Raw genomic sequence first — 134,885 nt, forward strand, 5'->3', positions numbered from 1 at the left:
GGTTCTCCACCATGTTCCTAGAAGCCAGCACAGTGCCAGGCACAGAGAGAGTTCTCCAAGAATGTGACTACTGTTACTTTAGAGTAGATAATCCATGTTTTGGACTGAACTGAATTGGTGATCTTCACTTCAGGAGGTACGGCTATTAAAGTCTCCCTCTCCTTTTTCTCCTTGTCATTTTTTTTTTTTTTCAGAGCAGAAGAGATCTACATCCACTCAAATAATCTACCATTCCTGTTTCGTGCTAATAAATTGGGAGAGGAAGAAGAAGGGAGGCAGAGACTGGCAGTCACTCAGCCACCATTTACTGGGCGCCTCTGAGCACTCTTCCTAAGCGTTACCTCCAATAACCTTATGCATTAGATACTATTATTATCCCCATTTTGAGATACAGAACCTAGAACTGGGTAACTATTTACCCGCGCTCCCACAGCTGGTAAGTGCTGCAACGTGGCACGTAAATCTGGGTGTGCTTAACCCCCAGACTTTTGCTCTGTGCCTCTGCTCTTAGACATTTCATAATTTCCCCGGATCATCAGGACCTCATCTCCTGCCCCTCCCCAGTCCCACCCCAATCTCTGGAATGAATGCAGATGGTCTGCCTGCTGATTCTTCATGTGGGAAAGTGCTGCCCAGCTCTGGGTGCGTTCCTACCCGGAGATCACTTACAGCCAAAAAGGGCAGCGCCCTCTCTCCCTGCTCCCCCTCCGACAATAGCATGAAAACAATGTCATAAACACACCCTGGGCTCAAGAAAGGACACAGGGGAGGGTCCGGTCACTTCTTCAGACCCAGCTCTGTGAGCGGCAGTAATTACCGGCTCCAGTTCCAGCGGCCGCCCCTCCTCAATCCTTCCCTCGCCAGGCGTGCCCTGGGGTGAGCGGGCATCTCTTTCAATTAAGACAGCTCCTTGCATTTAGGATCTTTGAGTTTTTATTCAGACACTCTCTTGCGAAACGTTCTGAAGCAAGTCGAGAGACTGCTGCAGGAAACAGCCAAGTGAGACACGGGATTAGGGAGCCAGGAGAATGAGACAGTATAGAGAAAACAGAGGAAACACAGGCCCCTATGTCGAGTCCTCTAAACAGGTACTACCCAACGGGGGCTGAAAGGTCCACAGAGAAGCTGGGAGGGCCATGTCTCCCATCCAAGAAGACAGCCTGAGCCACTGGCCACGAAGGGAAAAGGCAGAAGCCCATCCTGAGGCCAGGACAGAGGGCAGCACTGGGGTTGGGACAGGGATGACGCAGAAAGGGAGGCGGAGACTCATTCCTCTCAGGGGGCCCAGACTGTCCGCATTCCCACCGCCCACCAGCGGAGGCCTCCTCTTACCCGCCAGGCAACCCAGCATATAAGGAATAATTTTCAGGGACGTTCTCTCCCACCACGATCATTAAGACCCTCCAGGCCCTGGCTCCGGACCGCTCTGCCTCCTGCACTCATTCCTCCGGGCACCCGTCTGCTCTGCTGTCATCTGTTCTACGGGTGCCTCCAGCCGCCTTCCCAGGACCACCCTGCGAGGACCAGGCGGCCCCACTGACCCCCGCGCCTCTGCGCACAGCTGGCGTCTAAATGGGAAGCTGTGCGCGCTTGGTCTTTGCATCCTGGGGCCTGGTGCACCTTCTCTCCCCGCAGGAAGAAGGTACCAGGAACGGAGGCTAATAGCACAGGGCTCCTGGCCTCACTCTTTCCTTCCCCAGAAGGTACCCTGTGTGATAAGAAGTTACTACTCATGCTAACAGGCCTACGTCATCCTCTAGTCTAGGAGCATCCAGAGCCCTTGTATGCTTTGAGGACACAGAACGTACTAAGCCGAACCAGATGCGACTTCTGCTTTTGTGCCACGCTGACCTACCAAAAGTGGCAATTTCATACGATTCAACCTGAAAATGCAGCACTGCTGAGGTAAAGGAGTCCGGTTTCTCTTTCTCCGGTTCTGCTGAGACAAAGGCCAAGCCCCCGAGTGTGGCAAACCCGCCTCTCTGTCCCGTTCTTCTCTCACCACAGTCTGTACCTTGCGCTCCGGCCATAGCAAGCGACTTAACACCAGCACCCTGGACACTCCGTGCCTTTGCCCACACCGTTGCCCCTGCCTCGAATACCCTCCCCAACCATCTCTACCTACCAAACTCCTAACCGTTCCTCAAAACCCGGCCCCAAGTCACCTTCAGCAAGCCTTCTCTGACCCACAACTCCCATCAAGTCAGGTGAATAGCCCTCCCTGGGGCTACCTGTGAGCCTGGTGAAGTTCTTCTCAATCACTCACCATTTTGCACCATGACTTCTTTTGTTTATACCTATTCCTAAACCAAAAAGAAAAGTTTTAGAAGGCAATGGCTGGGTCCTATTTACTCCTGAATCACCCAGGCTTCACATGAGGCTCTTGGTAAGTTCTCAATAAATAAATATGCAATGAGGGAATTTGGCAGAAATGTCACTCCAACACGCTGAAGTACTGAAAATTGATAGAGATCACAGAAACTGGCCAACTCTTCTCTTTACCCTAAAATAAATATATGCATTATATTTTATCTCTGCCTCTACTGTCTCTATCTGTCAGTCAGTACGAAGTGCCTAAGAATCCTTCATGCAGTTTGTGCACCTAACTTTCCCAGACTATCTCTCCTCTTACATATTTGCAAATGGGGGCTACAGCCTGGGTTCTGGAACCAGACTTCCTGGATGAGAAGGTGGCTCAACCAATGCCTAGGTGTGTACCCCTACACAAGTTTCTCGTGTGGACCTCGGTGTCCTTATCCACCCAGTGGGGCTGAGCGTACCTACCATTTAATAAGGTTGACACAAATTATTCCACGCGAAACGCTTAGGCAATGACCTCTCTCAGCTGTTGCAATTAGTATTATTATTTTTATTCCTCTTGACGTCTCATGGGGAATATGGTTCGAGTTTCAGTGCGGTCACTCCTTTTCCCATTCAAACGCCACTTACTATCTTCAAGGGCACAAGAAAACGGTGGTTCCAACGAGGGCTCCCCAGAATTCATGGATTTCCTCGTATCTTCTGCATTTGAAACTCATAGTAACAGGGATCAATGAAACATTTCATAAACATGGGCTTTAAGAAACCTGCTGGCCTGTTCCTACAAAGAATGCAATCAATACTTATTTTCATACATTATTAACTGTATACCAAACAATAATGTGCAAAGGGTAATAGAAATAACAGCCCGCATGGTGCTTCTTAGACCATTCAGAGGGACGAAAAGGAAAGTGGTACCAGCATGGTGAAAGACAAATGAATAGCATATTAGGTCACCTTAAAGTGGGACTAAACTACATATTCCTTTCTTTACCACTGTGTAATGCTATTTATATGACAACATGACAAAAAATGGCCCTAGGCACTCTGCTCTAGTTTAGAAGCCTTCCATCTCACACTGCAATGAAAAAAAGATACAATCCAGAAATTGCTTCTTTGGTTAATATTTCTGCAGTTCCGCAGGAATGGTTTTAATAGCGTGCGTGTTCTGGATTTCGGTTGTCAATTAAGAACCCCACAGAATGCAGGGATAAATATTAAAATAATAGAGATTGGCTCGTATTTCACCTTTAGAGGCCCTTTGTCGAACAGTGTTTGAAGGTGGAAGACAGAGCAGGCAAGACGGGGAATTAAGGAGGGAGAGAAGCAGATCTTCCCTTCAGCATATCCTTACTAAAGGGTCCAGGCCTGTGTTGAAAAGTTCATCACTTACCAGCAGAAGGAGACAGGAAGAACAAGATACAAATCTGCACTCTTCCGCTCATGGGCAGTGTGGCCCTGGGAAAGCTACTCAACCTCTCTGGACTCAGGTCTCTGTCTTGGAAGTCAGAGAGAATACCTGCTGCTAAGTGTCATGGGGGACCGAAAGGAACTAATGCCCATGAACAGGCTGGGCAGTGCAGGACAATCAGCCGGGACACCCCGGGGGACTCTCTCCCCACACTCACCCCCACTTAAAAAAAAAAACAACAAAAAAAAGTGCAGGTCTGGAGATTACAGAGCTCTAGTACTGATGGGCAGCATCCCGGAGGGAACTGTGGTTTGACCAAAAATAGGCCATTTGACCAAATGATTAAAAGTCTGTCATATGCTAATGTTTGGATGGGGCGGACCCTGGGCCAATTTAGTAGGAGTAAATTGCAATTGATTTTCGAAGAAATTGCTTGTTCTCTTGCCTTTCCTCAGCTGTGTCACACTCTCTCACACACAGCTGCCTTTGTCACAGCCAGAACCAACTGCAACACATGTCAAGGAAGATCTTTTGGAGGCGAAATGCTTAATAATATAGATAGCCACATTCACGCATACATTATAAGTACAGGCAGACACGAACAGGCAGACGTACAAATATATCTCCCTCTGTGTGCATATACATGTTTATATGTGTTTTAGAGGCCTCGAATTTAGAAACAATTCTGCACCATGGTTGTGCCCTTCTGTATGTTTTGCAAATCCCTCGGTGGTTGGAGAGCTATCCGGAGTCATTTTTATTTTTTTACAACAACCTACTGTTTGAATAAAGCTCGTGAAGGAGCACAGCCCCAAAACCTCCTCTCCACACACTCCCCAGCCCTATCTATGTAAATTCTTGGAGATGAAAAGCAAATGGTTAAAAGATCACAGAAGATAAAAAATCATAAGAATAAAGGTTAACAATGGCTGCTTTCACCCCTAATTTCTGATATGGTGATAGACCCTCTTAGAACATTAATTAGAATGGAAAGAGATGAAAGAAATGCCCAGGGGACATAATAAATTAGCCCCTTATGCAAATCACCCATTCGTTTTCATCACTGACCCAGCTAGCTGAGTCTCTAAATTACGGGAAGCGGTTAGCTTCTTTAACAAAAAATTCCAGATGAAAGATTAATTTTTTTTTTTTAATCTGAAGGCTGGGAGAGCTTACAGCAAAAAATAATTTCTCACTTTCCCCTGCAGACAACTCTCTGAAGGGGGCCGAAAAAATATGAAAATTAACCTTCCGGCTATCGGCTCCTGTTGCCAAACAGAGACTTAGTAATTAACCCTTACTCTGAAACAATTCCAAAACAACAGACAACGACCCTCCTGAACGAAAGCCAATGGCTGTGGTTCTCACCCTAACTGTGGAGAAACCAAGTATGGCTTCAGAACAGGTGCACAGACCTGAGCAGGGGAAGGACAATATAAAGGAGGTGGGGAAATGCCAGGATGTGGAGAGTTTCGAATATCAATTTAAAAACAAACACACACCTAATTTTACTTGTCATCACTGTCCTGCACAATTTATGTTCTACTGCCCTAGAAATTTATGGAACTCTCAGATTTCTTATCAGTGAAATAAAGGGATTGGACGAGAATGACCTCCAAAAGTCCTACTCCATCTACAATCCAGGGATTTTATTTATCCCTTTGTAAAACAAACACGGCGCTTCTGATGATTTAATTTGTTTAAATATAATCTGATGACGTGCATTGTGTCTTCTGAACTCACTCCTGGCTTCATTTTTCTCTTTCCTATCTCATTTTCCCCTTGTCCGTCTTTTCCCACTCACTTCTTATTTTGTTTCATTTTCTCCCATGTATTCAAATGAGATGCTTTAAACACATTCTGGTTCAAGTAAGGTATATATTGCATAAATCATGCTTTATAAGTGTTAGTAATATGAAAAATATATATACCAAGATCACAAGTTTCTTTGGTATGAAGAAATTGCTGCAAAGAAAAACAGTCTGTCCCAGAATAATTCAAGATTCAATATGCAGGCCCTTTAGAAAAGGAAGGAAAATACGTTAAAGACCATTCTAGTCCACTGCCCTCATTTTATCAAAGGAGTGGCTACCTCTCAGGAAGGGCAGACACTTGCCCAAGGTCACCTGGCTGGTGAGGGATAAAGCTGGAGACAGAACACCAGTCTCCTGACTCCTGAACAGTACCCCATGGACCAAACAATCCTGACTTGACACCTTCTTTTGCAAATTCAGTACTATATCCCAGAGACCCAAGAAAGAGCATCTTGTGGAAAGAATAAGCTTGGGCAGCAGAAAAATTAAGAGATGGCAGAAAGAAACACTTCCAAGGACTAAGGAGAAAGAATGAGGACAGACCTATTGGCCATAAATAATTTTGCACCTTGTCACAATCTTCAGTTCATGCCGTTACCTGTCACGTACTGATGTTTTATCTCCCCTCTTCCGGTAACAGGACCTATGGTCCTGCGATGCAAAAATATTTGGCTCTCTCTAGCTTCACATCCCTCACTGGAACATTCAGGCCTTGGCCATAAGTATCTAGACCCTGGAGTGACCTGCTGTTTTCTCCATGAAACTTCTTGAGGTTGACAGTTAATCTAATAAAGTTTGCCTTCGGGAAGTGGTCAGTGATACAAGAAGACATACATTCCTCGGGTCAACGTGCAGGTAGTAAGAAAGTACGTGTAGCCTATGACTACCTTGTTTCTGGAAAAAGAAAAAAAAAGACATATGTGTGTAGATGTGTGTACGCACACCTACGTATATACACGTTCACATTTAAAGGAAAACACATTCTGGAAAGTCTCATATCAACATGTTTACAGTGGCTATCTTTGGGAGCTGTGACTAAGGCTGATTTAAATTCCTTTTCCTTTTTTACTTGTTTGTAATTTCTTATTATTCTACAAAAAAAAAAATGAGTTGCTGAGGGACTAAGAGAGGGAGAAAATAAAAACCGAAAGTCATGGTCTGCGAAAGTGAAATGTAAGTGTACTCAGCACGGCCTGTGGAGACGGACGCATCTCCCAGGTTTAAGGCATGCCCTTCTCAGGGAGCAGTAATTCTTCCTGCTATGAGGGGCGTTGGAGAGCAGATTTATGAGCAGAGGTTAGAAGAATGGGAATCAGTCAAGCTGAGAAGGGAAAGCTGATCACAAGAATCCTTAAACACAGGAAGAGCCCCCACCCCGGGTTATCACCACCTGCAGCACAGGCACCTCTGACCAAAGAACATAAAAACAGGGCCCCAGAGGAACAGGGGGATTCAGAGCAGGAATACGGAAGACTTTCCCCAAAGGGAAGTTAAGACTCAAACAGGGTTATTAAGAGACAGGCCTTTCCTCCAGGGCCCTTAGATAAAGGATAGATTTTTCATTTTTGTCCCAGCTAGTTTATGAGCAGCCTTCCTGAAGCCTTGGGATGGCCATCCTTTTCAAGATATAGAATCGTTGTTCCATGACCAGGGAACAAGGTCTGCTGAAAAGAGTCCCGGTCTTGGAATCAGGAGCGAGCCAACAGCTAACGTGACCTTGGCACCGCATGAAAAGTGGCTGAGACTTCCTGGGGATCAACGATGCTTCTGTCCAGTATTTTACATATAGTGTCTTCAAGTCCACAAGAACCTATAAGGTAATAACCTTCATCTCATTTTATATCCGAGGAACCTGAGGTAGAGTGAGCTCAAGTGATGTGTCCAAAACGAAGTGAGTGGCAGGGCTAGGATGCACCCAGGCCGGTAGGCCTCAGAGCATCAGTTCATTCTCCAGCACTGGTACCCACAAAGGTGTGGACGCACGAAGCTGCCCAGGGCACTGGTGGGACAGCAGACAGTGGCCTGGCTTGTTTGGACGCAGGGCAGCTGCGGTGAGATGGAAAGTCAGTTAGTGGAAGGATCTATGGAGGAAAACTGAAGCCAGATTGTTCCTACCGGTCACCAGGGTGCTAAGATAAGCCCTGCCAATGAGAAGGCCAGGTTGGATTGAGAGGAACTTGACACAGTGATGGCAATAAGAAGGTCAATGTAACATTCAAGTGCAAGTTGAGTATATTTAGGGAATGGAGAGAGGAGAGCAATTCAAAAGACAGCCGGTGGACTGCCAAAGACTTGGTGATGGGTCTGGCTGAGGAATGAGAATGGCAGACAGGGTGGAAGTAACCCCAAAGCTTACGATTTAGGTAGACAATGTCACATGTAAGACAGGAGAGTCGGAAAGAGAAGGGTGTAAGGAGAAAAGGGGAGAGATGGTGAGATCCATCTTGGATGCGTTGGGTGTGAAGTAACTGAGACACATCCGGACGGAGTTGTGCAAGACACAGCTGGAAATGTTGGTTGAGAGCTCTGGAGAGGCTGGAGTTAGAGGGAAGGCACTGAGTGGTCGGTCTAAGCGGTAGCTTCCATCCCAGGAACGGATGAAGTTTGTCTAGAAAGCATGCAGAACAGAAAGAGGCCAACAGTGGCCTCCCCTATGGCATTGCCATGTCCTGGCAAAGGTCTTAGAGGCCACCCTCAGGCAGTGTGGCCCTGGCCAAATCACCTCCCCTCTCTGAGCTTCAATTCTGTAAAAACAGAAGGTCAGACTAGACCTCTAAGGCCCTTCCCTGATATCCAAGCACCCATGGTTAACAAGATGGCTACTCAGAGCCAGGAAGAATGCTCCATGCTGACGGGAAACTCGGCATTAACAAGCAGGTCCCTAACTTTCCAGCGGGAAAGACAGACACATACATAAGGCCGCTCAATACACTGTGATGAACTGCTATCATAAAGGCAAGAGCAAAATGCAGCATATAAGAGTCCTGAGTAGAGGGTGCCTGTCTGGGGGAATCCAGCACGGCCCTCAGAGATGAAGTTGGATCTACGTGTCGAGGCACTAACAGAGGCAAGAGCATGTGCAAAGGCACAAAACAGCGAATGCACATGGAATACCTGGGGAATGGACTGCTCGGTGCGCTTGAGTGCAGAGGAGGTGACGGGGTTTGTAGAAGGAGGGCAGGCGCCAGCCGGCCTGCTGAGGAGTTTGCCAGACAAGGAACAGCGGGGGTTCTAAACTATTGGCAAAACGTGATTAGAGTTGTTTTGGAGAGCCGAGTGCAAAGCAAAGGGCCACCAGACACCCCAGGACTTGGTATTTACAAACACCTCTCTCTTGTCCTGATTTCACAAGATAGCGCAGGACCTTATAAGACCCATCTTCGATATATAAAAGTTTTAAGGAAGCTTTTTTTTTTTTTCATACTGACATAAATACGATGGCACATTAAAACAGAAATGCTCAACATGGCTAACTATTCACAACATCATTCAGAAAAAGAGAAGCCATACTCAAAAGAGTGTTTGGGGCCATCTTCTCCTGAAGCAATAGATTTCCAAGTATGTGGGAACCAATGTCAAGATCCTAAGGCTTCCTGGGAAGGTCTAAGCCACTCCTGGGACTCGGCAGGAAATGATGACAGAGCTAGAGGGCTAGACCTTTGTCTTTCCCCAAACCAGAGTCAGCATGTTCAAATCCTAATAGCGCCCTTTCCCCACCTCTATCTTGTCTCTTGCCTGCAGTACCATCGGCTTTCGTCATGTTTGAGAAAGGCTGGCGTCTCTTGACTCTTCTCTACAAAACCCAACCTCCCAGTCAATACTTTTAGACCCCGAAGCCCTCTTTTTCCCTTGCTGCCATAGAGGTGCTTATATTCCCCTCTGATTGTCCATCCTCAGGCTGTTCTTGGCACCCACTGTGCCTTCCAAATTTCTCGTTACTCTGCTCTCCCCCTAGAGAGTCCAAAAGCACGGCCAACGCGTTCATGTCCCTTGCGAATCACCATGTACTTTTTGCTGCTTCTAGGACTTTCACGAAGAAGAAAAGGCGAGGTGAAAAGAGCGGAAAGTTACGGTAGAGGTGAAACAGACGTGGTAGGTCTGTCCTCTGGGGCTCCATATGCCCACGTGGCTCTGCTCCCTTGGCTCCCAAGACACTTTTCCGTGTTCTCTCCTCTCCTCCAACCTCCTTTGGCACTGGCTCCCTCCTTCCTTTGTGCACTCCCCCTCACGGTCTGGTTCTTCCCATCTGAGACCTCTAAGAACCACTCTGGCATCAACCCACAACAAAGGCACCTCCTTGAGCCCTTAAAAGTGTTTTTAAGGTCAAATGCTTCCACCAACACGTTTCCACAAGGGCTGTCCCTCCAACTCCCCACTGCAGCTCCCCAGTTCTCGCCTGACTAGACTGTCTGATTTCCCTCCTGCAGCGCAGGCTTCAGACCAGAGATGACAGGTTTTAGACTCTATCTTCTTTTCCTCCCTTCCTTGTTCCTGCCAGGCCACTGATCGCACGTCAACACAGCCTTTGGTGATCAAGTAAACAATGGCAAAGATGGCTGTGGGTGTGAGGAGCCCAAAGAAAATGGAAACACAAGAACGTCAAACATGTCTTGTTCGGTGAGACAATTCAGTTCACATTTAATGTACGTGGATAAACATTCTCTTCACGTTAGGCAAAGAAACCCAAATATGGAAACTGTGATTGCTACCATATCTGTAAAAGGCAGAGAGGCCCTGTTGTCCTGGTTTCGTCAGAGAGCTTTTCAAGACAGAAGAGATGTTCTAGAAACTCGGATTCAAACCACGAAAGCAACATTCGTCATCCTGCTCTTCTGTCTTTCTCTATCCTACAAATGCCAAACTGGATAAGATGCATTATTCGAGGACTTAAAGCCTCTCAAGGTTCCATTTGGCTTCCCTAGGCCCACTCAGGGGACACGGTCACTGTCAGAGGTCAAAGCTCATTAGCACTGGAACCTAAATTCAATGCCCTTGAGATATAAAACCTAGCTCCTGGGGCGCCTGGGTGGCGCAGTCGGTTAAGCGTCCGACTTCAGCCAGGTCACGATCTCACGGTCCGTGAGTTCGAGCCCCGCGTCAGGCTCTGGGCTGACGGCTCGGAGCCTGGAGCCTGCTTCCGATTCTGTGTCTCCCTCTCTCTCTGCCCCTCCCCCACTTGTGCTCTGTCTCTCTGTCCCAAAAATAAGTAAACGTTGAAAAAAAATTTTTTTTAAATAAATAAATAAAACCTAGCTCCTGACAAGGCCTTCCTGGCTCTGATTAATTCATTATGACTTCTGGGTTCTCAGCAGGACCGGTCTCGCAAGCTCAGGCTCCTATCTGCTATGAAAAGAAACCTGGCTGGGAAAGGGATCCAAGAAAATGAATGAGTGAAACTCGGTCCATGCAGAAGAACTTCCAAAGTTCATAAAAGAAATTCAGACAAACCAGTGGTATCTGAGAATGGCCAAGCCCTTTGAAGTGTAGAATGAAGGCAAGGATTGAAAACACCACTGCAGACCACAGTGAATGGGCTCTGGAGGTGACTTCAATCTTCCATCAGAATCATGAGCTGTCAGGACTAGAGATTATTTACTTCAGTGGTCTCATTATACCAAGCAAAGAGAGACCCCGACAGGGAAAATGAGTTTGCTGAAGTCCTATCGTCCATAGCAGTTCTGAAATTAAAACCCAAATGAACCTTCTTCCTTGCCCACCTCCTCACTCCTACTGTACCCAGGGGGGGTTCAATCCCTCCAAGCATCTTAGGACAAAGACTAAGGAGTAAGCCTTCCCCAGGGCAGGTTCAGGCAAGAGGCACTGCTCCTCAAAGGACCAGGAAGGCCAGGTTCGCCTCCAGTATGCCGTGTGCCATATCCCACCCCAGCTCCTACAGACTTGCTCCCATGAGAGCCCAGATGTGTCTGTGGGTCTTTCTTCCAGGGCTTGAGACACTGCCTTAGAGGGGCCAAGGGGACAGGGAGCATTAGTAGGGATTTGGAGTGGAAATTATCAGTATTGTTTAGGTAATACACGAATGCCTCTGGTGCTAAACTTATACCCTTGTATCTTATCCCAGAAAACGTGTAGACGTGCGCGCGCCCACACACACACACACACACACACACACACACACACACACACACACAAACACACACACACTTTTTTTCCTCCGAACCAAAAAAAACAGAATAATGTAGAAGAATGCTTCTCAAGCTTTATGTGTATATGAAGCACCCAGTCCAGGGATTTTCTTAAGGTACAAATTCTAATTCAGTAGGTCTGGGATGGAGCTTGAGATCCCACGCTTCTAACCAATTCCCAGGCGATGTCCACGCCACTGGTCAAAAGACCGCGCCCTGAACAGCTAGGGGCAGATATTACAAAAGCCTAGAATCAGACAAATCTAGGTTTAAATTCCGGTGTCACTGATCATGAGCTTTGCGGTCTTGGGCTGGTTTCCTGACTTCACCCTGCTTCAACTGCTTCATTCCTAAAGTGGAAATAATAATATCTAAGATACACGTGAAGATTGTTACCTAAGTTCATGATGAAAAGCTCTTAACATCGTGCCTGGAATATAAGAGGGGCTTAATAAACGCCAGTTGCTGGCTGTCTCTAAGATTCATGAGGGCAGGGGTGACATCTGTCTGGCTCACTGCCAAAATCCCAATGGCTAGAACGTAGTAGGTACTCAAAGGATGTCTGTGAATGTATGTATAATACACCCACACATAGTATCACTATTTACACACTCCCTTGGCTGTCTATGGCTTTCTGCAGGAAAACAGAAAACGTTTAGAAACGTTAGAAACCAGGACACCCTCACCAGTCACAAACCATCATCTCATAGAATTCAACATGAACCGCCACGTAGAACCACCAAGAAAACATATAATCTGTGACGGCTGTATACACTTGAGAAAATGTCTTAACTGTAAACAAAGAAAGGCAACATCAGTCTGGAATCTGTATGTCATTAAGAGAAACTACCACCTTGCTCATTATTTATGGAGCTGCCTGAACGTCAGTGTTATGAAAAACGTAATTCTACAACGCAGTGCACTTCCAAAACAAATGTAGAACTGCAAAAGGAGACCAAACAAATCCCGGGAAGCGAGACCACTTTTTAAAGGGCCATTGGAGCAGTAATACATTCTTTTACACATGCCCACACTTGCTCAGGAAAAATTAAAAACAGAATTGTTAACAAATGGTAGAGTTTAATCTTTCAAATCAAAGGCAGACCCGTGGGTCCGTCCGAGATTCTTCAACAATCTAAGATTATCTTCAGAAGTCTCGGAAAGTAAGTGGCATCATTTAAACCGATCCCTTTGCAGGGAGGCACAGTGAATGGTGTGTAGCAAGAAGGGAATATGATTGCCACCTACAGACAGAAGTAGCACTCCCTAGGCAAGAGCCAGCCAATCATATTTCAGTGTGAAAACAAAATGCAACCAAATCACCTCCCTCCAACCTTTCAAATCACCACACCACATTACTTCATTTAGAATTACTTTCAAGTCATACAATCATCTCTAGGCATTCTGCCTCTTCATTATCATCATCCTACTTCTAATTTCCCAGAAACACGGTGCCATTCCAATATCTACTTATACACTATCTGAGAGCCAAAGCGAATGCAAGCCAATGGATTTCAAGCAGGCAGAGGCCTCAGAGTGGAAGCACGAATCTGCTTACCTGGTATGAATGGGACCACCCGGAATATATCAGACAATCTGCTGTTAACTGGTTCATAAGGGGAATCTTCGAGCAGATCATTTCCTAAAAACAACAGAATGACTGGGCTTAGATCTGGAAAACAGGCATATTTCAGAGAGTTGTTGTTATTGAATCTAAATTCTAATTATGCTATGATTGTGTAACAAAACGATGCTGAAACCTTCAAAGATCTCAAAGGCATCTATTCGGCCATGGATATTTTTCCCTCCCTCCGCCTTTGTTGTCCTTGCTCTCCCCAGAGTGCCATGAAAACACTGGAGAGCAACCCAGCCTGATCTTGCCCGAAAACTCTCCCACTCTTTGCAAAGGAATGAAATACGAGAGGAAGAAACCAGTGATGTCACCAGCCCAGCTTGCCTCCAGGAGCCAATGGAAGAAAGGTGACCCAAAAGAGGCCCCCCGTGTCTTTGCTCTTAAACATGGCATGTGGCCAGAAAGCGGGTATGCTGGCTATTCAACAGGCATAGGTTCTGGAGGAAGTGGCAGCTGAGAGGTCAAGTCTGTAGGTTACAAATTCTTGGTGTGAGTCTCCATGGAGAATGAATGCACTGAACGTTTGTGTTAGATTTACAAACCTCAGACACCTCTGGCACACAAGGACCCCCAAATTCCCCTTGGAATGGATGGTTGTGACAAGTGGTCCTTTTTCTCTCAAAGCCACTTCTGTGTTAACTGAGGTTTGAACCACACCAGCTGGTTCAAGACTCAGGGAATCTAAGATGACAAATGCTTTCTCACACATCTGCCTTTGATCAGGTTTGTGGGGGGTTAAGATAGAATAGATTCTACTGGACCTTTCATTCTTAATTCTTTATCTGATGTCAGAATAGATAGAAAGGAAGAAAGGGGAGAGAGTCCGGACACGATTCAGGGCAAGTCTTTGTATTATTATTCTCTGAAGCCAGCTCTCCTTGGAGAAAAGTTGTGAGTTCCTGCCAAGTCTTTTAACGGGTTCCTGCTCGGATGCTCTGACCAGGTTTCAGAGAGGTCAGCGGGGGCCCGGGGGTGTCCCCCACCCCCTTATGGGTTTTCCAACAACCAGGCCCCAACAATGCTGCTCGGGAGGCAGCAAACACCAGCTGCGGCTGTCCCTGGGGGCCAATGAAAGGTCCTCATTCTGCAGCTGGGGAGAAGCGAGTCGCGGATGAGGTCAGCGGGACCCGGCCGAGGGGCCCGCCTGCCTTGGAGGGGGGGAGGGGGAGGGGTGGGGAGGGGGAGGGGTGGGGGGGCGAGGACGGCGGGCGCGTACCCTGCAGGCTCTGGTACATGCTCCAGTAGATGCGCAGGCAGTTCTTCTCCTTCTTCATACCCCGCTTGCAGCGGCAGTTGTAGAGAGACTTCTGCTTGAGGGCCTCCATGGCACTGCGGCACTCGTCCTTGGCCTCCAGGCCCGATGTCAGGCTGAAGTTGGTCTCCTTGCCCGCCACGCACTGCCTCAGCGTGCGGTACTTGGTGCTGCAGCTCTGCTCTTTCAGGCACTGATCGCTGGCTTTCACACAGTCCAGGCGGTCCCCGCCGCTCACCTCCGCCGACAGGAGCAGGTCTACGGGCGGAGGGGGAGGGAGCGTGAGGGCAGCTGGGCAGGGGCCCGAAGCCCCAGGCTCCGGGGAGGGCGCGCGCTAGAGCCGGCTTCTGGGGTGCCCTGCGCAGCCAACGGGCCCGCCCCTCTACGCCGGGGAGTGCTTTTCCCGCCCCGGGACCTCCTGCCTCCTTGGTCTCCCCACCCCCCACGCCGTTCCCCAGCCAGCCAGGCTTTGCGGGCTTTTCGCGGTTTGCCCCGCAGCGCGCGCCGCCCACCGCGCGTGCCCGCCCCGCCGCTCCGGGGCAGAGCCCGGCGGGAGCAGCTGCTCGGCCCCACCCGACTGCAACCCGGGGCTTTCCGAACAGGAGGGCGGCTGCGGGCCGGGCGCGGGGCGGACGAGCCCCGGTCCGCGGCCGGCCGGGCGGGGAGCGCTCAGACGCTATTCGGTGGAAAAAGTTTTCCCTTCCAAGTTTGCTCTCCCAGTCCAATGCTGGCCCACACCCCACCTGCCCGCTGCGCCTCCGCATGCTCCCGAGACTCGCTGGAGGCGCGGGTCCCGGGGCTGGAGGGCTCGGACCCCTTCGCTCTCCGCCAAGATAGGGCATGAAAAGGCACAGAAATTAAAAACCAAGCACAAAAAGCTGCGGGCAAGTGCCGCGCCATCCCCGCCTCCGAAGCCCAGTGTGCTGAGGATTCACGATCCCCTTCCCCCAAATGAAACTTCGCCCGCCCACACCCAGCGCCACCGCACTGCAATTCGAAGGGGCTGCCGCGAGGACCCCTCGGACTCAGCGGGTAGGAAAGCTAGCGGCGGCCTCGACTTACCCAGGAGCGGCAGCGCGAAGTACAAGGTCGCCAGGAACATGGTGCCGGCGCGCAGCTGGTCCCCGCCCCCCAAAAAATCCCGAGCCGCCGCTGGGTCTCTCCGGGGGAGCTCAGCATACAGCGTTCCCCGGACGGCCGCGCTGCTCTGGCCGCCCAAAGTTCAGCTCCATCCAGTGCGAGACGAAACTCCCGGGTCCGGCCGCCGCCGCCGCCGCCGCCGCCGCCGCCGCCGCCGCCGGCGACTCAGCTCCCGGCGGGCGGCTGGCGCGAAGGTGGGAGGCGGTTCCGCTTTTAGGGGTTCAGGTCTGACCCAACCTGGAAGGGAGAGCGCGCTTTGAAATGAGAGCCGAGAGCGCTAGAGCCTCCCCCGCCCCTCTGCCCTCCCCTGCTCCCGCCTTGGGGGACTTTCTAGCTCCCGGGTGAGGGCCCACCCCTAACCCGGTCGGGGCGCAGGAAGGGGGCGCGGGGGGGAGGGCATGTACGTGTATTCCGGGGAGCCGCCCGCAAGGGCAGGGCGGGGGCTGGAGAGGTCGGACGCGGGCTCCCAAAGTCCAAGGGGCGTCTATCGGGTCCAACCCAAGAGGCTGAACGCAAGCAAATAAATAAATAACGTTACTTTCCGAGCGCTGCGAGCGGAGCCAGCAGCTGCCGGGAGTCGAAGCACACGGCGGCAGCAGCTCTTCCTCCAGCCCTGGCGCAGAAAGAGCCCCTTCTCCCTGGAAGTTCGCCGCCCCCTCCTCCAGCCAGCTCGCTGGCTCCGCTGCCGGCCCTCTTCACCCAAACCACCAATCGCCGTCCCCGGTCGCCGTCCCCCCTCCCCTCCCTTGGCTCGCCTCCTTTCGGAGGCAGCGGGGCCATAGGGAACCGACGTCCCGGCTGGGGCCGAAACCCGGTTCGCGCGCCCCTACCCGCCGTGCGACCGCTGCCTCCCGGGTGTCCGCGCCGTGCACACACTCGCCCAGAGCCCTGGACTCGGGCTCATCAACGCCACCGCCCGGGGCGAGCGCAACGGCCGGCAACCCCGGAGCGCTAGGGCAGGTGCAGCCCGCAGTCGCGCGCGCCCCCGGACCCCAAAGTTGAGGGGCGCCTGCAAAAGGGGAGAAGGGGGTGGGGGAGAGGCGATGGGTTCCCAAACCCACAGAACGAGAAAACTCTCTCCAAATGCCACCAACCTGGACTCAACCGACCGTGTCCAGCTGTGTCGAGGAGCCAGTTTGTTTATTTATTTATTTATTGGGGGGGGGGTGTCCCCGCCCCTTCCTTCCCTTTCCGGACTCACTTCTCTGCGCTAGGAAGAAGATGCGGTAATCTCCGAGAGCTCAAAGAACTGAGTGGGGCCAGGAAGATTTCCGAGCAGAGCCCCGGCTCTCGGGTGCCGGTGAGGGATATGGGAAGCTGTGCGGAGGCTAGCGGGTTCCGAGGCCAGATTTCTTTGCCTGAGGACCCTCGGCCTGCTCCTGCTCCCGCCGCCCCGTAGCACACCCGCCAAGCCCCTCTGAGGCTCGCCCGCCGGGACGCCTCAGATGAACACGCCGGTCCGCGGTGGGATCCGGCGCCAGACCCAGCACGCGCGCACAGGACACACAGCGCTATGCAGCGGGCCGCGAGTGCTGCCAGACTCTCTCTCTCTTTCTCTCTCTCTCTCTCTCTCTCTCTCTCTCTCTCTCTCTGTCTCTCTCTCTCTTTCTCAGAGACAAAAAAAAAAAAAAAAAAAAAGGGCACAAAGCACAAGGGCTCTTTCTTCCGTCCTAGTGCAATCGAACCAGACCCTTCTTCCGAACACAAAGTTTTTCCCCACGTCACTCGTGGCTATGACTCAAGGCTTGGCGCGTTAAAGACACACTCAGACCCAGACCCTCGGAGCCGAGATCGCAGGATATGCCCACGCACCGATGCACGCCAGCGCGCACGCACTCACACATACACATGCAGTCTCGATCGCTCTCCGGGAGCTTGGGCAAGGAGACAAAAGCGGAACCCCCCCGGCCACTGCATTTAAACCGCGTCAGATCTGGCTTGGGGAAATTTATAAGCTGACCTCCATCTTGGCTGTTTCAAGAGTAAATTTTTAAATCATAAATTAAAACCCCAGCACATACACAGCCTCTCACCCCAATTTCTGCGAGCACTCAATCTCTGCTATACTGCTGACCACCCCCCCCCCCCACCCCAACACACACTCCTCTCCCAGTGCACCGGGGGGCGCCCGGAGCACTGAAGTCTACACTGGGTGGAGAAAAGGGTCTGGGGAACAGCCCTCCTTGGCGGATGGCAGTCCCGCTGCTCAGGGCTTGTGTTCGGGATCGTTGCTGATATCCAAGTTCATCATTCACGGAAACCGAGTTTGAATCGAGTCTGGGTGAGCTCAGCTGTCAAATCTGCAAACCCATCGCACCAGACAATGGGCCTGGGAGGAGAGAAAAGGAACGCTGATCTTCATCAAGAGAGGTTAATTGAAAAGGGCTCGGGCTTTGGGTGAAGTTTGAGGCTGGGGTGTTAAGGGCGGGGAGATAAGAAGGAAAGAGGAGGGTAGCTCTTCATTCGGTTCCACAACAGCCAGGCGCGCCCCTAGGCTGTGGTGCCTCCAGTGCGTGCTGTGTATTGTTTGGTGTGTCTGCGCCTCCGTGCGCGCCCCAAACCCAGGGGACACTCCACCGATCTGCACGTCTGTGCACGTGTTCCTCAGGAACAGTAGGAAAGGACTGACGCTCAACACATGAGCTCTCTCTGTCTCTCTCTTTCTCTCTCTTTCACACACACACACACACACACACACACACACACACACACACGGTCATACCATACACGGATTTCTTGTTCAGTGTATCAGCTTACACTTGGTTGTTCAGTAAACAAAGCAAGCATATGTCACATTTTCGCGACAGATGGTTCAAACCAAGGGCTACTTAGTTCTCTTTCTCTAACAGTGGTAACAGTCCAAGTTACTGGGCTGACTACGCGGAAATGTAATTAAGTCTTCTAATCAATTTCTTCACGTTAAGTTTATTCTCATATTTTCACACACAAACCAGAGAAATCCCAGGGAGGTGATTTTAGTAAGAGGAGGGCCCAAAATGAATCAAGACTGTGTTTCTCCTTGGACACCCAAAACATAAAACCCCCTTTCTTCATTCCACTTTATAAGCGGAGGTGAATATCTCCCTTTGGGAAGTCAGTAATTAGAATTCCAATTCTCAATGGATAGACTAGTATCCATCATTGCTGACCACATGGGATGATTGGATGACAATGAGGTTTCATTTGAGGACAGCCACCCCCCCCCCCGCATCTTTTGTGAGTGTTGTTTAGAAATGATTCTATGTTGCCCTAATGTTCCACAGATATGTTTTAAACAAAATTTTAACAGGGTGGGGTAAGGATGGAAAAAAAAAATTCTCCAAATGTAAAACATGGGACTTCTTTAAAAATATTTATAGCTTCAAGAATGTATTGGAACCATTCAGTCAAACTAGTCCTCGTTAAGTTCTTACCGATGATGAAAACAGAGCTTTATTTTCTTTCAAAAATAAACCGCCAGCCACTAGAAGTCTGTTGTCCAAGACAATAGTTACTAGCCATATGACTATTTCAAGAAAAGATAATTCAAATTAAATGAAAGAAAAATGGGGTTTCTTGGTAGCACTAGCTACATTTCAAGTGCTCAGTGACTGCATGTGGCTAGTGGCTACCATATTGGACAGCCCAGATATGGAACGTCACCATCACAGAAAGTTCTGTCGGGCAGTTGGTGTGAAATTAGTTAATGTGATGTATACGTAAAGTTCTTAGAATTATAGAATGATGCACACGCGAAATGAGTGCCGCATAAGAAACAGTAGTAGTTATTGTTGTGATGATGATACGATCATGATCACTATGCCTTGCTACTCTTTTGAAGAAGCTGAAGAATCCATGAAGACACAACTCCCTGTTGGTGTGCCCTCCACTCAGAATGGAGATGACCAGGCAAAGAAGCCAAAGAGTGGAGAATGGATGCGTCGAAGGCTGATCTTCCAAGGAGAGCTGCGCATGGAAGCATGTGGCCCTTACTCTATCTACCCTGAGACTTCTTGTAGAAGGAGTTAACAAAACATTACTGCCTTGCAACTATAGCTACTAACTTCTAAATGTGAGACAAACACACAGCTGAAAAGCCCTTGCAATATGGAAGATAGAAACGCATGTGACTTACTGTATTAGTATTATCTCTGTTTCCTTGGAGCTTATCTATTCTCATGTGTACAGGCCTGATCTCAAGATGAAAGGTGACGCTGAAATATCAAATATTATTAATAATGATAAAGGCTCATGCTATCCTCTGTGACATGTTTTCTCGGTGGGAAATTGGTTTTAATGCTACAAAATTAGGTTCAATCTACCCATAAGCATGTGAAATGAGCAATTTGCTTGCATTTTGTCGTGTGTTTTCATGAGTTAACAGATGAGTCATGGTGAGAATGACAGTTTTATTCCATGCAGTATTTTGTCTCCTACTCTCATTGCCTTGGCCCTATAGAGTATAATGTAAAACACATTCATTTTGTAAACTTATACTGCTCAACAACCACTCAAGTTTCTCTAACTCAAACTAGACCATCAAAGTATTTGACATTAGGCGGTTTGACAGACTTACCTCTAGCTACACAAAACCACTCACTATTCCCTAAATGTGCCATGATTTTATCCATTATTATTATTATTATTATTATTATTATTATTATTTGCTACTGCTACACCTTTGCCCATGCTGTTCCACTTGCCTAATATGTGCTTCAAAATAAAATTTTAAAACGCAGTACTGGGGCACCTGGGTGGTTCGGTCAGTTAAGCCTCCGACTTCGGCTCAGGGCATGATCTCACCGGTCATGAGTTCGAGCCCCATGTCGGGCTCTGTGCTGACAGCTCGGAGCCTGAAGCCTGCCTTGAATTCTGCGTCTCCCCCTCTCTCTCCGCCCCCTCCCTCACTCGCGTTCTGTATCCCTCTCTCCCTCAAAAATAAATAAACATTAAAAAAATGTAGTACAGCTCCAACAGGCCACTAAGGATAGCAAGGACGCCTTCAGCCAGAATGACTAGTTCTCTGTAGTATATTCCCACAGCCCTGTTGGGATCTTTATTATAGCTGTTGCAACACACATTGGAGTTAATTGCTGTATCTGTCTCTTCATCTGGAATGTGAGTTCCTTGAAGGCAGGAAGACATTCTCCTCTTATTCTCCTCCTCCTCCTCCTCCTCCTCCTCCTCCTCCTCCTCCTCCTCCTCTTCCTCCTTCTTCTTGCTCTGGCATCCTCAGCATTTAGACTGATGACTGACACATAGTCACCTCCAATAAATGTATATTGATTGCATGAATAATGAGTGATGTTGTTTCTCATTTTCCTCTGACACAATAATTCTACTGAAAGGTTTACATAAAATCCCTTTACTATATGAACAATACTAAATATAAGTACTTCACGCAATTACTGGTATTGCCGTACCAATAATAGTATCAAATATGTATTATTCCTTTGGGGATTTGACATTTACATTTTCAAAAAAAACACAAAACCCATTATTGTAATAGAATGCTCTTTTTCTAGTTCACTTTAATAGTAACATATGACATATTTCATTTCTGGGAAATGATAGCTCGCCTTAGGTCATATTTTAAGGCATAAAGCCAGAGGCAGAGTAGCGTTCTCACCTGAAGTTCTCTAATCATCTAGAAATGTGCCTCTCTCTGGGAGAGAAAGATTTAGAAGAGCCAGATTACAATTACCCTGGAGCCTTCATCCTGGAAGGCAAAATTTTAAAAGCCAAATTGACCCCATAGTGTTAGAAATGCTTTTATAGACACACAAGACCTCGTGCAATCTTTTAGGAAAATGAGAAACTAGTCATCATCCAAACTTGGAAGGCTGGTGTGAGGGTGCACCTGCTGACACAGGGCTCACCTTCTACTGCTGTACCTTCAACATCTGCCCTTTGGTGACAGGGGAAGAGCTACTTGCTCTCAGATTTCAGAGCTCTTTTCCAGGCTGACTATATTAAGATATGTCTTTTGAACATTATTTGCAAATGGTAGTTTCTTATTGGCTGTCAAGGTGCCTGACCCCTAGGAACCTATCCTAGGGAATCTCTCTTCCTCCTTCGTTTTCAAGCAATTTTCATTTCTTCATACTAATACGCCAGTGCGAAGATGTTAATGCATTTGTTAAAGAATAGTGCATTTCATGAGCGTTGAAGTCATTTGTACTTTGGCCTTATGCCACCGAATGCATCGAAGGTATGCAGTCCTGATGAAATAATGTGCCTGTCAAGTCTTAGTGCTTGAATATATGGCAAAAGGTAGACCATCTTCGGGGGACTTGCGAGCTTTTCTTAGTGATCGTCAAAGGTGCCGGAGTAAAAGCCCCGTACATGTCGGTCCTCCTTATCCAGAAAGGATGGGGAAGAAACGCCTCTTCTTTCCACCACTCTCCTCTAATGAGTCCTAAACCCTGTTCCGGAGGGACTGTTGCTTCATAAGGGCAAGAGGGAAGCTTAATCCCCAGCTTTGTCCAGTAATTAGCCTCTCTCTCTGGAGACAGCAAACACAGATGCAGATCCAGATGAGCTTTGGGACGTGGAATGAAAACATTGACTCTTTTCTTCAGAAGCCCTTTAGCAGCCTTTAAGACAGCATAAACTTCTGATTTCTACTGAGGCTCACTGGGTCCGGGGTGGCGGAATGAAGCAGGGAGGTGGCAAAGGCAATCAGAAACCAGGGGTCAGCGGGTCGGAGGTCCTGGCTGCAGCGGTCAAAGGCTCTGTGGTGCAGATTGTCCTTGTCAGGCCACTTGCCCAGGCATCTTTCCATAAACACCATGGAAATGCCCTGTTTACCAAAACCCAAATCTCTGGAACCACTGTAGTATGAGCCCACTAACGCAATTAGCTTGCAGTTAATGATGATGCCCCCACCAGAACTAATTAAGCCAACGGTGCTTGTAGCACAAAGGATTTGGGGCCTGTTTTAAAGCATCCATTGTGACATCATTTAAAAGTCATTTCAAACTCATCCAAAACTGTGGCTCTGAAAACAAATGCCGTGTAATGTTCTTTGAGTTGTTGGTTTTATTTTCCCCTGTCAAAAATCTGACAAAAGTCAGTTGAAACTGTCAAGAAGAAAACATCACGGGAGATGAGGTTTTCCTCAAATCTGAAGTCTATGGAAAGAATGACAAATCTGATATATAGATTACTCGAGCACAAAAATGAATTAGGATAGTCTAGGAGATACTATCATAATGAAAATATGAGGTTGCCCTTGACACCGTCCATATATTAGAGGCCATGTCAAAGAATTAAAATGAAACCAGTTTGGTTTTGATGTGAATTATCCGATAAGCCTAAAATACAGAAGGATCAATGGGGGTGGATATTTGTGTTTGCGGTTTATCTACATACAACCTGTGTTAAGAGACAAAAAGAATTTCCTCTTCTCCCACCTTGAAAGGTTCTCTTGGTGAAAAGTCCTCTCTAGCCTTCAATATTCTGCCTCAAGTGTCAGTAGAGAGATTCTATCTATACTCTCTAAGATTTCACTGACTGCTTGATTGATTCATAGACTGATTGCTTTGGTTGACTTATTTATTTTCTTGTGCCTATCCAGTACCTAGCATTGTGACAGTCACCACTAAGAATGCGGGGAGATGATCTTGCCTAAGATCAGAACTGAATGCTTCCTTCCCAGTGGTAGAGACTCCTAATTGCCCCCTAGGATTCTTCTCTCTTCCTTCTATGGCTGTGCCTTTCAGGTCGCAGGCCACTCTTCGTTCATTAGTCGCAGACACCTTTATTTTATAAACTATAAAATCATCATAATAAAATGCACTGCACAGAGTATGAGTAAGTATTGTTTCAAAACACTTTTAATTTCTATTTATGTATGGTGCCTGTATTGAATCGCCATGCAAAAGGTCTTTCTTACTGTGAGTCGTGGTTAAAAATTTTGAAAACCACTGTTTCATATTAGTAATGCTCTGATGTTTCTTTGGATGGCTGGCCAGCCAGAATAAAGACTACACTTCCCAGCTTCCGTTGTAGCCATTATGGTCACGTGGCCAGGATACGATGAATGAGATGTGACAAAAATGACGTGAAGGATATCTGAGGGGCGCTCTTACTTTATACTTTTCCATCATCAACCATCCTCCTGGCTTGGTGTGCTGTTCGACCAGGCAGGTGCGAATCAGGAGAGATAGCAGAAAGAAGTGATCCGAGTCCCAAGATGATCTCCTGGAGGAAAACTGACTGCCCACCTCAGATTTCTAGCCCCATACTATCATGTGAGGGACAAATAAACTTGTCTTATATAAGCCACTGTTACACCGGGTTTCCGATCCATGCGGCTGATCTTGTGGAACTAGTACGGTCAATTTCTAATGAGAGAAGAGAAAGAAAGGAAAACACATTTAATTCAACAATTATTTACTTAGACTATGATGCGCCGGCCCCCCACTAGGCTGTTGTAGGACATACAGGAGAATGTTGGCTCTAGAGGAAAATGTAATCTCCCTGAGGAGTTGCCTCTCTGAAATAATCAAATAATATTGTAAAGGAGTGTATAATGAATGGTCAACATAAAATGAAAATAGGCTCTACAGAATCAGAAGACATAGGTAGAAGGTATAAAAGCAAATGGATCCATGGAATTGGGAGAAGAGGAAAAGAGAGGGTAAAAGAGTGAGAGGAACATTCCTGAGAGGTTTTCAACTACTTTGAAGAACTTGAATGAAGTGGAAAACTTCCAAGACAGAAGTGGTATGTCCCTTCATCTGAGGTCTCCCCATTGCAGTCCCACATAGAACTCAACCAAGGTTATCAGAAGGGGTTCGTGATACGGAAGAGCAGCCCATCTATATACCTGCTCCTCATGTAGACACAGACTCATCCTCACTTGTCAAAAATCCCCGTCACCATCACGACAGACCAAAGGCCAAAGGCCCCTTTGTCAGAACCTTAGGGAGAACAGGATGTTATTCTGTGGGAAATCTTTCTGGATTTGCTGAGAACGACTTCCCTATGGGGTCATAGTCAACCCACCCTGACACACCTCCACTTCAAGACGCATTGGTCTTTTTCCCTATCCTACAAGATTTTGATGAAGCCTCTATTATTTCTTCTAGGTATCTTGAGCAGCTAACAATGTGGATATTCTGGAATTCGGTTTTCTGCATACCAACTCAAAGCCATTTCACACTCTGGCTTCCCTACTTGGAAGATGCATAACTTGGAGATGCCTTGCTGGCAAGGCAGGGGCATGTAAAAAGGAAAAGTGTTATTTCAGCAGACTCACCACAGAGGTATGTGTTAATTAAGTTAATTGCGCCATCAGTGATGCAGACGATGACAGTAACTGCTCCCCATAATGGGGTTGGGTTATTGCCATCATTTATTAAGTATGCTGGCTTTCTTAAATGTAGTCACTTTCCTTTATTCTTTAAGCATCCCCCCCCACGATTTGATTTATAGTTTACCAACCACTTCCACATGAATTCAATTACATTATTTGGTTTCTACACCTATTCTGTAATGAAGGAGAGATGTTATTTTTTCCACTGAGCAGATAAGGAAACTGAAGCTCAGAGCTGTCTATGACTTGCACAGGGCCACATAGCTTCTTAGTGGAGGAACCAAGTTCTAAGCCCAGTATCCTTTCCTGTAGGCCAAACTCTCCAACATTCATGGCATCTTAGAGAGCAAAAACCAAATGTTGATATTGCCACGTTCCTTGCACATTGAATTGGCAAGTGTTAAATACTAATTTACCTTTGAAAATGAATATTTAATTGTCTGATTGTTTCATTGATGGAATACTAAAATAGTAACCTCGTATCGACTGATTAAGACTAAATACAACCTGGATAAATAGAAATTTGAATATCTGGAGAATCACCCCAGACCCCTTCTCCTACATGTTTCTCCAAAAATACTACAGGACAGTTGGCTTAACCTGAGTTATCTTCCCTGTGATCACTGTGAAGGCCAAACAATAGTTCAGAACATCAAGTCAGTGCAGCCTTTCAGTGGGCAGATTTTTGTTGAATGCTATCAATTCCATAGTGAGCACGAGGCTCATTCAGGGACTTGAGGACTGATGCTTGTCCTACCAAAATGGTTTCCTATCTTTCTGGCTCATGTCTGAAGGTCTATGGTGACAGTTAAATGTCACTAATATCCCCTGCTATCCTTAGAAAGGCCTGCTTACAAGGTTGGCCCTTGGCTGACACCTGGGAACTTGGATTTCCGGATGGTTCCCATCATTTCCTGATAAGAACAGCTCATTCTGCCTGAACTACTTATGAAAACAATATGGTTTATGCTAAACACTCATTTTCCTCCTGGGAGTCTAGAATTTTGGTTTACGCTAGGAAGAAGATTATTATATGACCCACTCCCAAAAGAAACCTTGGATACAAAGTCTCTAATGAGCTCTTCTAGTAGATCACAGTTCCCGAGCTGTTACACCTCCTTGCTGAGGGAATTAAGCGCATCCTGTGTGACTCCTCAGAGAGAGAACTCTTGGAAGCTTGTACTTGGTTTCTTCTGGATTTTGCCCATTTGTCTTTTCCCTTTCTGATCTTGCTTTGTTTCCTTTCACGGTCATAAATCACAGCCATGAGTACCACCAGATGCTGAGTCCTGTGAGTCTTCCTAGACAATCCTGAACCTAGAGGTAGTCTTAGGGACCTCCAACACAGAAATGTTCTAAATGTAACTCATCCAATGAGCACACAGCAGTATAAGATTATAAAGGATTATGTTGGGCCAGTCCAGGCAGGAGTAGCTCCATGAGCATGGTCACATAGGGCTCCGTGCTTAGAAGAGCCCAGATCTTGGCTTCATGCTCTGTCTTTTGAAGCTAATAATTTATAAACAAGAAATCCTGTATTTTAATTTTCCACTGGGTCCTGCAAATTATAAAATGACTCCTGGGTCAAGGTAATACTTAGAGATAAGAGAATGGAACATCCTATCACCCTAAATGCTTACTCTCACCATTGGCAATTTTTTACTCAACTTCTCACAGGGCTTAAAAGTCTGCCAATTACAGAGTCACCTTGCGGAGGAGAATGTTCTGGGAATGGGTAATGGCTGTTAGTTATTCACAATTTATGGCAAACTTGTTTACACTTTCACTCACTACATATTCTCCTCTTTAACCTTTAGCTGAGTTCAGGGACCTAGGTGGACATCTCGCAAAGTTTGTTCCTCAGAACGCTCATTCCCATGAGAGAAAAAGTTTCATTTTCGAATAAGTTAGGGATGCTCTGAACCCTTCTGGAGATTTAGGATGTATGTTAGCATATGAAGGACTCTGAAAAAGTCTTGCACTGTAGTAAGCCGTTTGGCACTGTATTAGTTTCCCAGAGGTACCATGACAAGGTGGTACAAATTAGGTGGATGAAACAACAGAAATGTACTGTCTCACGGTTCCAGAGGCTGGAAGCCTGAGATCATGGTGTCAGCAGGGTTGATGCCTTCTGAAAGCTGTGAAGGAGAATCTTTTCCATGCCTCTTCCCTTGCAATGGTTTGCAGGCAATCTTTGGCATTCCTTAACTTGGAGATCTATCTCTCTAAGCTCTGCCTTCTTTTCCACATGGAATTCTCCCTATGTGTGTGTTCCTGTGTCCAAATTTCCCCTTTGCCTTGGGACACTGGTCATATTGGTTTAGGCTTCACCCCAATGACCTCATTGGAATTTGATTACCCTTACAAAGACCTTATTTCCAAATTAGGTTACACTCTGAGGTACTGGGCATTGAGAATTCAACACATGAATTGGGGGGGCTGCAAAATTCAACCCATAACAAACTTTATCGTCATTTCCCAACATATTTGAGTATTTGAAAGTCTCACTCCTATAAATATCCCATGGAACCAGTGTTTCATGGCATAAGTTGAGAGATGCTCACTTTGATGAAGAGAGGAAAGTCTGTGGGGCGTTATGGCTACAGTTTGGGATGGTGGGGAAGATGGGCTGGGGGTGCAAAATGGCGGGAGGCCAGGCTGCTTACGTGGATTGGGGCCAGAAACTGCTTTGGATTCTGAACTCTGGCAAAACAGATTTATCAGTGGTTCATCTAGGACTTCTCAGAGATTTCTAGCCAGGGAAGTGACATTATTAAACCTGGCAGCTGTTTGGAGATTGGAAAGGAGAGAGGCTGGAGGCAAGGAGACTGGAGAGGTTATTTCAAAGTCTAAGGGTGTTATGAAAAAGAAGTCTGCACCAAGGCAGCCTTGGAGAAACGCAAGGGAAAAGAGAAAGGGCTTCACTGAAAAGTTGATAAAATATGAAAGATGCACCTAAACACGCACACATAACACACACGCATACATACACAAAGATACATATAAAATATATATGAAAATTATTCACAGTTAGTATATATATATATTCATAAATGTAAATAAACATACAGATGTGTGCCTATATATGTAAAAGATTTCAAACGAGGTGCCTTTGCCCTTTGAGCCTTTGCTTTGCCCGGCTAGTGGCCCCCAAGTAGAAAAGCTCATAGCGGACTGGTCTGGGAGTCGTGTCAGTCTGGGAGGATCTAGGTTGGTCCCTATTAGGGGCCATGACTGTGCCATGAATTCTAAGAGGCAGACAGGGAAACAGGCTCCTGTGTGGTCTTTCCTAGCCTCATCTTATGCTCCTCCCCCTCACTTTCCTAAACACTTGCCACACTGACCGTCTTTCCTTTCCACCTCAGAGCTTTGCACTTGCTGCTTGCTGAGCCTGACCGTTGACCTGGCCCTTCTTGTCTTTGACCGAAGGTCTTGAGTTATAGGACACTTCCTCTAGGAAGCCTTGTCTGCCATGCCCTGGCATTCTGTCTTCAGACTTGTAATCCCTCGCTCAACATCTCTCTTTTCTGCTAGACTCTAAGCTCCATGAAGGCAAGGAACATGTCCACCGTGTTCTTGCTGTACCCCCAGCACCTGGCACAGGGTCTGGCACAAATGGGCGCTCTAAACATGAGTGGAGTGAGCGAAAGCTTTACTAAAGAATTTGAAGCAATGTAATACAGGAAATGATAAAAATAGATGAGGAACTAGGTGATGTGATAGTTTAGAAGTGAGTTCGGGGGGCACCTGGGTGGCTCAGTAGGATGAGTGTCTGACTCTTGATTTCGGCTCAGGTCATGATCTCACAGGTTCTTGAGTTTGAGCCCCATGTCAGACTCTGCGCTGACAGTATGAAGCCTGCTTGGGATTCTCTCTCTTTGCCCCTCCCCCACTCACACACTTGCCTGTATTCACTCTCTCTCTCTCAAAATAAACAAATAAAGAATAAATACATAAAAGAATAAATAAAATAATTTAAAAAAAGAAGTGAATTTGGAACTCCCACCCTTACCGAAATGACTTAAATTTGGAGCCAAAGTCAAACCCTACAGAGTTTATATTACTTTAATCTTATCCAAAAAACATCCTCTTTCTTAGGAAAAAAACAGGGGGTGGGAGGGGAGATAACCAAAATTGATTTTAAAAGCTTTGCAGACTTCAAATTACTTTCATAAAGAAAAAAAAAAAATAGAACCTTTAGATGAATGTATTTGAGGAGAATGACCAGGAACATGTGGCTTGCATTTCCCTTAAACTCTCTTGGGATTGCAAATTGGAAAGAAAGGTCTGGAAGAAAATGCATTTTCTATTTTCCCGAAGTCAGTATATTTGGGAAACAGTGATGTTGGAGATGTTCAGAAAACTGAAGCTATGTTACTTGTTTAAGTACTGTTATTTCCAGTAGTGCACTAAAGTGGCTGATAAGAGAGAGGAAGTGGGCAGTTAGCATCTGAAAAGAACCAATTCAAAAACAATTTTTTTTCTGTGTAGCTTTCACGTAAGAGAAATCTCCCTTTGCTCCCCCCACCCCCACCACAATCAATATTTTTAGGGGATGAAGGCAGAAGGAGGAAAGAGTTTATTCAGGCTTTTGTATGCAACTGAGCTGTGGAAACAGGATGAAGATTTTTGCTAACTCTGCCCATTAAGGGCCTCTAAGTGCTTTTAAAACATGTCCTAGAGCAGAATGGAGGGCACAATAAAGAGAAACTGGGAATTAAGGCTAACTTATTACATTTAAGTGTCTTGATGGTGGAAATGTCAGAAAAAATAGCAGGAGTGACAAGCAGCTAGAACATAGATGCATCATTTAAAGCTGCTTTTATTGAACATCCCTAAGAGCTGAAAAGTTGTTTGGGTTCTAAAATGGTCAAATTATGTAATTTTGGTGGAGTGAGAACTTCTTATCTATCGGTATCAATATATAATTTTTCCCTAGATGTGCTGGGTAAGAATTGAGTGAAAATACACCAACTTAAATGCTTAGTATGATTACCAGGCCTCTCCCTTATTTACCACAATCATAGAAATTTACTTTCTAATTGAGATCATTTAAAAAACACTTGTAACATAAAATCAAGAAGCTTAATTACACAAAGAAAAAAAATTCATGGACGGGAGAAAAAGTGAAAAAAAGAAAATAATATTTGACAAAGAACGTCAGCGTGTCAATAACATTAATATATCGATATTTAGAGATTCCAATGGCAAAGCATCCATTTTTAGATTTGAAACAATTATTGCAAATCCATTTGTGTCTGAAAGGTGGACTGCTAGAGCCCCCTAGCTGTTGGAAATAATTCTGTCCTCCTAGGTGTGGGTAAATAACCTAACTGCAAAGGCAGTTAAGTACTTCACCAAGAAACCTACTGGAAAACAATGAAATAAAAGCATACGGCAGGATTCTCCGCTATTGTCTTACCATTTGGGTTGGTAGTCATGCCAACGCTGGTCTGAGCGTCCATGGACATCTATCCTGGCCCTCCACACTCCTGAGCCCCTTCATAGGTCAGTTAGAAGGAGGACACTGTCATCACCCTTCTTTTGATTGATTTGATTGATTTAAACTAGATGGTCTCCTAAACCCAGAAGTACAGTAAGCAGGATCATGATGGACGATTCCAGTTCTATTGTCAGCAGAAGGAGTGTCTATCCTAGGAACCTGATACCCGGGCTTGAGGTATATCAGAGGATATAAATTCATGGCCCGTGGACAAATGTGTTTTGTTTGGTTTGCACAGAACTTTGAAAATCTTTAAAGAACGAGGTGACTTTTACAAATTGGGAAATTTCATATAAAAGTTTACTTTCCGCTTCTCTTAAAGAATCAAAAGATCTGGTAGCTCCGGGCCAGAGAACCTATATAGCACCAAGGACCTATACGGCACCTCTCATTCCTGGGAGGTCAGTAGTGGTAACCTCCTTTATATGGCAGGTACACGTTCAGTTCCCTGCAGTGCCCACCCCTTCCTATTGGCTAGTATAAAAGCAGCATGCTGAATGCAATCACATTACCTGCTTGGAGCCTGTAAGCATCTGAGTCTGTAACTCCTGGTCTAAACCCTGAATAATTATACTCTTCCTCCTCCCAGTAATAATTCTAATAATAAAGCAGCTTCTGGTGACTGAACACTTACTATAAATCTGGCATGGTGGGAGGTCCTGTATTTGTATTATCTCAAATCTGCATACCAACCACTCAAGATAATTATTATAGTTTACAAGCAAGGAATAGGAAACTCTTGTTCAAATAAAGTAATTCAGTCAATATATAATGGATGCCACTCTGAGCCAGGTATTGTATTAAATGCTGGGGATTCAGTGCCCACCCCTCATGGAGCTTACGATCGAATTACGATCGTAAAGTGAAAGGGGAATTTGTTCTGGTCTGGATCAGTGGTCTCAGATTTTTGTATCAGCGTCACCTGGAAAAATTTCAGGTCCCCACTGCATGCTTATCCCTACCTCTCAATTTTGTGATTTACATAGGCCAAATTAGAAGCCAGGAATCTGCCCCTACCCTTTGCGTGTGTGTGTGTGTGTGTGTGTATGTGGTAAAGGGTAGAAAGCAAAGTACTTATCATTTGAGTATTTAAAATTTTAGGTGCACAATTCAATGGCATTAATATATTCATCGTTGTGTAAACATCAGCACCATCCATCTCCAGAACCGTTTTTCTCTTCCCGATCCAAAACTCCACGTGTTCACTCCTCACCTTCTCCCTTAGCAGTACAATGTCTTCCAGGTTCAACCACACTGTACCATGTCTCAGAATCTCCTTCCTTTTTGAGGCCAAATAATATTCCGTTGTGGATATGGAATGCAGCCTATTTTGTGTATCCATTCATCTGTGGGTGCACACGTGGATGCTTTCCATCTACTGGCTCTTGCGATTAATGCTGCTATGAACATGGGTGTGGAAGCAGCTGCTCAAGTCGGGATCTGCGCTTTGACTAATAACCCAGGTGAATCTAATACAGGTGGGTCATGAGCCAGACTTTGATCAATGCTGGTCTAGGAGTCAGGGAAAGTGTCTTTGAGGAACTGGCATTCACACTGAGTCAAAGCATGCGTAAGATTTGATCAGGTGAAGGAAAGGGAAGAGCAGTAACCCTGTTCGGTGTGCACTCTCCCCTTCACCTGACATACTGAGATACTGGAGTTGCCATGAACATTCATCAGTACTGAGGACTGTAAATGGGGGTCATAACTTAGTTGAGTACCTAAAACAGGAGTTATTAATCGATCATTCCCTTAACAAATATGTAAGCGCCTCTGTATGCCAGGCACCTTACTAGGTCAAAGAAATGCGTGTGCTCATTTATCTGTTCACTTACAGTGCGCGGAACTCTATGCCAAGTACTGGGAAATTATAGGAAATTGTTGCTGTATATAATTTTGTGTCACTTATCAATATTAAAATCTCCTTCCATGCTGTTCTCTGAGAATGTCAAAGAATTATTTGATACTTGAATACCTACCTGTAGGCCCCTGAGCTGATGGCATTAAAAATGTTTTTCCTTAGCCATGAAGAAATTATTACCTGTGATGATTTCTGAGTTTTTGAGACATCTTTTACTTCAATCACTAATCTATGTTTTTGTTGTTGATGAAACATTGACATCGATTCCTGGGTGTTCACATTTAAGAATGACTCAAGTTTATCAGAGTTTACCGATGCCCCATAAGGGTGATCTTGACGCATTGACTAGAAAGCTGTGGTTCTTCGAGAGGGAAAATAGAGGAAGTCTTTCTGGTTAAATTACTTTTAAAAGATCTGATAGAAAAAAAAAGCCTAGTGGGACATGATTGTTTAAATGTTTGAGTCAGAGATTAAAGTTTTAGGCTATAGGAGTCTCAAAGAAATTCAGAAGAATGTTTTTTTTTTTTTTCAACGTTTATTTATTTTTGGGACAGAGAGAGACAGAGCATGAACGGGGGAGGGGCAGAGAGAGAGGGAGACACAGAATCGGAAACAGGCTCCAGGCTCTGAGCCATCAGCCCAGAGCCCGACGCGGGGCTCGAACTCACGGACCGCGAGATCGTGACCTGGCTGAAGTCGGACGCTCAACCGACTGCGCCACCCAGGCGCCCCCAGAAGAATGTTTTTATGAATACTTAGGTTATTTAATTTTGATGATATTTATTACAGCATTCCTTGTGTTATAGGTTACTGGGTATAGTAATGATTTTTGCATGATTTTTGCCTTACCTGATTGCAAGTTTCTTGAAGGTAGGAGCTATTTCTCAATCAGATTTGATCAGTTCTCAGCATCTGAGAACTCACTGAGTAACTCACAGCACTGGATAACTCACACTGGATTATGCTTCCTTAATAAAATAGAGATCCAAAAAAAAAAAAGTCAGTGAATGAACAAATAAATGAATATGACCCACAAACAGCAATTTTGGAAGAAGCAAATTGGCTTGCCAGCTGCTTAAAATCAATACATTTATGTGTTAGAGACGCTGGGTAGCAAAACAATTACGAAAACAAAATGTTGCAAATAAAACCTTCACTTGTTTTTTTTTTTTTCTTTTAAAGAAAAGCAGAGCCTTAAGAAGCTTGTGGCTTATCCTTCAAAACGTGCCTCTCTCAGAAGTGAGAATACTCCTGTCTGTAAGGATAAACCAGACCAAGAATCAGAGGAAGAGAAATGGAGGACTCCACATCGCCTGGAATAAAGGAACTGTTTGGGGCAGGTTATAGAACATGAGAGAACAAGCAGACGTATTTTGTACTCTGTGCATGGAGGAATCCAGCGGCTCACGCTGACCATAATAACACCAGCGGAACTGTTAACTTGAAGTTTTGAAGGCTCTTTCGCCTCTATTCCAGAAAGAAAGAGAATTAAATAAAGCCTCCATAGGCAATAGAATTGTATTCAGCCTTTACAAAGGAGGAAATCTGTAATTTGCAACCGAATGGATGGACCTGGAAGAATTGTGCTAAGTGAAACCAAGCTGGAGGGCAAATATTGCAGATCTCGCTTATAGGTGGAATCTAAAGAGGTCAAATTCACAAAAGCAGAGACTAGAATGGTGATTACTAGGGGCTGGAGGCTGGAGAAAATGGGAGATGTTGGTCAGAAGTATAAAGGTTCAGTTACGCTGGATGAGTAAGTTCTGGGGTGTCTACTATACTTCATGGTGACTGTAGTTATTAATACTGTATTGTGTCCTTGAAATTTGCTGAAAGGGTAGATCTTAAATGTTCCTAGCACAAAACAGAAATAGAAAAAGAAAAGAAAAATTGTAGCTAATAAGTAAATAAGTCAGTAAAACAAAGATTGAGCCTCCCCATATTAAGTGACTCTGAGACATCCTCGGAAAATCGTTCCTAGAAACTATTTTCGTAGTTGGTCATTTTCGACGGAAAAAGTTCTTGCAGTCAGAGCTGTTTGCGTTGGGCTCACATACACCTGCCTCTCTGCCATCCACTGTTTCTGCGGGCTAATCGTGTCCCAGTTTCTGCTTCACTGGTTTTAATGGGAGTTCAAAAACAAAACAAAACAAAACAAAACAAAACAAAACAAAACCAAAAACAAATCTTGAATCTGTTTATTTCTACAGATTCTTGGCAACTGACTTCCCGGGCATTCTCCTGTACTGCTGATGAGTCCCAGTTTTTTGACCCCCATTTAACCAGAACACTTACTTTTGGGTCAACTTCAGATGAGGTCAAATTCTTTGTAAGTGAAAGGAGGCTGAATTATTACACTGGGGAGAGAATCTAGGAAGTCAGTAGTGAAGACTTGGAAAGACAGGGAAGAATCTGCAAATCCCTCCACTTCTCTCCAAAGGCAAACATAAAAAGGTCATGCTGGCTGACATAGTGTAACTTGAACCATATTGTTTCCAGAGAGTATGATCCTTCCACGTTTTTAAACGCTGTCTTCTTATAGAGATGACTTAGGAGTCTGGGCTGAAGAGGTTCACAGTGTGTCAGCAAATCAAAATCAAGTGTGGGGGTTTCCTTTCAGCTTGTTTGGGCTGTATCCTACAGAACTGGGAATAAAGCCGGAAATGCAACAACTCCCTCTACCATTTGACACTGACTCGTATATCATTTCTGATAACTTCACTGGCTCTGCTGAAAAAAAGTGAAGTTTTTTTGTGTTTGTTTTTGTTTTTGTTTTTAAACTCGGAGTCGTCAACATAGGGAAGTCACCACGTGTAGCAATTACGTATAGTAATTTCTAGCTTCTAAGAGAACACAATCTGAGGTACAACCTCTGTTTCCAGAACACCGCGCTCTGGAGAAAACCCACGCTCTGGCAGCCATTTAGTCCCCTTCGGTGTTCTCTCAACACCCGGCACATGGGGGAAGCTCCAGAAATGTCTGTAGAATGGAGGGGAATGAACACAATATACTGTGCGGATAATTGTATAGCATGTAATTAGGAAGAGCTTTCTAATTCAGAAAGTAAGCAGTTGCCCATGTGAAGTGATTACCCAATATAACAATTGCTAATCACTCAGACCTTTGGATTAATCCAATGGTGCCAACAATGTACTGTTTTTATTAGGTGGAACCACATGAGATTGCCAACACTCGATCATTTTTGATCTCCCACATGGCGGTTCAATATGGTTCAATCTAATATGCTAATTACCATGATCGTAGTAGTAGTAGGTTGAACTCTACGAGGTTGTTATTTTTGTAGGTCAAACACTGTTGACTACCAACAACTTCATACAATTCAACTATAGTAATAATCACTACCTATTTAGGTATTGTATAATTATTTGTCATTAAATAATAGTGGTTACTGCTTGCCACCTAATGAATATCTGTCATGTCCACACATTTTACTAAGTAGTCTATATACAGTTTTTCATTTAATCTTGAGACAGTAGGTTCTAATATTATCCCTCAAATTAGGTAAACGCTTCAGGAAATCATAAGATGTTAAGCTGTTAGTCACCACCTTGTGAGATCAGCTTCTCGCTGGGCCCTGTGGCATGATTTGAAGGCTATAAGGATTGAAGTTTCAGGTCACACCCTTCCAGGGAAACAAGTTCAGTGAGGTAATGGCTTGGGGTCCAGGTTCCAATGCCAGGTGACCTTTTGAAGAACACACCCGAATTTCATACATGGCTCCTGATTGGTCCTGAGGCCACAGCTATGCCCTGGGAAAGGTAGTGTATACACTGGTGGGAGATAAGTCGCACATGTGTATGTGCACACACACATACACACAAAGAGATGCTCTCTAGATGGTGCGCTGAGAGCGAGGGCAATCACAGGTGTCACCGTGCCCAGGAAAGTACTGACGTATGCCTGCTGTCCCCACAGAGTTCTTCAAAGTCTTCCATATCACCCCCACCACAGAGCCAAAACTAGGGGAAGGAAGTGAGTGAGGTACTTGCCTAGGATGCAAAATTCAAGGAGCACCAAAAACTCAGCAAGCGAGATACACCACATTTTAAGGCAATCCTCTTAAAAATCTAAATCAATACCAAAAGACCCATGATTATCAAAATACCCACATTTTAAGTAAAAGAAAGATCAGCATTACTGATTTTTTTTTTCTTTGCCTCGGGCTCCCATATGGCTCCACATGGCACTGCTCGAAAGCATTCCAGTTGGAACAATAAATTACACGGTTCCTTAATTTAGAGTACTTCATAAAATAATGGCTAATGCTTACATAGCTATTCGGAGAGGCCAAGCACTACTCTAAGTGTTCTATGTGTACTAGTGAGGAGACAAGTACTGTTATTACCCCATTCACGGTCGAGGACACTGAGGCTTGGAAAGTTCAAGGAGTTTGTTTAAAGTCACACGCAGACGTTACGCAGAGGAGCCACGTTTGGAGTCCAGGAAGCTGGGCTCCAAAGTCCCAACCGTTACACGGTGCCACTGCCACCTCTGGAGAAAGAGCTTAACAATGGCCACTACTTTGCATGTTACTATAAATAATGAAGAGGGAGAGGGTAGTCTGGGACAAGGAGGAGGGAGGGAAACAAGCTTTACCTACTTCGCCATTTGGCCTAAGTACAGCCCAGAATACAGCTGTTTGCCGGCTATAATTTAACCTTTTTAAGTCGCTGCTTCCTGTCAAATGAAAAGATTGGACCCACGGATCTCTGAGGTCTCTTTCAGCTCCAAATAATAGCCTTTCAGTCCATGAATCCTCATTACTATCTAGCATTTCTCTGGCACTCGCCAGTCTTCCAAAGTGCTTTTTCTCTCCTTTTATGTTCCGTTTCCTCTGGGCTCCTCCAGGCCCTCCCTCCATATGTTTTTCCTTGTGGTTCTCATCCATTCTCAGGGCTTCTACGCTCACCTCGCTGTGGCTGCCTCCCAGGTGCTTATCTCAGCTCCGTCCTCTCTCCCAACCACATTTCCAGATGTCTGCTGGACTCTTCTCTTCAGTCTCATGCCGGAAACTTCAAGTCAACGTGTCCAGAATGGAATTCATCACCTCCTACCGCCCTGTCGTTCCCAGGGCTCCAGCCCTTCCCTGGGCTCTTGCCTCCCCCACCGCACTTGCTGAGACCTGACAGTTTGACCTCTGCCATGACTCCTTTCTTGTTCCCCTTCTTTCCATGCCAGCTGCCTGTACTCCACTCGGCCCCTCACTGCCTTTCTCCTGGAAAGCTCCTCCAGTCCGCTCCCGTCCTTCTCTGCAAGAAGAACGGTACTGGGGACACCTTCCCAGACCTTACCGAGGACCCTGTCTCTCCTCCCGAAGAGCACTGGTCTCCCAGTGTCTGAGAGGAACGTTCAAATTCTGTTTTCGTCTTTAAGACCTATCCTGCCACACTTTGGCTCCAATCTGGTTCTGCAGTCACTTCTTTCCCCTAGACATTCGATGTGCCATTTATACGAGACAATGTTTTCTGAATACGTTGTATATTTTCTGGGCTTTTGCTTATGTGATTCCCTTTGCATAATGTTCTTCCCTCCATCTCTCTTTACTCACCCTTCAAGATTCAACTCAAATGCCCCTTCCTGGATAAGTCTGCTCAAATTCCCCAGGGCAGAGATAGTCTTCCCTCCCGGAAGTATTTATAGCACTTGATGTATAATTCTCTGCAGGTGCCTATCTCCTTCTGCATTGTCTTAGGGTTCTGTACATTTGCTTTACACCCCCACCGTATTAGAGGTCCCCACCGTATGAGAAGCCTCTTAGCTGCGAGGGTCACCTCTTCCATCTGCCCCTCCCCCATCCCCACCATGATGCCCATCACATCATCCCACAGTAGGTGGGCGCTTGATAAATACTAAAGCGCTTGGTGTAATTTTTGTTTTCATTACCATGTCTGCAAACTAAGGGGACTGACCTACACTTTTGAGTGAGTAAAAGGATAGAATCCAGATTCTCTCTCTCCCACAGGGTAGTTATCCTCTCTGACGAGTGTTCCTCCCTGGCAGGCAGCAATCCCTCGGGGACAAGCTTGCCTGCCTGGCCAAAATCTCATATCCCTTCTAACAGTTTGACAACATCTCATCCCTTGTGAGGAGACTCAAATCTTTTTTCTTCTTTCCAAAGACGTGTCCAGGGATCTTGGGTGGTGGTTATTTGACTCCCCTTCTTCCCGGGTATGCTGAACTCAAGTGTTCCTTGAAAGGATCATTACTCAGCTATTTCCAAAGCCAAACCTACTCTTGTGTGTCTGCGTATAGGGGGTCGGGTAGGGGGCATACTTGAGGAGGGCAGAGAAGGGCCTTGGGTTAGGCTGCTCTTATGATTACTAACTAAAAACACTAGTGACACCTGGAAATGGCTAAAGGTAACTTTCCACACTACATTCATATTTGGGCTAAGATCAAACACAAGAAATGAGTGAAGAAATGCTGAGAACGAAGGCCACTCATTCTTAATCTCACAGCTAAGAGACAACATTTTTTAAAAAATGCATTTCCTGCTCCAGTGTGTCCTTGAACTAACAACTGATTATGGAATTTTAATTTAATATTACAGCATATGTTGTCTTTCTGAATTTAAAAATCCATGTCTTGACTCCAAGATGTTTTCAAGTTCTGCAGGAAAATATTCTCACCAAAATAAGGTCATCAGTGGTAGTATTTATAATGAATTTACAATTTCTGAAAAAACTGAATCAATATATACAATTAATATTGCAAATAAACGTCAAAATGATATACTTCCCACCGTATAAATGAACCTTGTTTCACACATAAATGTGCTCTGTGGCAATGGTTCAAAATCCCTTTTCTTCAACAGTAAGCAGATTGAATGAAATAAAAAAATGATGTGCCAGGACTTAAAGGTACAAATGGTACAAATTTCAAATTATTGATTGCTGACTGTGCTTACAGACATCAAACAATACTTTTTCAGGCAGCTGTAATAGTCCACTTCAATGGAGACATGATCTATTACAGGAAAATTGAAAATGTGAGAACTATTTGACTGGTCAATGGTCATTTTAAATTATTTAGGTTTGAGTTTTGTTTTGTTTTTAGGTAGTAGAAGAAACAATGCAAACTAAGAGGAATCTCCTTAACTTCAAGCCTTTGTTACCAAGCAAGGTACTTGAAAAGTACCCAGCCACTCAAAATACAAATTCATTGTATGTTAGAGGAAGTGTACATTTGGGCAGAACCCATAGGCAGTGACATCCCTAATGGAAACTCTAGTAGACCAAAGCAGCCACTTTTGAGAGACCCAGATGTATTCATGTAGGCAAGAAATTTTATTGGGAACTAACTTCTGATCTATGGGTGACACACGTGCTCTAACAGAGCCTGAATGGGAACCCTCTCGACCTACCCACTCCTTTGAAATCATCTTTAGGTAACAATCTTCCCAAAAGTAACAGTCAAATATGCCATCGAGATTAACTCAATGGTCCTGCATCGTTGCTCTTGAAGTGCTCTTCCCATAACTTGAAGCGATAAGCAGATTTGTGTATTAGAAAAATCTACTGGTCAGAATGCTTTCAGTTGCACGTGAGAAAAGCCAAACTCGAGCTATCTTAAGCCAAAAAGATCACTTATTGTTGCATGTTATTGGAGAGCTCAAGTAAGCCTGGATCCAAGTGTTCAGACGATGTCATCAGGAAGGTGTCTGTCTCCATCTCTCAGTTGTTCTTCCTCTGTAATAGATTTATTCCCACACTTGCTGTAACTATGTGAAGACCCCTGACAGGCAGGGCTGCTGAGAGCTGGTGTGGCATGGAGGAATTCTTTTTTCAGGCCTTCTGGCAAGGATGAAACTGTTTAAAAATCTTTACACTGGTTTTGTATGGAACAGCACATGGAGGCCCAGAGCACTCCTCTGGATCTCTTACCCCGTAACGTGTACTATCCTCTCCCCTCATTGGTCCAGTTCATGGGCTTCCATGACGATTTTACAAGGTAAGAGATTCCATCTGTCTCTATCTTGCTCTGTTTTTGTTTCACATTCTCTCTTCCTTCCTCCCCAACTCCCAACAACCCTCCCAATCGGTATCAAAGTTTGAAACAGGGCACCAATTGGTTCCGCTGAGAGAACCACCCCCAATCCTGGCCAATCACGGTACCCAGTGGAATAGAGTGTTCTGGGCATGCCCAACCCCATGAGAAGAAGAACATGTCATGATGGACAGCCCCACTGATTACACGTGCAGTTGGGGTAAGGGAAGCAGTCCCCAGAAGAAAGTATTCTGTAACACATAAAAAACAGACTCTACGTCAACTATTGAAACCACTGTAAGAATAAGGATTTGTTGCTTTATGTGATTTTCTCTGATCTCTGTTTTCTGATTCAGTTGACACCAGTAAAGCCAGTTGAAATAGGTCCCATCCTCACCAAAAACGTGTTGCTCAAACTCATTCAAGTGCACCTAGGCTTCAAAGTGTAGACATGATGCCACCCCATGGAGCAGTGAGTCTGGTGTTTACTGCAAGGAAATGAGGGGAGGAATTAACACAGGAAAATTCTCTTCCCTTGAAATTTGGCTAAGGTGGTGTAGAGGCCATTCCCGGTGCAAGCCTGGTCAAATAAAGAAGTACTGTGCATCTCTTGTGTACCAGGCATTATGAGGACATACTGGTGAATTTTTAAAAAATTCCCTGCCTCTAGGAAATTCGCAGCTTTTAGGGGAACATAGAAAAGCAAACAGCTAAGTATAATACAACGTGATTAATGCTATGGGAATAGTATAATGAAGTGTTACAGGAGCAAAGGGGGAGAGGTGATTAATTTTTCTGGGGATAGAGGGAATGAGCAGTAATCAGGGAAGTGGAGAGACAGGGATGTTGGTTGAGGTTTCCCAGGGGAGGTGACATCTGACCTGAAGAATGAGAGGGGGTGTGATAACTTAGAAGGGGGAGAACAGCATTTTAGGCAGAGGAAACAGTAAAAAGAGGGAGGGGGGGAAATCAATCTGACATCTCTTTAATAGTTGCTGGCCAAGTTCCCACAGCTAGCGCAAGAGGGAGAATTGAAGCAATTATTGAGAAAACTGTCTCAATCTTTCCTTTTCTCCAGGCTGTGGAAATTTGGCCACTGCTTCATTTTCATAAGAAAAAGAGCCTTGATTCCAGAGACCACACAATGGTAAGTGATGGAAGAATTACTTTTTCGATAGTATAGAGAAAAACCAGAGCACCTGAATTCGACTAGTCTGGGAAAACCAGACTTCATAGGGAAGGAAAACAAAACCCTTTCTTCTCTGTTTCTCTGTCCCTCTCGTCTTCCCTCTTCCTTTTCTGTGGTGGAGGGAGATGGGTGGAGGAAGGTTTCACTTCAAAGAGCAAATCTATGGAGCAAAAACCATGTGTCCACAGCATTTGGTGACTTGGGAGAACTTAATAAATACTTGTAGTAGGGGCGCTTGGGTGGCTCAGTCGGTTCAGTGCCCAACTTCAGCTCAGGCCATGAGTTCGAGCCCCGTGTCAGGCTCTGTGCTGACAGCTCAGATCCTGGAGCCTGCTTCAGATGCTGTGTCTCCCTCTCTCTCTCTGCCCCTCCCCTGCTCATGGTCTGTCTCAAAAATAAAAAAAAATAAATAAAAACATTAAAAAATAAAATAAATAGTTGTAGTCGGATGATGGTAATTATTCAAATAATTTTTCAAGAATTTCCTAACATCAAACTTAAAATAAAGTACAACTCCAGGAATTGACTCCCACGCCCTCCCCTCCCTTCTCCCATCACCCCAAATGCCTGAGTAGCTTGTTAGCATTCAACACATCCTTTGAAGATTAAATAGCATTAAATTTTTGCCTTGCAAGGAAAGAGATTATGAATTTATGTGAAAACAACTCTTTGGGAGAAATGTATGCAGAAATCTAAACAGGGAAGAGATGTTGGCTTAAAGTCCACAAAATGCACCACACATGAACAGAAACTGATCAAATAGACCCTGATTTGAAGTTCAGCACCACCATTAATATATTAGCTGTGTAACTTTGGACACATTTCTTAATCTCTCTAGACCTCAGTTTTAAAATGGGAATAATGGCAGTATCTACTACATAGAGGTATTTTGAGCATTAAAGAGGATAATCCATGTAAAAATACTCCACATGGTGCCCGGCACAGTGTTACCTTGAAATCAACGGAGCAATGAATTCTATGAAATTGCCCCCACAATTGATACTATCCACAGAAGCAGATATTATAACAAGAGTCTAATTTGTTTGTCCCTTCATTGAAGTGTTGCATTAACATGATTTGCAGACTGTCACTATGACATTAATCTGTGTTGGATATCACCAGAGGGCCAAGGGATGACCTTCAGTGCTTTTTACTCTCCCTGAAAACCTTTCTGCCTGAGAAAAGCACTGAACTCTCTTTCCTGAAAAGAGGGGGTTGGCCATTTGGCACCATGTGAGTTTGGTTGCAGAGAAGGGGGAGATCTGAATGTGATGTTAACACTGAGCTCCAAAGGCCATGACACCAAGCCTTTCCCTGTCCCAGGGCAAAACATCCTCCTGTTCTCTGAAAATACATCTCAAAAGCATCTCCTTCCATTAAGGCTTCGAATTTGCTAATGTTTGACCTTTAAGCTTGAGTTGCGTATTCTTTTTGTAAGACAAAAGGTATCATACAAAAGCTTCTAACTGAAGTGTAGTGTGGGTAACAGTGGAGTTGTCTATAGTTCAAAAGTGAGTGTGAACATTCTCTTTATGTTACACATAAGAAGTAGGAGCATAATTCAGTGCTGCTTGTTTTTAATCCAATAGATAGATAGATACATAGATACATAGATACATAGATACATAGATAGATTTGCCTGTTGGACTCTTGACGGGGATTGATCTCTTACAAAGGAGCTAAAATAAGAGTGTGTGGGCAAACACAAGTCATGGCAAAATTCTCACTTCCCTGTGTTGTAAATTAGAACTTTTTGTGCCTTAGTTTTATACTTAACCGCTTCAAGCATTATAATTCATCTCATTTAACATACAAGGAATGAAATATGACTGATTACAGATACCAAACTGAAAATAGACAGGTGGAAGATAGTGCTTAGGGCTATATACTTTGTGGGCAGGCTGTCCTATGACTTTGTTCACATACCTGCCATTTAAATTCATCTTTAGCTGGATACGTACACCAAAGGGATGTGTCGACTGTTTGTGATTTATTAAAACAGCTGAACGGTTGCAAGATACAGCTCCTTGTGGTCATCTATCATTCCAAATGATGATTAAGTACAAAGGGAGATACAATTTAGAAAAAGAGCAAAGTGAAGTTGGGATAGCAGGAATGGGCCACACCGTGGTTGTGTTCACAATAAAAAAAAAAAAAAAATATTTAATGGGGAACCAAATAGACATGTTAGATTTTGCAAGATCAAATAAACACAACTTTGCAGAACGGATAGAAACTATGATTTGTACTGACAATTAAATACTAGTTTCTTAGGTCAATTTTTCAAGTGACATTGTAATGGACTTCGGCTCTGCGTGCAATGGCTTCTCACTTTTCTTTAACAAGAGTGAGGTTGAGAGAATTTTTTAAACGGACAAAGAAGCTGTATCCATTAGGGCTTCTCAGTTCAGAAAACGTCAACCCCAAGTGGGGGCTTTGGAGCGTAGAACCAGTTCTAGCACATGAACACTTGAGCAAACCGGAACCTCAGTTGCTCAAATTATAAAACGCAGGCAATGATACTAACGGCTCTGCTTCCGCCACAAATTGTGAAGATCAAACAAGAAAGTAGATGTGGGGCGTCTGCGTGGCCCAGTCAGTTGAACGTCCGACCTTGGCTCAGGTCATGATCTCACCATGTGTGAGTTCGAGCCCAATGTTGGGCTTACTGCTGACAAAGCCCCTTCAGATCCTCCGTTCCCATCTCTCTCTGTCCCTCTCCTGCTCATGTGCTCTCTCTCTCTCTCCCTCTCAAAAAGAAATAAACATTAAAAAAAGAGAAAGCAGATCTAAGCTACCATTATTATTATCTTATAATTAATTAATTTAAGAAGAATTAAGGTCACACCCATGTAGGCCAGTATGGGGGAACAAGGTGACATAAGACCTTATTTCCAAAGGTAACTCTTGTCTTGAAAGTGAGATAATACTGTGCTATTTGTTTTATTATTTTTTATTTTTTAAAAAAATTTTAATGTTTATTTATTTTGAGTGAGAGAGAGAGAGCAAGAGCGAGCATGAGTGGGGGAGGGGCGGAGAGAGAGGAAGACACAGAATCTGAAGCAGGCTCCAGGCTCTGAGCTGTCAGCACAGAGCCCGACACGGGGCTCGAACTCACAAACCATTGGATCATGACCTGACTGAAGTGGGATGCTTAACTGATGGAGCCACTCAGGCATCCTGTGCTATTTGTTTCCTAATCTTATTTGCATCCTCAGGCTGAGGGGTCATAAGGAAATACTGGTCACACTTCGATATCTATGGGAATTAATGTGCATAGATGAGCCCAACTATGCATTTGTAAAAATGAGCATGTGTGTATGTGTGTGTGCCTAACAGTTAATTCTGGGATTCTGGAACCAGGTGGCTTAAATCTGAATCCTACTCACTTGCTTGTAACTTTCACAAAGAGCTTCATCTCCGTCTGGCTGTTTCTCAGTTTCCTTATCTGGAAAAGAAAAAAAATATATAGGTATGTTCCTACAGATTAAGTGAGTTCACACCCAAAGTACTGAGAATGGTGTCTCTACATGTTGCAAGGGCCTAATACATGTTCATTATTTTTATCATCAGGAGGACCTGTGTTTTAAGCAAAATTGTCAGTGGCGATTTACTTTGTTCAAAACACACATTCATGTCCTATCTCCCTGGTGACCAATACTTTAGCAGAATACTACTAGCATAGAGCAGGATAGTAACTTTTGGAATTCCTTGGAGAAAGAAAGCTGAGTGGCCTGTGGACAAGTCCTGGGAGCTACCTAAACAGAAATCCATACCAGGCTTTGAACTACCAACTGTATTTTGTAGAACATTATTGGCCCTAACATGGTGACATATGCTTCATGAAAAAAGGGTTATGGCCAAATATGTTTGGGAAGCTGTGTTCAACCTACAAATCAGGTCTCTTCATTGTGGGATGTCTCATAAACCTTAATAAACTAATGTGCATTCTGAGTCTCCAGGGGACTACTTATTTTCATACAGAATCATTGTTTTTGTCCCTTCTTTTTTTTTTTTAAAGGAAAGCCTATAAAATCACGAGGAACATTAAAAATTCCTTAAAACACAGCTTGGAAAATACTTCTTTAAATAGTTTTTCTCAAATTCAGTTATTTTCGTCCAGTAAAGAGTACTCAACAAAATACTCTATTGTTGGGGGGGGGGGGGCGGTAGTGCTTTGTGGAATCTTCCACTGGAAGGTCTTGGGGTTGTCATTGTTGATAATGAGTTAATAATGGCTTGTCAGTGATTTAAAAAGAACATCTCCCAAACCTGAGAGTTTGCTGTGGAACGTAGAACCACATGCACCATGAACACCAGACTTAACTGTGATCTTTTGGGAACCCATTTGTACAATTGAGAGATGATGAGGATTTCTTTTTTATGGATTAAAACAAAATTGTTAACTGTAGAGCAGAAGTCGGGTCAGACAGATATACTGCTCTCAAGAATGTGCTGCTGATGATTTGTATTTTATGGTAGCTGAAGGGTATGAGCTGCTTGTTAATGAGATCAAGCACCATTACATATATTACCGGCATCCTCAGAAGCTGAGGATCTATTTTGAAGTATCTTTATGCTACATTTGTTCAAAGCATTGTCTTTCTGTTAAAAGAATTCACCTGCACGTTAAATTTTCTCTATAGTATACTACTGATAGCTTAAAGAAATATTTCCGTGTATCTCTTTGAATTTGGAAGCTATGTATTTTCTCTGAGTTCCATTTCTTCTGAAAACTAGTTGTTGACAAATACGACTGTCACAATGATTGTGGGACTGAATTGCCCTGTTGATTTCCTAATTCGTTGCTTGAATTGTAATGACTCAAAATAAAAGCAGTCTCTCTAAAATATTTTGTCATCTTACACCGTTTGAAAGATAAATGGTCTTAAACAAAATAGTTGCTGAAATTCTTTGCCAGAATGGAAGTTTTAGCATCAAGGTCTATATCCAAGAGAATGGAGGTGGCAGGGATTGCTCTTTTGGGGGGCAGGTTTTTCTAATCCAAGCAGCGGAATTCTGTAGGGTCAAGTCTAAAGTAAAGAAAAGAAGACGAAAGGGGTTTCCAATTCAAAAGGAGAGCCGGAATGTGTATTAAAAAGAGTACAGGGTTGGGGCGCCTGGGTGGCGCCGTCGGTTAAGCGTCCCACTTCAGCCAGGTCACGATCTCGCGGTCCGTGAGTTCGAGCCCCGCGTCGGGCTCTGGGCTGATGGCTCAGAGCCTGGAGCCTGTTTCCGATTCTGTGTCTCCCTCTCTCTCTGCCCCTCCCCCGTTCATGCTCTGTCTCTCTCTGTCCCAAAAATAAATAAACGTTGAAAAAAAAAATTAAAAAAAAAAAAAAAAAAAAGAGTACAGGGTTTAGGTGTAGACCTGAAATGAAGCCTTGGGTAAATCAGGCCGTAGTCCAGGTGTCAATTTCCATATTTATGAAATGAAAGGAAAGGGCATCAGTAATCCAGAAGATGGAACATGTTTCCTTAGAAAGTTGGTATGGAAGGAGAGGAAAACAAGGAAAAATATGGAGTGTAGCAACTAACTATAGGATTCTTTCCACATGTTAAACATGGGGGGGCGGTGGGAAGTCATACTATTAGGCTTCATGATTACGTATTCTTTGGTTTCCATTTCACGTGTAGATTAGTAATGGTTTTGCTTTGGGGGTTACAGCATTTCCAAACTTGACTCAATTTTCTGCCTAGAATTTTGTTTGTTGCTGTTGTATGCCTCGAATGTTTTCCCCCCATTTCTCATTTCAAAGGCTTTCACTTACTATGCCTATAAGCTATGATATTAAGGTTCAATGCCGGTAAAGTTTCAGGGAAGAGAGTGAGAAAATTATTTAAAAGGACTACTTTTTGATAATGGCAGTGTTTTGACAGTTTTTGACAGGCAATTTGGAATAATGCAACCTCCTGGATTACAGCCAACCTCTGAAATGGGCTGTAATTTAGAATGATGGCAGCTTCTATGACCTCTATATTGGGGAGTCACTAAAATTAAAAAAAAATTCTCTAAACAGTTTAGGTTTATATTTGAAAATCTGGCTTAAATGTTCTGACATCTAGCCATTTTATTTAATGAAAAGATTTTCCTGTCCAATGCATAGCTCCAAATACTTATCCCAAAGCTGGGGAAGATTTTCTGCCTTTTTGTGTGTGGTAAAACTCTTCTTCTCAGATTCCACTCTCAACCAGATCGTGAACATTCTAAAGGGGCTGCTTGTGGGCCCTTCTCTCCACTGGATGAAATCAGACCCCCTCAGGCGCGGGGAACTATATTATGCTGTCATCCTGTAGGGAAGGCAAGTCCTGGGCTATTACAGCCTCCAACTTTCGTCCTTAACAAAGATGTGTTGTCTCAGGTTCTAAGTCTGGTCCTCAAGGCCCCTTTGGAAAATAGATTCTGTTACTCCCTTCATTCTGAGAGTTAAATGCTTTATAAAGAGTTGTGTAAGTTAAATATGAGCTGGGTGTGCAGTGTTGGATTTGTAACTGAACTGCAATTCTCCAAACATACCAATATATCCCAAAATTGCCAGTTGCAGGCCATAAAATATTTACATTACAGAGTAAATAATGTATGTTTAGTAAGAAATGATGAAATATTTACAGTTTTTCTAAAGACACTGTATGGGCTTTTTCCTCTACCACAGCCATTTTTCTCGAAGCAGGCAAAATAGGCAACTGTAAGAGCTCTGAGAACAACATGGAAGCATCTATGAAGGAAGAGAATGTTCTGAGGCACTAAGTGCAAAAGTCTCCACAAGGAGAAGAAACAGCAGCTAATCCCAGATATCAAGATACATATTTCATATGGTTAAAGGTCTGGGGAGGCATTGGCAAACAATTTGGTATATTTACCATTAAACTGAAGAGATTTTAGGCCCAGTTCACGTGACACAATCTTTTGCTGGAGCCATTCTGTGGGAGTATTCTGAACCTCAGAGGATAGTATGACCTTCCAAGCTTTCAAACAAATACATTTTTAAAAACTTTCCCATACACTCATTGACCCTGAACATGATCCAGAAAACCTAATCACAGTGTTATAATTCTTACTGCATGTGTCTGAGAAAGAGCCCGAAGAAGCCCTTAACAGAAGTCTTCCAGAGAATCACCTGAGAGAGTCTCACAAAGAGATTTTCAGGCCTTTGCCCAGAAATTCTAGTAGAATCACTCTAGTGCAGGGCCTAGAAATCTTTATTTTTGAAAAGTTTCCCAGGTAATTCTGATGATCACTTGGAAGCAGAAAGAATATTGCCCCCCCCCCCCCCGGCATACACACACAAATATCCACATCCTCATCCCTGAAACCTGTGGGTGTTACCTTATGTAGCAAAAGGGAGATTACAGGTGTAATTAAATTAAGATTCTTGAGATGGGTGGGGGGGGGCTATCCTAGGTTATCGGATGGGCTATAAATGTAATCAGAAGTTTCCTTTTAAGAGGGAGATAGAGGGAGATTTGGTTATGGATGAAGGCAAAGTGAGGATGGAAACAAGATGGTGGCCTGCTGGTTTTGAAGATGGAGGGAAGGGCCAGCAGTCAAGGAAGGTAGGTAGGCTTTGGAAGTGAGAAAAGAAGAAGCCTCTCCTAGAGCCTCCAGAAGGAGCCAGCCCTGCTGATGTCTTGTTAGCCCGGTGAAACAGATTTTGGACATTTGACCTTCAGAACTGTAAAATAATAAATATGTGTTGTTTTTTAAGCCATTATTTGCAGTCATTTTTCTAGCAGCATTAGGAAACTGCGCATGAACCACTGCCCTCAGCCACCTTAGTTCTAGTAGTCCTCTGTTGCTAAACACAGCCTTTTAAGCCAGACCTTCAAGGCTCTAGGATTTAACCCATTTCCCAGCACAAATGCAGCCCTGCCTCCAGAAAACACTGCCACTCCCCTTCCCATCTGTGGTGGGCACTTTCTTCACAGTCATGTGCCCTTGAGGATGCCATAGCTGCCCGAAAGAGAAAAGGCAGCAATGTGGGACTGTGGCCAATAACTGCATCCCTCAAATTTGGACATCAAGCCACAGGAATTTATCATTCCCCGCCTGTGTACTCAGCATTCTGTAGCTACTGTGGGGAATTCAGAGAACCAGGAGAAGTCACTCCCTATTCTCGTGCTGAATACACACATTTCAGAGTGATTATGAACACTTAGGTTGCATTTTCCAGGAACGTCAACATTGAGGCTCCCTGGCTACAAGGGATATCATCTCATTTGGGGATAAGACAAATGCATCATTTCAGTTTAGGGGAAGAAGATGATATCAAAACATGGGCTTCCCAGTTATATATACTCTGATTAGAAGACCGGGAAATCAAGTCATTTTTCCATAGGTTTAGGCTCTCCATAAACTGAGGGACACATTCACGAATTGTCCAGGCAGTACTTGAAATGCAGCTCTATTTTCCAAGGGCGGGGGGGAAATCTCTATATTTTATCAGTATGGGCTCCTATCAGAACTGCTCACAGTGAAAGGGGGAAAAAAAAAAGATGGCAGCTGCATAGAGCCGGGATAGCATCTTGTTTCTATGACAACAGTGTCTGCTCTGCTCCCCGGCTCCATCTGGTATTTTCAGGCCTAACAGCCAGGTAGCATCTAAATGCTTAGTGGGGGGAAAAAAAAGTATTGATAGAGATTCTCCAGATCAGACACAAATGAACATAGCAATACCACGTCCTTTGTGAGAAAAACTGAATTGCTTCATCAGCGACAGGACGCATGAAAGACAAACCACTTAGCACGTGGAACATGTTCACCTTTATATCGTGAACTAAGCAAGCACAACATTCGTATAAAATAAAAGTGCTATTGGGGCAGACGGGGGCTTTTTCCTAAAGGGTCGAAGGAGGCTCGCGTGGGATGATTCTCTCCTCCCTCTCATGCTCTCTACCCTGTCCCGCTTTGTGGAGCTGCGTGTGCTTTAGGTAATACGGAGGCAGCAGCTCTTACCTGCCTCGCTGACCTTCCCTTCAGATTTTATCCTTGTTGATTACTGTTCCCTGGTAGCTCTGAAGAATTTATGAGAAGCTGAGTTTTAGTCCTCCTCCATGGGCCCTCGCTCACAGAAAAGCATGCTTTTATAGGGTAACATGACACAGCCAGTTTTCACTCTCCCCTACCCTCATATTCAACATAATCTAGGGCAGCATCTCCTATTTCTTCCTGAACAGTGCCATCATTAAACACACAGCATTTTTACCAAGTCAGAATTTAGCTGAAAGATGATACAATATGACTCTAGAGCTAGGTTGTCCTGCAATAGTTGGGATGCACTTACACTAAAAAATTACTCATTGTTTACCTGACATTCAGATACTGGGCACCCAGTATTTTTATTTGCTGAATCTGGCAACTATCTATAGGCAGGAATATAGGCCTTTTCAGTTCACCTGGTCACTTCAGGTTTGATCCAGCAGATCAAAGTGTTAGTTCATTGGTGTATTGGTTTCCAGGATTTTCTGGTTATTAAAACAAACATTTAACGTTCGTTGTTCATGCCAAAAACCTTACTGACACCGAAGCTTTGCATACATTCATTTTTCCCTTATGTATTCAATGCAGAGTTCCTGGGCACCTGCTACTGGCCTGGCGCTATTCTGGAAGCTTGGAATTGATGGTGCACAAAACAAATGGGTGCTTCCTCATGAGGCCAACATTCTATTGTGGCTCCTGGATTTCATCTCAGGACTGTTACTTTTATTGCATACAGGGAACTGTTATACACAAGGACCCAAAGCAGATATGGGCCTGCCCCCAAAAGCAGATAAACTATACTAGATTCGTTTTCCCTTACTCATGTTAAAATTTTCCCAAACCCCAAGTCGTTCTTCAGTTACAGAAGAAATTGAAATTGCCTTTTTTCACTCTCTTTGTCCCTCGGTACCCCAGATTAAGAGACAACTGACCCTAGAAGAGTGGGACATTGACTAGTCCCACCTTACCATCAATTTCTAAAGTCCTCCCTTGTCCTTGCTGGGATCCATCCGCTTGAGAGTCCTTTTCCTCTGCCGAGCCCTCACAGGAGATTCAGACAGACAAGTGACATTTGCATTCTTTCTCCGTCTTCTTCAATTCTTCTCTCTGTACTCCCCAACTCTTTTCTCCTTTTAAGTATTTCATCTATTTGATGCTGATAACGACTAAGCAAGAGAGGAAAATTAAAGGTCTGCAGTGTTCCAGAAAGTTCTTGAGATACAGACCTACTTACTTAAAATTTTTTTTTCTATAGACTCAGATTCTTTACTCTTATATCTCATATTTTGACTGTGACACACTCAGTTTTATTTTATGAGAATTCTAGGTAGCGTATTATATACGCTCAGGTATGTTACTTGAAATGTATAACCACCATGGTAGACAAAATGATGTCCCCCGAGGATATTTTCATCCTAATCCCTGAAACCTGGGAGTATGTCACCTTAAGTGGCAAAAAGGACTTTCAAGATGTGATCCAATTAAGGATCTTGAAATGGTGAGAGCATCTTGACTTATCCAGGTAGGCCCAACAGAAATACAAGCATCCTTGAAAGAGAATGGCAGAGAAGGACAGAGATTTTAGGGTGCTATGCTGCTGGCTCGAAGACGGAGGAAGGAGCAGGAGCCAAGGGATGCAGACAACTTCTACAAGCTAGAAAAGGTAAGGAAACGAGTTAGCCTCGAGAGCTTCCAGAAGGACTGCGGATCCTTTGATTTTAGCCCAGTAAGACCCATTTTAGATTTGTAGCCTCCAGAACTGTAAGACAACAAATTCGCATTGTTTTAAACCACTAAAGTTGTGATCTGTTGTAGCATCCATCAATAAGACAGTACACAGGCCCAGGCACTGAGAAATCAGAACTGAACCTGAGCAGGCTCCTTGAGGCTCTTTGCTAAGCTGGATGTTACCTTTTAGTTGCCAGGTTATGGGAGATCTGCATGGTCATGGAGTTGGGACAGCCTGGTAGTGGCTATTTACCAACGACTGTGGCAGTATTTCAATATCTTTATAGTTAGAATGGGTGTACTGGTGGATTTCTGCTAGGCACACACTCATGCACAACTAAATCTGATGGATGTAGAGTGGATTCTGGCATGAGTCTTGAATTTTTCTTCCCTAAGGCCCCGATATGAACTCTTAATCAGAGTGGTCAAGGGGTGCCTGGGTGGCTCGGTCGGCTAAGTGTCCAACTTCAGCTCAGGTCACAATCTTGCAGTTCTTGGGTTCGAGCCCCACGTTGGGCTCTAAGCTGTCAGCACACAGCCTGGAGCCTGTTTCAGATTCTGTGTCTCCCTCTCTCTCTGACCCTCCCCCATTCATGCTCTATCTCTCGCTGTCTCAAAAATAAATAAACCTTAAAAAAAATTTTTTTTAAGAAAAAAAAAAATCAAAGTGGTCAAGGCAATGATTCTAATAGAATTCTATATTCATCTAGGGGCGCCTGGGTGGCTCAGTCGGTTAAGCGTCCGACTTCAGCTCAGGTCACGATCTCGCGGTCCGTGAGTTCGAACCCCGCGTCGGGCTCTGGGCTGATGGCTCAGAGCCTGGAGCCTGCTTCCCATTCTGTGTCTCCCTCTCTCTCTGCCCCTCCCCCATTCATGCTCTGTCTCTCTCTGTCTCAAAAATAAATAAACATTAAAAAAATTAAAAATAAAAGAATTCTATATTCATTTCTATGTGTCCTATACTGGGATTTTACAGGGCGTGGACCGGAATGACTCCTTTTTGCTCAGGAACTTGTAAAAAATGAAATTCTTGGGGCATCTTGGTGGTTCAATTGGTTAGGGATCCAACTTCAGCTCAGGTCATGAACTCGTAGTTCATGAGTGTGAGCCCCACATCGTGCTCTGTGTAGACAGCTCAGAGCCTGGAGCCTGCTTCGGGTTCTGTGTCTCCTTCTCTCTCGGTTCCTCCCCTGCTCACACAATGTCTCTCTTTCTCAAAAATAGATAAAGATTAAAAAAAAAAATTAAACGCTTTTTTTTTCTTTTTCAAATTTTTATTTAAATTCTGGTTAATCAACATACAGTGCAATATTGGTTTCAGGAGGAGAATTCAGTGATTCATAACTTGCAGACAACGCCCAGTGCTCACCACAAGTGCCCTCCTTAATACCCATCCCCCATCTAGCCCATCTCCCACCTCCCTCCCTCCATCAACCCTCAGTTTGTTCTCTATCTTTAAGAGTCTCTCATGCTTTGTTTCCCTCTCTCTAAAAATGAAATTCTTGTTCGTTTGTTTTTCCAACTTACCATCTGAACATTCCACCTCTAAGTATTGAGGATGTGTTCTCCTTTTCGTCTTTCCTATTTCTTCCTTTCTTTAACCCTGCCTCTCCTCTTCTCATTTGCAAACAAGTGAAATAAGGGGGAAAGAGACTTGCTCAAAGTCCCCAACCTAGTTGCCAGCCACACTGAGGGCAGGACCTGGGTCAACACCCCGTTCAGGGATGTGAAATCACACCTCCACCAAGGGAATGACGCTTAGCGGTCATCTTCTCATTCTTAAATTGGGTTCAGTCTCCTACAGATCCATCTATGGCCTTCTGCTGCACTCTGAATAAAATCTGAACTGGTTCCACTGCTCTCAGGGACCTGCATGGTCCAGCCCTGACCACTTCATCAACCCCATTTGTGCCATGATCCCACTGGTCCCTCCCTTCTCAGACACCAGTTCTGTCCTGCCCTCGGGGCTTTGTGGGAGCATAGATGTGTTGTCTGCACTGGCCACAGCAGGTCCTTGCCTCACGCTGATAGATTTTACACTTTCACTTACTCTGTGCGTGTTGAATTAATGAATGGCTGTACTCTGTTTCTTGTTCCCCCAGAGGCTCCATGCATTCAGAGAGCTTATTCATCTTGTTCGCTGTTGTGTGTACGCAATAGCGCTTTAATGAACACTTTGTGAATGATGTTCGTGGTCACTCCTCAAGGCCTCACCCTGAAGTCATCTTAGCCCTCTCAAGGCACAGAATTCCTAGGCCATCTCGTCAGCCGCCGACACAGGCTGCCAACCAGATGCGGGGGCTGAATAAAGGAAAGACAAGGTGCCTGGTCATTTGTGGAAAATATCATAGCTGGTACTTAAAGGAAGTGGAAACTAGCTTTCTGACCTCTGCAGTAATCAGCTTACACCGTGAAGCAGGAGATTTGAATCCCCTTATCTACTTCCAGATGAGAATATTATGTCTCGTTTATAGTTACAGCCTTCTGGACTGAAATATCATATTTTATGAGTAATAGCATCTGTAAGTAAGATAAAAGACATCACAAAAGAAAATGAAAGCATTTAAAATACAACAATTACTGAAATAAAATCATCTTGAGGACATTCTTCTGACAAGTTCTCTTAGGTTTTATTAATTTCTTCTAAGAATCTCACCGTGAATCTTTTTTACGAGTGTTTGGATCCCGTGTGCACAATCTTTGCATTTATTCACTTGAGGCCAAGGCACAGTGGAGTGCAAGATCTCAGCTCTTTCCTGCTTTGCTCTGCGTTAACATCTTGAAAAACGAAATGGTAAAGGTAGATCATCAGACAGTTTAAGAAAACTATTCATGTACGTGTTTTATAAGTGGAATAATGGGATATAGCAAGCACGGAATTACAAGGCCGTCAAATTCCAAATGATGATGCATATACAACTTCAGTAATTCTAATATTTGTAATATTTCCTTATTAGTTTTCAGATATTTAAATTCCTTTCACTCGGGGCGCCTGGGTGGCGCAGTCGGTTAAGCGGCCGACTTCAGCCAGGTCACGATCTCGCGGTCCGTGAGTTCGAGCCCCGCGTCGGGCTCTGGGCTGATGGCTCGGAGCCTGGAGCCTGTTTCCGATTCTGTGTCTCCCTCTCTCTCTGCCCCTCCCCCGTTCATGCTCTGTCTCTCTCTGTCCTAAAAATAAATAAATAAACGTTAAAAATAAATAAAAATAAATAAAAAATAAAAAAAAAAATAAATTCCTTTCACTCTGTATGCATTCCTTTCAATTCTATTCCAGAACTGCATACTCTTACCTATAAGATAATCAGTTTATTCTCTGTTTAAAATGTTTCTTACTGAGCTCTTTTATTTAAATGCTAATTAACTGTTTCCTTTAACCATCTTACAGAGTTTCCATATTCTATTATCAACACACCTGCAATGTCAAATAAAAGATAAGGTTTATGAGCCATGTAAACTATGATGAAACATTTTGAACTGTCTATGGCATCGTGAAGGGAAAGTAATGGTGGTGTCTGGCTTTTATAATGCAATACTATTGTACTAAGGCCAGTAAGTCACTTTAAGCATTGGAAGCATAAAGTAATTTTATCCTGATGAATGAGCAATTTAGCAAATTGTTTTAAGAAGAAAGAGGATTTATGGTTCACTCTGCCTATATGTATATATGGACACCACATCTCTTTCAAACTTTCCAAAGAGCCACTGTGAATAATTCATAGAAAGTAATAGAAGTATTAAAATGTATCCCAAATTTCCAAATAGTCACTATGACCAATTTCCTGACATTAATAGAAATCTGCATGGAGATTGTAATAAGAGTAGGACATGCTAATTGTTGGTTTAAATTTGAAAGTATTCAATAGCTAAGCTCATTTATTTACTAAGCAACCACGTCTTATGAGGTAGTCAGAGACTATGTTAATGATGAAAACAAATAACCGGTGAGAAACAAAAAAAGGCTTAAATTTCTCTTTTAATTCTTTTCTGTGCAATCCCAAACCACTTAAATTTATTGTCATGGGAACTACAATTTGACACAACCAGATTTCAAGGCCCTCGTTCATTTTATTCACCTTTGTAATAGAAAATTCTTACCTGCCTTATATAGTGTCCACGCAATAAATATTTATCAACTAAACAAATTAATTATGCAAGGTGGAAGAGAATGGCTTCCAAGGTCTGTTTTGTTTTTGTTCTGGGTGGGGGGCTGATGGGTTAATCTCGGGTAGGTGCACCTGGGGCAGACTTCCTGGCTCCTGTGCTGGGCTCCTGACTCTGACAGCGTGAAGATCCAAGTTCAGCACCTTCACTATGGCTTCCTAATTCCAAAGTTTGCTATCCCCTGACTCTTTTTTTTTTTTTTTAATCCCATGACTCTTAATGGGCTATTGGAATTTCTTCATGCAATGTATTTCACAACCAAAACAAGTCTGCTTTTCTCAATCAATAATTAAGAATTGACAGTTTACTTTCACTCTTATTGTGGAATTGCAAGACCAAAACTAAAATTGGCACCTTTAAGTATTTATATTTATATTTATATATATGACTTTACCATATATATGGGTGCATTTATATATGTATGTGTGTGTATGCCTGTGTGTTGTTTTCTCCATATGCACCTATATTTATCTACCTGTCTTTCTCTCTTTATCTATCTATCTAATCTCCTTAATGAAGAAGGGCTCCTACAGTAGGTGAATTGCCCCAGGCCAGCTCTGAACCCTAGCTGTATACCCTTTCTTCAAACTCTTACTAGAAAGTTCAATACAGAAAAAAGATAAAAGGGGAATTGTTTTAACTAAAGTAGTTGAGAGCCACTGGTGAACAAAAAAGATCTTTCATTGGAGCAGAAGGAATTAGGAAGGAGTTCTAGACTAGTTCTGACATTAATTGCCTGTGCAATGTGGGGGAAATCCATCAACCTCCATGGGCTCAGTGCTAACACCTATAAAATAAAAGGATTGTGCGAGATGTTTTCTAAAGCCTAAAATAAACACTAAACACTAAAATGCTTTAAACACTAAAAATGCTTTGATTGTAATAGAAATAAATCAGTCACTTAGATTTTTTTGTAACTATTTTTTTGCAGCTTGAGTTTTAATGTCTGTTTTATGCATTGAATTGTATCCCCAAAAAGATACTTTGAAGTCCTAAACCCTCAGTAGCTCAGAATGTGACCTTATTTGGAAATAAGGTTATTACAGATGTGATTATTTAAGATTAGGTCATACTGGTATATGGTAAGCCTTTTATCCCAAATGAGCAGTATCCTTACAAGAAGAGGAAAGAGACAAAGAGGCAGAGACAGATTAAGAGAACTCCAAGGGACGATGGAGGTAGAGATTGGAGCGTTGCATCTATGAATCAAGGAATGCCAAAAATTCTTAGTAAGGATCAGCACGTAGGAAGAGGCAAAGACCAGATTCTCCCTTAGGGGGCCCAGAAGGAGCCAACCCTGCCGACACCTTGATTTCAGACCTCTGGCTTCCATTGTGTGAGAGAATATATTTCTGTTGTTCTGAAGCACGGAGATGTGATACTTTTGTTTTAGCAGTTCTAGAAAACTAATATAAATATTAGGAAGTGAATACAATACTTTGTATACAATTTTCATTTTTAGTTTTCCATGTTAGATATATTGCTGGTTAAATAAACATTTACAAAGCATGATCCATTCTCAATTATTTTTCTTTAAATCACTTTTGATTTTAATTTGTTATACACGGATTGCATTACTAATCTAAATTCCATAAATCCAAAAAGCCTTTGAAAAGATATTAATTTGTTGGTGATGAGCTTTTTTTTTTTTTTTTTCTTTAAATGTATCTGCTTTGAAATGAAACACAGCTGCTGAAATAGTCTCATTTTCTCCAGCCTCTAGTTTTTGGAGGCGGCAAATGAAGTGGTTAAGGATCTGCCTTAAGATACTATCAGGGTTTAAATCCTGATTCTGCTACTGTATGTGATTTGAACAGGTTAGTTCTCTCTGCCTCAGTTCTCCAACTGGAATGTGGAACAAATAAACGCATTGATCTTATAAGGTTATTGGGTTGATAAGGAGAATTAAGGCATGTCAAGGTCTCAGATGGTGGTTGGCACGTACTAAGTTATTAATACATTTTTAGCTGATGTTCTCTTCCTTTCTAGTACTTCTAACTCACTGCCACAGATTGATTACCTAGAGCACCTCGGACAGGCCCACTCACCTGCTAGAAAACATTACATGATTTCCCATTATATAGTTTATGAAAATGTTAAACACCATCTCAATGTTGACTTCATCTAACTTTCTGCTTTTTTTTCTCCCTTACTCGCTATCTGTTGAAGTTGCACCCTCACTGAAATGTAGCTCAGAGTCTACCCCCAAGTGATAAGTCTCCCAGGTCACCCACATCAGACTTATTCTTTCTCCCTCTGCCAGATTCCCGTAACACGGGAGTGAAGGTCTCATACACAGCCTGCTTAGGAGTTATTTGTGCATGCTATATCTCATTTGATAGCTGATGACCTCTAGGAGGGCAGGGCTTGTACCTTTCAATTTTGTATCCCCATGGTACCTGGCAGAGACTTTCTTATACTTAGTAGATACTCAATAAATGGTTGTTAAACTTGGTTGAACCTACGTTTTGTTTTTCTTTTTGGCAGATGCCCTGAGAAAAACATAAAATAAATGAATTACTTTTCTTCTTTTCATTGCAATATATATGCCCTGGGCTAGTGGGTATTTGCAAGCCTGGTTTAGAACCTAGGGAAGTCATCAATCTAAGAAAGGAGAGGAAATGCATTTTAAATCACAAGAGCAATCCAGCCTTATGTAAGGCCTTCTAGCAAAGCAATTATCAATGGCTCAATAACCCAGGTGCTAGAGTTTTTATGAACACAAGTCTGAGGTTGAGAGACAATGAGTGATCTTAACTTTTATATTTCATAGGTATGCAATTCAATGAAACATGTACAGATGGAAAGTTTAGATCTGAGAATCATATGTGGGTATCATAATGCAAATAATTGGCTTTCTTTCTAAAGAACATCTGTTGGAACATCTGAGAGCAGTTGTTTATACTGATGCCAAAATGCTGAAAAATATAATAATTCTCCAATGAGGTTAGAAATATCCGGGGGAAGAAAAATAGTTTTTATGTAGTTCTGTTTTTATTAAATCCTGTTGTTGTTTCTCTAATATGGCACATAGGAGATGCTCAATAATATTTGTTGAGTGAATGTTGATTGAATAGCAGACTCATTAAACAGTTGTCGAATGAATCACTTTTTTTTATACATATAAGATAACATTTTCAGAAAACGGTATGCCCTAGTTTTAGCATGCCATATACCATTTTTATTTGGCATCAATTTAAGTAATGCTACCCTTGCTCTGAATATTATAGAATGTAATTAGCATGTATATCTATAAGAATATATTACTGAATACAATATATGAATAAAGCTAGTATATGACAAATGAATAAAGCTAGTACATGATAACAATATTTTAATATCGTAACATGTTACTTTTACTCATTATTAAAAAAACACTTAGAATTTGATTGTGGGCTTGGATAGTCATGTTTGTTTGAACAACTAAAAGAAAGGAACCATGCCTAGAGGTACCTATAGTTTGGTACCTCTAAGAATTGAACTTGGGATTTAAGAGCACCAAAATACTCTGTTGCATACTGCAGAAGACGAAGAAGACATTTCTTCCCCCTTACCCCATTCCAGAATTTCCAACAGTTCTCTCTTGGATACGCCTGCGTGAGTGAGGCGACCAGGCTCCCCAAAGGCTGCCCAAATTCCACTCTGCCAAGTTTCAGTACAGAAAGAACATGTTAAATAATAAATGTGAGTTTGAGTGTAACTAATAAAATTGGGATGTTAAAGAGCAGCATGCTTTTGAAAAGCAGCCTCCTTGTGAGGCTGCTCCCTGTGCAAGTCCACGGGAAATAATTCTGAAGGGAGTGATATTAATTAGTGATATAATTTATCTTCTGGAAGCCCTTTCCTTTGACAGTGCTGTGGCACAGTTCATAAGCCTCCAAACGAGCACTCAAAGAAAATGGTTCAAACCACAATTTCAGTTTTGTTTTCCATCCTTGAACAGATAAAATAGTCAAATTTATTTCAGTACATCTACATTTTACACATGCATCACATGATGGGGATTATGAAGATAGAAAAATGTACTTATGAAGAGTTTTCAACGAAATGGTAAACTGCTTATGATGTAATCAAAGGAAAACAGAGTCAAAGCCAAAATTAAATTCATGGTCTTTGATCTCAGATTTCTTGGTTTCAGCTCTAGGTCTGCCATATACTAGCTTTGCCACCTTGGCAAGATACTTAACTCTTCCGTGTCTCAGTTTTCTATACCAATACTGTGAAGGTAATAGTAAAAATTGTTGTGTTCAGAGTAGTACCCAGCAAACATTCAATAAATAGCATTAGTTGTAATTATTACTTATTAATAATATTTTCAAGCTTGGGAAAGAACAATTCAAGGTGAGGAGGATTACTCGGAAGGCAGTAGCCAAAATGTTCTTAATATTTGCTTCTGAACGGTATGTTTATGGGCAATTCTTTTCTATATCATTCACTTTTCTGTACATATTCTTTTATAATAAAGTTTAAAAATTAACTTATAATCATACATGGCGTGATGGAAATTGAGGTGGAAATTTGGAATAGGTTAAAACTTATAACCAAATACGCTACCGCGTTAATGAAGTATTAATTAAGTCTCTTATACAGATGATGTGACAGATGATGTTGCCGTCTTTCAATTCTAATACAATCTAACTAAAAATTACTTTTTTAAGTTTAGCCAATGTCAATGCTACATTCAGAAATCAAGATAAATGTTGATTATAGTATTACAATTTTGACCTACTAAAACTAAAAAAATACTTTATTTTTTAATTTAAAAATCCCATGCAAAAGTCCCAAAGGTGCCTTTCATGTTTAAGCTTTAATTAGCAACCACTTTGGTCTCTGACACATATTGTGCAGATATCGAAGTGTTAACATTACTGAAGCTTGATTACAAAAGGCAATGATTAATTTTAAAGCAGACTAAAAAGATATGCCTGATTACAAAGGAATGATTAAGGCGGAATGTCAGACATTGCACATTTATAGCAGTCTTTGCCACAGTCAAAGGATAAGCTGTTGCGGTTTATATTTAGAATCATGAGTACTTAGTTCTTTATGACACGGGGTGTTTGTGCCTTGGAGATAGATCCCCCAAAGCCCAAGCGAGGTCTTAAGACCTTTGGGGCCACATGGGCAAAGCAAAACATTTGAAGGCAGATGGACCCAACGAGACGCCGTAGTTTACGTCCACAGCAGGCGAGGCCAAGGCTAGGCGCTGGCGGCCGCCTGCAGGAAGGTCTCCAGGCCATGGTATTGTGAGCAAGTACACGTTTTGCTGAGGGAGGGAGCATTATGTGGCCCTTCTCCTTAAAAGAGAGGAGGGGACGGAGAGGAAAAGGCCGGCCACAAAGGGCTGCTGCCCCGGCAGGCTCCAAAGCCTCGGCTCTCGGAGCCTCCATTTTTATTTGCCACCAGCACAGAAAAGAAACTCCGAGTAGGGCCTTGAAGGAAAGGGAGCTGCGTTCAGCCAGGGAAGGAGAGAGCAGAGTTGCTGTCCCGGGCAGAGCGTGGGGGAAAAACGGTTGTCAGTCCTTAGTGAACAGGGGAAACAAAGGCCTGGAGCCGGGCTCGCGTCCCGCTTCGGGAGACCCGGGCTGAGGCCGATGCAGGAAGAACAGCCCTGAACAATCCTTGTCCCTGTTGTGCTTTCCAGGACCCGCGGCTACCAAATACTGAAGGGCCCAGGAAGGATCCGTGGCAGCCGGGGCCTGAGATGAGTTTAGAGTCCTTGTTTCAGCACATCATCTTCTCGGAGCATCGGGCGGAGGAGAGTCGCCGCTTGATCCGAGAAGGTGGGTGTTTCTGTCTCCTGCGGGGGTCTCTGGCTCCTCGAGGTGGGGGCTTGGAGCATAAGGCAGCCCCGCAGGCGAAGTCAGAGCGGGTTTGGGGGGGGGGGGGAAATCTGCTGTCTACATCAACAGACACGGGGGCTTGAGAAAGGTGGAGGTGTTTAAGGATTTAATTTGTGTTACAGTAAGGTCGGAAATTAACAGATGTCGTGAAGACATTAAGAAAGCAACTGAGATGCTGAATGAAGAGAAAATCAAGTTGGAATCCAAGGTAGATTGACCGGTGGAGCATGCTCATTGTCACTTGGGATACAAAAAAATCTGTTTTAACTTGGGTTCTTGAGGATATTTTACCCTGTAACTAGTTGTCCTTCCAGTAGGAGGCACATTACTAGGCTGGTTAGTGGAGTTGCATGTTGCCGGGTAATATTTCAAGCACTGAGTCCCGTGAGGCTCATTCTAGTATGAACTTGCCCTAAAGAAACCAGTTTAAAAGTAATGAAGAATTGATTGTCCTTGTTGTAGGATGGTTAACTTCTAAAAGAGCCCGATGTCACTGGGAAAAAAAAAAAAAAAGTTTTTCAATAGGTAGTTGGTGCAGTGTATAAATTTTGAATAGTAAATAATTTAGGAAATGGGCTGTGTTGATATAACAATTGAATGTAGCTTTCGAACCAACTTCTGCCATTTGTTGTTCAGTTCCCTATGACATGTTGGACATTTCTTTCATCCAAAAGTGTAATTTTTTCACTAGCATCTCTCTGTTTTCTGCGTCATTTGAAAAGTTATGTGATCTTAAATAGAAGCAAGGAAATCTGACGGCTTCTTGAAGGAGGATTTTGAAGGGTGGGTAGGATTTTGGAAAGGCAGAAATAAGTAATAAGAGAAAAGCATTTGGGGCAGAGAGAGGATATGAACAAAAGGGAATCATGCCCAAGGCATATTGGGAGAGAAATCTAGTCAAAGCAGAGAGCTGATATCTGGGAATAGGAGGAAACCATTCCAGGCTTTTGAGCAGGGAGTGGTGTGATAAAAGTGGTTTTAGGAAGATTTCTCTGAGCTCTGGGAGGAAGGGAGCTACGAACATCATCCAAGTATGCCCTAACGAAGGCCTTGCTATGGGGGACGTGGGGGAGACATTCATTCAAAAATATTTGTTCAACACCTAGAGATAAACTAAACAAGCTGTGTGCAATGGCAAATCTGTTTAAGGAAGTCTGTTTGCTTAAAATATGTCTATTTTAACCAGTGCGAGGGATTTCCAGTTATCTTTCTCAACAAAGTAATCCTAGATCCCTTATTTACCTGGTGACCTGCGAAGCCTGCCCTTGGACAGCTTAGAAAATTTCTTTATTATAGCATTCATTGTACCACGTTACAATTAAACAACAGTACATACTTGTATTTGTGTTTGTATCCCTCACTGTTTGGGGAACGACACGTCTGGCATTTTTTTCTTACCCATCTTTTGTTCCCACAACTTGTATCCGGTGCCCAGCACATAGTTTGTTTTGGCGTTTGAATGAATTGATGAGAACTAATAGTAGGATAATAGAGTGCTGTCTTTCAAAGTAGAATTTCGAACTGTTACTCAGTGAGACCCTAGGTCCTGCTTTGCTTGTGAGTAGCGGACGAAGTAGCTACTAACAACAATATTGTAAACTGATGCAGCGGGTAGAGCATTAAGAATGCCGTGATGTAGCTTTCTTTTTCTTTAAAAAGAATTAAGATACTTTCAAGATTGGTAACTGGAAGCTAATGAAAGTAATAGGCAAAACATGCAATTAGGTAATGCTTAGCTAACACTTACTGAGCACTTACTGTGTGCTGGGCAGTGTTCTAAATGCTTTACCTACATTAACTCCTTTACCCCTCCCAGGAATCCTGTGATGAGGCACCATAACGAATCCCCCTCTATGGGTGAGGAAACACAGAGGTTAAATGACTTGTTCATGATGTAGAATTAAAAGCAATTAAGCTACCACAATGAAAGTAACAATTGAGTAATGATAGCATATTTTGTTAAAACAGATTTCTTGGGGCGCCTGGGTGGCTCAGTCGGTTAAGTGTGCGACTTTGGCTCAGGTCATGATCTCATGGTTGGTGAGTTTGAGCCCCGCGTCAGGCTGTCTACTGACAGCTCAGAGCCTGGAGCCTGCTTTGGATTCTGTGTCTCCCACTTGTGCGTGCACTCTCTCTCTGTCTCTCTGTCAAAAATAAATAAACATTAAAAAATTTTTTGAAATATAAAAAAGAAAGAAACAGATTTCTTGAGCTCATCTTAAGTTTTATTCTTCATGAAATCCACATATAATAATGTATCTGAAGCTTTTGCATTTAGTTTAGGACAAATTTTTAAAAGGTCACTTATGTAAGTTTTTATACAAAATGTATTTTTCCTGGATTGGTGAAGATATTGACCTGACAGATAACAAATGTTAAAAAAAAATTGCTCTTTGTATATCTTCTTTGAAAAAAAAAATAGGTTTGCTCTTTGTACTATTTTCTTTTTTAGCAGCCTATTTTGTTGAAATGGAAATGTAATTTGTGGCTAAATACACATTCTTAAAAAATGTTGGCTCAAATATTTATACTTGAGAAAAGACAGAGCAAATCCTTAACATTGTTTAGAAACATCTGCTGAAATTACTAATTAATATAGGCTCTTAAATGTGCATTGTTTTTTAATCCGCTCATATACGTGGGTAATAGTACAATTGTATCTTACTAATAAAATTAACATAGAGGTTCACAGTTCATACAATACTAATTTGTAATTGAAATAATTTGATTTATAATATAGTCAAAGTGGTGTGTGTGTGTGTGTGTGTGTGTGTGTGTATGTGTATGGATAACGATTTTAAAAGTGGAACCACAATTATAATGTAAATGACTAATGGGAACAACTGAAGAAGTAATCATAAATTGATTTCTTGTATCTTTTATTCTCAGAGTTAATTATATGTCTGCCAATAACAATGAAAATATATTTACTTGAATATTTGACTTGGCATTTATTGACCAATTTATCAAGTGGAAGCAGCATAGGGAGAAACTAGAACATAATTTGAATAGGCCAGTGCTTGAGCTATTTGTACAGTGATACATTCAGAAAATATTTGGGGCATTTATTTTGGAAGCGGCTTGTGGTCAAAAAATGTATTTAGGAAGTACAGTACTCATTTTTTTTTTCTGTTCTGTAAAACCCAGGTAGCATGTAATTAGAACTTGAATGATAGCATTTGCCTTTCAGGGCTCGATGAGTCCTTTAAAATATATGGTTGCAAAAGTCTCAAGATTATATAGTATGAGTACTTTGTGAATTGGAGGGCTACAGTATGGCTGGTTAGGTTTGGTAATATGAAAACAGAAAGACAAGAACATGCCCTGGATTTGCATTAATGCTTACCAATATACCTGAAGCTTCTGATAGTCAAGGAAAGGTTTTATAGTATTGAGGACAGAGCAAATCAAAGACTGAGCAAATCAAAATAAAGGACCCACAGAACATTTGTAGTTTCTTCTAAGCATTTGAAAGGTATCTTTGTTTGTTTGTTTGTTTGTTTGTTTGTTTTAAAAATGGTATATAGTTAAAATTTGGGCATTTAATCTTTATACACATACTACATAAAACCTAACATAATGCCATACTGCCTCAAGAGAAAATCACTAGAGGAAGGTCTGAGGCTATTTTGCTTAATTTTTCTTCTCCCAATTTTAACTTACTGTATAAACATTATAACAATAATAAGATAATATTTAATGAATTTTTAAAAGAAAATTATATTTCAATAAACAAGTCACTTAAGGGGGCTTCTTTTACTTTCTTCAAAATGTACGTATTCTTTTTTTTTTAAGTTGATAAAAACCCTTCCCTCCAGGGACCCACCCAAAACAGTAGGTAAAAGTCATGTCTGTTAGTACTCTATTACCTAATTATGGAACGAACAAAATCACAAATTGTTCTTTATGATATTGAAAGGGAGTTTTGTTACTAAGATTTTTTCATTTTGTAAAAGTTGAACAATGAAAAATTCATATCCTTCTTAATTTTATTGTTGATTAAAATTTACTTAAAAACATAAATAAAAGAAGGGCATTATTTCTTCCCTCTAATCAACAGTGTTTAAAAAGCAGTACATGAGAATTGTTTAATCTCAATTTTAGCAAGTAACATGGAAACTCTGCTTATCACAATTTAATATATTCCTATAGTTTCATTAATTGTGACCAAGACACTTTTGGGGGTAGTTACACTTAGTTGCTTACAGTCTCTCTGACTTCTTTACATGAAAGTCCTTTAAGCAAAATCCCTCCTGTCCTGAACATGCACAGCTGATTTTCTAAAATTGTAGTATAAAACTTTAGGTACATTATGTCTTTTGCATTCACCTTGGTCGTGTGTATAATTCCATAGCCAGTCAATATATTTTTGAGTCTGGAATCTATCCTACAGAGTATTTTTCTTTCACACTGAAGATACCTCGTAGAGGTTTGGCAGATGTTTTCTTCACTCCCCCATGCTACTGCCAGAATATTTCTCCACCCTCTTAGGGTGGCCCATACTGTGTTCTACCATACCTTCCCATCTTTCTTTTCTGTTACCCTACTCACTCACTTGTTATTTAGAATTTGGTACCTGGTCACAGGCTTCCACTCTGTCTCCACTCTCCCCATCATTATGAATGTCATTGTCCGTATGGACTATTCAGCTACCACCCTGGCATGTTAGTTCTTTGGTTGCCACATTTTCAGTGACCTTTTTCCTCACTCCACCTCAGCCACCTATTTCCATAATCATACTCTGGGCTTTGCCATCACTTTAAAACCACTTCACTTTCAAAATCAATAAAATAATTTCATTTTTTTCCATCATATTTTTCAATTTCATCTGAACCTTGAATCCATTTCTTTCTCTACTAGTACTTTGTCTGTTCATTCATTTCCCTCTTTATTCTTAGATTTCATGGTTGGTCACTCCACTCTTCCTCCTGACTCCTCTCTCTCCTCTTCTTTCACACCCCACCCCCTTGCAAGACTCCCGACTCTAAGTGAACCAATTAGCTGCTGCTGTGTCAGCACTTGGACAATTCCAGGGGAGATTGGATCCAGTATTCATGAATGTTAGCCTCAGCTTCAACTGAGACCTCCACACTGCCTGGAAATACTACTACATGTCTTTCTCACCCTCTGTAGTGGCTACTTAAACCTTCACTATTTTTATATATTTTATTGTCTCTTCTGAACTGTTTAACACTTAGGCGATAGATAACTTTGCCTTTTGTTTCAGAGAAAATAGAAACCATCCAACAGGAGATTTTTTTTATTTTCCCACCTATAGTTCTCCAAACCTGCCTATGTGAAGACCCATTTTCTCCCCTTTTCTTCCTGTTATGAAGGAGTGCCCTTCCTTCTGACAAAGGACAATTCTTCTATCTTCAGATCCTATCTCCTGTTTCATCATTATCCTTACCATCATCATTGTTATGCATATTCTTGGGAAGGGCTCTACAGAGAGAGATTAAAGATAAAGACTAGAGAGGGGCCCCTGGGTGGCTCAGTCAGTTAAACACCCTACTCTTGATTTTGGCTCAGATCACGATCTCATGGTTCGTGGGTTTGAGCTGGTGTAGCCTGCTTGGGATTCTCTCCCTGTCTCTCTGCCCTTCTCCCACTCAAGTTTTTTTTTTTTTTTTTTTTTTTCCTCTCTCTTTCTTTCTCTTTCTCAAAAATAAATAAACTTAAAAAAAAAAAAGACTAGAGAGTAAAGATAATCAATAATTAAAAGTCTCTGAGGAAATCAAAGGAGGATGGGACCCAGAGCATAAGGTAAGAATTAGCCTTAGACAAAAGGAGGGATACCTCCTCTGTTGTACAAACTAAAAATAAGAGGTAATATCGAGCAAACTGTTGCTGTATATCACGCCTTATGGTAAGCATTTTACAAACACTATCTCAATTAATTCTCATAAGAACTCGGCGAGGTTGGTAGAATTATTCCACCCTTATTCATTTGAGACAGTTGAAACTCAGGAATGAAGTAACTAACACGAGGTCACGTAAGAGGTAATAGATAAAAGATTTGAATCTGTGTGGGGTTAACTAGAGAGGTCTTGCTCTTAACCACTGTAGTATAGTATAAAGAAAGGAATAAGGACAGGATGAGGATGTAGAAAAGTTTGGAGACATAAAGCAAACCAAAGGCATGGTTCATTAAAAGCCTCCTTGCTTTGATATTTCAGCAATTTTGATGAATAGGTGTCCTATGTGTCTAATGAAATTATTAATAAGAATGTTTCATTTCTTTGTTCCTCTGCTTTTCCAGTTGGGTGGCCTTATGCAAGCAAGGTAATACTTTGAGTTTACAAAGGTTTCCCTGTAATCATATGGGCTACTCATTAGCAGAGATCCATTTCAGTCAGGCAGCAGGGTAGGATGAGTAATATACAGCCTTTGCCCTTGAGAGTTTAGAGTCAAGTCAGAGGTACTACTCCTTTCTTAGAGGGCTCCATCAGTTTAGGGTGCTCTTGGTGGCAAAAAACAGAATCCAACTCAAAAGAGCTTAAACAATTTTGAGAAACTACTTTCTTACGTATTTGAAAACCAAACATTGGATTCAGAAGTTATGTCGGTTGGAATCGCATCAGCTTCCCTATAGCAAAGATATAACCATGGTGGCTTTACCAAATAAAGGTTTATTTTTTTTCCATGTAATGGGAAGTGTGGAAGTAGGAAATCCAAAGCCATTTATTAAGGTGCTCAAGGAAATCCTGGAAGATTTAAGGATTAAAACATTCTTTCTGTTGCACTATCCTTAGCATGTGGCTTTCATCCTTACAGTCAAAGTACTGTTCCATACCCAGGCATTATATCTGAATTCCAGCTGGAAGAAGAGGAGAAAATGAAAATAAAAGACTTCTCCTCATGTGGCTTTATCATTGCTTTGGTGGAAGGGAAGGCCTCTCTAAGGACTTAGACCTGCATCTCAAGGATTAGATGGTCACATGGTCAAGCCTGGAAAATGGAGCCTGGGAATGTAGATACTTTTAAGGGGATGCATTCCTCCTCTGAATAAAATTGTAATTTTGTTAATAAAGAAGAATGGTAGAATGCTGGTTGTCCTTGTGTTCCCCGAAAAGTAACTAACAATTCCTAGAGTCGCATGGTTTCTTGTTCTGAATCAGGGGGAGAGACAAGGAAGTTTGCAGAAGCTTTCTCTGAAAAGCAAGTAAATTAGCCTCATCAGATACCTCCTTTCCTGTCATTTCTACAAATTGTGACATGTGACTATCCCTAACTCAATAATTGTAGTCAAGAGTAGAAAATTCTCCCAAATTCAGTGGACAGCTTAGGAATGGTACAAATTTCTGAGAAGTAATGCTTAACTGAGGAAAGGAAGAATGTGTATTTGAGGCACCTGCAGTTTCTACAACAAATATTTCAGTGGTGTAAGCCAGAAGGCCCATGTAGAGAGTCCCTGTAGTTGGTTGAAATATGTAAGGCTAATGGATTGTCATTTAATCTTGGTATTATTTATCACATATGAAAGTATATAATGCCAGGTTTTCTTCTGTAAGTTATCCCTCTGTCCATTAAGACTTGTTTTATGTTGGGGTCCTTATAAAGCCTTTATGTTATTAACATGGCCTTAAAATTCCTTTATTTTGGACAAGAACTCAGTGATGGTTTGAGATGCTTGAAGAAATCACCTGATTGAATTGATTTTAAAAAAAATTAGGCAAAGACATTTAACAGATTTAGTTATTATTCCAGGGAGTATGACCTCAGAATTCTAAGTACTAAATGTCATTGTGAAAAAGCCACTTAATAATGACGCCCCCCCCCCCCACCAAATCAACAAAGCTCTAAAACATAATACTGTGATAAAAAAAAAGAGCAACCTATAGAAGTACATAAGTATGATACCATTTAAAACCACACAAAACAATAATAGATCTTATGAGGGATTATAAATATATAGTGAAAGTATAATGACATGCGTGGAATGATAAGTAGCAACATCAAGATAGTGATTATCTCTGATGGGGGTAGAAGATAAATGTAATCAGGGAAGGGTATACAGGGCATTTTAGCTGTACACATAATGTTTACTTTCTTAAGCTGGGGGTGGGGACATAGCTGTTATGTTACTTTTAAAAATAAAGATACATTTTAAAAGTTACAAAACAGTGTTTTTAAGCCTATTCAAAAAGTTGTGCAACTGTGACTAATCGTAAACCATTTTCATCACCTCCTCCCCCAAAGAAACCCTATACCTTTAGCATCCCCCTCCATCCCCCTCATACCCCACCAACCCTAGGTCACCACTAATCTACTTTCTGTCTCCAGATGTTGCATGTAAGTGGATTTATATGATAGGTGGCCTTTGCTGCCTGGCTTCTTTCACTTAGCATGTGTTCAAGGTTCATCCATATGGTAGCATGTATCACCACTTTGTTCCTTTTTGTGGCTGAATAATAGTCCATTGTATGGATAGATCTACCACATTTGTTTATCCATTCATCAGACCTGGGTTAAAGGTTGGGTTGTTTCCACTTTAGCTGTTAAGAATAATACCGCTATGAATGTTTGTCCACAAGTTTGTGTATGAACACACATTTTCAGTTCTCCTGAGTAGTCCATCCAGGAGTGGAATTTCTGGGTCATATGGTAAGTATAGGTTTAACTTTTTGAGGAAATGCCACACTATTTCCATAGCAATAGCACCATTTTACTTTACCACCAGCAATATAGCAGGGTTCCAATTTCTCTATATCCTCACCAACACTTGATGTTTCCTGGGCTTTTAATTTGTTTTGTTTTTGTTTTATAGCCATCTCAGCGGGTGTGGGATGGTATCTGGGTTATACTTTGGTTTTGGTTTGTATTTCAAGTTTCTTAATGGCATTAATGCTGAACATCTTTTCGGGTGCTTATTGGCCATTTGGCACATCTATTCGTAAGATGAGCTGCTTGATTAATGGTCATTTGCACGGTTCCAATTCTTGTAAGGTGTGGAGAGCTGGTCTCTGAGAAGCAGTGATCTCTCTTCATATTGATAGAACTGGAATAATTACATTTATAAATTAAATGAAAAATATTACGTATAGCATTTATTGAACTCCTTTTTCTCAACTTTGTTTTCACGATCTTAAAATCCAAAGAATATTTCATGATAATAGCAGTGTAGAGCAAACTCTATAACAGTATGCCAGATAGCCTTTCTATTTACAAGTGCTTATAAATCACAAAAGTTGCACACTTCCTGGCTCGGATTCACAAAGTGGAAAATCTACTGCACTGTTTCTAATTGTAAAATTTACCACATGTGCCTCTATTTCTTTCTCTTCTTTTCTTTCTTTCTTTCTTTTCTTTTCTTTCTTTCAAGAGCTACTCTAAGTGAATTGTTTAGCTTGAAATGTGAGAAATGTTCTCAACAGGAAGAAAAAAAAGTTTCCTTTCCAGGAACTGAGAGAATGGTTCTCTAATTAAAGAATAGTAAGTTTGTGGCTCAGTATGCAAAAAGCGTGAGATTAAATTTAGTTTGCTGACCTCCTTATACAGCAGAAAAGAATCCTTTTTCAATAATTTATCTTTTGATTTGTGATTTCTTAGAAAATCAGTTAACTGTGTTCCTCATTTATAAATATCTCCGATCACTCATTGGAGAATTATTCATTCAACAAACATTCATTAAGCAACTTCTAAATCACACTACGAATAATTGGAAATCAATTACACAATGACTCTCTACCTTAATTTGAGAGTTGACATCAAACAGCCTCAAGTATAATCTAATTTTCTGCCGTTCTTTGACTTCAGGGCTTTTGCACTTGGTGTCTCCTCTTCCCGAAATGCATCTTCCGTCAGCTAGTGGTATTCTGTGTACACTCACTTCTTTTAGGTCTCTTTCTGGAGGGTGGCCAACCATTCCACTGGAATGTGAGACTTTTGAAAAGGACAGTCCCATGAAAATCTTAGGGTGCAGTTGCCACTTTAGAGCTCTGATTTTCAAAATGTGATCTGTAGCCAAAGGCATCCCCAAGACTCTTTAGGAGGTCTTGTGATGTCAAACTATTTTCTTAATAACGCAAAGACATTATTTGCCATTTTCACCATGCTTGCATGCGCATTGATGGTGGGTAAAGGCAGTGAGTAAAAGTGTTGGTGCCTTAGCACAAATCAAGGCAGTGATACCAAACTGTGCTAGCAGTCATTGTATTTTTCACTGTCGTAAACTCGCAGTAAAAAATAAAACCCACCAGTTTCACTATATGCCATGACTGTTTTGAAGTTGACCACTGTGTACATGAGTTTTCAATACTGTGTGTGATGAGTTGCAGTATGAAATAGCTCTCTTTTTTTTCTGGAACACCATTTTTACTTGAATAACTGACAGGCTGTAGTTATTTGAACTTGAGTACTTGGCAGATTTTTTTCAAAAATGAAGTAACCCTGACATTTCAAGGCAAACAACGAATAGTTAAGTAGTTGTAGTAGTAGTATTAGTAATATTTTGCAATTGATAATATTCAACCTTCCAAACAAAAATTAGAATTTTGGAAGACTCTTACCTGCCCCTATAAGTTTGACAGTTTCCCAATACTTAAAGATTTTTCTGATGAGTTTGGTGATGATATTAATGAATGTTATTTCTTAGTATCATATTTTGAAATGTATCAACATCTGGAGGATTTGAATAGTTGAGTGAAACGGTATTTTCCAAATGACCAGCACATAATGTTAGGAAACCATGCATGGATAAAAGATCCTCTCAAAGCACAAGATAGACCAATAAATTTTATTGTAACAGAAGAGGAAAAAGTCTTTGGAATAGTTTCAGATTCCACATTGCAACTAACCTTTACGGACTACCAGCAGTTTAGTTTGGGTGCAGTATAAAGCATACCCACAATCATTTGAAAAGGGTATTAAAATATACTGTGTGAGGCCAGTATGAAGAAATATTTTCTTCATTTATTTCAACAACGACAAAAAAAAAAAACATATTGCAAAAGATTGAATAAACAGGTAGATGTGAGAATCCAGTTGTCTTCTTTAGGCCAGACATTAAAGAGATTTGCAAAAAAATGTGAACGCAACTCTTCTTACTATTTTTTCGGAAATACTGTCTCTTCATAAATACATATTTTTAAACACGCAGTGGGTTTACTATTGTTATTCTTAATAAATGTTTCTTACCATTCCTCAGTTTTAATATTTGATACAGAAAATATTGATAGGTCTAGCTTGCAAAAAAAAAAAAACAAACCAAAATGTTTACAATATTTTTTTAAGACTATAAAGTTCTTAAAGACAAGAAAAGTCATGCGACTAAAAAGTTTGGTAATGGTTGCTGTAGAGGACCCACCCTGACCTCCAGTATATAAAATAGCATCCCCCCATTCCCCCCCTCTCTATTCATTATCCTTTATTTTGTAACACTTACTGCCTCTTGACATATTTTATATAGATCTGTGTATTATTTGTTTTCCCACAATGGGATGTAAGCTCCACAAAGAATACAAATTCATCTAGTTTGTCTGTTACCGTTATTCCCAGTATAGAACAGTGCCTGAATTGTAGTGAGTGTTAAATAAATATTATTGAGTAAGTTAATTTAAAGTTTTTTCTCATAGGGGTGCCTAGGTGGCTCAATTGGTTGAGCATCCAACCCTTGATTTCACCTCAGTTTATGATCCCAGGGTCATGGGATGGAGCCCCACATTGAGTGTGGAGGCTGCTTAAGATCCTCTCTCTCTTTCTCTCTCTCTCTCTCTCTCTCTGCCCTTCTCCCCTGCTCTTGCACTCTCTCTCTAAAAAAAAAATAAAAATAAAAAATAAACCTTTTCTCATAGAATTCTGTTCTCTCCTGTGAATTCTGTTTGTTTCATCTCATGACTTTCTTATGTAATGATATATTTTCTTATGAGCTTCAAAGTTTTCTATTGTGAACTTACCTTTAGCAGAGCCTATCATTCCTGGGAGTACCAAATATTCCCTTCATAAGGAAGGTCTCCCTATGAAGCAGTTTCATAGCCTTACATATTTCACCTGTTCAGGACCAGTTTTGATGTTAATTTCTGAACTTAGGGTTTCTGCACTACATGAATAGGAGATATACGAATCTCATATTTATGAAGAGTTCAGGCTTGGGGTTGGGCTTCTCAGGGATGACTCCTTCCACTCATGGCTCAATGGCGGCAGCTCATTTATCTGCTGTGTCTCTACAATGAAGGGGGCTTTGTTACTCCACCTGCATAGCTGGCAAAGACACTTCTCAATTCCTGACTTTATCCAGTGATCCCAGTTCCAGCTCCCTGTGGTCCTGACTTTTGGTCTTATGTGGGCATTGGAAACATTAGTCCCTAATACCTGTAACCCAGTCTCAAAGATATCTATTGGGCTTAAATTCTACCACACCATTTTACACTGAGTCACCTCTTTGTTTCTGGCATGACGATTTCCCATTCTTGATTTCGGGTTGACTATGTAAACAATGTCTATTTTAAATGTAGTTCTATTTTATATAGTATTTCTTTATATTTGAGTAGAAAGTGGGTCCTGCTCACATTTGCTTAGACTGCCATATTAACCAGAATTTTTCAGTTTACAATATCTTAATGCCTCAACTTCCTCATTCTTGATTCTTATTTCTTACTTACCTTTTGGTCAATCTGTATAACTGTTCAGGTAATTTTTCAGGAAAAATGTGTGTCCCATGGATTTTCTAAGCCCTTAAGGTCCTAAATTTCTTTCTGTTGTTTTCACACTTGAATGAGTATTAGTTTGCATACAAAATTCTTGGCTCACACCTATTTTTAGAAAATTATGTAGCTCTAGCACCACTGATTTTTTAAAGTTTTTATCTATATTCCAGTTAGTTAACACACAGTGTAATATTAGTTTCACGTGTACATTTTAGTGATTCAGTACTTACATACAACACCTGATAATCATCAAAACAAGTAGCACTACTGATTTTTGAAATTTTTAATGCAGAAGAGAAATGCTGAAATCAGTCTGGTCTTTCACAATTCCTTTTAAGTAACCATTTTCATTTTTCTACCCTGGTTGGTTGTACAGATTTTTTTTATCTTAACAACTCCAAATTTGTTCACAGATGCATCTGTTTGTTTTGTCTAAACCATGGGTGAGCCTCCCATTTGAACCTCAACTATTACTTGTGATTTCTTTTTCAAGTACCCCTATTCCCGATGAGCTTAGATCTTTGTTCTCTGTTCTCTGTTCTCTGAACCCACGATCTTCTGTTATTTGCTACTTCTCAGCAGCCTTGGAGAACTCTTTATACTTTATATTACTGATTCCATCTTTTGCAGTGTTGTTTCTGTTATTGAATACTCTGCAAATTTAAATCCTGTTATGTTCTTACTTTTTTATTTCGTTAACTATCTGTCTTCCTTTTTTTTTTTTTTTAATTTTTTTTTCAACGTTTATTTATTTTTGGGACAGAGAGAGACAGAGCATGAACGGGCGAGGGGCAGAGAGAGAGGGAGACACAGAATCGGAAACAGGCTGCAGGCTCTGAGCCATCAGCCCAGAGCCCGACGCAGGGCTCGAACTCACGGACCGCGAGATCGTGACCTGGCTGAAGTCGGGCGCTTAACCGACTGCGCCACCCAGGCGCCCCTATCTGTCTTCCTTTTAATCTCAGTGTGTATTTGTATGTTACTCTCTTATGTACTTACTTGCTCTTGTTTTTTTTTAAGGGAACATACCTTTGTATCCTTTTGAGGACATCACAGACTTGATTAACAGAATGTATTTTTTTGTACCCTGTACTACTATATTACAGAGATTTACAGTACTCTTGCTCTGTAAGCTTTTGGGTAATTCTCTTATCTTCCATTACAGTATTTTTTTTTTTTTTGGGTGGGATTCATGCTGTCATTATGTGAGAACTGTTCAGATTTACAGTTTGCCAACAGATACAGTGTATGCATTGTTCTTAATCCCATTCTTGTTTTCTCGAATTCTTAAAGAATGAACTGTCTTCTTAAAGCCAAAGCTGATGGTTGACAAGTTGATGTGAATATCCCCAACCCGCTTTCTTGTAGTATACTTGACAGAGGTATGATCTTTTCTTGCTCATGTGCCAAATTTTCTTATTATGAGGAGGAAAATGTATGTTTTAAAGAACCTGTGACATTTTATAGTTCTTCCATTAAAAGCAGTACATGAAAAATCACTGCCTTCAGCATTCCATTGTTTTATATCCTGACAGAATAGGAAGATGTAGCAATAGGTAAGATAAGGTACTGCCTCCTGAATTGTCAAATAGCATAGAAATCACCTTATTTCAGAGTATCTCCCCCATGAGCCTTTCAGATTAAGAAGTATCGTTACAAGGTGTTCTTGGCCTATCAGTATTTGTGCATTACTGCTCTTTCCCTAATCAGATTAATATCTAGCTGAATCAGCAGTTCTTTGGAAATGGGAGTTTTATTTGAGGAAAAGGGGAAGAATAATTTTGGAGTATGGGGGTTATTTTGAGAAGACTAGATTTAGGTTGGACTTTGTAATACCAGATGGGTTCAAAAAAAGGTGAATGGAAGAGGTCAAGAGCAAACTGGCTATTGCAGCTGTGCCTGTGATCTTGATATTTCTGGGGAGAATTTCTCATGTAGCCATTGGTACCCATGTGGCCTTAGGAGTGGTTATTGCCTGAATTAATATCTCAGGATAAGTTGAAAGGTTGCCTACCTCAGCTTCTTTGTTTCAGTCTAGTTCCATGGCTTTAACTACAGCCCAGTTTGTCCTGGTTAAAATTCTATTAATTCCTCCTAAGAGAAGACAGAAAAGAGGAAGGAATGGGAGATACGTGACTGCCACGGTAGGAAAATGGATTTGATTATTACTCTACAATGGTCTTTTTCTCTTTATTACGAGATCCTGTTCCTCTCCATCTTTATTAGGAGCCCTTGCTTATGTTGCCACTGGAAGAGTGGGTTATAGTCTCAGGAGGTAGGCTACCTCGTGCCATGATATTTGGTGAACATGCAGTAGACATTTTGTTTTTCCTGAATCAAACTGGCTTTAATTGTTTGAGTTCTTCATAAAAGTAACATGTGTTAATTGCAATGTATTCCACGAATAGAGATAAGCCAAAAGCAGACTGAAAACTACCACATAGTTCCAATATATAGTTAATATTTTCATAGGTTTTCTTTCAGAATTATTTAAGTGCATATATTTTTTTCTTAAATGATTTGGTTTTTTTTCAATTTGATGTATCCTGCATATGTCAGTAAATATATATCTAGATAAGCAGTTTTTAGTAACTGCATAGTATTCCATTCAATGGCTATACCGTATTTTAGTTAACTACTTTCCTACTGACAAACATTTATTATTACTGTTAATAAATTACCATTATTAATATCACTGTGGTGATAATTTTGGACATACATCTTTGTGCACTTATTTTTTTAGGATAAAATTCTAGAAATCAAATTGCTCTATCAGTGGGTATATACTTTTTAAATTTTTTTTAAGTTTATTTATTTTGAGAGAGAGAGAGAGCATGCACACAAGCTGGGGAAGGGCAGAGAGGAGAGACAGAATCCCAAGCAGGCTCTGTGCCATCAGCATAGAGCCCGATGTGGGGCTCAAACTCATGAACCGTGAGATTATGACTTGAGCTTAGATCAAGAGTCAGACGCTTAACCGACTACACCAATTGGGTATATACTTTTAAGGCTTTTGATAATTTCTAAATTGTCCTCCAGAAAAGTTGTTCCAGTTTATTTTCCTGATATTTTCACTACTCATATAATTGAAATTATCTATTCTTTTGGCAAATATAAGACACATGTCTTTTTATAGTTTTAATTTGAATTTCCTGTTTAATTATATTTATTACTTTGTTCATAGATTGCTCATATTTACTGTGTGTTTTACCTATTCACATCCTTTCCTTGTCTTTTTCTTACTGATATGTAGCTTTTTAAATGCTATAGATCTTTTATATTCCTCAGTAGAAATTTTTTTCATATAGCTTTCAGATATTTTTAAAGCTTATTTGTGTTTTCTTTATTTGGTTTTTGCTGTTATAAATGAGATTGTTTCCATGCTTTTTTTTTTTCTGTTTATTGTTGGTAATTAGAAAAGATACTTAGTTTTGGTATTTATTTGTTACTAATCTCCTTCCTGAATTTTTGTTATTTCCAACAGTTTCTCAGTAGATTTTCTTGGACTTATTAGGTATATAATAATGGCATTTGCCTAAACAAATGAAAGAGAATTTTGTGCCGGCTTTTTGGATAGTTATAGCTCTTATTCCTTCTTCTTGCCACATTGCATTCATAAGAACTTCCAGAAGAAACTTAAATTGCAGTGGTTTTCTCCGGCATCGTAATAACCTTCAGTGAAAAGATGAGAGATGAGCAAAGGCTTGATTGAGGTAAAGGAATGAACCAGGAGGAATCTGGGGAAAGAGATTTTCAGGCATAGAGAAGAGCCTATACAAAGGCCGTAAGGAACGAGTGTGCCTGGTATGTCAGAGGAATATCAAGGAGGCCAGTGTGGCTGGAGAGAGCGACTGAAGTGGAGAATGGTAGAAGATAAGGTTGGAAAGGGAATAAGGGAGCGCAGATCATGAAAAGCCTTATAAGCCATTGTAAGAACTAATATTTCCTAACATTGAAACTAGGATTACTGTGTCATGGAGAGTTTCTCTTTAAGTACTGCATCGTGGTTAAGAAATGCATTTATAAAAAATAGATTTTTTTTATAAAACCTTAATATCTGCTGTTGATACAATATTCATTGATGTACTCTAACATTTAAACTGTCTTTGCCGTAATAGTCATAACACATTCTTTCCCCCAGTTGCTATGATGTTACAAATGTGAAATGTACATTAACTATGTTTTCTTATGTAGAGTTGCCTATTACACTATTGGGCAGACTGTTTAATCAGCAAAACGTCAGTTCCTAAAGTCTGAGAATATTTTAAGCAATAGCAATCACAACAGAGTAGCTTTGTACTTTGCTTATGTGGACCTAAACATTAATTTAGAATTCTCAGTCATTTTCAGTTTTCAAGTTCTTCTGGTAGAAAAATACCTTAAGGCACCCAGGCAGCAAGAGTAGTGAAGAGTCACAAATCATGGCTATGCTGAAAACTGACCTAGTTGACCAGATAAGTCAGCTCACTGGGAAAACTATAAGCTCTGTTGAAAAATCAAATATCCCAAGAGGAATAAAACAGGGAAAGAAAGAAAGACCTTTATTGCTGAGGGAAGCAGAATTAACCAGAGTGTTGGCAGTGCTATAAATTAAAAATTTCCAAAACAGCAATATTTTCTCACAAAGCTTGGCTATTTGATTCTAGAATGTAACTTTAAGGCGGCATGCAAATCTTTTCTCTTCGTTTGTAGTCAGAGGAAGAAGAGAGATGAGAAAGAGAAATTTGTATTACTGCTGCTAGGAACCTTCTACCCTTTTTATTGTTGTGGCCTCTTGATATTCTTGGGTAACTCAGGAGATAGAGTCAGTAGCATCTTAAGTGTTTATCATAAGATGTTCAAGCTACCATGGATATGAGGTGGTGCTTCAATTCAAACCTGCCCCCATAAGACATGTTCAAAACTATTTTGGGAGGTGGTTCAAGATGGCCATATAGGAATATCTGAACTCACTTCCCACATGCACACCAAATCCACAGCCGCATACGGAAAAATTCTCTCTGAAAAAGACCTGAAAACTAGCTGAAAAATGCCTCCACAGCAAAGGATACTAGACAGGGCCACACCGGGAGGGTGGGAGAGGCAGAGACATAGTCTCACCAGAAACCCCACCCTGGCACAGCAACCCCTGATCAGGAGGAAGCTCACAAATACGAGCTTCCCCCTGAGGAGCACGTCAGCATCAGACACACCAACCCTCGGGACCTGCACAGGAGAGATGAATCTGCAAAATGTCTGGCTTTGAAAACCAATGGTGCTTACATCCAAGAGATCCAAAGGGCTGTAGGGAACTGGGATTCTGTTCTTAAAGGGCTCATCTACACAATCATTAGCCCCGGAACCCAGTACAAAACAGCAGTTTGAAAAGAACCTAGACTATAGATATGCGAAGGAGAAATTTATTTGCTAATTATAAAGCATCTGCCAGAGGGACAGGGGCCTGTTGGGACTCTCTCCAGAGATGGAAGCGGAGGTGGGCGCCACTTTTGCGCTCTCCCTTTACCTTGCTAGCACTGGTGGGTGCACATAGTCACAGCAGTCTACAACTGGCCTTCTAATGCCAGTGGGCATGCCCACCTCTGCAGTCTCCTGCTGCTTTGCTAAAGCTGATAGACATGCACACACACACACACACACACACACACACACAAAACAATCTGATTAAAAAATAGACAGAGGAGGGGCTCCTGGGTGGCTCAGTCGGTTAAGCGTCTGACTTCGGCTCAGGTCATGATCTTGTGGTCCGTGAGTTCGAGCACTGCGTAGGGCTCTGTGCTGACAGCTCAGAGCCTGGAGCTTGCTTTAGATTCTGTGTACCCCCCTCTCTCTGCCCCTCCCCCACTCTACTCTGTCTCTGTCTCTCAAAAATAAATGTTAAAAAAATTTTTTTAATGGACAGAGGATCTGAATAAATACTTTTCCAAAGAAGACATACAGATGGCCAACAGGCATATGAAAATATGCTCAACATTACTAATTATCAGCGAAATGCATATCAAATACCACAATGAGATATCAACTCATACCTGTTAGAATGGTTATAATAAAAAAGACAAGAAATAACAAGTGTTGACAAGGATGTGGTGAAAAGGGAACCCTCATGCACTGTTGGTAGGCATGTAAACTGGTACAACTGTATGGAAAACAGTATGGTGGTTCCTCAAAAAATTAAAAATAGAACTACCATATGATCCAGCAATTCTACTTCTGGGCATTTACCCAAAGAAAATGGGAACACTAATTCAAAAAGATAAGGGCACCCCTATGTTCATTGCAGCACTATTTACAATAGCCAAGATAGGGAAACAACCTTAGTGTCCATCAATGGATGAATGGATAAAGAAGATGTGGTGTGTGTGTGTGTGTGTGTGTGTGTGTGTGTGTGTGTATGTATATATATGTGTGTGTGTGTATATATATGTATATATATGCATATATATACATGTATGTATGTGTATATATATGTGCATATATATGCATATATGCATATATATGTGTGTGTATATATATATGCATATATATGTGTGTGTGTATATATATACATACATATGTATATATGTGTGTATATATATACATATATATGTGTGTGTGTATATATATATATGCATATACATGTGTGTGTATATATATATATATGCATATATATGTGTGTGTGTATATATATATATATATATATATACACCTACGTATTTCATTCCAGAAACATAACTTGTAATCCAAAGCATTTGTATATCAAAGTGAATGTCCTCATAAGAATTAATGGAAATTCAGATGATTTGTTCCACAACCCAACAGTATTCATATAAGAATGATTACATTACTGTAATATAATACAAAATAATAAAGAAAATAAAAGACATAAAGAAAAATAAACATAAATCTGCACTTACCTTTGAAAACCTTCGTGGCTGGTGTGAGGGAGACAAGAGAGAGGAGGGTTGTTGTGTAGGATGACTTTCACTATCACTAATGAAATCACTGCTATCTGTTGGCTCAATGGAATCTTTTTCTTTTTGTGCAACTTTAACAAGGAGCCTATCCAATGACACTTGCTTTTGACTCCTTTTGAGGATTTCATAGAAATGTGACATTGCATTGTCCTGAAACAGATTCATTGCTCACACTGCTACAGCCTTATTCAGGTGGTGCTTTTCTACAAGATTTTTCACTTTCCTGCATTTTACACATATCCCTAATCTCATCTGAAGTGAGGATACTCCTCTGCCTTTTTTTCTCCTCCTCCTCTGCAGTGAGAGAGAGAGAGAAGAACCATTGGTTCCGTTGTGATCATGTGACGTTTGGCATCACGTATTACTCATACTGCAAGACATGGCTCATTTATCAAGTTAAAATTTATTAGAAATGTTTGCTCATCTTGCAGAACACTTGCAGAACAAGTTACTCTCAGTCCAAGGTTTTACTGTGTGTGTGTGTGTGTGTGTGTGTGTGTGTGTGTGTGTATCTATAATGGAATAGTATTCAGCCATTAGAAAGAATGAAATGTTTCCATTTGCAACAACATGGATGGTCCTTGAAGAGTATTATGCTAAGTGAAATAAATTAGACAAAGAAAGACAAATACCATATGCTTTCACTTATATGCTAAACACAAAACAAACTAACAAACAAAGCAAAACCAAACTAAGAGATACAGAGAATAGATTGGTAGTTACCAGCTGGGAGGAGTTTGCGGGGTGGGCAAAACGGGTGAAGAGGGTCAAGAGGTACAAACTTCCAGTTATAAAATAAATAGTCATCGGGTCATAATGTACAGCGTGGTGACTATACTCAGTGATATTGTATTGCATATTTGACACTTGCTAAGAGAATAAATCTTAAAAAGTTCTCATAAGAAAAAAAAATAAGATTTAAAAAAAATTTTTTTTAACGTTTATTTATTTTTGGGACAGAGAGAGACAGAGCATGAATGGGGGAGGGGCAGAGAGAGAGGGAGACACAGAATCGGAAACAGGCTCCAGGCTCTGAGCCATCAGCCCAGAGCCCGACGCGGGGCTCGAACTCACGGACCGCGAGATCGTGACCTGGCTGAAGTCAGACGCTTAACCGACTGCGCCACCCAGGCGCCCCAGAAAATAACATTTTATAACTTTGGTGACAAATGGTAACTAGGCTTTCTCTGATGATCGTTTGGCAATGTATATAAATATCAAATCATTTTGTTGTACATTCAAAACTAATATAATATGTCAATTATACCTTAGTTAAAATTATTTTTAAGTCACAGTTTCACATTTCTTCCAGCATCTTTCAAGTTTTGATCTCCACCCATCACTTTTATAATGAAAGAGATGTTTCTGATGATGGTTTATTCTGTGAAATGACCTTGTGATCATAGCAATATGTGTGGGGTTATATTTGGATTTATTTACCTAAATTTTACACCTCAGTAAGTCTGGCTTTCAAACACAAGAATGTGAAAAATAGTTTAAGAGATTGGTTGTGATAACAGAAAGAACAAAAGGAATAATGAGAAACGCATTCTGCAAATAGGTGGCCTTGAAAAGCTATTTCAGCTTTTAAGAGTAACAACATACTTGGCCAAGAGGAACTGGGAAGATCCAAAAGTCTTTGTCCTTTTGGTTTCATTAAAATATGAAGAACTCTATTATTAATAAACCTGTGTAGCTTCTGCAACCTTAACTTATTGCTGTCTTCACCATTTGAATCAGCATATTGTGGGCATCTCCTCTTTAACCTTACTGATTTGAGCTTTCTCAGACTCTTTGCCTCTTTTTCTATTAGGCTCTTTCCTCTACCTGCCAATTCCTTTTTGTATTAAATGTTTTAATCACAGACCCTGGTAAATTTAAAAATTAGTGTTACTGTAATTTTTCTGTAGTTATTGATTCTAGGACTTTTTAAGGTTAATTTAAGGAGGAAAATGTGGAAGTAAAAGATAAAGACAGAGTGTAAGACAGAAGAGGGGAATGATGAGGAGAAGCAGGCCAATAATTTAAAAAAATATATCAAAGAAGCTGAAAAGACCTCAAAATGATAATTCCCATAGGAGTTTAGGGGAAGAGGAAATGTATAGATACATCTTTCTTACAAAGCTTTTGTTTGAATAGCTGTTTACTTTTCATTTGGGGTACATAGGTTTCGTTTTTCAGATTGTGGTAAAATATTCCAATTAAATGCCAGCTTATCTAATAGCTCACTTTAATATATTAATTTCTTAGTTCTCAACATAAGGCTTTTCTGAACTTGAATAATAAATTTGGTTATGTCATATTTAAAAAACTTTTTAACCTTGTAAGTAATATTTTCTTCATCTTTGGGTTTTACCAAAAGTCTTTCACAACAGATCAGTGGCAGAAACAACCCGAACTCAGGAATTTTGATTCTGAAGGGCATAATACCTGACACACCTTACTGGCTTAAGCCAAAATTTATCCAGCCCAGTATTTGGTCCTGGCAGTTTTTCAGGCATTCATGGTTACTGTCCAAAATAGCAGCTCTGGGAGGTAGGTGTAGACTGCAAGCAATCTTCTTTCATTAGGGTCTGATCATTTTTCTCTTTCTCAAACTTCCATACTTTGAACTTCTGCTATTGTCAGAGACTGAAGTCCCTTTTAGTTCCAGAAGTATCTCTATTACTTTGAAATAGTTCTAGTCATAATTTAGAAGAAAGGAAGCCAAAAGATCTGGATTTTCAATCCTGAGTTTGCCCATAATTCATATATTACCTTTATTAAAGAATTTCACTTTCCTGGAACTCATTTCATTCTCATTTACTAATAAATAGTAAGTGGCTCTGAAGTATTTTCATATTCTAAATAAATGTAATAGAATTCATGATCGTATTCTTGCTTGCTATTATGACCAATTTCTAGATGATTTTATAGATCTGGCCTTATGTTTTCTAATTTCTGTCTTTCTCGACAGTAAAATAACTAACTGCCCCATTCTTCCTGCCCCCAGTTTTAAAACAATTTTTTCTGAGTTTCTCTGGTCATGAAAATTACATCTCTTTCATCATTTTTGGTTGATGTCTTTCTTAAGATAGAGCTGATGAGAGCGGTACCAAGTACTGAAGGTGTGAGCAGACGTGCCATGATATTACATATATGCGACATCATATTTTCTGTTTTATTCCTGTTACTTTTTTTCTGCTACTTTTTTAGTGCCAATATTTCCAGGACATTTTAGCCATATCATTTCAAAATATCTTTCAGGCCAACCCTTTGCCTCTGGACTAGACTATTCCTAAGCTCTTTACTATTCAATATCTTCTGGGACAGAGATTTCACACCCTGTCTCTCACCTTCAGGAAATTCTTATGGCTACCGTAAATCTTGCTTTCTGCAATTTAAATTGAATTTATTTCCTTTTTCTTTCCACTGTGGAGATGGGAACAGCCCCAAACTAAAAGTGATGCTTTCTTATGAAGGCCAGTACTGAATATAGAGGAAAGATTATTTCCAGTCTGGCATCATTTTTAGCTTTTATATATTAAAACTTCCTGACTTTCACTTCAATATTCATGGTCTCAGGAGATGCTATTCTTTATGGCTCACATGAAATAATAGTTACATATCTGATATTAATGTTATTATGTCTTTTGCTAACTAGAACCAAATGAGGTACTAAAATAAAAAAATGATTTCACAAAAGCATTTGAAGGCTTTAGCAGATTTGTGTTTTTTTTAGTATAACTGTAGTCATGGGACTAGGTTTTTCCTGTGGTTTGTAGATTTTATCTCATTTTATTAGCCATACTGTATACATGTTTAATTCATCCATATCTTCCTTATAAATGATGAGAATAGAAACTTGTTCTTTAACACAAGCTGTCTTGCAACAGATTTCAGTGTGTGTAGTCAAAAAACTTTGGTACCTAAGCTAAGAAATGTGCTAGGTATTGGAAAGAAAAAAGAAAACACGTTCTCTGCCCTTGAGGGGCCTATAGTCTAATTGGGGGGAAAGATTATAAAACTTGTAATTATAGAACACTTATAAAAAATATGTGGCAGTACCTATAAAATACGATGTTTAATGTGAATTTTATTTTGTATTTAAGTGTAATACAAAATATCTTACACTATACAGATCTGTTCTATTAACTAAGGCACCTAAAATGTCTGACTAATTGTTTCATTCTGATTTCTGTTTTTTCATTTTAAAGGTTCAGCAATTCTCTGAAAAAACTTTCCTCTTACAGCTTTGGAAGATTCATGAAAATGCCTTAGAAAGACAGTGTAGTGAAATTATAAACCAGAGGAATATGCTTCTCCAAACCTTTGTAAGCCTTCAGCCGCTAAGAAATGTCTATTTCACTAACTGTATTGAAAAGTATTTAAATATACTTAGGTGTACTTTTAGAAAATTATCTGTACGCATATTGGCAGATAGTCCTGTTCAGATATGGAAAGTATTAAGTGCTATTTAAAACCAGTTGGTAGAGTAATACAGTTTGAAAGAGTTCTATTGGCAGGGATGCAATAGAGATATTATTTGCAATTATAATAAGCATTTAAAAAACGGTGAAACTGATTTGAATTGCTCAGGCTTTGAGACCTTGGTTTTAATGCTTTTGAAAGACAGAGAGGTTCACACTTTAGTCATATTACGGATGTTGGTGAAAAGATAGTTGTTATCTTTTTATCTTAAGTCAGAACCAATAGACTCAGTAGTTTTAAATGACAGGGCCAGTTTAGGAATGTGACTTATAGTTAATTGACATTTCAAAAGAAAATATGTTTTGAAATACTAAAAATATTTATCTGATTTCAGAATCAACAGACTTGGTGGTTACATATGATACGGCCAGTTTCTCAATGCAGTTCACAATCAGTGGACATTTCTTTGAAAAAATAGAAAAATACAATAATATTTAGGTTCGAGCATTGCCCAGAGTTCTTGGAAATTCTTACTTCTTCTTCATGTTGATGTTTCATAGAATGTAAGCTATTTCATAGAACTGAATTGGAAATAAATATAGAATTTTACCTTCTTTACCTATATTTAAAAAGGGTTCTTTGGATTTCCTTGTTTGTTTATTTGTCTTTTTTCTTTAGCGGTTATTCCTTTGAGTATAGATTTTTATTTTCACGTTTGGACATTTAGTTATTTTACCCAATTTCACATTGCAGTGACAGAATGACACATACGGCTCTAAGCTTAATACACAAACACAGATACAAAGATAAATAGTAGAATTTCTACATCATTAATACTCCCAAAACATTAAGGATAAAACTTCCACATGGGAATAGTTGGTTGTCATTATGTAATAGCTTCAGCTCTTTTATTAATATTGCTAGAGGAGTAAAGCACTTTGTAATAATACCAGGATATACAATTATATATTTTTGTTGTTAATAATTCCAAATGACTGCACTGTAAATCACTAAAGAAAATATTGTTACAAATTAACATCTATATTTGGTCTTTTGTTTCTGTTTTTTTAGGAGGCTACAAAGAAAAAAGTCATAGAAGAGGAGGAAAAATTTATTAAGGAAATTACAGACTTCAATAATGAGTATGAAGTAACAAAGAAAAGAGAGCTGTTGATAAAAGAAAATGTCCAGATTGAAATATCTGACTTAGAAAACCAGGCAAACATTTTGAAAAGAGGTATGAGTACAAAGCACCACCTCATTTATCTATCTGCCACTAACAAAACTAACTTATTTTGAATCGATGGGTTTTCTAGAAATTTAACTTTTTCACAAGCAATTTGGGTTATTTCATAGCTATTCCTCTACCTTTTTCTTAATTATCCTAATGAAAGTGTATCTTTTATTGCGCAGTCCCACGTTCTTTAGAAGTAAGTGTGACAAGAGCATTTAGTCATTCATTCAAGAAGCAAATATCTATTTACTCTCTGTTGCGTGATAGGCACTGTTCTAGGTCATCAGGATATAAAACTAAAAAGTGGAACAATCAAATATGGAAGCAGATATTTATAGTACAATGTGATAGACGCTATAATAGGGATAGGACTGGTGCAGTGATCCTCATTTACCATCAGTACAATTTAAACTAGGAAACAAGGTTACACAGTGGAGTGGGGAGAATTTCATTTCAGGAACATTATATGGTTATTGCAATCTGTGATAAGATTCTGAGCTAAAGTCATTGCCAAGGAGAAGAGAGTGTGAATTAAAGAGATGTGTAGGAATAATGACAGGACTTTATCACTGATAAATGTGAATAGAAATAGGGGAAGTCGGGGATGAATCATAGTTTTCAAACTTCAGAGATTGGGTAGAATATGGTACCAGGAGGAAGAGCAGAGGTAGAGAAAGAAGCCTGTTGGAACTATAGCCTTTTCTGGACAAAAAGATTGAGTTTTGTTTCAGGCATTTTTAGTTGGAGATACCTATGAAATATACAGAGGGAGATGCCCAAGTGGCAAGGGAAAATTTGGTTGTGAAGCTAGTAAAAGATCAGAGCTAGAGTATTAGGCTTGGGACTGAATCCAGAGGAGTTTGTGACCTCATTCAGAGAAAATATGTAGAGAGAACATAGATGAGGAGTGAAGACCAAAGCCAGAAACTGGGAAAGCATAACATTTAGGAAAAGAAAGAAGAATGAGGACAGAGTAGTCAAAGACGGCAAGAGGAGAACCAGCAGAGAGTAATATTTTGGAAACCAAAAGCAAAAAATGTTTTCCTCAAATTAGTGGAAATCAAAATAGGATGTTAATCTGACGATCAGATGTCAAGAGCAGTATCGTAGAGGAAGACTGGTAGTAATAGATTGGAGTCAATGGGAATTGAGGAAATAGAGAATGAAAATATAAATGATATTCAATGGGAAATTAGTTTTTAATGGAAGCCTTTCTAAAATGTATTCTTACTTTGATGACTTTAGTAGGTGGAGAATAATAAACACATTTAACTTTTTTATTGACTTGGAGCTATCAATATGAATAATTTATTATTTTCTTTGCATGTGACAACTATTATTTTAATTACTATTTATTGGGCTTATACTGTATAACAATCATCATCATCCTAAAGATTATAAATGCTAATGTCATGTTGATTTAATTTAAATCTTAATTTCACCATTTAATAATTGTGTGATTTGGGGCAACATATTTAACATTTCTTTGGCTCAGCCTCCCCATCTGTAAAGATGGGGGTTAGTAGTAATGACCTTAACAAAGATTGTTGTGAGAATTCAATGAAATAATACTGAAGCACATAGAATGCTGCCTGGCACATAGTTAAGCCCTCAGAAAATGTGGTGATTATACTTTTTAATCTCATTTTATAGATGAAGGAAATAAGGTTCTCAGAGATGAATTACTTTGGGTAGAGAATATAGGACAGAGGCACACATCTGGGAAGCTTTAAAAAATATTAAATGTTTGAATCTCATCCCAGACCTATTGAATCAGAATCTTTGTGGGAGAGGATAGGGAACATAACTTTTTTATAAGTCCCTTAGGTGATATTGATGTGTACTATTCAATAACTACAAGTGTAGAATATAAAGTTAAATAGATACATACTCTAACTTTCTGTGAGAAGTAATGGATATCACCAGTTCTATTCAACATAATATTAGAAATTTTAGCCGAATCAACTAGGCAAGAAAAGGAAATGAAAGGCATCCAAATTGGAAAGCAAGAAGTAAAATGTTGTCTGTGCCCAGATGATATGCTCGTATATATAGAACAACTAGGGATACCACACACACACACACACACACACACACACACACAAAAACCTGCTAGAGCTAATAAATAAATACAGCAAAGTTGAAGTATGCAAAATCAACACAGAAAAGTAAGTTGCATTTCTATGTATGAGCAATAGATGATCCAAAAAGGAATTTTTTTTAAATTACATTTATAATAAATCCAAAAGAATAAATACTTAGGAGGTGAAATTTAACCAAAGAGGTGAAAGACTTGTGTGCTGAAAACCATATAAAACTTTGCTCAAAGGAATTAAAGAAGTCCTAAGTAAATGGAAAGACATCCCATATCATGGATTGGAAAACTTAACATTGTTAAATGACATTATTACCCAAACTGATCTATAGATTCAATGTAATCCCTAGCAAAATTCCAACAGCATTATTTTCGTGAATAGAAAAACCCATTGTAAAATTCATATAGATTCCTAAAGAATCCCAAAAAGCCAAAACTGTCTTGAAATATAAAAATGAACAATAAAGTTGGAGGATTCACACTTTCTGATTTCAAAACTTACTAAAGTGCTGCAGTAATCAAAATGGTGGTACTAGAATAAGGACAGACATATAGAAAAACGGGATAGAATAGAGAACTCAAATATAAACCCTCATGTATGTGGTGAAATTACTTTTAATAAGAGTGCCAAGACTATTCAATGGAAAAGTACAGTCTTTTCAAGAAATGGTACAGGGAAAACTAGATACCACATGCAAAAGATGAAGTTAGGCCCTTCCCTTACACAATATACAAAAATTAGCTAAAATGGACCAAAGTCTTAAGCTTATGAAGTAAAACAATAAACCTTTTAGAAGAAATCATATAGGAAACACTTCGTCATATTGGAATTGGAGATGATTTCTTGGATACCAAAAATACAGGCAACAAAAGAAAAAAATACATAGGTTGTATTTCATTAAAATAAAGATCTTTTGTATATCAGAAGACACTATCAAGAGAATAAAAAACAAAACTCTCAGAAATAATGGGTTGTGTTTTCTTATGGAAGAAGATATTTGCAAATCCTATCTTTGATAAGGGATTAATATCCAGAATATTTTTAAGTAGTCTCTGCACCCAATGTGAGGCTCAAACTCCTGACCCCGAGATCAAGAGTCACATGCTGTATCAACTGAGTCTGCCAAGTGCCCTTAGTGTCCAGAATATATGAAGAACTACAGCTCAACACTAGGAAAATAACTCAATTAAAAAATGGGCAAAGGACTTGAATAAACATTTCTCCAAAGATATGGCCAGTATGCACATGAAAAGATGTTCAACGTGACTAGTCATTAGAGAAATGGAAATCAAAACCATAATGAGATACCACTTCACGCCTATTAGGATGGCTATTATCAAAACAAATCAGAAGTCTCCACAATATGATATTCACAATGTTCAGGATGCAATCCAAAATCACTCGACCTCTGAAGAATCCGTGAAATGTGACCTAGTATCAGAAGAAAACCATGAGATGCCAAACTCACAGTGATCTAGATATTGGAATTATCAAATATTTTATAGCAGCTATTATTGAGCTATGCTCAACGAATAAAGGAAAATGCACTTGCAACAGATGAAAAGACAGGTAATCTCAGTGGAGAAATAGAAAATGTAAAAAAAAAAAGAACATTTTAGAATGTCACAATACATTATCTGAAATAAAAATGTCACTGATAAATGAGGAGTTAAGATGGTGGAGAAGTAGGGGGACCCTGGACTTTCCTAGTCCCTCAAATTCAGCTGTGTTGAGGTCAGATCACTTAGAGCACCCAGGAAGTCGATCTGCAGACTGGCAGAAGGATCTCCCAGGTTGGAGGGAGACAGTGTGGTAGTTGCGAGGTACATCGAAGTGAATTGGGGGGAGAGGAAAACAGCACTCCTGAACCCTTTTCGTGGAGAGACGAAAGGGAGACTAAGAGGGGTTAAGAGAGTGCGGCATCAGTTTGCACGAGAGGAAAACCTCTGTGGACAACAGACTGCGGAGTGAGAAGTACTGAGTGTTGCAGGGTTCTTTTTGCAAACGGTCTTCAGAGCTCAAAATCTGAGGCTTTGGAAGTGCCTTTCTCCAGAGTGGAGCTGTGTTGCAAGCTCCTGCGGGGAGGGAGCTGGCCCCAGACTGCAAAGCATAGTGTAGAGATCTCTGGGGTGCATTAAGAGAGAACTTTCCCTTCCTGGAGTACTTTTGGAAGAGGGCATATTGCCTCCCCAAGGACAAAAGACCCTGAAGGTGCCGGCAAAAGCCCTTTCAACAGTAGGGGACAGAGGTGCACCCAGAGGGAATACAACCTTTGCTGCTTTTAGCAGTACTATACCATAGATTCCACAGATTGCACAGGTGTAGGCCTGATTTTCAGGGGCAAAGAACTTCTCAGTGTGGAGAAACTCTATTCTAGAGAAGGGGGCTGGGTCTGAAGAGCCAGGGACTTTAAGACTTGAGTTTTGAATCCCAGCCTCACACCAAAGAAAAAATGCAGGAGAGTTGTGGTGCAGGGTGAGTCGACTGCCCTCACAATTCTGTGAGGGCTGCCTGAACAGTAGGGGGTGTGACATCCCCAGCCAAGGGATGAGAGATTGAGGTGGTGCCATTCCCCCCCCCATTATCAACAAGACGGGACTTCAGAGTGCAACACAGTGGCCCCCAGTGGAGGTGGGACCCACTTAACACCAAACCCTATCCCCCTATGCCTGGCAATCACTTATTCACTGAGGTAAGACTGATGCTGAGCCAATGCAGCAGGCTTCTCTTCCAGAAGACCAGAGCAGCCAGCACCCTGCGTGAACCAAGAATACTGAAAATCGAATGCTTCAAAACAGCATCTGCAGTTCTGGTGGAAACAGGATCAGACTTACTTTTATTCTTTCTTTTTCTTTTTTTTCATTTGGAATCAGGTTCATGTGTCTTGTTCGTTTTTTAAATTTCCTTTTCTTGTTTTAGGATCAAGCTTCTTTTTTTTCTTTTCTTCTTTTCTTACCTCCCCCCTTCTTTTTTTTTGGAATCAGCCTTATAGTTTGTTGTTGTTGTTGTTGTTGTTTTTACATTTTGTTGTTGTTGTTGTTCCCTTTCCTTTTATCTTTTTTGGAGATCAGGGTTTTCTTTCCGTTTTTTTTTCCAAACAAATTAAAGCACATTTTAATGACCAAATGAAAGCTCACCTAAAGGTCCAAACACCCCACACAGCAAGTAAGGAAGAACTCTGTGGAGTACTGGCCAGTGGGAAAAAGCAGGCAAAGCACAACAGCACAGTGCACACAGCTTACATCAGAAACACTTCCTGAAGTGCCAGGTTCTGAAGTGTATGAGCCCTTTTGAATATAGCATTACTCTCAGGTTCAGGAAATATAACAAGCATTTAAAACATGTAGAAGACAGAAACTTAGCCAAATGACAAGACAGAAGAAGTCTCCCCAAAAGAAAGGTCAAGAAGAAATTACAGCCAGAGACTTGCTCAGAACAGACATAAGCAATATATCTGAACAAGAATTTAGAACAATAGTCATAACTACTAGATGGGCTTGAAAAAAAAACATAGAAGACACCAGAGAAACCCTTGCTGCAGAGATCACAGACCTAAAAATTAGCTGAAATCAGAAATGCTATAACTGCGATGCAAAACCAACTGGATACAGTCACAATGAGGGTTGAAGAAACAGCAGAGAATAAGTGATACAGAAGACAAAATTGTGGAAAATAATGGAGCTAAAAAGAAAAGGGAAAGGAAACTTACCATGAGGGGTGATTTAGAGAACTTAGTGATTCCATAAAATTAAACAATATCCATATCATAGGAATCCCAAAAGAGGAATGGTGGTAAAAGGAGGCATAAGGTTTATTTGAACAAATTATAGCTGAGAACTTTCCTAATCTGGGGGAGGAAACAGGTATTCAGGTCCACGAGGCACAGAGAACTACCCCCAAAACCAACAAAAACAAGTCAACACCATGATATATCATAGTGAAACTTGCAAAATACAAAGATAAAGAGAGAAGTCTGAAAGCAGCTAAGGACAAAAGGTCCTTAACCTACAAGGGTAGACCCATAAGGTTAGCAGACCACTGAAACTTGTCAGGCCAGAAGGGAGTGGCAGGAAACATTAAATGTGCTAAATTAATTCAGCAAGGCTGTCATTCAGAATAGAAGGAGAGATAAAGAGTTTCCCAAACAAACAAAAACTAAAGGAGTTCATGACCACTAAACCAGCCCTACAAGAAATTTTGGGGGGGCTCTTTGAGTGGAGAAAAAAAAAGACCAAAGCAACAGATACTTCAAAGGACCAGAGAATATCACCAGAAACACCAACTCTACAGGTAACACAATGGCACTAAATTCTTATCTTTCATTATCACTCTGAATATAAATAGACTAAATGCTGCAGTGAAAAGACATAGGATATCAGAATGTAAAAAAACAAAAACAAACAAACAATAAATAAGATCCATCTATATGCTGCCTACAAGAGATTCATTTTAGACCTAAAGACATGTGCAGATGGAAAGTGAAGGGATGGAAAAACATCTACCCGTCAACTATATATTAAAACAAAGACTGTAACAAGAGATGAAGAAGGGCATTATATAATTAAGGCATCTATCCATCAAGAAGATCTCACAATTTTAAGTATTTATGCCTCCAACTTAGAGAACCCAAATACATAAATCAGTTAACAACAAACATAAGGGCATTGATAATAATGCCATAATAGTAGGAGACTTTAATGTCCCATTTACAACAATGGACCGATCATCCAAGCAAAACAATGACTTTGAATGACACACCAGACCAGATTGACTTAACAGGTATTCAAACCATTTCATTCTAAAGCAGCAGAATACACATTCTTCTTGAGTGCCCATGGAACACTCTCCAAAATAGATCACATACTGGATCACCAATCAGCCCTCAACAGGTACAAAAAGATTGAGATCACAACACTATGAAACTTGAAATCAACCACAAGAAATAATTTAGAAAGCCCTCAAATACACAGAGGTTAAAGAACATCCTACTAAAGAATGAAGGTTTAACCAGGAAATTAAAGAAATTAAAAAAAAATACCTGGAAGCAAATGAAAATGAAAAATGACAGTTTAAACACTGGGATGCAGCAAAGACAGTCCTCAGAGGAAAGTATATTGCAATTCAGGCCTATCTCAAGAAGCAAGAAAGGTCCCAAATACAAAATCTAACCTTACACCTACAGGAGCTCAGAAAGGAAGAGCAAATAAAGCCTAAATACAGAAAAAAAAACCCCGGGGGGGGGGATAATAAAGATTAGAGCAGAAATAAATGATAGAAACAAACAAACAAAAACAACTAGCAGAACAGGTCATGAAACTATGAGCTGGTTCTTTGAAAAATAAACAAAATTGATAAACCCCTAGCCAGACTTATCAAAAAGCAAGGACCTAAATAGATAAAATCATGACTGAAAGAGGAGAGATCACAACCAACACCACAGAAATGCAATTTTAAGAGAATACTGTGAAGGGGCGCCTGGGTGGCGCAGTCGGTTAAGCGTCCGACTTCAGCCAGGTCACGATCTCGCGGTCCGTGAGTTCGAGCCCTCATCAGGCTCTGGGCTGATGGCTCAGAGCCTGGAGCCTGTTTCCGATTCTGTGTCTCCCTCTCTCTCTGCTCCTCCCCCGTTCATGCTCTGTCTCTCTCTGTCCCCCCAAAATAAATAAATAAATAAATAAATAAATAAACGTTGAAAAAAAAAAGAATACTGTGAAAAATTATATGCAAACAAACTGGGAAATCTGGAAGAAATGGACACATTCCTAGAAACATACAAACTACTAAAACAAACAGGAAGAAATGGAAAATTTGAACAGACCCATACCCAACAAAGAAATTCAATCAAAATTCAAAGATCTCCCAACAAACAAGAGTCCTGGGCCAGATGGCTTCCCAGGGGAATTTTACCGGACATTTAAAGAAGAGTTAATACCTATTCTTCTCAAACTGTTCCAAAAAAAAGAAAAGAAAAGAAAAGAAAAAAGAAAAGAAAAGAAAAGAAAAGAAAAAAGAAATGGAAAGAAAGTTTCCAAACTGATTCTATAAAGCCAGCTTTTCCTCGATTCCAAAACTAGATAAAGACTCCACTAAAAAGAGAATTACAGGCCAATATCCCTGATGAATCTGTATGAAAAAATTCTCAACAAGATACCAGCAAATCAAATTCCACAGTGCATTAAAAGAATTATTCACCATGATCAAGTGGGATTCATTCCTGGGCTGCAGAGCTCATTCAATATTCACAAATCAATCAACATGATGTACTACATTAATAAGAAAGGATAAGAACCATAGGAACCTCTCAATAGATGCAGAAAAAACATTTGACAAAATACAGCATCCTTTCTTGATAAAAAACTTCAAGAAAGGATAGAAGAAACATGTATCCACATCATAAAGTCCATATATGAAAGACCCACAGCTAATATCATTCTCAGTGGAGAAGATTGAGAGCTTTCCCCCTAAGGTCAGGAACACAACAAGGATGTCCACTCTCACCAGTCTTTTTCAACATAGTACTGGCAGTCCTAGCCTCAGCAGTCAGACCACAAAAAGAAATAAAAGACATACAAATTGGCAAAGAAGAAGTCAAACTTTCACTTTTTGCAGATGACATGATACTCTACATGGGAAACCCAAAAGACTCCACCAAAAAACTGCTAGAACTGATACATGAATTCACCAAAGTCTCAGGATACAAAATCAATGTACAGAAATTGGTTGCGTTTCTATACACCAATAATGAAGCAGCAGAAACAGAAATTAAGGAATCTATCCCATTTACAATTGCACTAAAACCATAAGATAACTAGGAATAAACCTAATCAAAGAGGTAAAAGATTTGTATGCTGAAAACTATAGAAAGCTTATGAAATAAATTGAAGAAGACACAAAGAAGTAGAAAAACATTACATACTCATGGATTGGAAGAACAAGTATTGTTAAAATGTCTATACTACCCAAAGTAATCTATACATTCAGTGAAATCCGTATCAAAATAACACCAGAATTCTTCACAGAACTAGAACAAACAATTCTAAAATTTGTATGGAACCAGAAAAGACCTGAATAGTCAGAGTATTGTTGAAAAAGAAAACCAAAGCTGGACGCATCACAATTCCAGACGTCAAGGTGTATTACAAAGCTGTAATCATCAAGATAGTATGGTACTGGCACAAGAACAGACAAATAAATCAATAGAACAGAAGAGAGAACCCAGAAATAGACCCATAAATGTATGGCCAACTAATCTTTGACAAAGCAGGAAAGACAGCCAATGGAAAAAAGATGGTCTCTTCAAATTATGCTGGGAAAACTGGACAGTGACATGCAGAATAATGAAACTAGACAACTTTTTTACACCATACACAAAAATAAATTAAAAATGGATAAAAGACCTAACTGTAAGACAGGAAATCATCAAAATCATGCAGGAGAAAACAGGCAGCAACCTCTCTGACCTTGGCACAGTAACTTCTTACTAGTCCTGTCTCAAGAAGCAAAACTGAGCTATTGGGACCTCCTCAAGATTAAAAGCTTATGCACAGTGAAGAAAACAATCAACAAAACTAACATGCAACTGACAGAATGGGAGGAGATATTTGCAAATGACATATTGGGTAAAGGGTTAGTATCCAAAACCTATAAAGAACGTATCAAACACAACACCCAAAGAACAAATAATCCAGTAAAGAAATAGACAGATGACATGAATAGACACTTTCCCAAAGAAGATATCCAGATAGCTAACAGACACATGAAAAGGTGCTCAACATTACTCATCATCAGGGAAATACAAATCAAAATCACAATGAGATACCACCTCACACCTGTCAGAATGGCTCAAATCAGGAACTCAGGAAACAACAGACGTTGGCAAGGATGCAGAGAAAGGGGAACATTTTTGCACCGTTGGTGGGAATGCAAAGTGGTGCAGCCACTCTGGAAAACATTATGAATGTTCCTCAAAAAGTTAAAAATAGAAATACCCTATGACACAGCAATTGCACTACGAGGTATACAATGGATACAAAAGTGCTGATTCGAAAGGGCACATGCACCCCAATATTTATAGCAGCAGTATCAACAATAGCCAAATTATGTGAAGAGCCCAAATATACATTGACTGATGAATCAATAAAGAAGACATGGTATGTATGTACAATGGAATATTACTCATATATAAAAAAATGAAATCTTGCCATTTTCAACAGCATGGATGGAACTAGAACGAATTATGCTAAGTGAAATTAAGTCAGAGAAAGACAAACATCATATGATTGCACTCATATGTGGAATTTAAGAAACAAAACAGGTGAACATAGAGAGAAAAGAAAAATAAGATAAAAGTAGTGAGGAAGGGGGCGCCTGGGAGACTCGGTTGGTTAAGCATCTGACTCTTGATTTTGGCTCAGTTCATGATCTCAGGGTTCATGGTTTGAGCCCTGTGCTGGGCTCTGTGCTGGCAGTGCAAAGCCTGCCTAAGATTCTCTCTCTCTCCCTTTCTGTCTCTGCCCCTCCCCACTCAGGATAAATAAATAAACTTGGGGAAAAAAAAAAAAAGAGGGAGGCAAACCATACCAGAGCCTTAAATACAAACTGAGGGTTGCTGGAGGGAGGTGGGTGGGTGGATGAGCTAAATGGGTGATGGGCATGAAGGAGGGCACTTCTTGGGATGAGCACTGGGTGTTAAATGTAAATGATGAATCACAGGTTCTACCCCTGAAACCAATACTACATGGCATGTTAGGTAACTTGAATTTCAATAAATTAATTTAAAAAATAAAAATAGAAAATAAAAATGATAAAATGAGGATAATATTACCTAAAAAAATGTCTCTAAATGAGCTTAATAGCAGAATGGAGCTTATAGAAGAACCAGTGAACATGAAGATAGATTGATAGAAATTGTCCGATCTGGAAAAGCAAAGAAAAATTAAAATGAAACAAAAAAAAAAAAATAGAAACTTAGGGACTTGTGGGACAGTTTTAAAAGGTCTAACATTCATGTAATTGGAGTCTCTGAAGGAGAAGAGAGAGAATTAGCAGAAAATATATTTGAAGAAATCATGGCAGAAAATTTCTTAAATTTTCTAACAGACTGTAATTTACATATTCGAGAAAATAGCAAACCCAAACTGGATAAATTCAAAGAAATCCAGGCCTAGTCACATAATAATAGTCAAACAGTTGAAAAGCCAAAGATAAAGAGAAAATCTTGAAAACAGAGAACAATAAATCTAATGACTATGTACCTGTCAGTAGAAATGATGAAGTCAAGCAGACAGTGGAATAACATCTTGAAAATATTGAAAGAAAATTTTCTCTATCCAGTGAAAATATCCTTCAAAAGTGAAGTTACAATAAAGACATTTTCAGATAAATAAAAATTAAGGAAATCCAATGCCATCATGATTCAACAAGATATGCTAAAGGAAGTCCTATAAGTAGAAGCAAAAATGACACTAGAGAGAAACTCAGATCATAATGAATTAAAATAATCAGAAATTGCAAATATAAAGAAATATAAATACCTATTTTTTCTCTTGATTTTAAAAAATGCATATGATTGCTTAAAGCAAATAATATATCATCTTGTGGAATTTATAATGTATGTAGAGACGATTTGTATACATGTGTGTCACTTGCATAGCAAGTGACAGCTATAGCAAAGGACTGGAAAGGGAGACTGGTAAATGGATCATTACAGTCCTATATAACTCTAAGAAAACCAGGAATAGAAGGGAACTTTCTCAACCTAATAAAGAACCTGTATGAAAAGCCTACAGCTACTATTACACTTAATGATGAAATATTGAACACCAATATTATACATAATGGTGACATATTAAATACTTTTCCACAAAGATTGAGAATAAAGTGAGGATGCCCATTCTTATCACTTCTATTCAATATGGCCCTGGATGTCCTAATAATTTTAACCATTTCAATGAGGCAAGAAGAAGGAAAGGTATAAAGATCAGAAAGTATAAAAATAAAATTGCCTCTATTTAAGGTTACATGATTATATAGAAAATTATAAGGAATTTACAAAATAATTACCAAAATTAGTAAGTTAATATAATAAGGTTATAGACTACAAGGTATATGTTTTAAAATCACTTGAATTTTTATATACTAACAGCAAACAATTGCAAAGTGGAATAAAAATACCATTTAAACAGAATCAAAAAAACAAAATAGAAACAAATTTAACAAAAGACATCAGGGATTTCTACACTGTAAACCACAGAGCACTGCTGATAGAAATTAAGGAAGACCTAAATAAATACATCTATCATGTTCATGGATTAGAAAACTCAATTTTGTTAATAGAACAGTTCTCTTCAAATTTATCATAGGTTCAAGAGAATCTCAGTAAAAATCCCATCAAATTTTATTATGCCTTGGATGCTGATTCTAATATTTATATGGAAATGCAAATTACTTCGGATAGCCAAAACAATTTTTTAAAAGAACAAAATTCAGGGATCTATACTCCCTGATTTCAAATTTTGCTAAAAAGGTATAGTAACCAAGATAATGTGTCATTGGCTTAAAAATAGGCACATATGTACCACTGGAATGAAGGAGTCCAGAAATAGCCTTCTGCATAGAGGGTCAATTGATTTTCAACAAAGGTAGCATGGCAATTCCAGGGAGAAAGGACAGTCTTTTCAGTAAATGGTGCTGAGACTATTGGACATCTGTTGTGAAACAATTATTCTTAAATCTTCACGCCATATTAAATTAACTCAGAATGAGCATACACCTAAAGATGAAAGCTAAAATTATGAAACTTCTAGAAGAAAACATAATAGGAAATCTTTGCCATCTTGGGATAGGCAATGAGATGAGACACAGAAACGTGAACCATAAAAGAAAAAACAATTACATTGGATTTAAATTTGAAAAAACACTATTAAGAAAATCAAAAGACAAACCAGAGGCTTGGATAAAATCTTTGCAATACGTATATCTGCCATTGTACTGTTATCTAGAATATAATGAACCCGTACAAGTTAATAAGGTAACACAACTGATTATGAAAGAGGAAAGAGATTTGAACTTCACAAAAGGGCATACACTGATAACCAATGACATATGGAAAGATATTCAATATCTTTAGTCTTCAGGAAAATACAAATTTAAACCACAATGCAATATCACTGTACATTCATTTAATTAAAATTAAAAAGACTGGTCATATCAAGTGTTGGCAAGAATGTGGAGCATCTGGAATTCGTATAGTAGTGATGGGAATGTGAAATAAATGGTACACACTTTGAAAAATTATTTTGCAGTTTCTTAAAACATTAAGCATACATTTACTGTATGACCCAGTCATCCTACAACTAGATACACCAACAAATTGAAACATATGTCCACACTAACTTTTTAGTAACTTTATTCACAATAGCCAAAAACTTAACATAACTTAAATGTCCATTAGGACGTAAATGGATAAACAAAATTGGTATATCCATGCCGTAGGAATACTCAGTGATGTAAAAAATAACAAATCTGCTCATAGACATCATGGATGCATCTCAAAATGATATTGTTAGTGAAAGAAGCTAGATACGGAAGAACACACACTACGTACAATGCAAACTGTGTGTGACAACAAGCAGGCATGTAACAAGTCAACCAGTGGTTGCCTGGGTGAGAATGAGTAAATTGAAAAGCAGCAGAGGAAGCTTTAGGAATTGATAGGAAGTGTATGTACAATTTCTTGATTGTGGCAGTGGTTTCATGAGTGTATTGTGACAGCCAAAACTCATAGAATTGTATGCTGTAAATGGATGTACTTTCTGTAAATTGTTCGTGTATAAAAATGGTGAAGAAAAAAGTCCTTGATACCACAGATACTGTAGGAGCCCTGTATTTTGTATCCTTTCTTCCAGAAATATGAATTTATTTTAATAGATTTGCCTCCATGGTACCTGGACCAAAGACCAATGCTGTTGGTCTTTGTACTTTCACAAAGCCTGTCTCTAAGTATTTTTTAACATTTTTACATGAGACTTTAAACTCTGTAATGGCAGGACTTTGTTTTATTTAATGCTCTGTCTCCAACACTATGAAAGAGATAATTATGAATTAATGACTGCTTCAAAAGGAGAAGTACAAAATGGTGTGAGAACATATATATATAATAAGGGAACTTAATGTGAACTAGGAGTTGAGGAAGATCTCTCTGAGCAAGTGACGTCCAGACTGAAGTCTGAGGCCGATAGAGATTAGCCAAGTGACAGATCTGAGTGTAAATGTTGAAAAGTTGTGTCTATAAGTCAAAAGTGCTGAGAGAGGTTTGGCTGGAACTGTTAAATTTGAGTGTCACCCAGGAAAAATGTATTGAAAGAAAATAATAGAACCCAGGATTTTCAAAGCAAGGAAAAGGAAACGGCAAAGAACAATGTAAGAGGTAGGCAGGAAACATTACTGTGTGACAACGAATTCACCTACAGGAGGGAGTGATCAACCCACATTACTTGCTGCCAAACTGTCACCCATAAGGACTAAGAAGCAGCAAGAGGAGGTCCCTGGTGAGCTTTAGAGAAAGCAACAGATGGAGGAAGTAAGAAAGTGCAGAAACCCTGTCAGGATGAGCACTGGGTATTGTATGGAAACCAGTTTGACAATAAATTTCATAAAAAGAGGAAGGAAGGAAGGAAGGAAGGAAGGAAGGAAGGAAGGAAGGAAGGAAGGAAGGAAGAAAAAAGAAAGAAAAAGAAAGAGAGAAAGAAAAAAAGAAAGAAAGAAGGAAAGAAATAAAAAGAAAGAAAGAGAAAGAAAGAAAGAAAGAAAGAAAGAAAGAAAGAAAGAAAGAAAGAAAGAAAGAAAGAAAGAAGGAAAGAAAGAACCAGGTCGTAAGACGGGTTGAGCAGTGGCAGCAGAGGAAATGGCAATCATGAGTGCACACAAGTCCTTGAAGCGAAGTTTCTCTGGAGAAGACAGAGTCCAGTAACCTAGAGGGGTATGAGGTCAATGGAGGGTTTTTACTGGGGAAGTGTTTTTTTGAGACGGGAGATATTTGAATATATTAAATGTTGATGGATCAAAACCCATGGAGAAGTAGAGTTGAAAATTCAAGAGAGAAGCTCTATCATCCTATGATCTAGACTCAGGAATTGGGTAGCATCACTTCTACCTCATTCCGTTTATTCAAAACAGATCACTGAGGTCGGCCCACACTCAAGTGGAGGGGATTAGACTCAACTTCTTTTTTTTTTCAGGTTTGTTTGTTCATTTGTTCGTTTATTGATTGATTGAGACAGACAGTGCAGGAGGGACAGAGAGAGGAGAGAGACAGAATCCCAAGCAGTCTCCGCATCGTCAGTGTGCACTTCTCAGTTCCCAGAGAAGATAGGAAAGTGCACAGGTAGAAGGACTGGTGGTGATTTCAGAAGAAAACAAAACAAAATAAAAATAAAAATCAAGAAACAACCAACATGACCATCAATAAGGGCCTCTCACTATCTGAGTATATATCTCCCTATACTTCTGTGACTATATTTGTGTGGCAAAATCTAGTGAAGAAACTGCTAGATCAGAAGAAAATATTAAGGGAGTCAATGCCAAATTATACTCCTTAGAGCACTGAATTAATTAATTTTCCTACCAAGTCTATAAGTGAGTGCCTGTTTTCCTATATTATTATCCTATACCATTACCAGTCTGGGCATTATCGCTGACCTTAATCTTTGCCAATCTGACAGGTAAAAATGTTATTTTATGTGTTGGTTTAATTAGCATTTCCTTGATTTTTGCATGATGTTGAATTTCTTTCTCTGAATTTATTGACTGCTTATATTTTTATTGTCCTGTGAACAGTCTGCTCATATTCTTTGTTCATTTTTCTGCACTTTTGTTCTTACTGATTTATATGAGTACATTAAGGAAGTTGGCTACTAATTTAGTGTCATGTGCTAGAAATTTTGTGTCCTGATTTATTGTTTACCTTTTGAAAAATTAGGTGAATCTTAAAGAATGAATTGGAATTTACCGTGGGAATAAAGAGAGAAAAGGCATTCTAGGTAGAAAAAATAGTATTACCAATACTATGGAGGTTTGTAGCCATATAGTGAGTACTGGGGAATGCTATTTTAAATATGCTTTAGTTATGAAGGGTAGAGTTTTCTTACTATCCTATTTGGAATCTTGTTTTACTTAGTGATATTACATTCTTTGGAATTATCTCTTGGTGGTCCAACCACCAACTAATTCCTTTGTACCTGGTTGTTGCTTAATGAATCCTGGTCAGTTTACTAGAAACAGTTTCTAGATGGCCAGAGGAAGCCTTTTGAGGCCTAGAATTGACCATATGATGCTTAAATTATTATTACTACACACACACACACACACACACACACACACACGTGTGCACGCACACACAATGTTAATACCTGCTGACGTATTTAAGGCAAAGCCTAAATAGTTAAAATGTGATTTTTATTTGTCTATTTGTTTCTAGAAATGAAGACAATGGAACATGATAGTGGCCAGTTAAGTGAACTTCAAAAACAAAAGGATGAATTAATACAAGAATTATTTACTCTGCAGAGAAAACTTAAAGGTATTATCTTTATGAGCTAGTTTATTTTGCTGATTAATATAGTTATATACACATAACAGGGTCATAATATTCTTTCAGATTGTACTAATTTATTGGGATATAGTATTATTATTGGTGTAAAAAAAGAATAGGTAAAATACTGAAATGATTAGTGTTAGATCTGGTATTTTTAATGTCATAAATTTTGTTAAGATCTTTTTTGTGTCTTTAGTTGCTATGTTAAAGTAGAAAAATAAAAATCATTAGTACATACATTTTATATGAAGCACCAAAAATTAGAGTATTGTTCTTATGAATGAATGAAGGTAGCTCTTCTGTTTATTTTTTAAAGATTGTAAGCATTTTCTTAACTGTTTAGTTTTTGAAGGTAAAAAGAATGAAGCCATTTGTACTACCAAATACCTAGAGGCAGAAAAAGTAAAAATCAATGAAAAGCCTCAAAATGATGCTGAATGCTTAAGGTAAGAATTGCCTATTACATTTTGGTATAAAATCTAGTAATTTTTCAAGTTGTCAAAGAGATTTGAATATAAAACTGAATGTGTAATTTAAGTTCCAAATAAAGACATTAATTCCTTCTATGTGTATTATGAAACATGCTAATGAGAAAACGCTTCACTAGCTAAAAAGAACTATATGTAAGTTTCACGGGGTATCAGGTTGATAATACTGAAATCAGTTTTATCTTTCTGCCTCATCGACTCAGTGCTATTCACATGCCAATAGATTAAGACGAAGTGTTGGTTCCACAACCCCCCTTTTTGTTATTTGTAACTTTTTATTTTTATTTATCTTTTAATTTTTTTATGTTCATTTATTTTTGAGAGAGAGAGAAAGAGGTGAGCAGGGGAGGGGCAGAGAGAGAGGGAGACACAGAATTTGAAGCAGGCTCCAGGCTCTGAGCTGTCAGCACAACGCCTGACAGTTCGAGCGGGGCTCGAACTCCCGGACCGCGAGATCATGACCTGAGCCGAAGTCAGCCGCTTAACCGACTGAGCCACCCAGGTGCCCCTATTCATAACTTTTTTAAAAAGTATTGAAATTATTTTTTATCTTTTTAGATCTAAGGGGGGAAAATCACAAATTCCTATTTTTCTTGAAATTTATTACTACCGGTTTGGTGCTGAAAGAACGAAATGTATTTTTTGTATGGAACGTTTAGATGCTTTTTATGCATTTGAATAATGAAAGAAAGGCTGGCGTTTGAAATAACACAGTCATACACACAAGGAGAAAGCCTTTGGTTTATTAATTTTACTATTATTTATTAATAATTCAATGTTATATTTTCTGGCTTAATTTCAAAGAAGTTCATATACTTTCTAGGCTAAAATATAAGGAAAGAAACCTCATTACTGAATCTATGAGAAGCAAATGAAGTCTTCTTTTACATAAATCATATAGAAATATGTCCACTAGAGCTGAACAAATGCTTCATATTAGCAGTGTATTGCTTTAGGCCATACTTTTAGTAGATTGTGAGAAAATATTTGCAATTTAATTTTATGTTAAGTTTTATAAGCATGAAATATCAATCTCTTGGGTGATATGTGTGATGCAGAATGCGTTTCTGTAATGACAATCTGCTCATTGATTTTTTTTACACTTTTAAAAATGATAATGCCCACTGGTATCATTATGGTTAGTAGTGTAAGGACTTTGGATGTGAACTCCAGTTTTGTGGGTTTATCACTCAGTCATAAAAATTTGCCCTGGGTTAAAATTAAACACACAAAGTCTGTTAGAGTGTTTTTTCCTTCACAGATGGTGACAGGAAATTTGAATAGAAAGAAACATCAGTCTGTATACACTGTCCATTTTCTGCATTTTAGCAGTTATTTATCAGTTCCCACTTTAAATTGTTTGATATGTATAGCTTATTTTGCCAACTGGTATGTTCTATAAAAGTTATTTCAAGTATAAAGAACCAAGTCAAAGTACTGAGTGTAAAGATTTTAGGAAATGGGGCCATAAGTCTCATAATTAGTATAACAAGAGTCTTATGATGGCAATAAATTATATGACATTTATTCCATATCATGAAGGCCAAAATTAAGTTGGTTTTATCCCTAACTTTGGAATATTCTGTTCCATTTGAACATCCTGTTCAAATGTATACTGAATTCTGTTGCCTTTTTCCTAAATTTTCAAGTTTAACTTCTATGAGTATAGATGCTATATTTATGGCAGGGTTTCTCAAACTTCACACTGTTGACATTTTGGACCAGGTTATTCTTTGTTGTGAGAGGGCAGTCCTATGCAATTTAAGACGTTTAATAGCATCCCTGGCCTCTGCCCACTGGATGCCACTAGCACCTTCCACCCCCAGCCTTGACAATTAAAAATGTCTCCAGATATTGCCAGATGTCCCCTGGGCAGAGAGCAGTGGGTAAAATTGTCCCCAGTTGAGAACCAGTTTTATTTTAAGGTTATTATAATTGTACTTCTACTTTCATTAAACTTGAACCAGTAAGAAAGCAATTATAAAAAAAAAATTACTGTTTATTTGTATGAGCTTATTGTTTCTACTTTTAGTAATTGGAAATTTTTATACATATTTTATTCTGTCTACATTATTGGAATTCTTTTATAATGATTTTTTAAGTTAATCTGCCATGTTCAGGTTATTTGTTGGACACTATCGTGATGTCATCCATTATTGTAGAGACTCGGTACTTACATTCACAGCAGTTTGATGGTCTCTGCTTTAGGTAATCTTTTCCTGTTTGTAAATACCAAGATGCTTATTTATTTAAAAGGTTCTATTTTGAAGAGTGTGGGATCATGTTAAGTCAGCTAACTTGTAGAATATTGCTGTGATTAACACTTAAATCAAAGGTTGGGTTAATCCATAAGAAGCTCCCAGAAGGTTGTACAATAATGACTGATCTAGTTGTTGTGATTTTTGTTTCTTTTGTTTTGTTTGTTTTTTCATATAGTTCAGGGAGGATAGAAATGATAAATCTCAGGTTCTTAAGAGACAGTAACCATAGAGATTAAGATTACAAACCCCTTGGAATCTCAGCTCTGCTGTTTACTGAGTAGTCTTGGACAAACAATTTAACTTGTCTGTACCTCAGTCTCTAGATCTATAAAATGAGGTTCATAATAGCACCTACCTCACAAGGGTATAGTAAAAATTAAGAACAGTGTTTGGAACATAGAAATGCTCTATAATTAGGTATAATTATATAATTACTTACGATTACATTTTGACTTCATATTATCCATGTGGATTTCGTGACTTTCAAGCTTCTTTCTCATTTTTCCTTCCACCTGTCCTTTAAATGCAGGGGATCCCTAAAGGTTAATCATTGATTGTCTTCTTCCTTTGTATTCTTTATGGGCTGGCTCATATGTTGTAATAGTTTTAATGATCACATATAATTTCCAAATATTTGTCCTGAATCTCTCTTTCCTAAGCTCCAGTCCTGAATACCCAACAGTTTGATATAATCATAGATCTGAAGTGATGCTGCCCTGATTAAATAAGCAAAAAAGCAAATACAAAAGTTTTATCAGAAGTTCACAGGTTTTGTCTATGACCATACTACTCTGAACATGCCTGTTCTAGTCTGGTCTCAGAAGCTAAGCAGTGTCGGGCCTGGTTAGTACTTGAATGTGGAGTTCAAAGGTCTTCGTAATCTGTGCCCTATACTACTATTGCATCAGAATACCATTTATGGAATTCCATATATGCCACAGGACTTCTTCACACCTCAGTATCTTTCTTTCTTCTCCATGAGCTAAAATCTAACTTAGTCCTTAAGGCCCAGCTCACGTGTCATTTTTTATGGGTTTTGTTCAAACCTAAAATGTAGCAGGCATTTTTGACATATTTACAAACCTCATCATTCTCACCCTACCCTAATCCATTACCAAGTTTTATTGATTTGTCTGCAAAATATTTCTTGAATCCTTCCAATTTTCTCTCCCCGTTGCTAACATCCTAGTTCTAGCCACTACCCTCTCTCACCTGGATCACAGTAAGTCTCTCTTCTTCTCTACTTCTTCTCTCCCACTCATCCACTCTTGCACAGGCTGATCCATTGTAAATTGAATCATGTCATCCCCTTATTAAAATCATTCAATGACTTCATAATGAACATAACAAAACCTAAAGTCCTTAGTGTGACCTTGTCACAATATAGCCTCTGACCATCTCCTTGATGTTATTTTCAGCCATGGTCCCCTCTTCACTATGCTGCCTCAAGCAATCCAAGCTTTTTTTTCCATTTGAGGACCTCTGTCTCTCTTTCCTTCTCCCCAAATTGTCTGCCAGCCCTTCTGCCTGCCTGTCTCCTGCCTAGGTGGAACATACCCTGCCCTTTAGATCTCGGTTGAAATGTTTGCTCAGAGAAGCCCTCCCTCTGTTATTTTTTAAAAATAACAACCTGTATTTTTCCTTTATAGCACGAATTCTGTTTTGTAATTACATACTTATGTGATTTATCTTGTTAGTATCTCTCTCTGCCATGTGCTCAACAAGAGGAGGGATCTTGTCTACTCAGTTTACCATTGCATACTCAGAATCCAAGACATCGGTACAGAGCTTGGCATATAGTAGGCATTAAATAAATAAATGAATAAATGATTCTAATAAATTATGAAAACTCTCCTCTACTTTTCCTTTCTCTGTGTTCATAGAGAATATGTTTGTAATTCTGTTATATCATTAATCATATTCTATGACAGTTATGTGTGTCAACCTATCCCACTTGACTGAGCATTCCCTCTACTTCCTGTTCATTTTTTGATCAGTCTCACATCTAGCACAATCAAGGGCACATGGTGTTCAATAAATGTTCCAGCGATTGAGTCTACATATAATTTTATTTTCACTACAAAGAAGATAAAGTCCTTCACCTATTTTGAATGTTATTTACAAAGGCATGGTATATTCCCACCACTGGGATAGCCCCATGGAATTCTTTTCTTCACTCCTGACTTTTATGAGTTTAACCCCCCCAGCCTTTCCCCAACACCCTCCTTTCTTTTTCGAAGGTGAGGACGAGCAACTCAGTCTGACTGGTGAGTTTGGCAAGGTAAGCTGGAGCTAGCCCCTTTCTTTGGCCTGTCTCTTTGGAAGGTGGCCTACCTCACATAGTGTATGTTCCACTCTGCTCCTCTGTCCCATAAGCTTCACAGTGATAGGACTACATAAGAGAAAGCTTATGGCATCCAGTTGTGCCTTTAATGGTGTGTGTATTACCTTAGTCTAATTCTGGGGCTCAATATTAGTCAGTCCTTTGCTTGCAGATATAAGCCACATTCTCCAGTATCTGCCATATTCGTAGTAAATACGATATCTTCTGCTTTGCTTATTTCTCAATAGGGCAGAATTCAGTGAGGAGAGAAGAATGTTATATATTGGGCCCTTTCAAACTACCAACAGAAAATATTTTTTTTTATTATTACCCAACACCAGTGTCAACAAAATACAGCTCTTGATCATGACTTTTTATTTGCTCCAAATAGTGACATGCCAGACAACTTGAAGCATTTCAGGCATTTTTCTTACCCACAAAACATATTTCTAGAAGGTTTTACATTTTTTTTATAACCAATATTTGTGCCTGTTTAATACAACAGGAAGTTTATTTCAGAAACAAAGCTGCAGAGTCAACAGCATGGGGCTGTCCTTCTGAACATTTGAAGATAGTGAGGCTTTGTGAAGAGATATCTGCGATGGAAACTGCACAAAAGTTAATATACACCTCCTACTGAGAGACTCTAAATGCATTTATATGAAGTAGTAAATCAGTGTTGTTGCCTTTTCAGTGAAAAAGCCATCCAGTTAAGTTGGATGTAGAGGTCACATTGATGGTCCTTCGATTTATAAGAAGGCATAAATACAGGATGGTATTCAGACACTCCCAACCTCTCTAAAAGATACACAGATAAATGTGTATATTTACACACATTTATATTTTTTATTTTACCAAATGTGTAGAGGTGTTTTTAAATTTTGAGAGTAGGTTATGTTGACTGAATCCAAAATTCAAACGCTACAAAAACGTAAAACATCAAAGTCTCCTCTCTTATCACCTTACTCCAGAACCTCCCCCCCCCAAACGTAACCATTGTTGAAAGTTTGACATGCATCCTTTCAGGGTTTATGTATCTCTGTGTATGTGTCTGTGTGCACACACACATGTCGTGTGTATTGTGTGTGTGTGTGTGTGTGTGTGTGTGTTTAGCACTTACTGGGCTGCAATTTGCTTTATTACTTAGCAAAATATTATGGACGTTTCCCATGTTTGTACTGATCAGTGTCATTCTTTTTTACTGCTAATGCATGGAGATGCCATATTTATGTAGCCTTTCTCCCTCTGATGGGTGTACAAGAGTTTTTAAAGTTTCATAGTTGAAGACATTTTTATACATGTATCCCTAAATACTTAAGGGGGTGTTTCTATAGCATTATTTAGGATAAGCATTATTGGGGCACCTGGATGGCTTAGTTGATAAAGCGACTGGCTCTTGATTTCAGCTCAGGTCATGATCTCACAGTTTATGAGTTCAAGCCCCTCATTGTCTCTATGCTGACAAGCACAGAGCCTGCTTGGGATCTGTTCCTCTCTCTCTCTCTCTCTCTCTCTCTCTCTCTCTCTCTCTGCTGCTCCCTGTTCATTCTCTCTCTCTCTCTCTCAAAAATAAACATTAAAAAAAAAACAAAACAGAATAAGCGTTATTTAGTAGAGTAACAGGAATTGTTATTCAGGTGACACTGAGAAAATAATGCACATGTATTTTGCAGTAGTCTGTGTTATCAATAAAAATGAACTCTATGTGGGTAAATATAACAAGATCTCAACAGTAAAGTTTCTGGAAAATACTAGTCAAATAATTATATATCTATAGCCAATCCATACCATCTCTCTCTCTCTCTCTCTCTCTCTCTCTCTCTCTTTCTCTTTCTCTCTCTCTTTAGCATTTATAAAAAAATGAAAATCTCCATTTAATTCCAGGATTATTCTTAGCTATGTTGAATATTTCTGTTGACTTTGCATCGTTTCTAGTAAAAGTTCATCATTTATTCACTAACAGAAGTGTCTCTACAGCATTGATTATGTAGCCTTCAAGCTAATAGAAATCTCCTGTTTTGTGAACTCTTGGCACATTCTATAGTTATTAAAGCTTCTAAGTAAATACAAGGGAAACTTTGATGACAGAGTCAATTGATTATTTTAAACATTATATTCTGATATAGATGTGACTATTCGTAAATGTTCCTAAACTTTGAAATAATTTTGCCTATTTATTGTACAAGCCATGTATAATGTTACAATAATCATTTTCAAAAATCATTGGTGTCTTTGAAGGAAAACAGATTTTTTTTTTCCGTTTTCACATGTTACTTTTACGAATAACCCCTTTTGGCATGGGGGTAAGGAAGGTGATAGAAAGTATGTGGTTAAAGAAGATGCCTAATTCAGCTCGCCCAGGATTTGCAATAATAGCCGCTGGCAGGACCCCACTCTCTTTTACCTCCTCCTCAACAGATCTCTCTGGTTCAGACTGACACACCTGTGAAGGTTCGTAACTGTCTGCTTGTGGCCTGGACTGAAGAAAGGATAATTAGGACACCAAAACCCTGATTTCACACATTCAACTTTGAAGCCTATTTTCAGAAATAAATTGTACATGAGAGAGGATGACCTACATGTCTTAAAAAATAGTATGTGTTTAAGTGGCGCTAAAATAATTTTCATATGAGTTAATATACAGAAGGAATACTAAGACAGTCAAGCCAAGGAAACACTAGCAAAAAGTAGACAGAACTACTTGGTAAACCTCTGGTGTGATCAAGGAAACCAAAATGTGTAAGATTAATAGACTTAGCATGTAAGATTTAAAATTTCATGTGTCAAAAAAGTCAGCATCATGGGATGATAAACTGGGAGAAATTTATAGTAATTATGACAAACAACAGATAACAGCTTACCACATAATCAGCTGATGAAAAATCAGTCAGAAAACACTAAAGTCGATAGTTTTATTCATGTATTTATCCACCAAACATGCATAGAATGCATGCTTTGTATCATACACTATACAAGTTAGTAGGGATAACAGGGCAAATAAGTCAAATAGTAATGCAGTTATACTGCTTACCAATTAAATGTAAATTGAAGCCAGTAAATACAATTTTTCTATCAAATTTTGAAAGCCATTCTTAAATGACCATACCAAAATTGACAAGAGTATGGTATGGAGATAATACATTGCTGTGGCAGTATTCATTGCATATGTTTGGAATGCAATTTTATGTACATAAAATAAATCATTGTAAGCACTTAAAAATATTTATCCCGTTTAATCTAAGAGTCCACCTCTGAGCTCTGTCTTAAGGAAAACAATTCTAAGTACAGAAGAAACTTTATGTACAAAGGTGTGCATAGAAGTGTCATTTATGGTAGAAAAACGTAGAAAACAACTTATAAATGAATGATTAAGTTAACTCTGATGTAGCCACTTGGATCACTACATGTTTTTCTTATATGGTATGAACTGGCATGTGTAATTAACTGGGGGAAATGTAAGTAATAACATTGAGCCAAAGAAAAAACTAGGAAGTAAGTGTACATAGTCCCTATTATAGGGAAACAAAAGAGCATGATGAAATATACCTAAATTTTAGTGTCGTTTGAGTTTGTGTACTAGGACTTTGGGTGAAGTTTTTCCTTCTTTCCACTTTAATAGTACTTGTGTACAGTTCTATAGCTTAAAAGAGTGTTCTTCCAGTAAAGGCTTTTCTTTAGCACTCAGAAGTAACACAAAAATTGGAATGGCGCAGGAAATCATAAAAATACATGGAACATAAGTTTTGCAAAGCTAACTAGCAATATTGGCCCATCCTTGTCATTATTTCATGATTCAGAGAAAGGTGACAATAACCAATGCAAACTGCCCTTAGTTATTGTGCAGCAGGTGAAGGAAGTCCTTCTTGACTCCTATAGGCAATCAGTCTATGCACTGAAGCATGAGATCTGCTTACCATTATATGGCTTTGGCTAGCTACAAATGTATTAATATTCATACCATTATTATCTAGCCTCTTTTAAAGCTAGCAACAGCAATTTTTTCTTTAAGTGCAGATCTAAATTCTACAGCTTGATTATATGCTGAATAGTGAAATACTTCCTATAATTTGCTCTAACTGCCCTCCTTAATTTCAGTAGTCTCTCATTTTTATTGTTAGCTAACTGAAAGGGAAAGTGGTCACTGCCCAGTTCTGATGGGCATAAACAATCTTAGAGAACCTGCAGTCCGTTTGAACTGAAAAGAGGGAGGAGCAAGTATGGATGGTATGATGGGAAGAAAGATCTCTACTATTTTATTTGAAAAGATAAATATATTCAAATGAGGTCTGAAGTACATTTTAGAGCAGCCTCCACAGTACATTGTAACTCTCCATTCAGTTTTCCACTTTTTAAAAATATTCATTATAAGGCTTTTATGCTTGTGTAAACATCTAATGCTCAAAAATTAATAACTTGTTCTATCTTTCCTATGTAAGCATTCCTTCAGGATTCCTATTTACTATTAAATTCATAGAAGTTCAGAACAGAATGAAGTTCACATATATAGGGTATTGTTTCCTTTTCCATCCCTACAATTATGTTTTTCTTCCCTAACTATGTGTAAGTTATGAAGTATAATAATATAATAGGCGCCTGTGAACTAAACTAGACCTTGCATTTAGCCATGGCTCCTCCTTTATTCCATACCCTTCCTTACTCCACATGTAATTGCTGTCCTACACTGTGTTTCATTTCCTTGTGTGTGTGTGTGTGTGTGTGTGTGTGTGTGTGTGTGTGTTATGGCATTTAGTGATATGGCATTTAGTCCATTTTCTTATATATAATTTTCTTTGTTACCTTATGATTTATTTAAATTTATGCCATACATTTATATATATGTCTGCATATTGTTTATTTTTGTTTATATTTGAGTTATGTAAAAATGGTATGATACTGTTTTTATTCAACTTCGTTTCTAAAACTCACCTATATTGTTGAGTGTAGATATGTGAATATATCACAACTTTCTTTTCTCTTTTTTTTGCTTTTTAATATTTTGTTTATTTTTGGTAGAGACAGACAGAGCACAAGTGGGGGAGGGGCAGAGAGAGAAGGAGACACAGAATCCGAAGCAGGCTCCAGGCTCCGAGCTGTCAACACAGAGCCTGATGCGGGGCTCAAACTCACAAACTCAAGACCATGACAGCTGAAGTCAGACGCTTAACCGACCAAGCCACCCAGGCGCCACTCTTTTCTCTTTTCAATGCACATTTGGGTTGCTTCCAGTTTTTGTTTTCACTGGCAGTGCTCAGGTGATCATCCTGGTGCACACGCATAAGAGTTAAAATTTTACTCCTGGCAGAACTGCTGCATATAAGGCACATGAATGTTGAACTTTACATGATAACAACAAACTATTTTTCCAAAGTGATTAAACTCGTTTGTATTTCCATTAGCACATGATAAAATTTCCCACTGATCTCCAACTTCTTCAGTACTTTATTTTCAGACTTACTAACTTTTGCCAATCTCAGGGACATAAGATGGCATTTTGTGGTCTTGATCTGCATTGCCCTACCATCTATGTCATTGAGCTTCTTTTCATATGTTAATAGACCATGTGTTTTCTTTTCTGTAAAATGCTTCATACTTATTTTGCTACTGGGTTTTTGAGTATTTGTCTTTTACTGGTTTCTAGAAGTTTTTTATTTTATATTTTTTAATAATTTTGGATTCTGTCTATTACACATTGAAGATATCTTCTCCCAACTTATGAAGCTTTTTGTTTTTGCTTTGTGTTTTGGAGTTCTTTATATTGTTGTGCTTTACTGGAGTTCCTACTTTTGCTGTGGTTTAAATTATCAGTCATTTTTTGTTGTGGTTAGCATTTTTGTGTCTTGTTCTAGAACTCTTTCCCCATCTAAGATCGGAAGGATATTGTCCTGTATTTTTTCTAACAATTTGTAAGGTTTGCCTTTCACATTTAAGTCTTTAGTTTATATGAAATTGATTCTATGTGTATAACAAGATCCATTTTTATTTTTTTGCACATGGATAACCACTTGTCCCAGCAACATTTATTGGATGATTTCTTCTTCCTCTAGTGATCTACAGTGTCACATCTTTTATTAAAAATAATAAAATATGGGGCGCCTGAGTGGCGCAGTCGGTTAAGCGTCCGACTTCAGCCAGGTCACGATCTCGCGGTCCGTGAGTTCAAGCCCCGCGTCAGGCTCTGGGCTGATGGCTTGGAGCCTAGAGCCTGTTTCCGATTCTGTGTCTCCCTCTCTCTCTGCCCCTCCCCCGTTCATGCTCTGTCTCTCTCTGTCCCAAAAATAAATAAAAAACGTTGAAAAAAAAATTTTTTTAATAAAAAAATAATAAAATAACATGGATATATTTCATATTATACTTTCTCTTCTGTTTCATTGGTCAGTTTGTTGATTTCTGCATAAGACTGTTAATTACTACTAAATGCATACTATTCCATTTTAACTATTTAATTACTTGATAAGGAGTCATGATACAAGGTATGACACCCCCTTTGTCTTTTTTGGTCTTTGTCAGGAGCATGTTGGCTATACTTGGCTGTTTACTTTTTATGTACATTTCTTTTTTTTAATGTTTTTATTGTATTATTTATTTTGAGAGAGTGTGCATGTGTGAGCGGGAGAGGGGTAAAGAGAAAAAAAGACAAAGAATTCCAACCAGGCTCTGTGCTGAGAGTGTGGGGCCTGACATAGGGCTTCTCCCCAGGAACCTTGAGATCATGACCTGAGCTGAAATCAAGAGTAGGATGCTACAGGGCTTCTAGGTGGTTCATTCGATTAAGTGTCCCATTGGCTTGGGTCATGATGATCGCAGTTCCTGAGATTGAGCCTTGCCTTGTGTGGGATTTCCTCTCTCTCTCTCTCTCTCCCCCTCCCCTGCTTGCCCATTTTCTCTCAAAATAAATAAAAAACTTAAAAAAAAAAGAGTAGGACATTTAACAGACTGAACCACCCAGCCCAGGTGTCCTTATATACAGTTCTGAATAAACTTATCATATCCATGAAAATCTGTTGTGATTTTGGTTACAGTTGTACTTACTATCATAGTTACTTTTGAGAGACTGTATGTCTTTATTAAACTGAGACTTCCTGTCTATGAACTTAGGATACCTCAATTTGTTTTTCTAATATCTTTTAATAAAACTTTAGAATTTTCTGTTTGTCGATCTTGCACATCATTGGTAAGTTTTAATTTTAGGTACCTTGCAGTGTTGGATGCTGTTGAAAATGGTGGTTTTAATTTAAGTGACATGTTCTAATTGTTTATTGCTGGTGCATGGAGATATAACAGATTTTTGTGTTTTGACTTTATGACCGCTATCTTTGCTAAGCTCTGTTTCTTAAGAGAATTATTTTAGAAGATTTAAAGCACATACAAAGGTAAAAAAGAAAAATATAATGAATCTTATGTACTGATCACTCAACTTTAACAGTTATCAATTTATGGCCAGTCATGTTTCATCTATGTCTCCACTTGTTTTTCTTCTGTATTACTTGAAGCAAATCATATACATCATATCATTATTATATATTTATCTTAGTATGTCTCTTAAGAAATAACTTTTAAAAACCATGGAGTCCATTATTACACATAAAATAATAGCAATTGAACAAATAATAATTAACTGATATCAAATATCTAGTCGGTATTCACACTTACAATTTATAGGTGTCAGTTTTTTGTTTGTCTGTTATTATGTTCTAGATAAGGTCTACATATGACAGTGACCTGATGTCTTTTAAATCTCTTTTAATCTTGAAGCTCCCCTATTTTCTTTTTTTTTTAAACTTGTAATTTATTTGTTGAGGAAATTAAGATTTAAACACATTTTTTAACATTTATTTATTTTTGAGAGATAGAGACAGAGCATGGGTGGGGGAGGGTCAGAGAGAGAGGCAGACACAGAATCTGCAGCAGGCTCCAGGCTCTGAGATGTCAGAGCCTGATGTGGGGCTTGAACCCATGAGCTGTGAGATCATGACCTGAGCTGAAGTCCGATGCTTATCCGACTGAGCCACCCAGGCACCCTAAGGAAATTACATTTTTTATCCTGTAGAGTTTCCCACAATTTGGATGTAGTTGATTATGTTCCCATTGTATGGTTAAGTGTATTTGTTTGACCTAATATATTTTTTGGAAATTGGTAATTGGATCTAAAAGCTTGATCAAATTTAGGTTGAGATTTTTTGGCAAAGCTATAGCATAGATGGAATGTTTTCCCATTAGGAGGCCTTGTGCCTCTTGTTTTTTGAGTGTTAGTGGCCATCAATGTTCAGTTTCTCCAGACTTTCTAATTCCGCCCCCCACCCCACCCCCAATGGCCTAGACTAAATTATGCTTCAGAAGCAAACAACCCTTAAATCTCAGTGATGTGCAGTGAGTGTTTATTTCTTAATCACACTACATGTTCATTGGGAGTTAGCCACACTTCTCCTCATCTTCATTCTGCAACCAAATATGAAGAAGCAGCCCCTATGGCATATGGTCATAATCTTTGTCAATACTTGTTGCTTGTTTTACATTTTAGCTATTCTGATGTATGTCAAGCATTTCATTGTGTTTTTCTTTTCTGTTTCTTTGATAACTAACAAAGTTGAGCACATTTTGTGGATAATCTGGTAGAGGTGTGTGTATGGGTGTGTGTGTGTGTGTGTGTGTGTGTGTGTGTGTGTGCGTGCGCGCACTTGTATGCCCATTTTCCATTGTGTTGTCTTTTTCTTATTGACTTGTACTTCTTCATATATTACGGATATACTGTATTATTTATTGTGTCTTCTAACTTTTACGTGCCTTCTTGGACGCTGGGTGATCTCTGATTTTGAGCTCATGGTTTCCTCTTAATCTGTGGGAGGCCTGTAGGTCTAAATATGTTCAACTTTCCTTCCAAGAGGATTTTCTTTTGCTTCTCCTAGTGTCCAGGGAATGCCACTGGCCTAGGACCCCTTCAGACTTTCCTTAAGGGTTGGAGCTCAGCAGAGGTTCGAGTTAATCTAGTCTCTGCACCTCGGGGCTGGCCCAACTGGCTTAGGTTTGTGACATCAGGATTGCTCTTGGTATCCGCCCTTAGGTTGGCCTCACCTGCCCCGACTGCCCTTGCTCTCTACCTCTCCAACTGCCATTCATGGCTTTTGCTTATGTTTTTCTTTTTGGAAGTCTGTAATGCTAGAAATAGAAGACTTTTCACTATTTTTTACATGAAATACAGACATAAAATATTTTTTAAATGTCAGAATATTCTAAGGATTAAAGACTTAACTGGAAGAAAGAAGTATTGCTTTCTTACTCTAAAATTAAAATATATTCTGATTACATGTGTGTACTATAAAGTTAATGTTTAATTTTAGTGCAAGAAGAAATCTCAGACGTCAATTTTTTCTGTAATTAAATTTTTCAGGTTAGGTTCAGAGAGGCGAAATGAGTTAGCCAAGTTATTCAGCTTGTTAGTGGCCAGGACTAATACAGAGCTCTTCAGACAGTACCGTATTTTTCCCACTAAGCTGCGATGCTCTTTTAACTAACATAAAATTGCCTATTATGCATTTAGTCTGCCTTTTTCTTTATGGAAGCTTTTTTTTCTTCTGCAAATTTTATATAGTCTTTAGAGAATTAAAATTTCTTTCCAAACTCTTTAGTGTTAAACTCAAATCTGCCATTATCCATATAACCAGAACTTATTGTAAAAGTTTATTGCTGAACTCATAGCATGAATTTTTCCTTTAAAACAGACTTAAGAAAGAATTAGAACTTTGTAAGGAAGACAACATGCAAACTGCTTATGAAGCTCTCCAAACAGAAATAGAATTTCTGGAGTTGGTAAGCCACCAAGTGATTCTTTAACTTCTGTCCAGTATTATTGTACCCATTGGTGAGAATGGGTGTGCCGGGAGACATATCGTCAATCTAGTGGTTTGCCCTTCACATGGATTTTCACTAGATACAAAAATTAAAACTGCACCAGCGAACCAGGCTAAAGTCAGGATGTAAGTCAGTGAAGTCTTTTGAGTTCCTGGAGAGTTAGGTGCTACATAAAGCAAGTTCTCTTCAAAGCGAATACATACAATTTCAAACTAAGTTTCAAAAAAATTCAAACCTGACCTCACAACATTCCCTTGACTGAAACAGTTGTTAGAGGATTAATGCACTGAAGGATTTTAACTATCATAATGCTTAAAAGCTTTTTGTTTTTAATAGGCACAAATTATACTTTTATTATATTTGATCTTAAAACTTTTTTATTACAGATTTTTATGATCTCAAGAACTTTGGATTCAATTATTGGAAACTTATTTTCGGATTGTGTGGGAGCACTTTAAATTGCTTTTAACCTCTTTGGTTGTTTATAAAATGAATGCAGTATTTGCCATGCTCTATTTTAATGGAAGACATATATAGCTAGCTTTAGAATATGTTAAAATGTCATTTTAATTTATTACATTACATTTTGTTTCATATTTATTTTCTGTAAACATTTCTTTTAAAAGTGTTCCAATAGTTTATGTTAAAATTTAAATTTTTTATGAAAATTTTCAAAAATAAAATTGAGAAAAGCCCATTTATTGTTGTGCTAAATTTACATGAACTTTATGGAATTCCTTCAATAAGAATTTCATTTTTCCTCATGAAAAATTATTATATTTTTCTTTTCAGACATTGGCACAGAAAGATCTTCAGGAAAACAAATAACTTGTGGACAATTGACCAAAGCTATCCAAGGTTTGATCAAAGCACCTTAAAATCAAATCCTGTGATGGATACACGAACAGTGCCCATTATAACAGATTTTTGTGGAAAACGTGAGGTTCTGAATGTTCAAAGTTGTTGATATCTAGAATTGGCATATTACCATTTTTAAAATGTAATGTCTTGTTACTTGCTGGAACTTTAAAGCTTCTTATGGGATTTGATTTTGTTTCTAAAGGAAGAAAAAGGGACAGGTGGATATTGTGCTCTCTGCTTCTTATCTCTCCTGACCCTTAAGCTGATCTGTACTTTGTGATGTTCATTCGTTATTGCAGTTTACCTTGGGTCTGGTCAAACACCAGTGGGGAGAAACGATCAGATTATTGATCCCATTTTGTCGGTGCCATTTCCCTCAACAAAGATGCTCACTTTCATTTTAATCCTTCTCTAATCTTTAAAATGTCTGTTGAGAGAAGTCTTCTGAGGCCTTTCATCTGCAAAAGCCAGTTTTCTCCCCTTTTCTCTAGATATTTTTGTAGAGTTAAGTCTGGGGCTCCTGCGGCCATTTCCCAGCATTTTGTGCCTGCTGTCCTCTTCCCAGTGCTGGTGTTGGTTAGAATGAAGTAAGTCATCCACCTGGGGAGGTGCATGATCCCCTTATGGCCATCAGGATTCATTTCGCTGGTAGACTGAAACATCGCAACTAAAACTCACGTTTGGATCAAACATGGTATTTCCACCAAATTTGCAGCAACACATAGCTTCCTACAGTTAGCAATCCCGCCTAGGAAGGTGTATTTTTCACTAGTTTCTAAAAAAAAGTGGATGGAAATTGTCCAACGATGCCCTAAACTGTGGTGAATCAGGGAGGGGAACAAAACCTATTTGGGGATATATTGCAAAGTTCAGAGTGCAAATGTTAGAATCATGTTTTCTTTTGCGGCTGTAGTTGAATTAGTTTAACATCAAATATGAGATGTTTACAGATGTCTTCTATCTACCGACAGTGAGGTGGGCTAGTTTCAGGGCAAGTCCTATTTTGGTATAGTTTTCTGTGTATGTTGTTTTGTACTCTTATTTTTTTTAATTGGTGAAGTTAAAATTCTCCTTTGAGATGTGTAGCAGTTGCCATCTGTTTAAGTAATTTGCATTTTCAGAAGTGATTTCTTATTTTGATTCCTTAAATATTTGATAGTAAATTATTTTTGCTTAAGAAGAAAAAAATTAATGGTACCAGAGAGTTGCTCCCTATTTTATATGCAAATATAAAGCGGAAAGTGGTTATTGGGGTTAGTCGTGACTTCGGTTTTGTCTTATTTTAGTCCATTTATCTATCTAAATTCTAAGTCTCATGAATATCTACTTATTAAATGTGTATTCTATTATTAATATGCAGATTGAGCTTACACATAAAGCCTCTTACACTTACCAATAATTTTTGTTCATTATTGGTTTTGTAGCTAAATATTAATGTAAACTACAGATGTGCCACTTATTTGCATAACTAACATGCAATGACATATACGCAGAATAAACTCTTACTGATACAACTATCTTTTCATATGTGTATCATCCAGAATATCAAGATTAAATATTCACTAATGGAATCAGGATTCATATGAACTGAATTTGAGAAAAAATGGAAGATGCAGTATTTTCATTATTTGAGAATGCTTAAAACGCATATTTTAAGATTTAAGGTAATTTTCAAACAATCAAATGAATATTTTAGTGTTACATGTTAGAGTAATTCAAAGCACTACCCATGTGATTCCAGACAAAATAACTGGGACTTCTAGAATCAATGTAATCAAAGGAAGAGTTTTATCAAACAAAGGAAATACAACAATCAATAGAAATCACAGTGTACTAAACTGAACTGTACTGTCAAAGTAAAATATCAGTAGTAGATTTGGTCAGTTTTTAGTTTTTTTAAGAATTAGTATTCATAAACCTCGTAAGTAGGATAAATAACTGAAATTTCTGGGTAAAAATGTGTCTCAGACTGACTTTAATTATTCTGGAAGCAAGACTTTAGCTATACAGAAAGGCAGTTTTTAAATGAATGCTCATTCACTAAGTGAATTCACTAAATTTTCCTTGTACTGATCTATAACCAAAGCTCAAATTAACCCAGAGTAACAGTGATCCTGCTCCAAGGTTCTGGGCACGCCACCATAGTTCTTTACTGTGACAGAAGTTCTTCCAGAAGCAACTTTTTCATTCTCAGCTCTCTGTTGGGGATAATACGAGGATGTATAGATACTTTGCTGCATATTTTTCCTGCTGATTAATGGCACTATTTGGCTAGGGGAAAAACAGCCACAAAATTATAGTATGTGGAGCGTGACCACTAGACTAGAAATTCCTTTTTTCCTTCCCTGGCCTAATTATTGAAACGGAAGGAAAAAAATCAAAGAAAAGGAAAAGCTTTAAGGTATGGAGAGTCAAGAAGATTTCTGTAGTACTCATTGTTTTATCAATAGCAGTGTTTTCTCTTATAAGAGAAACAAAAATTGAGGAGTACTTTGCTTGTCTTTTTCTCCTTGAACCTTGAAAAACTGTGATGAAATGGTTAAAAGTCCTAAATAAGGTTCAAGTCATAGAATTATGATGAACTGCAATCTAGAAATGTCTTAAAACAGAGGCAATTGGGATTGGTAATTTATTGTAGAGTGGATATTATACTGTGAGAAAATCTACTGAGTCTCTTACCAGAAGGGTAATTCAGTTGGCTGGTTGCAGATGGACGGATAGCGGGCACTGAACAGGCCCTGTTCTAAGCTTACACTGAGGACAAAGTCCCTTTCTATTTCATACCGATCAATCATACATAACTGTGTCACATTATTATGAATAAGTCATTTATTTGCAGCCCAGAAAACAGTAGCAGTGTGGTGACATGATTAGAAATAAATATGATATGATTTTTAATCCTGGGTGTACAAGGGTAAGGTGTCCTGTCATTCAAATATTTATTTCTAGCATAACATCTGAAATTTGGAGTTGTCCAATGTTCTAAAAAATATATTAATATTTGAAACAGATTTTGTTGAGGTCAACTTCTGTGTTTCTTCGGGACTCTTCTCTCCTTTGTCATCCTGAAAAACTGAAATGAAGCAAATGCATTTGCCTTTCGGAGTCTAGTTCAGAGCATTTTCTGTCAAGGGAATTTTTTTCAGGATGTGAACTAAAAAAATGAAAAAATTTTTTTTTGTCATTAGCCTGAAGCAGGGATTAAGTCTCGGAGTTTTGTGGCCCTTTTATCTTAAGACAACAGATTTTTTTTTGATGGAAGAAAAGGGAAGATGAAGTTGTATTTGAAAATGTCAGAGGTAGGAATGTATAGTTACTTGCATTTGCGCTTTCTAAACATTATATTTTCAAGTTAAGTAAATTTCTGCTTGGCCAACTAATGATCTAATTATCATGCCGGCAAAGAAACTTTTTTTTTTTAAGTTCATTTACTGACATTTGACCAAATAATATGGAGATGACACTGACTGATGTATGAAGGAAATAATGTAATAATTCTCCCTGTTCTATAAGGGAGTATCGGGATTTCATTTGTTTGTTGTTGTTCATTATACCGAGGGTCATGTTCATTAAACATGAGGAAACATTTTGCAGGGTAATGCTAGTTGTAAGCACATATTTACTTTGATTGGAGGAAGAAAAAGGAAGCATTACAAAGAAAGCCATGACTGACGGTAAAATGCTCTCCTTGCTGCTGCTGTGAAAAGTATCAAGAGCAAAGCTGTCAGAACTGAAAGCTTATTTAAACAACTGCTTTTGATACATAGCACATTTATCTGTAAAAGACCTTTATGAAATTGACAGCACCAGAATTCAAATGTCTAGGAAAATAAAGAGTAAGTAAAAATGTGAAATTAATAACAATGACTGATACAAGTAGCTGTGCAAAACAAGGCCCACAGAGTAGGAGAGAAATGATTTTATTTCTCTCTTACAACCAGAAAAGCTATACTACTCTATTAATTCTAAGTTAATTATTTTCATACTTGTAATAAATTGTCATTCTAATTAGTTGGTAAATAAAATCTTGTTAAAATAAAATCCTCTTAATCTACATTTAATAGATGCAAATATAATTACTAATGAATATTTCTGGATATGGCTTTGTGATTGCTGAGAGAAAGTATTTGCAAATTCAAACCGTGGTGTGGTTGTTGACAGTTTTTGTGGACTTTACACAAGAAAGCTTCTGGTTGGGAATGGGTGACATGGGTGTAATCCTGAGGTCAGTGCAATGTCAGCTCTAGAATCTATTGCCAATTAAAATTTGTAAAATGTCAATGTTGTATTTATAAAAATAATTTTATCCAATAAAATCAAATCTCTTTATTGAGATTCTAGTTGGAGACTAAACATATATCCCAGTTTTTGCATGAGGAACTGAGATTTTGATTGATAATCTGATTTGTGTGAGGTCACAGAGGGCAGTGGGCCTCTTTATTTGCATTTTAATTGCTTGGGCTTCAGTTCCAACAGCCTTAAAAATACATTGCTTTTGAAAATTTGCTTATAATAAAATCTTACACAACAGGTAAATATTGAATATAAGAGAAATTTGAGAATCCCTTAAAACACCTTTTTGGACCAGAAAACATCGATCAGAATCTGTGAATCTAAATCATTAACTAAGAATATCTTTTACACTCCATAAATAGAAAAGGGCAAATCAGTACAAAACAGACTCAATTCAAGTATTACTGAAAATTTACCTCCCGGATATCGCTTGAAATTAATACCTATTCATCCCACTTTATTATACTTTCTACAGATGTATTTTTTTCAATGCTACCCTGTGGTCATTGATAATTTAAGGTGATAACCTAAGGGGTGGCATCTTCTTAAAATATCAAATAATAAGTGTTATATTCATGTTAAAGTACTTGCTAAGGCAGGATTGTGAACTAACAGAAAAACTTCCAAAAAGAGCAACATATTAAAGAATCTCTGATTAACCTGGAATTAGCACTCTTGTTCATTTCTTTCTGTTCCCCTTCTATTCTCCCATCCATCCATCCCAACTCCTGGCAACCTCTCAGAACTCGTATCATGCCACTCTCCTCCTTGAACATTCCTCTCCAGACACACTGGGTTTTTTGCTCTCCAGATAGGCCAGGCTCACTCTGGCCTTGGGATCATTTCAGGAACTGTTTCTCTTGCCTGGGATGCTCCTCCTCCTGATCTCTTTATGGTTTTCTGCTCTATCATTCTGGTGTCAACTGAAATGTCACCTCCTCAAAGAAGCCCTCCTTTAAACAGTTGATCTAAAGTAGTCACATGTTCACATTCAAGTTTAATGCTCTTCATACTACTTGTCATTTCTGATATCTTTCTTGTCTTTTTTTTTCTTTTCTGTTTCTAACCAATGAAACACAAGTTCCATGAGAGCAGGGGTATTACTTACACGTCATTTTTTTTTTCTCAAAGCCTGGAACAGTGTTGGCATTTAGGAAGTGTTCAATAAGTGTATGTGAAAATATGGCTCCTTAATTAACTTGTTCGTGTAACCCATATTTATTAATTGAGAATGTGAACATAAATTATTGATTCTCTAGTTAAAGAAATTAGGTTCATTTATTGTTGATTCTTTCCTGGCTGATAGATTCTTACTCTGTCCTCTCATTTTTTACTCTTTCTGAGCTTATGTTTACTTAGCTAAAAATTGGCAGTAATAATGTTTGCTAATTTCAGAACCTATCTTTGTAGAACAACCAATAAAAGCGTTGAAAAGAAACTAGAAGAAAATAATGATTCCATATCCCATCATGGAAAAAGTTTGTAGGTCTCTAAGTGTTTACTTACAGCTTTCTATTATCAAGCTGTTGATTGGCAAGTAATGGCTTTGAATGCCTACTTTCCACCAGCTACCAGAATAGGAAGTGAAAATTGTAAGTTGCTTGCAAGCTATGAATGTGCATTAGAATAGCTTAAAAGCATTATTTCTCCATGGTAATAGAAAATTTTGAAATGCACTTGCTTCTGACTGTGATTTACTCGCTCTTTCTGGTCTGAAATACAATGTTTAAGCAATCTTGGTTTTATGCAGCACCATATTTAGAAAAATGTATGAATGCCATCTGCTGGATTTCTTTGGTACTACCTTGAACAAGATGAGCTAAAAATGGAGGAAATTTGGGAATGACAAATCCTTATAAACAAGTGATTCTTCCTTTCTCCTTTCTTTCCTTCCTTTATTCCCTCCTTCCCCCATTTATGTAGATATAGATTTTAAATCTCTATCTATAATTTTCATTTGTTCCATATATAATTTTCAAATATGTATTTGATACTAATTTTCAAATTAGTATGACATGTATCCTACAGAAAATATGAAGTTTAAGGGCTGTAATAGTGAAATTTTAGTAATACTACTATTTCTACTTTTGCTAACATTAAAAGAACCTAGCTTATTTAATCAAGACATCTTCTTTATTTTTGAATTAAAAAACATAAAACTTGCGCTGTGACACCGCATGAAAAGTTAGTGTAAAATTAAATTGATTGTTTATATAACTTCTGAGTTTGTTAACCTTTGTTATTTAGTGTTGATCTTTAATCTTCAAAGATTCACTCATGAATTGGTGGACCACCAAATGAAGTGCAGTCATTCTGTTTAAGATCTTTGGCAATTGACCTGCCCATCACCTTTATCACCAGATATGTGTTTTCTTTAAAGCTTTACTTTAAAATTCCTGTCGCCTTGTCATTGAACATCTACAGAATTCATGTTGTTTCAGGAGTTAAGTGATTGAAATAGTTTCTAGCACAATTCTGTTGATGAAGGGAAATTGGGGTGAATCTCTGTTGACGCCAAGAATATCCTAGTTGTCGAATATTTGACAGCATTTCATATGACCAGTCCACCAGCAGATCCTGTTGTTTCTGTCTTCAAAATATTTGTAGAATCTGGGGAGCTCTTGCCATCACAACATGGCTACCACCCTGCCGTAGTCTCCCTGATAACCTGCCTTTCCTTTCTGCTTTTTTCTCTTAGTGCTTATCCTATTATTTTTATTAGTTATAAATTCTGTCATATTCAGTCTTTCAGACTAGAATATATATGCTTCATTAAGTTAGAGATTTTTATGTCTTTCACTGCTGTCTCCCCAGTGCCCAGGACAGTGCCTGACACATAGTATGTACTCAAATAGCTTATTTCTTAAATAAATGGATTTCGTTTGAGTGATTTTCCTCGTCTCACATTATAAATCATTTAGTAGAGATATATTCTTGGCGCTGCTGTTAGCTCAAAATTATAATGTCCAAGAAAGTATAATCTCTATCGTTTATATGCATGCAGGCTATCACTACATTTTAAGGTGAAAAATTAGCACCTACTACACAAGAAATCATGATAATTGTAGTATGGGACCGAAGGTGACGAAGATGTGGTCTTTTTGCTTACAGAACTTACACTTCTTCCTGAGAATTGTTGTTGTCAAGTGACAAAACAATTCAGACTCAGAGCTGCTAGATTTATTCTTCAGTTAAATAGGAGATGGATTTAGTTGTGTTGCATTTTGCTTTATTTTCTGAGGGGCCTGGGTTAAACTTGGCAGAGATTCTTGAAGAGTTCGGTGAATTTCCTGATCCGTGAACACTTGACTTATGTGTGGATTGGTGTTAGAATCCGAATTCAGAATTCCATTTTTGATCTCTCATGCTAGGTGATTTATATAAACCATCTCTACTCTTCACCACTATCTTGGAAGATGGTGATGTTGGTGATTGCTTTATAGCCAAGAAACCAGAGGTTGAAAGCCTGAGAAAATTACCAAGATAATGCAGTGACAGTTTCCAGGCACATTTGAACCCAGGACTACCTAAATTCAATGCTCTCTAATAAGTGCTGTCTTTCCCAATTCATAAAACGTAGCCTGGGTTTAGAAATGCAACAAAGAGATGTTTTGTTTTGTTTTGTTTTGTTTTGTTTTGTTTTCATAGATGCAGAGAGCAGTTAACCAGGTACCAAGGCTGTTCAAACTGCCTCTTCTCCAATGGTGGCCACTGCTTCCTCCTTCCCAGCAAGTGGAGGTAATTGGAATAAGAATATTCATTCCTTTCCGATATTGCCCAAGTGTTTCTTTCTCTACCACGTGTCTCCTTATACCATCAGGCAAATCAAGCATGCCCTCTCTGCCCCACTGAACCTTTGCTAAATGCACATTATAGTACTATCTAGCAGTGGTATAATTATTAGTCTCCTCTGGATTGTGAACTATATGAGGGCAAGAATTTTCATTTATCTTTGCATTTCGAATTCATATCAAAGTGCCTTGCACATCGCAGGTACCCAGTAGGTGTGGAAGACTTCATGCATATGATTAATTTGCACTTCACATACTTAACGGGTTGATTAAGTTTTATAGATTGGCTTGAAACCTAATCATCTTCAGTACTCTTGGTGAAAGGAGGTGAATGCGAAGATTTGAACAACTGTACTTCTCCTGAAACTGTTACACTATATGTTGACTAACTGGAATTGAAATACAAACTTGAAACAAAATAAAAAACAACCTACTTAATATTAACTTTTGAATAGGTACCTACAATTCTGTCTTTCTCAAATTCTTGTTCTGGTGATTTCCCCCACCCCCAAATTCAAATTTGCTCTCACTACAACCAATTACCATTGGCCATTCACATTCACAGCTTGATACTGTTAAAAGGGAAGTTGGGAATACTCACCAGTATGGGAACACTTTAGAAGGAATGGAGAAAGCATCTAGAAAAACATAGCTGATGACAGACGACTAGAATTAAAGAATTAAGAACTACATATAAACCAGTGGAGGAAGTTCTTCTTAGGGAAGGGTGTTTGGTTACTCCATTCTGCAAGTGAAGAAAGAAGCAGATCTGGCTACGCTACAGCGATACTATGCAATGATGATGATGTACTAAACAGGCTACAAATACATGTTTAATTCAGTTCTGATTTCTGTTTTCATAACACCTCATTAATTGAGTTTAACTGGGAATACATTTATTTGAAACTGAAAAATAGAGTCAATTTTTGTTGTAACAAAAAAGTGATCGTTTTATTTTTGCTGTGCAAAACATGAGGGTCTACTGGCTTGCTTTAAAGAATAAGGGAAGACTAACAATGAGTTTACATGCATTGGCTGGTCAGATGTATTAGTTTCCCACTGCTGCTGTGACAATTACCACAAATTTAGTGGCTTAAAACAACACACATTTGTTATCTTACAGTTCTGGAGGTCAGAAGTGTGACGTGGGCCTCACTGGACTGAAAGCGGGATGTCAGAGCTGCGTTCCTTCGGAGGCTCTAGGGTAGGATGTATAGAACGCTTGCCTTTTCTAGCTTCTGGGGGCCGCTTACATTCTGTGGCACATGACCCCTTCCTGCACCTTACTCCAGCCAGCCCAGTAAGCCATGTCCTTCTCACGTTGAGTCTCCCTGGTTTCCCTCTTGTGCCCTTCTCTTCAACTTACAAGGACCCTTGTGATTATGAGGCCCACCTGGACAGTCCGGTCTTGTCTCTCTACCTCAAGGTCAGCCAGTTTCTCTTTGCCACGTAACTCACCATATTCATAGATTTTAGAGATCAGGATGTGCACGTCTTTGGAAGGGGGCGTTACTCTGCCTAGCACATCGATGAAATGTTTGTGCTCTCTAAAACAGGCTAAGCGGGGCGCCTGGGTGGCGCAGTCGGTTAAGCGTCCGACTTCAGCCAGGTCACGATCTTGCGGTCCGTGAGTTCGAGCCCCGCGTCAGGCTCTGGGCTGATAGCTCAGAGCCTGGAGCCTGTTTCCGATTCTGTGTCTCCCTCTCTCTCTGTCCCTCCCCCGTTCATGCTCTGTCTCTCTCTGTCCCAAAAATAAATAAACATTGAAAAAAAAAATTAAAAAAAAATAAAATAAAAAAAAATAAAACAGGCTAAGCTGCCTTCTTACCTGTGTGGCACATTTTGTGTTCAGTTTCTTAGCAAGTCCTTTTAAATTGAATGAAAAATTCAGTATTAGTTAATGGCATTTTACTTTTTAAGATTCTGTGGCCCATCTTCTGGCCTGCAATAAAGTGAAAACATAATGTAGTTGAGTGATTTCCCCCCCTCCCAGGCAAGTGGGTCCTGTAGTTCTATACCAAAGACATTTCATGGGCAGTTCTAAGTTAGCATTTTTTTCTTCATCTCCTTTTGTCCTAATTGTTAACATCTCTGTCTTTCTGAATTTCTGCCAAATATGTTTTAATAAATTTTTTTCTCTTATTTTTCACTTCCCTTGTTGCCCACTCTTATCTTGTTTATCTGTTTTACTGGATTACTTTCACGGATAATAAAAGGAGTTTGGTCCCCTTTTTAGATTGGAAAATGTGATCATTACCCCTAGTTTAATCTCTCTTCTCTGGTAAAAATCTTCATTTGGAGGACTCCCCAAAGAACATAAAACTTTGGAGTGACCTTTATATACTAAAGCAAAATTATCCACCCTCAGAGTACCCTTTGGAAAAACCACCTTGTTGGTTCAAATGTTTGGAATCTTTTTATTCAGAAAGACAGAAGATATTGCAAAGTAATGGTAAGTAAGTAATGGTAAATAATAAAAGTAATATTACTTTTATTACTTCTGTGTATTACTTCTCTGAGGGGTTATCTGTCCTTTTGATTTCCCTTGGCAGAAGTCTGTCTAGTGACTTGCCAGACATAGGTATAATAATCTTGAATGAACCTGTTCTTGTGTATTATGCATAGAGCTATTAAATATATTATAACCGTCTTCAATTCAATTTAATGAGTATTTCTTGAAGTTTTGCTCCGATGGTGTATAGGTCACACCTACACAAAATAAGATGTGTTCCAAATCTGTAAAAAACTTAAATTCAAGTACACTGTGTTGCCTTATGAAATTCATTTGGGTTTTGTGTCCAAAGTAAATATTTGTATTTGCTTTTAACTCACTCAATTTCAAAATGGTCATGTGGTAGCTTTTGAATTAGACAGGCCTGCATTCCTCTTCTGGCTCTGCCCTGTCCTGTGTGGCCTTGGGTTAGTTACATAACCCTTTTGGAATTCAGTTACCTAACTGGTAGTAAAAGAGTAAAATAATACCTATTGTGTGGGGTTGTTGTAAAGATTCTATGAGACAGAGCGTATAAAGGAGCTAGCATAATTCTGACCTTAGGAGCTAGCATAATTATGCTCAGTGAGTCATTTTCATTGTTCTTGGGCAGAAGACCATGTGGAACAGATAGAGTACCTTAGCATGGTATTAATGTTTTTAGTGTTGTTCTTTGTATGCAAAGATGAACCTTCTAGTCCAATCACATTGATGTCTTGCTTTGAGACACCAGGATTTCTGTGTATGGCTTGTATCCCAGACCCATGACACATTTGGCTGTGGGAGAGGTGCAGTCTGAAGCTGTGAAGCAGATTTTCCCATGCAGACCTAGTTTATAGCTTTTGCCAAGTCGGCAACAACTGAACTGACCAGCCTGGCAGAACTTTAGGGGATGGTTCAATCTGCTTTTGTTACGTCTATATTCTGAAATACAATTAGTCTGGGAATATCATTTATTGGATACTAAAGAGTTATCTAACTTCCAGTTAAAGGCAGCAGATTAAACACAAACTTTAACCTAATGATTTTCTTTTAAAAGCATAAAAGGGCAAAGAGAAAACGATGGAGAAGAGCTGGTAGTGACACAATTTGGAAGCTGGAAGTGGATAGATGAGTGGGACGTGACTTAGCCAATGACTTAGCAAACTTGAGAAAGTAGATCCAGTTTCCAAAACTGGCGAGAGAAAGGTGAAAACCATCTTGATTTTCCCCTCAAGAATTCTCAAAACACTTGGAAATTGGCAATCTTATGTACCTTTATAAGGGGAGGGAGGTAAAGGTAGAATTGAAAAGAAAAGGGATTGGTTGGTTGAATGTGTATTTAAGAAACACTGAGACCCTTAGATCCTCTTCGCCATTCCAGCTAGGAACAGCCCCTCCCCAACTCTGGCAAAAGATCTTAGGCTTATTTTCTGGAAACTGTAAAACAGAAGGCCTCTGGACAGAGAGTACCAGACGCTGTTGAGGATGGAGTATAATTACCGAAAACAGAGAGATTAAGAAAAGCTTACATTCTAAATGTTGTAAGTCCAACTCTTTAACTTAGGTCTTGTTTTGGACAATCAAATTTATATCCTTTAAAAGGGCCAGCCAATATTCTCCAAGGATGGTCCCAGGACTAACAGCATCAGTGTTATCTAGGAACGTGTTAGAAATGCAAATTTTAGGGCTCTCAGAAAAGCTATAGGTGGGGCCCAGCATTCTATGTTTTAACAAGCCACCTATGTGATTCTGATATACATTCAGGTTTGAGAACCACACCACTCCAAGCAAAAGACTGGAATATCCTTCTCTGAGGAAGCTCAACAGAAAAGACTTAAGGAAAGAAAGTTTTCAATGAAACAGTCCAGCCAGATCATTCTAGAGTGAAATTCATAGCTGACAAGTACCACCCATGTGTCCAGAAATTTTAAAACATTTTACAGCCTCATTCTTAAATGGAATCAATCAATATCCACAAGACATACCTTTAACAAGAAGAGGACGTATCCAAACAAATAGGGGGAAAAGCAACTTGGAAGACAGTATGCAGGGAAGTGAAAACTTCAAAAAAAATCCTTGATATCCTGAGATATGAGAAGATATTTGCCATTATAAGATGCAAATAAATGAAATTTAAAATGTTAGCAGGGGGCGCCTGGGTGGCGCAGTCGGTTAAAGCGTCCGACTTCAGCCAGGTCACGATCTCGCGGTCCGTGAGTTCGAGCCCCGCGTCGGGCTCTGGGCTGATGGCTCAGAGCCTGGAGCCTGTTTCCAATTCTGTGTCTCCCTCTCTCTCTGCCCCTCGCCCGTTCATGCTCTGTCTCTCTCTGCCCCAAAAATAAATAAACGTTGAAAAAAAATTTTTAAAAAAAGAAAATAAAATGTTAGCAGAAGATTTTTAAAATAAAAGAGCTAAAAGGTAAAGTTGAGGAGATGTCCCAGAAAGTAGAGCATAAAAACAAAAAAGAGGAAAACTAGGAGAGAAAGGTAAATTTTGAGAATCAGTTCATTTTGTTCAATATCTAAATAATAGGAGTTTGGAAAGAGAACAGAAAAAGCAGAGAAATTTTTCAAGAATTAAAGGACCTGAGTTTTTAGATTGAAAGAACCCATTAAGAGCCTAATGGAATCAATGCATAGACCTGCTGTCCAAATGGCATCATCACAAGATTTTAGAATATGAAAGACAAAAGTAAGATCCTGTGAACTTACAAAGTGAAAACTAGGTCACCTCTAAGGGATCAGGAGTCAGAATGCTTTGAACTTCTCAACAATGTTAGGATGACTGATCCAACCATTGGTTTACCAATTCACAAGAGAGGTAATGAGAATCTTATAGATAAGGAGACGATAACTCTCAGGATCAAAGCTGTGCATCAGCCTGGAGAGCAACTGATCTGAATGAGAGTAGCCTCTAGAGAGGTGTTTCCAAAGTGGAATTTCTACGATACTTACATGTTGGAAATATTGAGAGGAATTTTAAACAACTGGAGTAGAGTTTTGGTCAGTGCTAAGTATATAGAAAACTCCGTAAATAAAATAAATCACAAGAATATTACTAACTCCAGAGAAAACAAAAAGGTGTGCAAGGAAGGATGAGTAATACCAATCATAATCCTACACAGCTTGTCTATACACATTTTCATAATCATATCAGTGTAAACATTGACTATTGATCTAACTAAAGTATAACACAATGTTGGAAGGGGAGAGGTGGGAAGAAATGTGTTTGTGATGATGGTAGATGTTTTGTGGGAAAAAAGACTAAATTCATATCCTCCATGTAGAAAATCAGCAGATAATGCCAAAACTGGAAAGAAAAAAAAAAGCAGCATGTTATTTAGTGACATGAAAGCAAATTCAAAAATTAATAGCCACAGGGCCACCTGGGTCACTTTGGCTCAGGTCATGATCTCAAGGTTCGTGGGTTCGAGCCCTACGTTGGGCTCTGTGCTGACAGCTCAGAGCCTGGAGCCTGTTTCAGATTCTGTGTCTCCCTCTCTCTCGCTGCTCCTCCTCTACTCGTGCTCTCTCTCTCTCTCTGTGTCTCTCAAAAATAAACAAACATAAAAAAAATTAACAGCCAAAAAAGTTGAAGTTACTGCCTGGCAGCAGTAAAGGGGAGCAGGCAAGGAGAGATTGATAGTGTATGTTAATACAAATAATCTTTATAAAACTATTTTTTGGGAAGTTTGCTTTGTTTATGGACCATAACTCTAAACATGACATGCAAAGTAGATCTTTCTTTTAATATAAATCAAATACGGTGACGTGCTAGTAAACCAGCTCTCTGAGACGATGGGGGTGGGAGGAGCCCTGATTTGTAATGTGTTGTAAAGGCTACCACCATGGCCAATTTCAAGATAACAATAGCTTCACAGCTGGCTCACAAAGTTCCTAAAATACAACAATGGGCTCATGCAAGGCAGTATAAATCAACTTATAATGACTTCAGTAAAAGTACATGTTTTTGTTTTTGTTTTTGTTTTTAAAGGAAAAAAGTCCTCTCTAGCTTACGTGAAAAGCACACTGTTGCTATGTGAAACAAGGCTCTATATATTTTTTTGCAGTTGTTTTTTCTTTAAATTTAAGTCACCGTTTGAGATGTAATTCATATACAATAAAATGCACAGATTTTGAGTGGAGTTTGATAAGTGTTTACCGATGGAAGCACCCATGTAATCTCTACACAAAGCAAGGGATAGAACAATTTCATTTATAGTTATTGACTGGATGGAATCAGTAATTTTAAGAATATTGGATAGGGGCGCCTGGGTGGCGCAGTCGGTTAAGCGTCCGACTTCAGCCAGGTCACGATCTCGCGGTCCGTGAGTTCG

The 134,885-nt window shown here is 39.6% G+C and overlaps 2 protein-coding genes across 3 annotated transcripts in view; one reads left to right on the forward strand and one right to left on the reverse strand.

The window, feature by feature from the left end:
- Nucleotides 1-16,377, reverse strand: part of GFRA1 (GDNF family receptor alpha 1) — a 214,722-nt gene extending 198,345 nt beyond the window's left edge. For both annotated transcript variants that reach the window (XM_040486568.1, XM_040486567.1), the window contains exons 1-4: nt 16,251-16,377; nt 15,635-15,949; nt 14,537-14,830; nt 13,246-13,329 (exon numbers count right to left, since the gene is read on the reverse strand). In XM_040486568.1, the coding sequence (XP_040342502.1) occupies nt 13,246-13,329; nt 14,537-14,830; nt 15,635-15,674 (418 nt within the window). In that variant the 5' untranslated portion in view covers nt 15,675-15,949; nt 16,251-16,377. The remainder of the gene's footprint in view (nt 1-13,245; nt 13,330-14,536; nt 14,831-15,634; nt 15,950-16,250) is intronic.
- Nucleotides 16,378-61,624: 45,247 nt separating this feature from the next.
- CCDC172 (coiled-coil domain containing 172) lies at nt 61,625-121,068 on the forward strand. Its single transcript, XM_040486569.1, has 9 exons — nt 61,625-61,680; nt 62,084-62,222; nt 62,405-62,490; nt 86,076-86,192; nt 87,361-87,526; nt 104,096-104,197; nt 104,556-104,658; nt 119,001-119,088; nt 119,923-121,068. The coding sequence occupies exons 1-9, from the start codon at nt 61,678-61,680 to the stop codon at nt 119,956-119,958; spliced, it is 840 nt and encodes a 279-aa protein (XP_040342503.1). The 5' UTR covers nt 61,625-61,677; the 3' UTR covers nt 119,959-121,068.
- The last annotated feature ends 13,817 nt before the right edge of the window (nt 121,069-134,885 follow it).

Source organism: Herpailurus yagouaroundi, unplaced genomic scaffold (genome assembly GCF_014898765.1).
Source record: "Herpailurus yagouaroundi ecotype Mexico unplaced genomic scaffold, PumYag 163, whole genome shotgun sequence".
Classification (NCBI taxonomy): Eukaryota; Metazoa; Chordata; class Mammalia; order Carnivora; family Felidae; genus Herpailurus; species Herpailurus yagouaroundi.

Coding starts and splice junctions, on each gene's coding strand:
- CCDC172 (XM_040486569.1), top strand. Junction 62,223..62,404: donor TCGCCGCTTGATCCGAGAAG/GTGGGTGTTTCT, acceptor TTTGTGTTACAG/TAAGGTCGGAAATTAACAGA. Junction 62,491..86,075: donor AAATCAAGTTGGAATCCAAG/GTAGATTGACCG, acceptor TTCATTTTAAAG/GTTCAGCAATTCTCTGAAAA.